Source organism: Lepidochelys kempii, chromosome 27, assembly GCF_965140285.1.
Source record: "Lepidochelys kempii isolate rLepKem1 chromosome 27, rLepKem1.hap1, whole genome shotgun sequence".
Classification (NCBI taxonomy): Eukaryota; Metazoa; Chordata; order Testudines; family Cheloniidae; genus Lepidochelys; species Lepidochelys kempii.
In genome coordinates, this window is record NC_136406.1 from 18,125,764 (window position 1) to 18,267,588 (window position 141,825).

Here is a 141,825-nt window from a genome sequence, read left to right on the forward strand (position 1 = left end):
CTGGAACTTATTCAAGAGCTGATGTGACATTTTGGGCCGTTAGAATCTTGTAAAACGTTCCTTATTGCTAGAGGCAGCCAAGCAGTGACAGAGAGGCTGGATTCCTTGAAGGAGGTAATAACCTCATTAGAGGAGAAATTCGAAAGAGAATAGGTTTCAGATTGATGAGGCAGTGTGGCTACTGGGAGATTGTAGCAAGGGGGCAGGAGCTGTACAGAACAGAAGTTACTGGAGGAAATTAAAGTCCAAGATAAAAACTTATACAGATGTAGGGAGGAGAGAAGGAATAACAACAAATAAAATGACAGGTTTCAGAGTAACAGATTGCATCCGATGAAGTGAGCTGTAGCTCACGAAAACTTATGCTCAAATTGGTTAGTCTCTAAGGTGCCACAAGTACTCCTTTTCTTTTAACAAATAAAATGAAAGTTAGAAACGTGATGTGGTCCCTCCAAGAAAATGTAAAACCAAAGTGCATCAAAGGAGAAGAGTCTATAACAGATGCGGAGAAGGGAGAGAGAAAAGATGGTTAAACATGGCCCTGCTCACCTAGGGCCAGATTCGGATGCTTTAACTTACTATTCCAGGTGGGCAAGTTATTTCAGCCTGGCCCTCTGATTCTTAGCGCTACAAGGTAGAGTAGGGCATCTTCTCTCAAGTCACTTGCTTTACCTCAGCACATACCTGTGACACTGAAGGAAAGGGGACCTATGCAGAGAAGGGGTGATGGTGACTATGCCCACTTTGCTGCCTTCAGAATTCCAATCAGCCTCCTGGAAAGCAAATGTTGCGTTTTCCTCTCTGGAGGAAGCTACAGTCTGGTTTTGGATCAACTTTTGTCAAGACGCTACCTTATCTGGAGAGCAATCTTAATGATATCTTTCCAGGTGCGAGAGGTGCATTCAGTCTCCATAACTCAATCTCAGGCCTCTGCCACGATGCTCACAACAAAGGGAACAATCTAATTAGGATTGTGTTTGTGACTGACATTTGCACTACTAGGAACTGGATCGAGACCCCACCCAGTTCACTTCCCAGGGGTCAATAATAGTGACTTCTGAGGACCACTCACCAGAGCAGGACTGGAACCAGTGGAGATGAAAGACTCCAACTCAGTGGCAAACTAAAGAGCCAGTATCAATTCTATTAGTTGAGTCTCCCCCTTTTTCTTGTTATTTTAACAGTAATTGACAGGCTGTCCCTGCATTGTCTCTCCTTATTTCCCCTACACTGTATGTTGTAACAATTGGGAGCAGATCATCAAGGAAACATTCCAACCACAACCAAAAATAAATAAGAATCCACCAAAATTTATACCCATCCAAACACACCCATCAACACATACTGTCATGCATATTTACAGGAAGACAGTGCAGTGGCAACATCAGCCATAACTGTTCTAATCCCTCAGTAATCTAGGAAAATCCAACTTTCATCCAAAACAAACTGACACAAACAGGAAACCTCTGCACAAAGAATCACTGCTCAAGGCCTTTCTCTTCAGCCCTTTGCCTGAGTTTTGCATTTTGTGTAACTTTATGCAGAGTCCCTGTACACTATGGCTTGTTGTGTGTGGCCTTTCTGTAATGGCTGTAGCCATGGTTAGCTCATTCTGGGGATGACATGGGTGCAGGATATCTGACAGACATTCCAATCCCATGTGCTTTCTTTGGGGACCATACTGTATAGTTATACATCATTGTGGGCCTGGGGCTGTCTACAAATCCAGCAGGGAGAGTTCCCAGGAACCAAAACAGTGGAGGGAGATTAAGGTGAATCACTTAGGTTGTAAACTCCTCCAGAGAGGTGCCACTTAACACCCCCCCAACCCCTCAGGGATGCTGGTGTATACTGGTTCAAATGGCATTTTGCAGAGACCAACACTGAAAGGGCTTTTGGCATAAAAAGGTTGCTTTTAAATGCACTCTGGGCCTTCTTTCTGATCCATCAAATGTTCAGCCCTGTCTGTCCAAGGGGGGCCCTCCACTCTTGCAGAAGGGCCCCAGCAGACTGATGTATGACTTGTGCTATATTTCATGTGTGTTTAAATCTGTTTATTACGTTTCTCTGTAATATTGTTACCTTAAGAACAAAGGTGCTTGCTAGAAAGAGCTGTGTGACCACTAGTAACTGCTGGCAAAACACTGCTCACAGACCTGTGAGAGAGAAAAACACAGGCGCTGCCCGTTAGACAGCCTAGCTTGCTGGGGATATCACAGTGTAAGGCAGGGAGCAGTGCAGCCTTAAAACTGCCTGGTCAGAAGGAAGGCTGGAGACCTGAAGCCTAACTGGGCACTCCTGCAGTGGACCACAGAGGTAGGGGTTGGGGAGAGTTACCCTGAAACTGTGACAGAAGGTTGTATAGCTGCTCTCATCACCCCACAGATGAAACAGCATTCGTTTTCTCACACTTCCTGCAACACAGACTGATATGGGAGATTTTGAACTGTGGACACAATCTCAAATGGTAGGTGCTATTGAAAGACTTTTCATCTACTCCTTTTAGGTGTTTCCTCAGGAATTTATGTAATTATATTATCAGACCTTTACCAGGCATATACCCTATTACAGTGGATATAAACTATTTAAGCTCTTGATGAGTATCCCTTCACTTCCGCATTTGCTTTTAGCAGCGGTAGTTACAGATATTGCTGTTTTTCCAAGGATTTTACTTGACTTGACCTTTCTGCTGGTGTAGTGAGAGACATCCAAATTCTGCTATTTCTCAAGAATCTTCCAATTTGTCCCTCACTGGATACACTTGAATCTAAGTGCTGGTTCTGCCATCGCAATATTGTTTACTCAGACTTCATACAGACGTTGCCGTCCCTCTCCATGCCTGAGAGTAAAATCTGAGAACCAGTTAAATTTATACCTACTGCTCAAATCCTAGGGAAGCTTGTTAGTTTTGAATCATTTCAGTGCCTTGCAAGCTAGCTATTGCCCACTGCTGTTTAGTGGAATTAGGTAGTTAGAGCAGCAATTCTCCAACTTTAGTAACCCCAGGACCCCCATTTTGATTTAAAAAATTTTGTGGACCCCTAAGCCCCCTGCTCAGCCCCAGGCCCCACCCCCACTCCACCCTTTCCCCCCCAAGACCTACCCCTGTCCTCTTCTTCCGCCTCCTCCCCCTCCCTCCCAGCACCTCCTACACGCTGCTGAACAGCTGTTCCACGGCGGAGGCACTGGGAGGGGGGGAGGAGTCAAGGACCTCAGTTTGAGAAATGCTGAGTTAGAGATCTGATTGAGCCTCAGCCCTATTGTGTTCAGATAGAAATGTAAGTCACACCTTTTCGATAATGCTTTCCCTAACAATAACACATTTATCAGTATAAATCGTTGGCAACGCGCAACCCCATCAATCCAGGAGCATGGAGAGAGAAAAGCCTCTCTGGAGCTTCACGCTCATCCATAATTTTGTTCAGTGTCTAATCCTAAGGAGCTGTAGTGTTTTAGATATGTCTAAGATCTTTTTGGATTCACCTTCTGCACACAAGTCACCCCAGGATATCACAAAGGGCACACGATCCTGATCACTAGGAGCTTAACCTCAGATTGTCCTGATGAAGCTGGCAGTTGAGCTTTTAGCTGCAGAGTACTGTCAGACTAGAGCAGATACCCATAGTTTAGTTGCAGAATCTGCTATGTCCTAGGGGCTTGGTTTCAGTCGTTACACATCAGCGATGTGCCGGAATGCAGCCTTTTCACAGGGAACAGAGAAAAGTCTCAGGACAGAGATACTAGAAAGCTGCAAGAAACATGCCAATACAATATAAAATCTGAATCTATGCTTATGATGGGGAATGAGGTGCCAACCGTAATTTATTGAAGCCATATAATTTAACCAGATTTTAAATTGGGTGAAGCTATTTAATTTCCCCCTGAAGGCTCTATAAGTCCTTCTCTGAGCTCTAGACCCTCACCCTGGGAGCTCCCTATGACATGCACAAACTTTGCCCATGAGGTGGAGGGTCACCACTATGTGATGTGACTCTTCCCTTTTTTCAGAGCTGCCCTTGCAGGACTCCCAGCCCATCCTGACCTGGAGCATGAGAGTGAGGGAACTGGCACCTAGTCTCCAGTTTAAGGCACTGCCCTAAAGCTGGTGATTTTTTTTTTAAATGGCAAACAGAATGAGGAGGAAAGAGAAAGTGATCCAGTGAACATAAAGTTCTAAAGCATCCAAAACCAGAAAATACACCTCAAGGCGGAGGGGCAAGCTGCGGCTTCAATGAAGTAGAGTAATCCTCAACTGGATTCTCAAAATAATTGAACTTTTCACTCAAAGCTTAACTCAGATGCAGATTACTATGCAAAATTTGCACATGGTACTGCTTAGAAACAGCTTCCAGAGACCTTGTCACCTGTAACGCAGCTTTTCACAGAGGGAGGAGGACAGCGTCACACGTATTGTGCCTGTTGACAATAATCTAGCAGGAACTATTACGTTACCTCCGAGAAAGGACAATTCTTGTGTCCAGATCAGAGGAATAATTTCACAGTGGCAGCTGCGAGAGGGGCTCGGCTTTTCCCTCTCATCTAACAGGCAACATTTACCCCGATAGCTATAATCTTTCGAAAGGCAGATAAAAAAGCCAATGTGGACTCTCGAGATAAGAGGAATGTCAGCCTGAAGGTGAGGCTGTGCTGAGCAGCCGTGGCAGTTATGAAATAGGTCACACAAGCTTGAAAAAGGAACCAAAAAAAGGAAAAATAGCAATATAAGTAGACTGAGGCAAATGCTCCCAGCACCCATCCTACTCGTAGTAAGCCCCAGCTAGACTACATCTGCCTGTGTTTGACACTTGATAACACATCTACTCCTCATTCTGATGGAACCTACATACAATTGTCTCCCCGGCTCTGAAATTCCAATGTACAATTATAAAATCTCTTCCAGCTGGCCTCCTCCTCCACCTCCCACCATTGCCAGGAGATTAGACTTTAGAAATATTTCCATATGAGTCTCAGTACCAAGGCTGAATGGCTGATTCACACCCAGAGAGCTGCACAACTAAGGAAAATACTTGCCAGTCACATTTATTTGCTTTGAATATTCTAACATTTACAAATATACTTTATACAAATATTCTAGACCAGCCTACTGCAGGTCATTGTATCAACCAATTATTTGAACTGTACTATAAACAATTTTTAAAAAATATAACTTTATGAAAACAGTTTCTCTTTCTGCTCTGAAAGTACAATATTATTTATGAAGGTTGATTCCTTGGCAACAGGCAAAAGCAATATGTTCTTTCTCCTTGTGACCTCTCATTTTGCAGGCATGAAGTATTAGGATCAAAGAGTTTTTTAGGGCTTATTATAGGTAGCAGGAATATGACAATGCATCTTGTTTACTACTACATCAGGATGCTACAAATACTCTCATATAGAACTAAAATTATCACAGAGCAATCACTAACGGGGATTAAGGACTGATTTACTTTAACTTCTTAGTGACTGCTGGTTAAGTTGGCTTCTTTTTTAGGCTCTTTCTTGTAGATAAGTCTTTAGGATAGAGAAATTAAGAGTTAAGTACCAACAAACAACAAAAGAACCGTTTGTACTATTTTCAAAACAGCTTTTTCAATGGTCCACAATAAAATGAGTTGACGTACCACTGATCCCAAAACGATTATATTTCAATGTGTTGGTATAAGCACTATTATGCAAACAAAAATCAGGGAAATAAATGGCACTTGCACTGTTGAGTTAATTCAAGCTCCATATAACTCTTGTAAATAGTTAGGTTTCCAAAACATCCTGGAGCAAATAATCAAGATCTGGCGGGGGTGGTAAATAATGCATCATTGTTTCTCTTTGGAGGTCTGGCTTTAAATTCCTGATAGGTGACAAATTTGTTTGACTCACTTCACATAGATTTTATAGGACTACTTCGAGCAAGAAGTTTTACAGTCTTTAAACAGTAGCCGTTAAGCAACTTTTATGGTGCAAAGGCAGAATTAAATATTTTTTGTGCTGATTTAAGTAAAACTTTGGATAATTTGTCTTGAAACAACATTGCTTATTAAAAGACACATGGTGTACAAGATATTCTAAAAATACCTGGTCCTTAAGTGCCTGCACTGATAAGGATTTCTGAGCAATGGGAACAGAAGAGCAGCAGCACCATCATGACTGGGACACAAGGTAGGTATCAAACTCCTGGCACTCATAGCATGCAACGCTGTCTAAAACCCACTCTCGGGTCACCATGGCAGTACACTTCTGAGGGATTGCTGTAAAACAAAATATGAATGATAAAATAATATCTGCAGGTCAGTGTGAGATTCAGATTGTGAGCTGTTCTATTTCAGCATTATTTTCATTAACGGTGTTCAAAATATCATTTCAAATCAGTTAAATGGTGGCTACTACTCTATATTTCCTGACATTGCATAAAATGCAGCTGTTTCATGGCCACTTGACAAACTGGCAGTATCTACACAGGAACTCTTTAAACTACCATACAAGAGAGAGTAATAAAGATAAGTGAGCTGAGCAGTCTTCGATAAGCATTGCTAAAGGATTTCCAAATCACAGACTCTCAGTTTCTCCATGCACACACACATTCAGTGTGTAGGTCATGTTTCTAGACATGTGAGGACACACTCCTAGGGGAGGATGGCACAAAAGGGTGTTTGTGGCATTAAAATGCTCCCGGATTACATCCATTTTTCAGTTTAGGTGAGGCGTGGAGAGAGAGGAACTCAGGGATCCTCTTGTCCCAACCACTGCCCAGAAAACTAAATGCCAAGGGGCTGTGTCTTTTGTAAATAAGTGGGGTGGATGACCAGAGACAAGCGAGGTTTTTATATTTTATTTTGGGGTTGGGGTACTGGCGCTTGAATGGTTGGGAAAGGAAGATTGTTGGCTGCTTGTTCCTGGGTGTTCTTTGTCTCAGCTGAGGTTTTCTACTAGATCTCACTGGTCTCTACAATGCAAAGCCTCTCCTAAACTTTGTAAATTTTAGAAAGTAGCCCTGCTGGCAGGGATAATTTCAGTTAAACCTGACTCTGGAGACATGCAGGGTACATGGGCTGGCAGTTTATTTTGCTGCATATTTACATTCACATTTCATCACAACCTTCCTACTCTACATCAGGCGAGGAGACTGCCTGGCAAACCACCTCTCAGGACTTTGTTTACTCTCAAGATAGGTAAGGGAAAAGTTTGAAATGACCAACTGTGTCTGTTTTGAAATGAAGGAATGTGCTCCCAATTCCAAACATAAAAGGACTTTATTCTGCTTCCTTTATAGAACCTTACTTCTATTATATTACCCAGACCAGTGGAACCATAAGGCACTCACCATGTGCAGCACAAAGCAATCCATATCTCCATATAATCTTACCTCTGTACCCTGTGTTTTCGAGCCAAGCATCAGGCTGTACAACTATTACAGTAGTAGAGTTCTAGGATTTCAAGATAAGAAACAAGATAAAAATAGCTACCATTATTTGTATCACATAAAATCAATCCTTCCTGTCTGTCTGCAGATAGCAATATCTTGGTATTTCTTTGCTTCACTGCATAGCTCCAGCGAAGGAGTCAAGAGGAGGAAAAATAAAAAGTGTATTAAGTTTGTAAGGATATTCTACAAGGGTTTCTGTTCAGGGAGACTTGGTGAAGATAAATTAATGCACCAGAGCCTTTTTGCTCCCGAAAGCTGAAGCCAGAGGTGAGCCCCAATGAGATGAGTTAGGCAGCTTGTACACAGTCTCTGTGAACCTCAACACAGCAAGACCAGCATGTGTCTTGACATACTGACACTGTGCTCAGGAGAGGCCAAGCTTGGAACAGGACTGCTACAGATCAGCCCCTGGTTCACCCACAGAAGTGCGAACAGCGCCTACCTCTATCTATATCTGCATAAATCAGTCTTTTACAAGCACCAAAAATCACTAAGTATTTATGGGGTGGGGGGGATCAATAGGACAGTTTACCTTACACCCATCACCACTGAATACTTACAGCTTTGTGTGTGAACAGGTGAGGCTGCTTCACCACTGAGGCGCCACAAAGCTCCACCATCCACTCTAGATCACCTGATTAAGTCAGACAAAAGTAGCATGTTACAATTATGACTGCACTGCCCTGGGGACCAGCATGTCAAAGATCCAGCCCTGGTTCTCCACACCTTGCTAGAGTGGTTGTTACAAGTGAAATAATTTTATCCTCTTTATTTGTGGCATAAGCAGAGAACAAGGAGCCCTGCTCTTACTAGCCTGTGTAGGCCAATTATTACTATAGTCCTATCCTAGGTTCTTCAGCAGGGAGAACCATCATGGGAACCTCAGGGTCCCAGGCAGATAACAAACAGCCCCCAGAAAAAATGCTGCCAGTCAGTTCATCTTAACTTAAAAGAGCCAAAGCGTGACTTTACAATTGGAATAAGAAGTTAGCGATCTGGGATAATTTCTCATTAACACAAACTAGCCAAAGTGTTTAATTCCCATTAATTTGCTGAACTCTTGATGAAAAAACATAACAAAATCTCCTAAGCAGAAGGAGCCTGTAATTGCTCATCACGGCACTAGGAGTGAGCTCTGCACATGCTGTGGGAATTACTGTAAATGTCAAGAGATGTGGGGATAATTCATCCAGTCAGAAATAAATGTGATACTGGACAAATCAGAGCTTGTTGCAGGGAAGAGAATGAAGAGCAAAGATGGGAAGATATGTGCTTCTACTACTGAAAAGTTAAGCTACAAGTTTTGCTTAATTGTCTCCATAAAGAGACTCCACATACCTGCAGCTTTAAACTAATGAGAAAGCTTCAATCCTTTTCATCTATTTATCCTATGTACATAATTGCAGGCTTTAATATGTGTTTTACTTTTCACAACTGCTCTTTTGTAAGATCAGGAAGAGATAAAGTTACACTGTGGTTGTCTCAGTTGTTAAGAAGATAATGGGTAGGAGCTGTGTGTGGGGGCAGAAAACTACTCAAATAACTTCAAATGTTCAACAGGGAGTACATAAGCTTTTTCCAGAGATAGTGGTGCTTACACATCTGCGTGCCTTTTTTTTTTTTTTTTTTTAATGTGAACAGAAAATTTCAAACATTGAATGGAAGGATTACTTCTAAAAACATTTTATGTGGCCAAGGCAGATACCGATGGGAATGGGAGACATTTAAGGTTGCCAACTTTCTAACTGCAGAAAACTGAACACCGTTGCTCCGCCCCTTCTCTGAGGCCCCACCCCTGCTCACTCCAGCACCCTTCCTTCTGTTGCTCACTCGCTCATTTTCACTGCGCTGGGGTAGGGGGTTGGGGTGCAGGAGGGGGATCCAGGCTGGGGCTAGGGGTGTGGAGTGCAAGAGGGGGATCCGGGCTAGGGCAGGGGTGCGGGAGGAGGTGAGGGGTGCAGCTCACTCACCTCAGGTGGCTTCCAGGAAGCAGCCAGCATGTCCCTCTGGCTCCTAGGCATAGGGGGGACCTGGGGGCTCCATGGGCTACCCCCGCCCACTGTCCCCATAGCTCCCACTGGCTGCAGTTCCTGGCCAACGGGAATTACAGAGCTGGTGCTCGGGGCGGGGATAGCACATGGAGCCCCCGTGACTGTCCCTATGCCTAGGAGCTGGAGGGACATGCCAATTGCTTCCCGGGAGCCACGTGGAGCTGGGTAGGGAGCCTGCCAGCCCCATACCAACTGGACTTTTAACGGCCCAGTCAGCACTGCTGACTGGAGTTGCCAGGGTCCTTTTTCAACCAGGTGTTTCAGTTGAAAACCGGACACCTGGCAACCCTACAGACTCTGTCCAAAGATTTTTCCATAACCAGGGAGCATAATCATGAAATTAGACATTTCTGGCTAAGTAGATTCTTCTAAGAATTGCCTACTGAGTAATAATAAGAATTGAACAGTCTTCTATAGACACTTGGGTAGATGGAGCCAGGAGGCACAAGATTCTCTCTCTCTCTGATTGGGCTGTTTACATAGGCCTGAATTTTCCATCCTCACCTCAGGTTGAGTAGTACCTGACCCCACAAGTAATATTTATTTCAGTGGTGCTACACGCAGTGTAAAGTACGGCTCAGTTGGAGGGTGACAGAATCTAGTCCTTTGATATTTCTGACAGTTTAGAGGACTGACACCTGCCACATTCAGTACAAAATCTAAATGCCAGATTTGTCAAGACTCTTAAAAATTTTTTTAAAGAAAGCACTTCCGCTCTAACCCCATGACTGCACAGCATTCTCGTTATTACTGGTCTCTAGTGCTTTAATTTATTGCTTGTGGTAAGAGTATTAATTGGAATAGGTGGCCATTAGAGAACTTGGAGATCTTACTTTCCATCATCCTAAGCTGTGCAATATTTTCCTCAAGGCTCTAGTTCTTTTCTTTTTATTCAATTTACTTATAGGCATTTCTATAGGGCTCATCACCTTACATTAAAAACACCATCACATTAGCAACATCATGGTATACATTTCTGTGCTGTAAGGAGTGCTTGGGGCCATCACTGTATTTGTTAGGGCCTCTAGTCACACTGCAAGTGCTTTGGGGACACACTTCCAAGATGAAAAGTGTTCTATAAAGCCAAATCTTATTCTATTTTGTGCCATCCCTATGCCACCAATACAGAGATGGAATTCTCCTGAGATCAGCAGGGGACAGACTGTGTATCATAGTATGATGAGTTTTCCCCCAAAACAAAGAATTGCATCCAAACTTTTTTTTTTTAAAGTCAAGCAGCCTCTTATGAGTTAAGGAGATAAAACTGGGAAAAAATACCTAGTGTATGTTTCATTTTGCTATCCTGTAAATTGCAGATTAAATAGCCCGAAAAGGTGGGTCTCCATGAAAGGGTCAGCAAAGGCAACAATTCTGGAGAATTTGCAATGACCACTGCAGATATTTTCTGTGGATTCTAGAAATGATAGTACATTCCCCTCACCTGTGCGCATATCGGTGAATGGTCCATAGCAACAGATCTCAAAGTCTTTGAAGAGCTGAAAAACAAGGCACATGTGAACAGAGGGTATGTGGTTCCAGGGCAGAATGGACATTCAATGAAATGTTTGTTTTATTAGAGTGATGTATGAGGTCCCTCTATGGTTGGGATTCTGAAGTTATGCTCTGTGAAGCAGCTGTGGTGCAGTAAACTCTTCCTGGCAGTCCACAAATTAAATGTTTTGACAACCAAGCAGGGGACGGTTGTGGGACTGGAAAAGGAATCTCTCTCTCATGAAGCTGTCTGAAGAATGAAAGCACCGGAGACCCCTGCACCCCAGTATACAGGTATACTCTGGGACATGTTAGTTCTTGTGACTTTGGTATATGACTTATGCTAATGTATATAAGATCACAGTGTATATTTTGGAAAATACACCCCTCACTTCTCTTATTTGTTATGCGTGCAGCTTGAACATGAATGGATTTCCTCACTGCTAGCTGGTTAATTTAAAACTGGTTTCAGAGTAACAGCCGTGTTGGTCTGTATTCGCAAAAAGAAAAGGAGTACTTGTGGCACCTTAGAGACTAACTAATTTATTTGAGCATGAGCTTTCGTGAGCTACAGCTCACTTCATCGGATGCCTACATTATTGTAGGCATTTATAATGCCTACAATAAGTTCTTTGGGATCTGCTAGAATTATTTCAACAATTGTTTCAGAAACAGAAATCCCCATTCATGAAGCATTGGGTCAACCACCCTCACATCAGTGGCCCATAGGCAAGGTATAAAGTTTCTTCTTTCCTATGAAAAGGGTTTATTATGTCAAGGAGAGAGCTATTTTGCAGTTAATGCTTGTTCCATGACCCACTTGCTTAATCATTCAATTAAAATCTGCAACACCTATGATAACTTTTGAAGTTCCAATGACCATTATAAATCGGGAGAGAGAAGAGTTGCCAGACCACATCCAGCCCTTGCAGTGCTGTTATCCTCAGAAAGTCAGAGCAAACACATCCAAAATCAGGTTTCAGAGCAGCAGCCGTGTTAGTCTGTATTCACAAAAAGAAAAGGAGTACTTGTGGCACCTCAGAGACTAACAAATTTATTTGAGCATAGGCTTTCGTGAGCTACAGCTCACTTCATTGATTTAGAAGTAGTTTAGTGTGAACATCACACTGATCCTGACATTTTACGGGCACCACACAGAGAAAACACATCACAGAATACGGATCATAAATCAACAAGCACAGCTGCAGCCAGACCTTCTTGTGTTGTGAGCTCAGCAGATATCACAAGGCAGGCAGGAATGCACCAAATCATTACACTTCCAACTACCAAACCTAGGTGCTACAGAAGTGGTGTTAACAACAGAATGTGGCATACTTATCTCCAAGTCAGCACTGAAATAAAACTCCAGCATGATGTTAGGGGCATTGTGCTTTCAGAGATGCCATCTTCTGAAGGAGGTATAAAACTCCTTCTGGTCATATTAAAATAGCACCCTTCATGAGAGTAGGACTATTCTGCCTAATTTGCAAAGTGAGTAATCACACTATCTAAATTTCCTATGCATTTTCAATGGATACAGTAACCTACAGCATTGCAATTGTAGCTGAGGAGGTGCTAATCTTTAGCTACACTCACAGGGTGTTACAAGTCTTTATTCACTAATATTGGTAAAATATGGGACTTTGAAAACTTGGGATGAAAGCTACCATAGAATTGAAAAATATTATTTTAGCTCCTATAGGAGCAAAAGAGAAAAATCAGTTATATTGCTGGCAAAGACTGAAGAGCACAGTCTTTCTACAGTACATGCAGATTACATCTTCCTTTTCATTTATTTTTATTTTTCTCCTTCTACTGCTGCTTCCCACAAGTGCCAGCCCAGAGAACTATACAAGACGCTGCTGCTCCACAAAGCAACCCGTATGCTATAAAAATGGATAAAGCTGGAGTTTCTTTAGGTTTAAAACTTGTGTTTGGCAATTTTGTTACAAAAAGGAGAGGAACACTGTATGAAGTCTTGTATCTTGTTAAAGGTTAAGGAACTGTAAATACAAGAATAATGAATATTACCAAAGAGCAGGGTGAGAAATGTCTCCAAATAAGTGCATTGCACATACTTATATAACTACAGAGAGGAAAGATCAGGGATGAATTGCCTCTCTCTCTCCTGTGCACTAGGATTCAATTCAAGAGAGAACCTCTGGCTTCTCGTTCTCCAGCCCAGTGGAGACAACAGGCTGTGTTTCCAGCTGATGGCTCTGCCATCCTTCCAATGGCAGTCACACAGAGCATTATTTATCCCATTCTATGAGAACATGGCAGATTTCCCCAGCCAACTGGAGGGATTGGTACCAGAATGACAAATGTTAATGGGAAGGAGTTTGAGGAAAAACTCATGTGGTTCCAGGATAAGGGCAGGGCTTTCCCATCTGATGGCATAAACAATGTGGTATGAAACAGCAACTAACTATGTCTGCAACATTTTAAGGTCACAGACTATTTGCACAGGACCTCAAAGATAATGAGCACCCAGATTCGATAAATGAGAGATAAAATTTCAAATTTGCTACATTTTTTGTAACAGCTGAAGTGCAATTTGAACACAGCCCTAAACTCAAGAATAAACAACATTTATCATTTTGAGATTTGGCTTTGTACAAACCCATTTCTTTCCTACTGCAGTGGCAAGACAGCATGACATTTAGTATTTTACAGTTCCATCACTCTGCAAACTGTTTTCTGTAGCAGTTTAGTCAAAAGGTCCCTACACACAGAATATAAATAACTATCTTAAAAAAGAAAATCCTACGCTTAAAATCGTGGGAACAGAGTTTCATGTACAGAGAGAAAGTTTCAGAGGTTAAACAGCAGGTGATCAATGGAAACACTGCCTGTTTCTTCTAGATGAGAATTAGCAGAGATTGGTTTTACCTTTTCCTCCCCCAGGCCTCCATTTCCCAGAGCCTGGAGGATCACCTACCCATATTTTTAATTAAAATTTACCCTGCCTGCAAAAACATGTCTTGTATCTCACTCATTCTACTTTCTGTAGAAGGATTATAGAATCTCCTTTCAGAACCTATCAACACAGATTCTTAATCAGGCAGAGGGATTGCAAATAGTTTCCCAGGGAGCTGTCTCTATAGCAGAGCACTTCCTTTGAGCCAGCCCACACCTATATTATAAAAGGTGTAATTCACTCATGGTATGCAAAAACATTTGAATATTTCTGTTGCATGACTGGCAAGCTCTAGGAGCAGCACTGCAGAGACAGAGCCAACTACACCCTTATGTACAATTCTGTACATTTGATTTCATGGGAGGATAAAAGACCATTTAAAAATATTTCAGCTATTCAGCTGGCATCATAAACAACCGTTTATGTAGAATGGGATTCTTCTGACAGCTATGAATGGTTTCTTATGCTGATGTGCCTGTACCTTTCCAGTCTGGGATCGTCTAGCTCTCTTAGGGCCTTGGTGGTTTCTCCCATTGATCACGTCTCCTCTCACTTCAAAGTCGTACTGGAAGATAATGCAAAGAATCAGAAATCAGAGACAGAAAAGGCCGGCATAGTGAGCCCCTTGGGCCAAGGCAGGAAACAGCTCTCAGATTTCAGAAACTAGAAACCTTACAACAAATGCACGCAGAAGACTGACTAAAAAACCTTGTCCTTTATCTGTTAGGATGTTGAAGCATTCAAGATCATTTTCTTCCGAGTTATCAGTGACTTGGTAACAAGTAATGCTATTTTTGACATAGAATGCCATTCCCCCTCCCCCTTTCCCTCATTCAGTCCTTCTAAATAGGTTATAACCATTGATTTTAACATTCCAGTTGTGAGACTTGTCCCACCAAGGTTTCAGTAATACCAATTAGATTGAACTTATGCTAAAAAAACGAGCAATTCCAATTCCTCTTGTTTGCTACCCAGGCTCCTAACACTGATGGAGAAGAAATTCTCGAATTGCCTATATATCATAAGTTAGAAATTGTAGAAAAATTGATAAGGGAAGCAAAGGAACACAAGGAGAAATCTATGGCCAGCAGAGTTAAGGACAATTAGAAGGAATTTTTAAAATATATTAGGAACAAAAAGAATGCTGACAATGGTAATGGACCATTACTAGATGGAAATAGTAGCATTATCATTGATAATGCAGAAAAAGCAGAAATGTTCAGTAAATATTTCTGTTCCATATTTGGGGGGAAAAAAACAGATGATATAGTCTCACCATATGGTGATAGGTTTCAGAGTAACAACCGTGTTAGTCTGTATCCGCAAAAAGAAAAGGAGTACTTGTGGCACCTTAGCGACTAACCAATTTATTTGAGCATAAGCTTTTGTGAGCTACAGCTCACTTCATCGGATGCATAAACACTCTTTCCATTCCACTAACATCCTCCAAAGATACCAAACAGAAACTACTAACGATAAATATTTTTAAATCAGCAGGTCCAGATTACTTGCATCCAAGAATTTTAAAAGAGCTGACTGGGGAGCCTGCTGGACCATTAATGTTGATTTTCAATAAGTCTTGGAACACTGGGTAAGTTCCAGAAAACTGGAAGACAGCTAATGTACCAATTTTTAAAAAGGGTAAACGAGATGACCTAGGTCATTATAGGTACATCAGCCTGACATCAATCCCAGGCAAGATAAAAGAGCAGCTACATGGGACTCAATTAATAAAGAATGAAAACAGAGTAATGTAATTAATGCAAATCACCTTGAGTTTACAGAAATTAGAACCAGTCAAACTAACCGGATATATTTATTTTTTTATAAGATTATAAATCTGGTTGATAAAGGTAATAGTGTTGATGTAATATACTTAGATTTCTGTAATGTGTTTGACTTGGTACCGCACAACACTATGATTAAAAAGTTAGAATGAAATAAAATTAACATGGCACATATTAAATGGACTAAAAACTGGCTAAATGTTAGGTCTCAAAATTTAACTATAAATGGGAATCATCATTGAGCAGGTGCATTTCCAGTGGAGTCCTGCAGGGATCTGTTCGTGGCCCTACGCTATTTAACATTTTTATCAAAGATCTGGAAGAAAAAACAAAATCATCACTGATGAAGTTTGCAGGTGACATAAAAATTGGGAGTGTGGTAAATAACGAAAAGGACAGATCACTGATTCAGAGTGATCTGGATCACTTGGTAAACTGCACAAGCAAATAATGTGTGTTTTCGTATGGCTAAATATAAATGTTTACATGTAGGAATAAAGAATGTAGGCTATACTTACAGGATGGGAGACTACCCTGGGAAACAGTGACTCTGAAAAACATGTGGGGGTTGTGGTGGATAATCAGTTGAACGTGAGCTCCCAGTGTGATACTGTGGCCAAAAGTACTAATGTTTATGCATCTCATGATCACAGGGGAATCTTGTATAGGAGTAGAGGGGTTATTTTACCTCTATATTTGGAGCCGGTACGATCACTGCTAGAACATTGTGTCAAATTCTGATGCCAACAGTTCAAGAAGGATGTTAATAAATTGGAGAGGGTTCAGAGAAAAGCCACGAGAATGATTAAAGGATTAGAAAACATGCCTTATAGCGATAGACTCAAAGAACTCAATCTATTTAGCTTAACAAAGAAAAGGTTAAGGGACGACTTGATTACAGTCTATAAGTATCTACATGGGAAACAAATATTTAATAATGGGCTCTTCACTCTAGCAGAGAAAGATATAACTTGATCCAATGGCTGGAAGCTGAAGTAAGGTGTACATTTATAACAGGTCAGTAATCAGCCACTGGAAAAATTTACCCTCATGGTAGATTATCCATCACTGGCCATTTTAAAATCAAGACTGGATAATTCTTCTAAAAGATGTGGTCTAGGAATCACTGTGGGAAAGTTATACAGCCTGTGTTACTCAGGAGGTCAGGCTAAATGATCACAGTGGTCCCTTCTGGGCTTTGAATCTATGAATCCTTCAGCTTAATCACATAAGTGTTTCTTTAAAAGAAACTAATCAAATTCTATTCAACACGCTGAACTGACTCAGAAGAGTGGCAATCAGTTTACAGAGGCAAATCTCATTCAGTAGAAATTAACTATCAGTACATAACCTCTAGAACTTAATTTATTTAATTTTCAACATCTATTTTATTTCAAAGCATTCACTTGCCATTTAGATTAACAGTAAATACAATGCTTTATTTGATAATGTTAGGTCTGCATCTGTCTCTCAGTTGTCTATTATTCACTACATTAAGAAAGCTCCTTCATAGATTTCTATGGAGAACTGGCAGGGAATTAATAAATAAATAAAAAAAAATAAAAGACAACTCATATTTTCACCCAACTTCAGACTTATGTAGTGGTTTCCATAATGAGGGAGACTGAATCTGTCCTGAAAACCCCTCTCACATTGCTTGAAACAGAAGATTAATTGAGACTGAAGGGCATTCAGTAGATGCCCCATATTGCTCGCTGGAGAGACCAGAGTTTCAGGAGCCTCCATAATGGATAAAGTAAGACCCAGCTGGAGAATGATGAAGTCTCCCAGAGAGTTTTTGGGATTAGTAGTTTTTTTCTACTCCCTTGGCTTTGGATGCTAGCCTAGGGTTTTTTGACCAGAGAAGTTGAGGGTGGAGCAGGCAAGACATCCATTTCTACTCATCAGAATTATGAAATTGTGCACTGGACCAAAGTTTGTGAAGTACCTCTTCTCCCAACACACAGTCAACCTATGGAAGTCATGGCAATGGGATTTTGTGAAGGCCAAAAGGTATAACTGGGTTTAAAACAGAATTAGGTAAATTCCTGGAGGATAGGTCCATCAATGGCTATTAGCCAAGATGGTCAGTGATGCAGTCCAATGCTCTGGGTGTCACTAAACCTCCAACTGCCAGAAGAAGGGATGGATCACTTGAAATTGCCCTGTTCTGTTCATTCCCTTGGAAGCATCTGGCACTGGCCACTGTCAGAAGACAGGATACTGGACTAGATGGACCTTTGGTCTGATCCAGTACAGCCGTTCTTATGTTCCTTATGCAAGGTTCTGCAAAAATCTGTGCCTGAGGCAAAAAATCTGAGCACTATACATAAAGAGAGGCAGATACCACCTAATCCATGCTTTAGTCTCAGGTAGCTAACTGCACTACAAAGTTAGAAGATGCTGCAGTGGGAAGTTTTCAATAGTTGGCTATAGATCAGTTAATTAAGTGCAAGAGCTTGGACATGGTTGTGTTCCAACATTATTCCTTCATACACACAGCAGGTAATTACCTCCACCTTGCATTTGCCAATATCAAGAGACGTATTTTATCTTTGGAACCGTTGCTAGACAAAAGGTCAAGAAAATATCACAGGGGAGGCTCTTTGTTCAGCAGCATGGAATACGTGCATTCTGCAGAACTGTGGGTTTCAGTGACGTTTCTTGGTACAGCCTAGAATCTCGACTCTGGTCCTATGCCAAATTCTCCTCTGTCCCAAACACCCTCAACTAATTTTCAGTTTCAAATATTTAATTCCTGTTTCTGTCTCAGACATGATTAATATGCTCATCGCCATAGTGTCTGGATGCTAGTGCAATGGACATATTTTGCATTTCACTCTTAAGACATCACACCCACCTCATCAAGTATCTTTCCTTCCTTAAAAGACTGAACAATCCCTAAACAAAAAGAGCAGAGAAGAACAGATCACATTAAATCAGGCAGGATGCTCTAATCAGCACCAACAGTCTAATTATAAAGAGAAAGTATTTCTTTGGGAGAGGTCACTTACAGTTATTTGAATGAAGCAATGGATACTTTAAAAAAAAAAAAAAGAAAAACTGAGCATTATCGTTAAATGTCTAAATATTCAGATGGTACTCTGAAAAATACCAGATGCTAAAATATGTTAAATATGAAATATAAAGTATGTAGTGTTAGGAAACTGGGGAGGATGGGACACGTAGCTGCTCCAAAGAGTATTATACTTACATTCATAGCTAACTACCCATTTTCTTCCTGCAATGCCCAGAAAGTACTTCAGTGTCCGCTCACAAACTAGCTCCATATCTGCAGATTAAGTAGAAATATACTGGTATCATTCTCAATTTTGCCATCTAAATAACGTAAAGCAACTTTGACAGTTGACTTGTATTTAAAGTGATAAACCACCAGAAAAACACATATTGCCCAATGACACTGCTGACGAAGGCATTTTCAGGGGGGTTCAAAGTACCAATGTCCTAATGCTGCCCCCTCCTGGGTCTGCTAAAAGGGAGGAATCTAGTATGGTAGTCAGTGGAGAGTCTCTGACTGTACACCCGCACCCTCCAGCCCAGGTTTCCTATTGACCTGAGCTCAGAGATGTTGGAAAGGCATAGAACACCAGTCAAAATACAAGACTCTGAATTCGTATGCAAGTGAAACATTCAAATCCTCCTGATTTTCCCCTTGTGACTGCCTCACCAGCTTTCATAAGGAGAGGACAAAAAGAGTATGTTGAGGATCTAATGGATTAAAAACGATAAAGACTTTTTTCCCTTCCTACATTGTTTTTTTTAAACTGATAAGAAGAGTCACTTCAAATTTTGAAGAATTTTGAAATGTTCTTATGAAGCAAACTGAGGACAGAGTAGGTTATTTTAATATTATAAATAACTAAATCCTGTAACACAGCAGATCAACTAACAGCAATAGCTCATCAAATACTTTACAGTTTAATTTTTAAAGTTTTTTAACATCTGCTGATAAAACAGATTTAGCAAGGAGCTTAAAACTAACCTATGCCAAGTCATTTTAAATTTTGAGTAATGAATGTGAAGAGAGAGGTTTGATGCCTTCTTGAAAACCAATCAATGAATCTTATGCTAATCAGTTAAGAGTTTGATTTGCATTTGTAAAATCTGAAGCTGTTCTGTGTACTAAAGTTTATATAAAGTTTATTCAAGTCTTTAAGAGAGATCAGTGAGCTCTACTAAAGAACAAAAAGCAATTTAAGTTCCATAATAATAATTAAGAAAAAGGTACAGGTCTTTTACTTTCTGAAGCTAATGTACTCTGAAAAGTGCACCTGATCTTGCAACACTGTTACTTTGTTCCAATGGAAGTATGGTCTCCATTCGTTTTTCAGCTACCATTAAAAAGCCAAATAAAATTCAGTTTTGGTCTGTTTTTGATTACATCAGACTATTTGGATTTTTGAGAAAGAATTTAAGTGGGCTTTTTAAAACAAAGACAAAGGATGCTGTAAGAAAAATGTCTGGCTCTCCCTTTGGTTGGTTGTGAATTATCTAAAGTCAACGTGCTACTGACACCTTCTTAAATCTACAGAGGTGACAGGACATCAATCACTCATCATAATGATATGTCAATTTCAAATTCTACTTGTTACCATGTCAATGATACCATATAAACAAGCAACCAAAATAGAAACCTCTCATCTGGACTCCATGAAATGGAATAAAAGACAGATGGGTCAAGTTTTAGTTTAGACTCGGGATCACACAAACTCTGATAAAGAATAAAAGAGCAGTGAACTGTAAATCCCACATCCTAATCAAACATCTTCAGACCATCATGCTGAATGACCGTCAATGTGCTCTTTATTTAGCCTGGAGTTAGTGTTTTATGTGGCATTAAATATCTGGTTTGTTCACAGAGCTTCCAACACACCTGTTTTCATTATGACATGGGTTGTTCCTTCAGTAATTTGATTAGATAAAGTGCTCTGGGTTTTCCTGGCAAACTTCTGCACCAATAACTGAAAACAAATAAATATTGAATTAGAAAAGAATTGATTTAATTGGAACATTAGACATCTCTGGCTTTGAATAGGAGCTTCCACGTTACAAGATTAGCTTTCTAATATGGCTGAGAAATTAAACATATGTCAATGGAAGTTGTAAGTACAACATACAGTGGAGAGGTACTTTGAAACAAATGGAGATATTCTATGCCAACAGGCACATAGACACAACCGTTACTTCAAAAATGACATTCATTTTGCCTTTAACAACAGAAATTATTTGATTGGCTTACATGAATTCAAGTAAAGCAATACTCTATTATACTGTAATTCAGATCAATCTGGAAACATGTGCTGCAGTTATCAGAGGCATTAAGCCAATATTCAACTTCTGATGGCAACAAAACATTAAAAGTCCAGATGATGTGAAAGCTCAGTGATATAACCATCCGTTTCAATCTACTTACAAAGAAGGATTTTAACTAGCATGTTCATTGTTGTAGAAATCTAGAGTTTTCCAGTTATCTATTAACAAAATAAAATCAATAGCTATATAGTAAAAGAAATTACTCAGCTCTGTTACTCCTCCAGCTGCACTTGTCTGCATCATACCTGGCTCTAGCCTACTGCTATGAGCCTCTAAAACTTGCAAGAAGTCTACTCAAATGTATAAAAAAAAATTATGTTCTTTGAGGTGAGAGTCTCCCTTGCTTTGGAACAACGAGCCTTCTTTTTGCCTGCTTATGTGGATGGCTTTCCAATCCATTTAGAAGCTCTGAACCATACCTAATTGCATCATTACATATAAACCCCCATATTTATCAGTACTAGCTAACAAGGCAGTATCTAATTTCAAATACTCTGGTATTATTAATGGGTAATTCATGTTAAATTAAGTTTTGTTGCATATAGATCTCTTTAGGGTGAGGTTAAAATTTTATTTAGGATCACAGGGGTCATGGTATATATATATTAACAGGGGATTGACAAAGGTAGTGAAACACACTTACAAGCTCACTCTGGTTCAGACCTGATGCCACAATTGACATTTGTCTCCTACAGGTCACAACTGAGCTTTTGGCATTTTCTTTTACAACTCCAGTGTGCAGAGCAGATGCAGAGGAAAATGCCCTTCTCTCCTGCTTACATCCCTGAGTGCTCTTCCCATTATTAGCATTCCACGATATGGCAGCACTATTTGTTGATTCTGCAGTTTGACAGTTTGTAAGTCTTTCAGAAAATTTCAAGGGAGAGCTGTTTGGAGTCCTGCTCTCATTCCCACACGGAACAGCTGCAGTGTTTAGCTTTGTTCCAAATTCCTGCTCAGCGGCATTTTCTGAAGGAAAGAGGAATCAGTAACTGAAACAGTCCCAGTCTTTAATTACAGTTTCTCATTGCAGTCATGCTGGAGGATGTTGCTCCATCTCTTAAATTTATAGGCTACAGTCATTTTCTCTGCTTAAACAACGGGGAGTCCTTGTGGCACCTTAAAGACGAACACATTTATTTGGGCATAAGCTTTCATGGGCTAAAACCCACTTCATCAGATGCATGGAGTGGAAAATACAGTAGAGAGGTATAAATACACAGCATGTGGGTTTTAGCCCACAAAAGCTTATGCCCAAATACATTTGTTAGGCTCTAAGGTGCCACAAGGACTCCTCGTTTTTTGCTGACACAGACTAACATGGCTACCACTCTGAAACCTTTCTCTGCTTAGTTATTCACTACTTCACCTTTACCTCATTCATTATTTAAAATCACCAAGAATCATAATTTTTCCTGATCTAGAGCTAAGGTGCTCAAACACCTGTGAAACATATCAGGCTACAATTAGCATTTCCTGAGAATACTATGAATTTGGGACTAAAACATTAAAATTCATTATTGTATCAGAGAACTATCCCCTCCCAAACAGTACCAGGAATTATCCAGGTTTCAAAAGATTAAAAGTCTCTTGATTCACAAGACGACACTATACAGTTAATTTAAATGTATGTTCTTCACGATCTCTCTCATTATGGAGATATAACCCAGACCAGTGACTGGGGTACAAGTAGAAGCCAAAAGGCAGATGTTGGGTTTGATCAGTCCTCTGAGTTACCTGATTCAAGTCTATACCGATTACATGGTTTCATTGCCTCTTGTTCCAGCAGCACTGCCGCACCAACCCGCTGAAATGTGCCCTCCTGAGAGCGAGTTTTGGCTTTCCAAAGGCTCGGGCACCAGTGGCCTTGCTCCAGAGCTTCTTTTTTAAAAAGATGGGATTTAGGATGGGAAAGCTGTAAAGCAGGCAACCTCAAACTAGAAAAGAATTATGAACAATTTATCATCTCCTTAGCTATCAGAGACATTGGATAGCAACAGTGGAATTACATGTTGGGGAATGATTAGGAACAGAACTAGTATGAAGGCACAAAAGCAGTACTGTTGAATTCAAATTGATTAAAATATTTTAAAAAACTGCATGTCGACATGTCGAACCGTCACGTAAATTTTCTCAAACTAACCCCAAAGGATAAATGCTAATAGCTTGCTGCTTAACAACATACCAGCTGTATTCACCACACTATCCAGCCTTGTGAAACAAACTTAATTTTGGTCTTTTCTCCATGCACCTAGGTTCCAGAAACTTTGCTAGAACCTGGGTCTCCCTTAAAAAGAACAGAAATCTTTGCTGATTTCACAGGACCAATATATCAGGGCTGTTGATTAATTGCAGTTAATTCACATGATTAATTTAAAAAAATAATTAAGATTAAAAAAATTAATCACGATTAATCGCACTGTTAAACAATAGAATACCAATTGAAATTTATTAAATATTTTTGGATGTTTTTCTACATTTTCAAATATATTGATTTCTATTACACAGAAGACAAAGTGTATAGTGCTCACTTTATATTATTTTTTATTACAAATATTTGCACTGTAAAAATGATAAACAAAAGAAATAGTATTTTTCAATTTTCATCATACAAGTACTGTAGTGCAATCTCTTTATCATGAAAGTGTAACTTACAAATGTAGATTTTTTTGTTATATGACTGCACTCAAAAACAAAACAATGTAAAACTTTAGAGCCTACAAGTCTACTCAGTCCTACTTGTTGCGCAGCCAATCGCTAAGACAAACAAGTTTGTTTACATTTATGGGAGATACTGCTGCCTGCTTCTTGATGCATTAATTAAATTTGTGACTGAACTCCCCACATTCTGCCATATATTTCATGTTATAGCAGTCTTGGATGACGACCCAGCACATGTTTGCTTTAAGAACACTTTCACAGCAGATTTGACAAAATGCAAAGAAGGTACCAATGTGAGACTTCTAAAAATAGCTACAGCCCTTGACCCAAGGTTTAAGAATCTGAAGTGCCATCCAAAATCTGAGAAGGACGAGGTGTGGAGCATGCTTTCAGAAGTCTTAAAAGAGCAACACTCAGATGCAGAAACTGCAGAACCCAAACCACTGAAAAAGAAAATCAACCTTCTGCTTGTGGCATCTGACTCAAATGATGTAAATGAACATGAGTCAGTCTGCTCTGCTTTGGATTGTTATTGAGCAGAACCTGTCATCAGCACGGATGCATATTCTCTGGAATGGTGGCTGAAGCATGAAGTGACATTAATCTTGAGCGCATCTGGCACGTAAATATCTTGCAACGCCGGCTACAACAGTGCCATGCGAACGCCTGTTCTCATTTTCAGGTGACATTGTAAACAAGAAGCGGGCAGCATTACCTCCTGCAAATTGTAACCAAACTTGTTTGTCTGAGCGACTGGCTGAAGTAGGACTGAGTGAACGTATAGGCTCCAAAGTTTTACGTTGTTGTATTTTTGAATGCCCTTTTTTGGTACATAATTCTACATTTCTAAGCTCAACTTTCATGATAAGGAGATTGCGCTACAGTATTTGTATTACGTGAACTGAAAAATATTATTTCTTTTGGTTTTTTACAGTGCAAATATTTGTAATAAAAATAAATACAAAGTGAGCACTGTACACTTCGTATTCTGTGATGTAATTGAATATATTTGAAAATGTAGAAAACATCCAAAAATATCTAAATGATATTCTATTATTGTTTAACATCACGATTAATCTTTTTAATTGCGTAATTAATCACAATTACTTTTTTTAATCCCTTGACAGCCCAATTGATCTTTTCTCCCCTATCTCCTCCAACCAATACCTCAAGTTCCTATTTCATCTCCCAGCTGTCTTTGACAGACATGTGCAATGTATGCTTACATTTAGGAAACACACAATCAACCACCAAACAGTAATTAAACAAGGGTGATTGAATAAATAAATATTTCAAACTATCTTCCTGCACTTAGTTACATAGAAGAGGTTTGTCTTCCCTATGCTTACATCTTATTACAGACAGAGTATCTGCCAGTAATTTTAGTTTTAACATTTTATTTCTGGGCACACATCATAGAAATTAGTGCTGGAAGAGACCTACTAAACACCTCCAAAGCCCAATGGCGACTTGCTCCCTACAATTTGTTTTCTAGTATTTTGTACAGTACAAATTTAAAGGATCTAGTTGATGGGGCTTTGTTATTCCAGTCTAGAAAATCTCACTGCTGGGGCAAGTTTCCATGATATTTAGCCTGAAGTTTTCCCCTTTACTCAATTTGGTTCTGTTACTTGTAATTACATTTCCTCAGATCAACCTGAATTCTTCTTGTTCTTCCCTGATGTTTACACCCTTCAATTATTTGTACGGTGTGCGCCTGTTTTCATTTAAAAATGAAAGCCAAACTCTTCCTTTTCTACTAACCAAAGGCACTGGCCATAAATAACTTCAGGGCGCAATACAATATGGATCGTTTGTAAACTAATCACACTTCTGTAGAATAGTCCATCTCTAGTTTAATCCTATCTCTACTGAAGTCAATTATTGACTTAAGTGGGGACAGGATTTTATCCCTATTACTTGAACTGATAGACTGGAGGGCCTTGAAAAGAAACTTCCAGGTCCCACTGATCTCTACACAGTCAACACAAGAACAGCCCCTACTTCTCTATCCCGAAAGACGGAAAAACAAGTCTGCTCTAAACTCCGGTTTCCTGTATGCATGCTGCAAAAGGGTTAATCCTGCATCACTGAAATAGTTTGCGTGTCTATCATTAAACAGAGATGACAGAACAAGCTACATGATATCTAAAATAAAATAAATAATTATTTTGGCTAGAAATGGAATCGCCAATCAAGGAAATACTAACAAAATGCAGCCTTTCTGCTTCAAGGTGCTAATTGTTCGTAGAAGACCATAAATGACAAACAAAAAGCATTTACCCTTCTTCTTCTAGCTCTTTATTTTTTGTGTTGGAATGATCACTTGGCATTACATGGAACCCATCAGCTGAAAGTCCCTTTGAACTGCTGATTTTGTGATTTTCAAGATTTACTTCTGAAATTAATGCTGTTCCTTCAAAAGAAAAACAATATTTACAAAAACCCAAGAGAAATAAAAACACTAGTGTTTTCAACCTTGTTCTTAAGGGAAGAATTCAATTATTTCTTTAAAGCAGCAACCTTGAGACAAATCAGATTTGTTTTAAAACAGAAAGTATTCCAGATAAAAAAAATGGAAAACATCAAGTAAAGCAACAGGCATATGCAACCGTTATCACCAGAAGAATGACTGAAAAAGAACAATTTTCTAGGCTAAGGACACACAGCTACATACGAACAATACACGGTTTGAGCGAACTATAGTGCCAGTAGCACATTTTACTGTCAATAATGATGAAATGAGATTAGTTTTTACGTAATTTTCAGTATGCTGCAGAATTATAATGCAGCACTTATCATGAAAAAAATGGAACCATATTAATTTCTGACCCCTGCAAAAGAAAAAGTTACGTCTTACAGACTATAAAATCCCAATGTCCCCAAATCAAAATGTGTATAAAATATTTCCCCATTTGAAACATAGCAAACTTCATATATTCAATAATTTACAAAAACAAGGTGTCAACTGATGCGTTAGGTGAAACTAAGGATGAAATAATAGGGAAAAGTAGAAACATTAAGGCAAAATTCTGCTATTTTATACACTTTTTATTTATAAAGCCTCAAAAACATATTAACGTATCTCTGTTCACCAGTAAGTGTTTTAGAAAGGCAAATACTTAATGGCTGGGAGATGCTTGTAATTTTTAACAAACCATCAATAATTGTAATCAGTTTTAAGCTTTTATGAGAAAGCCTGAAATCCATATTCTAGCATGACAACGTAAACAAGGTTTGCATTAATTAAAATTGTTTTAAGTCACTTTCTAGCCTGAAGGAAACTAATCATTGGATTTCCCAACTTAATCCTCAAACACTGTATTTATAGTTATCTTATGAGTTTGGCTTATTGAATTTAGAAATGTCACACAAACACTCATTCCAAAGTGAGCTCCACCAGGAATAATGTGTCTCTCATACCGAATTAGGCCCACCAGTGTCAACACGCTTTTCAGTTACGAGACATAGGAGAAGTTTAATCACATGAATTATATTCCTAAAGTACAGGATATTTTTGAACTCAAAACGTAAGAGGACTGCTCACACAGCAGCTGAATAGTCTGTTCAAATGGAAAAAGGAAAGGGTTATGAACAGTAATTAAAAAGCCATTATGTTCCAGGCACATTTGTGACTGGAATTTCCATTTTCCATCGCTGTCATTATCGTTGCAAACGGGATGTGAACTAAGTACCTTTCAGTTCACACCAGAAGCGTCCATGGGAGGCAGTCCCAGCCCAGCACTCTGGCGTGCACGGCTGTTCATACCCGTGTAGTCTGAACTGCGGGCCCATGTAAACAAGCCCTTCGACTTCTTGACATTTGTCAACCGCTAAACCCAAGTTTCTGAAAGGGTGCCTTTAAGTGATTCAACCTGGTCATTTTTTAACTTGTACTGTATCTTTTTTCCTTTTTTAATTTTATGCAGGCTGTACTGCTCCCTGATATTTGTGTGACCTGCTCCCCTGCCTGTGCCCTGGAGCCTTTGCCGGGCCCCACTGCCCCTACCTCTTTTGGTCTCTCTTTGGCTTCATTTTGTACCTACAGTCCCCCCCGCCGCTTTCTGGAAGAGTCCAGGGTGTTTCATTCACAATGAGTGAAGCTGAATGCAGGTTAAGTTGGATAAATGGAACTTTATTAAGCCTGGTGGCCTGCTTTGGCCATGAGTTTGAGTTGCTTGCAGTCTAACTCGGGGACACACCCGCTCCACTGCTGTCCCCTCAATAACAGTCCCTCCAGGGATCATGTGTCCTCTGACTTCAGTTCCACTGATTGTGATACACAGGGAAGAGCTCTATGCCCACCTTGTGGGATGCAAGCACATTGCACAGTTACAAGTTCACAGAATGACTGCGAAAGAGCACACACACAGGCTCCTGGAACTGTACATTAGTACAGTGACCTCACCCTTGAGTATGAAACTAGGAAATTAAATTGTCAATTGACTGACTCTGCCCAGAGTTCTGTCTGATGCAAACTGTAAACAAACTGAACAAAAAATATTTTTTCTTTCAGTTTAGTATTTAAGGTGCAACGGTTACAAAAGAAAGAAAAACAAGTATCAGAAATTTGGTTCTCAGGCGACAGTGTCCCTTGTACTATGAGAGAAGGACTCCAAAACACAAACAGAAACCTAACAATGCTAAATTCCAACAAAAGCCCTCCCTCTATTAGTGTAGGTGGGAAGGAGGAATAAAACGACACAAACTATGCAGCAGTGCACGCGTAGGAAGTCAAGGCATTAAAGTAACATCGTGGCTTCACCTAGGCCCACCTCTCCTTCACAATAAATCGACAGCGGGGATTCATCTTAGCTAAATGCCCAAAGCCTTTAAGGAGCAAGCCAGAGAGAAACCATCTATTTACGGACCTCAAGGCACAGATGATGCAGACGCAGGATACCGCATAGATATTCTAGAGTTAGCTCTCTAAATCCCCGTGTACAAGGAGCTCAGTGTTAGAACGGAGTCAGCAATTAGTTGGAGTCAAAGAAAATACACCAAATAGGAGCACTGTGCTGCTTACTGAAAGAAGACTGTGGGCTTTATTATCTAGGAGATGAACTAACGCAAGACAGCCACAAAACAACATGTTGATGGAAAAACACTTTAAACCACTAACCATGGCAACCGACTCTTCTAGTGTTTCATCCATGAACTCCTGAGCAACAACAAAAATTAACTTAGTAACACATGAGCAGCAGAGCCATTGGTGTAGCCATAGCATATTGCACTGACAAGAGACTTCAGTTCTTAGAAAGACTATAGGTACAAGACCAAAGACATGCACAGCACACTGTATGCGAGCCACACCAACCGAAAGAACGATCAGGAAACCATAGGCTGTTTGTGCCATTTGACTGGCCCCCTGTAGCAGTGATGAAAAACACTTCTGGACCCTACCTTAAAGAATCCTGCAGTGATATTCCCACAGCCAGTAAATTTTGACAGGATAATGAATTGAACACAAGGTTTTATTACACATATTAGTATACAGATTATTCCAGCTGCCCTCAAAGAGGAGGGGTAACGGGCAGAAGTAAGTCTCTCAAACTGGAAATAAGGCACACATTTTTAAACAATGAGGGCAGTTATCCATTGCACAGCTTACCAAGCGATGTGGTAATACAACATCACTTGAAGTCTTCGAATCAGAATTGTAGGCCTTTCTAAAAGCGTGCTACTGCAATCACAAGCTACTGTGCCCAAAGTAGGAAATGCTGGTGGATGTTCTCTGGCCTGTGTTATGCAGGTCACACTAGATGATCACAATACTTCCTTCCGGCCTTAAAATCTATGAATTTCTTTGAAATGTCATATTCAAAAGCCTAACTAAAGCCCTTTCCTTAGTATACACACATGCAGGGGGCCTCACCCTATCCTCAGCGTATTATTCATACGGTAAGTTTCCCACGACAATTTAAATCAGGGGTGGGCCACATCTGGGACTAGCAATTGTAGGGCAGGCCATGAATGCTCACAGAATTGGGGCTGGGGGCTCTGGTTGGGGGTGGGGGCTCTGGGGTGAAGCCAAAAATGAGTTCACGGTGCAGGAGGGGGCTCTGGTCTGGGGTGGCGGAGTGCGGGGGGCGGGGGTTGAGGACTTTGGCAGCAGGGGGATGGGCTCTGGGGTGGGGCTGGAGATGAGGAGTTTGGGGTGCAGGAGGGTGCTGCGGGCTGGGATTGAGGGTGGGAGGGCGATCAGGCCTGGTGTTGGGGTGCAGGCTCTGGCTGGGGGTGCGGGCTCTGGGGTGGGGCTAGGGATGAGGGGTTTCGGATGCAGGAGGGTACTTCGGGCTGGGATCGAGGGGTTTGGAGGGTGGGAGGGGGATCAGGGCTGGGGCAGGGGGTTGGGGCATGGCTCAGGGATGTAGACTCCAGGCAGTGCTTACCTCAAGCGACTCATGGAAGCAGTGGCATGTCCCTTTTCCGGCTCCTATGCGGAGGCAGGGCCAGGCGGCTCTGCACGCTGCCACGTCCACAGGCACTGCCCCTACAGCTCCCATTGGAGCACCAGAGGGGGCCATTGGAGCGTGCAGAAGCCAGAGGGGGGCCATGCTGCTGCTTCCAGGAGCTGCGTGGAGCAGCCCCCTGACCCTACTCCCCGGCTAGAGCACCGGAACGGGGCAAGTCCCAGCCCCCACTCCCCAGCAGGAGCTCGAGGGCCAGCCTAAAACAGCGGGTGGGCCGGATTCAGCCTGCAGGCCATAGTTTGCCCACACCTGATTTAAATACTTCTCAGAGTCAGTGCTCTTCTTTGCAGTCCCCAAGGAGGGACTCTGTTCACATCCTGTCCAGAGAATTTACACTCCACTATAAAACATCTACTTCCTCCCTCTCTACCTGTCAGCAGTCTGGACCTGTCCTGCATCACCACCTACAGCCAAGCGATACTGAAATCGACTCCATTCTGTTTTGCCAAAGCACAGTCCTACAGTGAGAGAAGGTGGAGACCTCTTGGAGGATTTAGCAGCTCTCACAGCCCCCATCCATCCAAGGGACCAAAGACAGTCAGACTGGAACGAATGCCCACAAAACAAGCAGCATGGATCAGTATTGCTAAGCCATGAGGCCTACCTAATTTCTTTTTGAAAATATCTTAAGCAAGAATCATTTTATGAGAGTCAGGAACAGACAAGTGCGTGTTTTGTAGCCTATGAATTTTACCACGTAAATCATATAAGCACAAAAACGCCACTATTATATTCTGTGCATTTCACTGAATAATTGAGTTTAAGCAAAACTATATTAAGATTAAGCCAGCTCAACCCAACACCTCAGCTCCTGGGGGGAAAAATAATCATGAGATTCTCAGCAAGTTGTTTGGAACAAAGGTTAAAAATAATTTTCTTTGATGTTCTGTTACCTCTAGCTGGTCTCGTTTGTCCCACTGCGAGTGTTCCTTCCACTCTGGAAAGAGGCAGTTCACTGTGTGGGGCTGGGAATTCAAAGTCCTGGCTTCCATGCTCTTCCAGCACGGCCTCAAGTACAGCCATTTCCTGTTGAAGTTCTTTTAAGTTGTTTTGCATGGCATCCTTCTGCTGCAATAGAAGAAACTACATTGTGCTACCAGGAGTCAGCTCAATTGCTAAACAGTAAAAAATAACTTCTATTCAAATAGTTGTGAATGGAACCACAGCAGAACAATTCTGATTCAACATACTGAATGTAATTCATTTACATACTGGGTGCTTGGGAAATTACTGAGTTTTTATTGTAAAAACAAACCATGTCATGGCAGAAGAAAAAAAAAATACATTCACTTTGCAATTGCAAAACATTTTGAAACAGACTCCAAGTTATCACAGCCTCGCAGTTAGCAGCAAATACAGGCGTTGGCTTCTACAGAATGATTTACATAATTCCAATAATCGATTACTACTTTTTCCTTCCAGTCATCTTAACCTGTTGAATGCCCTAAGACAACACGTCTAACAAAATGGCCCTTGCATGCCCACTGAATTGGTCCTAAATTGCACATGCTATTTATTCAGCAGTGGCAAAGGTCCCTGTTACATGAATTCCAGGCATACTGAGCCTAGTACATGAAGGGTTAATAGGCCACTTTATTTAGAAAGGTTTCAGAGTAGCAGCCATGTTAGTCTGTATTCGCAAAAAGAAAAGGAGTCCTTGTGGCACCTTAGAGACTAACCAATTTATTTAAGCTTTCGTGAGGTGCCACTAGTACTCCTTTTATTTAGAAAGTGGTAGTACAGAGCCTCTAATTAAAATTTATGTTTGCTCTCCACTATAACTCAGAATCCCAACAGCTGTTTTCAAATAGGAAAATATTGCATCCCTTCCCTTCTTAATGCTGTCTCTGATCCTTGAAAACTGCTGTGCCTTCTACTAAAAATATGCCATTTACCTTCTTACGCCTCACAGAATACATGGCTTCAAAGGATGCTTTTATAAACAGTTTCCCAAGCTGGACAGAGGTGGTTTCTATAACAACAGTGGCTATTACGTTGCCAGTTCCACCACTGCCACCATGTGGAACTTTCTGGTTATTGCATCACTGACCAAGATAGAAATGAGAATAACTCTTTCATCAAGTCCAGCCCAAAGCTCTTAGGACTTGTGTACACTGGGCTTTTCAGGGCATGTCTACACTACAAAATTAAGTCGACATAACTTACTTCGGCATACAGCCGCCACAGTAATTACATTGCTTGTGCGTGTCTACTCTTGGCTCCTTGTGTCAGCGGTGCACATCCTCACCGGCAGAACTTGTATTGATTGTACTGTCAGTGTGGGGCACTGTGGGACGGCTTCTGAAAGCCAGTAACAGTTGTTGAAAGAAAAACAGTGTCTACACCAACACTGCACTGACCTAATTACGTCGACTCTATGCCTCCATAGAGATGGAGTTATTAAGTCGGCGTAGCCAGGTAGTTACATCGCAGAAGCAAAATTTTAGTGCAGACACTTACATAGTTAGGTCGATGAAAACTGCCTTGTGTTGATCTAACTCTATCGTGTAGACAAGGCCTCAGTCACCAATGAAGCTGCACCACTGTAAACCCACAGCATAGCTGTGCTACACCGGTACAAACTATGACTTGCAATAGTGCAGCACACACTGGTTTGAACATGGAAGGGCCACCCACACAACAGAAAGATTAAGTTTATTCTTCCTTGGATTCTCTGCTGAGACAGCCAACAGGGTGTGACAGGAGGCCAAGGGGAAGTTCTGTGTGGAGACCTGTCCACTGGAAACTGGACTGAGGTCAACCAGCCAGTATAAATGACCCAGACCACTCTTTCAACGTGGTCTGGTCTGGAATCAGTGACCAAGAAGGCAAAGACTTTGTGCTTCTAATTAATCACCATAACAATCCAGTACCTCTTTCCCCACAGACAACTGGAATCAGATAATAATAGTTAACCAGGGTTATAATTTTAAAAGCCTTTTTACCATAAATCCAACATCAGTTCCTACCAATGCAAACCTTTGGTGTCTGAAGCACAGGTTTCCAGCACTAATCAAATGCAGAAGGGAAGTTACAGACACCACCCACAATTAAGCATCAAAATCTTAATGCTATATGGTGAACAATCTGTAGTAGAATGTGTTGCTAATGCATAAGGCAAAATCTGACAAATATCAGCATTAAAGCAGCTCTGCAATTCTGGATAGCTTAGTAGCTGAAACTAACCGCACCTTTTCTGTAGATCTGTGGCTTCCGGTGATGGTAGCTCCATAATTTTCACATGACTGTCTAGTTCCTAGATTTTATACTATCCAACCATATCTGGAAAGTGCGTTAAACAGTTAGAGAGCTCAGTGCATGAACTTGCATACCTGTGTGGTAAGGATCTCACCCTGGGAGGACAGCCCAGAAGAATCTCCTTGGTGACTGGCTTCACTGTCATATCCGGATGCTTCACCTTGAAAAACAAAAGCTATGATTCATATATAAAAAAGTACTACTAATAACAACAACGACATCTCTCACTCACCACGGGGCCCATCACTGTACGTTCACAATACAGAGATTAAGGGTGACGTTTTCAAAAGCACCTAAATGACTAAAGGAGCAAAAGTCCCATATTCAGAAGTGACTTAAGCACATAGGCTCCTAAGGGAGTGATCTTCTAAAGCAGTGCTTCCGAAACTTTGGACGCTGCTTGTTCAGGGAAAGCCCCGGTGGGCCAGGCCAGTTTGTTTACCTGCCGCATCCGCAGGTTCGGCCGATTGCGGCTCCCTCGGCCCGCGCTGCTTTCGGCAGCCCCCATTGGCCTGCAGCGGCAAACCGCGGCCAGTGGGAGCCGCAATTGGCCAAACCTGTGGACATGGCAGGTAAACAAACCAGCCCGGCCCGCCAGGGGCTTTCCCTGAACAAGCGGCGTCCCAAGTTTGGGAAACACTGCTCTAAAGCATCAAAGTAACAAGAGCACAAGTCCCTTCCAATGGGACTGGTGCTCTTAAGTCACCTGGGCACTTCTGAAAAATATTATTATTTATTTCTATTACTGTAGTACGTAGGAGTCCTAATTATGCCCATCCTAAGTATCACTTAATATCAATGGAACTTAAGAGCTTTTGAAAATTTTACCTTAGGTCTGTGTCCTAAGAATAGCTTATGTAAGCATCTTTAGGAAAAAAAAAAAGTAATTATCCTGTGAATTTAAAACTTCTCAGAGTAGTAAGTAATGTAGAGCTGAACAGCAAAAGATATCGACTACCACTTTCATGGATATTTTTTCTGGAAAAACCACCTTAGAACGAACAGTGAAGTTTTGTCAGCAGATCTAGGAATCAAATTCTCATATGAAATTCAGCCCTTTAGTCAACAGGGGTTGGGGCCAAATTAATTCCAGGCTCTATTTTAGTCATTTCCTCTCTGCTCTAAGAATTACTATGAGAATTTAACTTAAAGGAAACAAAAATGAACACAAATGCAGAAAAGTAAATTTATTTATACTTCTGATTTGATTGCACATTACTTAGATTGTAAGCTTTTGAGGCAGGGACTGTCTTTTTGTTCTGTGTTTGTACAGCGCCTGACACAATGGGACTCCTAAGTATCCAGTAATACAAATAATAAATTGGAGCAAGGATATCTTACTTTGTACCTAAATTTGGTTGCACATTCTGGTCTCGTTGGTGTCCATCTTCCAAATCAGTTTTTCTTCCTGTCAGCTCTTCATTACCATTTGGACTAGCTTCTCTGCTTCCACTGAAACTGCTCATTTCTTTGGAACAAGAAGCTAGTGTTATGGGCTTCTTCAGCTCTTGTAGTCTATTGGTTGAATCTTCTGACATGTTGGACTGGGAAGAAAATAAGTTAACTGAGCATTCTGACTCTTGGCTTGGAGAAACACATGTATCTCTCAAGATGACTCCAGGCGATTTCTGTACAGCTTTATTATTGCCACTGCTACTGTTCAGCAATGCTAGAATCTCTTCCGGTGATGAAGACTCTACTGTAGACATGATCTGTTCTGTAGGCTGCAATGGTGTGCTTACTAATTTGCCAAATATTAATGCCTGAAAGCAAGGTAGTTCTTCATCTTCACTAGAATCCTCCTCGGAGGACTGCAATTTCCAGGCTGGTCTTCTGGGTTCCCGAACAAAGTTTTGAGACCTAGACTTAGAACTACTGCTGCCACTGTCCAGTTCTCTTAACGAGGCTCTCTCACCTGTTTTAACAAATACCGCAGAAATTTCTTTCCTATCAATTTCACAAATGCTTATGTTCTCTTTAATGTCATCAGCAGAGCACAATAAGCCATCAGGGGTCTCAGACAGCAATGGAAAACCACTAGTACCTTCAGTGGGCTGTTCCAGAGCCTCCTCTGAAATTAAGCACTCAGGCACACCTATGCTGGCAATTTGGGATACTTGTTCTTTATCACTCTTTACTTGTTTGCATTCCCCTTCATAACCGTTCTTTTCAATTACTTTGCAGCTAAATTCAGCAGGGCTTTGTTGACAAACTACAGGATATACCAGCACTGGCTTGGGCTGAAAATTTAATACTGGCCCTTTGTTTTCAGCTTCTTCAGCTTTTACTCCTTGATTGCTTCCTGTTTCATTAATTGTGCTTAAATCAGTTCTTTGGGAAATTCGCTCTTCTATATTTCTCTGGTCACCTAGGCTTCCGTTACTTTTGTTCTGACTTAATTGACTTTCTATCACCATTTCAGGTGAAATTCTCTTTTCCTTTGGTTGCCTTCGTTTTTGCAGTCTGCTCCTGCTCCTACTCTTAATCTTGGCAGTGGCTGCTCTTGGTGGTGAGAATAACTGCACTTGATCTGGAACTTGTGAAATATTCTTGCCATCGTCACTAACATGTCCACATTCGGTGTCCCTGGAAAAGTGAATTCCTGGACTACGCCCAGAAATACCTTTAGCAGATTCACATGTTTTAGGCTCATCTCTCTCACAAACCTCATCCAGGCCCAAGGTTTTTTTAGCATATGGAGGTTCATTTTTTAAGTCACTATTGTTATGCCTATATTCTACACTGCTAGCACCTGATTTCCTTAGAGTTTCAGAAGCAGTGCTTTCAGTCACAGATTCCTTCACTGGACTAGGATGAAGGGTAAATGACAGTCTTTTTGAATGTCTGAACATATTTCGGAAGTACTGTGTTTCTAGCTCACTGTCTTCAGTTTCTGTGTTCAACTCTGAAATGATTTTAGCTTCATGTGACTTTGAGTTTCTGAAACTTTCCAAGTCATTTTCTGTGCAATGTCTATTAGTCTTGGATGAACACGCACACAACTCTCTGTTCTTGGGCTCGAATGCAGCACACTGATTATTCTCAGACAAATTCTGCACTAGGCAGGCAGCTTGATCCACATTTGTGGAATGAGGCTGCAGAAGTGAATGGCTTCCTTGATTTTCGTTATCTTGAGAATCTGTATCAGGCACAACAGAACAAGCATTTAAATCCTTCACTGATATTTCGTCATACAAAAGGCCTTTTCCAGTTTGCATCCCATCAGAACAATTTTCAGGATTAGGGGGTGTTTTATCTACTTCCAAGGCATTACCCTTCAGATCAGTGTCTGACAGAGGTATGCTATGGTTCAGTACATCCTGCTGCTCATCAGGGTCTTTGCATTCAGGGACATGGACCAACACATTCATCTGCAATCCAGAGGAGGAATCTTTGCTTTCACTGGCATGCTTTCTTGCTCTCTCGTTTGGCTCACTTCTTCTCCTGGTTTCTTTTGTCATTTTTTCAGTCAGTAACTGAAGCCTCCTGCTGCGTCTGACTCGTTTATTTTCTGAATCAACTTTTTTTGGCTCTTCACTACTTGGGTAACTATCAATCTGCAGCTCAGTCTGATCAGGGCAACTTGAGTTTCTATCCACTACCAGCTGCAGAGCACACACGGGCCTAGCTGAATGTCTGCTTCTTTTCGTTAATGAGCTTCTCATTTTTTTAGTATTCTTTCGGTCACGGGTATCCTGAGCCAGCTTTCCATCAGTGCTGTTGCAAGTTACTTTCTCAGTATCATTTTTCAATATGGATTCCCCCTCTCGGAGGGAAAGTTCTGCTGATATATCGTCCCCATTTTTCACATCCATGGGACTCTCATTAACAACAGTGGAACCTTCACCACCTTTTTTCCTTCTAACATTTCTACCAACAATGCACTGATTAACACCCTCAGAGTGCTTCTTTAGATCCTTTTCATCTCTCTTCTTGATGAAGTCCGCAGGTTGGAGATCAGAGGCAGTCTTTCTTTTCCGTTTTAATTTACTTGTTCTGGAATTACTTGAGGGTTTCATATCAGTAGTAACATCTTCCACTTTTGGAGTCAGTGGCATCTCTCTCGTGTGGACAAGAGGGTTTGACTTTCTCTCTCTTTTATACGTTTTCCCAAATATTTTATCTTCTATGTTATGCACAGTTGATTTTGACAAATTCCTATCATTTTCACATCCCACCACAACTTCTGTGCAGTTTACCATCAGGTCAGTCTTCTCTGAAATACAGGACTCTCTGTCTGATAAATATGAATCTCCATCTTGTGTGTCAGATGCCCCAGCAGGAGCATCCTGGGAGGAACCAGAAGAGAGCATCTCATTGCTTTTAGAAAACCACTCGTTGACTTTTTGAATGCTTCTCTTCAGTCTTTTCCCAGAAACTTGACTCAAAGGATTGCCGTGAAGAGTCTTGGGCTGCAATAGACTCTCCAAAGCAGGTTCCCTTTCATGCAGGGAGTTACTCTCAGGTTGACATGTTTCTACAGCTTCTGTATGCTGGACACCATTACCTGACTTCTTGCTTTTATCTAATTGGTTTTCTGAGCTGTGCGCTAAGCCAGACTCTTTGTTTTCACTACTAAATGGAGTTTCCCCAGCATCCATTTCTTCTGCACTGTGGAATAAACTTGTGTCCTCATTCAGTAAAGAGCTGGCATTGCCTGTTCTGTCACGCTGTTCTGCCTGTGAGTTTGAAGCAGAAATGCCCTGGCTCTCTTTTAAATGACCCTCAGCCACATTCACTTGAGCAGCCTCGAAGTCTTCGATGCCATTCCAAGTGCCTTTGCTGTCTTCCTCTGAGACACCACATTCACCTGAAAATACATAAGACTTGCAAGCTGTTAAGCACCTCAGGGTTTGTGTACACAGGAATAATGAAGTGCTTAACAGCTAATATTTTGTTTGCAAATACACGGAATTTTAATTTTATTAATAAAAACTAGTTATAGCTTAAAAAACCTACCTACATGAACACTCAGGTACAACTACCAGACTCACTAGATAACTAAACAAAAGATATTCCAGACCTAGCTCATCTCTCATTTTTCCAGGATACTTAATTTCAGAGTTTTTGTTACTCCCTCTACACTATTCTATTCCCTGATCTTCAAAGGCTAATTAACACCAAGTCATTCATTTTTCTGCATTTTTAGGTGGGCATGTTATCAAGTTTTAATGTCTATTCTATACAATGTTATTCCATTTAAACTACAATAAGTCTTTCAATTGCCAGTCTTTCAACACATTTTTAGAAATATAATTACGAAAACCAGTATGAGTAAGTTACAAAAGCAGACTTTGTTTGAATATCTGGAACTAACAGAAAGTTCACCAGCAAAAGAAAGGCAGAACTCCTTATGAGTAGTTTGATTATACAGTCATGAAAGAGCCTCATTAACCCCTTCAGCTCCTGAAATTTCTCTGAATTGAATTAAGTTCAGTGTCTCTGTCCTTATCTTCAAGGTGCTCTATGGCTTGAGCACAGGACACCTAAAAGATGACTAAAGCTCTAGGATGAGAATTCTGGTAGACTACTCTGCTGCAAAATGGAACTTTTCCCATAAGGATAACGCTCGTCTGTGCAGGAGGCAGAGACGTGAAATGAGATTGTGGAATGAGCTCCCACAGGAACTACAGACCATCACAAACCTCACCACTTTCCACTCCAAGTGCAAGATGTACTTTTTCAACTTGTGTTCTTTAATTTAAAAACAAAAACAAAATCCTACCAATATAGTTCACTGCACACACTATTCTCCATATGGGGATTGGATGGGAGAAACACTGAACCACGTGGCATGTGTTCACCATGATGCTTAATGCACTAACGGAAGGCACTCAGATACTAACATGATGAGGGTGATATAGGAACCCATGCAGAGATGAATTTGTTTTGCCCTTTAAACGAGTTCATTTTTCTGTTTCCATGCACACAGACAGTTAAATATCTGAGTCTGATACAGACAACCAAATGTCTAACATTTTTGTGTGTCTAATCTGTAAACAGTTAGCCTCAAAACTACACACACTCTAGCCAAAGTCAACAAGAAAAATGAATTCAGTACAGTACTGAGTGTGCATATTACCTAAACATGAAAATGAAAGTTTTAATTTATAGGAAGCCAAAATTAATACTCTAATTTCAAACTTCCTTCCTGTCCATAAGCACTATCTGTCACAAAAATATCACACATACCTAAGATATCCGATGAGAGTATTTCTCCTGCATCTGACGTGCTAGGCCACATGTTGTATGGACTTTCACTTTCCTTCTCAGCATACTTTATTTCTTCCTCCCGTTCTCCTTTTTGAGGTGGAGTCTGAAATAATTTTGTGTGTCCCATTCTGTTGGGAAGGATTATGAAAAAGAAAATCCATGTAGTCACAAGTGCAATAGTGCTTGGACATAATCAGAAAATACTATTTTATACCCCATAGCAAACAAAGATTATTTACCAGGTAATTATTATTTCTGCTCCTCTGAAGACATCATCTTTCAGGATTCATTCTCATCCAACCCAGATCCCCTCGGAGTGTGGGTAACCCTTTCTGAAGTCTTTTTCCCCCTTGTACCTGATTTTACACTATCTCATATGGGGGGGGGGGGAGCGAGAAAACGAACTGTTGTGGTTATGATGGTGCTGTACCAAATCCTTTGGAAAATACAGTACCTGATGTTTGCACCAAGGAAAAGAATGACCCGAACCTTCATAAATGAATCATCAGAATAGAAACCTAGAACATGAGGATTGTGTAGGAAGGGAAGCTTGCCATTGTGACCAAAGAATTGGAAAGATGCAAGATAGAAATATGTGAAATCTCAGAGCTGTGATGGAATGGCAGGGGCCATTTCATGACGATGGATGGGTATGCCATGTACTATGCAGGCTCTGTGAAAGTGAGAGAAAAAGTGATTACATTTATCTTATCCAAGGAAACCTCCAAGTACGTACTTGGACATAATCTAGTCAGCAACAGAATCATCACAATTTGCCTTTGAGATAAGCCAGTTAATGTTGATCATATAGGTTTATGTCCCTACAACAGCAGCTGATGACAATGCAATTGATGAGTTCTATGAACGGTTTGAAAAGACACTCATTGAAACACCAAGTAAAGATATCACCCTTGTAACTGGAGACCTGAATGAGAAAGTTGGAGCTGTAAGCTCTCAAAGTAGTAAGGGGAAACAATGATCTGGGTTTACAAAATGAGAGAGGAAAGTGTTTAGTTGAATTCTGCTGTTTAATCATCTAGTCATTACAATCATAATCTTCACCCAACATCCTAGACGTTTATAGACATGGAGGTCATCTGACAGTGTGACAAAGATCCAAATCACCGATGTAACGATACATGGACATTGGAGAACAAGCATTCAATGGACAAAGATTTTCCTGAGTGCAGATTGTGAGTCAGGCTATCAACTGTTTGCCTCAAACATAAAATTAAAACTTAGGATAACATGTTTGGCAGGTCCACTGCATCTGGACCTGTCCAAAATCAACAAAAACTACATGACTTCTGTAAAGAATGCACCTGAGTCGTTGTCACAGGTGAAAGAGGAGAACAACCTGAATAAACTCTGGAATAAAATGAAAACTATCATGCTCAAAGCCCCCAAACCACACATTCCAAAAAGCCAGGGTCAGATGGCACTACAGCTAATGGAAAAGGTGTTCAAGCTGGCAAAAACACAATGCAGAGTGAAAGAGAGGCGTGAAGACTGAAGAGTGCAGGAGAAAATAAAAGGAATTGAGCAGATGGATTCAAGGCAGACAAGACGAGACTGCCAGATGCTGCGACTGGAGGACAGGAGTTATAGAACTTGATAATTGACTTGTTCTGTTCGTTCTTGAAACATCCGGCATTGGTCACTGCTGGAAGACAGGACACTGGGCTAGATGAACCATTGGTCTGACCCAGTATGGTCATTCTTATGTTCTTATGGCAAGAGTAAACACAATAGGGCAAAATGCAAGGAACTTGAGAATTATAAAGGCAGTAATATTGCAAAAAGCTATTCTCCCAGTGGTCAGTCTCCTTACTAAAAAGTTTTCCCCATGACCAACCATAATAAAAGATTACGATGATAGAGTTCTTACTGAAGATTACAATATCAAATGCAAGTGGAGTGATTACTGTGGCAATCTGTATCCTTCATCAGAACCATGTACTACACATGGCAGCAGAGAAGAGAATACAGAGCTGAAGCCATAAATCCTGAGAGAGGAAGCGGGGTGTGTTATTATGAAAATTAAGCCTAGGAAAGCACCATGGGTGAATAACATATCAGCAGAATTGCTAAAAGCGATTCGTGTCCACAGTTTTGATCTCATATGGAAAATCTGCAATGATGTATGGATGACTAAAAACTGGCTGGACAAGTGGACAAAGGGAATCTTTCTGCCCTTACCAAAGAACAGGGATATAACAGAATGCAGTAACTGTTGTACCAGCTCCCTGATATCGCACATGAGCAAAGTGCTACTCTACATAATTCAGGATACCATGAAGTACGATAGGAGCAGAACTACCACCACAACTATGTGATTTCAGAGAGGAATGAGACACAGATGATCAAATTTGCAAATATCCATATAACTGAAAACAAGGAGTATAAACACCCATTGGTTACGTGATACCATCGGACATAACCATCAGCGGAGGATACAGGCAGACATGGAGACTCCAAAGCATCGAACTGAACTCATTGCAAGTCTCTTCTGTCAACAACAGAACATGGCGTGAACAGCAGCAATTGGTTTTCCTTTGAGCTGGGTGTGAGACTAGGGTGAATTTTGCCCTCTAGTCTTTTCAACATGTTCACAAAATTTATTACAATTCAAGCTTTGGAAGGTTTTGAAAGTGGAAGGAGCTGAGGTTCTATTGGTGGACACTTCTTAACTGACTTCAGATATGCTGATGTTGACATGACACTTTTTGCTGCAACCACGCGCACAATGCAATGAATAATGGAGCCTGTAAAAACATGTAATCAGGACTATTCCTGAATGTGGCAAAAATGAAATGCTTGTATGTTGCCATGATCAATAACAACATGATACAAATGGACATTACGATTAATGGTCAAGCTGTAGAGGGAGTAGATGAATTAAATTATCTGGGATCATATACATCCAACCAAGGAGGCTACTCTGAAGAAATTGGAAGCCTAGGAATGGCTTTCCTTTTGAAAGTGTGGAAAAACCAATGTATCTGGAAATGTATGAAGGAATGAAAAACATAATATTTTCCATAACGACTTATGGATGTGAATCCTGGGACACTACTGTTAGCTGTCAAGGGAGTGCAGAATGTGGGTAGAAATGGGATTTAACTGTAAACATGTCTTCAGACATGTTTTGTGAATAATGTTTACTACAGCATTGCTGTCTATTTGGAAAAATCCGTCAAAGGTGCCTAGCATCGCTAAATGCGGTAGGTCCCTCCTGACAGCACTGCAGCACATCTGATCCTCCAAAACCCAACAGGAAGGGGTTAAATGAGCTAAACTAGAAAATACCAACAACATTCCAAGTATTGTTCTCTTTTACTTACCCACAACCACCTGCTTTTTTAAAAAGATCTTCAGAAGAATCAGATCCTGGGAAAAAAATCAAATCAGCGATTAGCACTCTGGTTGAAAAAATTCAAAAAGCAAACCAGGATTTGCCATTGTTTCAATGTGCTGTATTCACACAGGCACTTATACCCTGGTCTTTTTCACGGTTAAGTTCTTTCAGCTTGTGCTATGTGAACTCCACCTTGATCATGCCAGCAATTTATGCCGAGTCTAATTTCTCTGTGCAGATACATTGTTGCCCCCAGCACAAAACAATGTACTAAAACTTTTTATACAGAGCCAGCTAGTGAAAGAAAAGTTCTGATTGGAGTTTCTAATTTTTTATCCAATACAGAAGGCATTGGCTAGTGTCTAAAGCATGAGACTAAGTTGGGAGCTCTGGCTATATTCTAATCCCAGCCCAGGCTTCTGTGGCTCAGTTTATTTCCTTTTTATAAGTGGAGAATTCTGCACTCCCAAGGATGGTGCAAGTCTAAATTAATTAGGAACACAGGAACTGTTATATGGAATCAGACCTGAACTCCACCTAGTCCAGTATCTTGTTTCTGACAGTGGACAGTGCCAGCTGCTTTAGCGGAAGGTGTCAAAACCCCACAGTAGGCAGATGTGGGATAATCTGCCCCCAACATTAGGTCTCATCCTGATCTCTAGCACTTAGAGATTGGCCTAAACCTTGAAGCACAAGGTTTAATTACCATAATCATTTTTAACAAGTCTGGATATTCTTGATATACATATAACTACCCAATCCCTTTTTGAATCTTGTTAAGTTCCTGGCCTCACAAACTGCCTATGGCAGTGAGTTTCATATTTTAATTACGCATTGTTTGAAAAAGCATTTAATCACCTTTGAATTTCCCACCCAATACAATTAAAATGTCCCCTTGTTCTTGGGTTATGAAACAGAGAGAACTGCTTGTAAAACACTTTGCAATGCACAGGCAAAAGGTGCTATACAAGCATTATTATGCTTTAGATTAGTACATTTACACTCAGGGGTTCTTACCAAATTCAATGTACACTGCTTTACCAGATTCACATTTCTGCCTTTTGTTTCTGAGGGAACTTCTCCTGACCATGTTGTCTGCAACCTGGGCACCAGCATTAGCTTCCTGCCAATAAAAGAGTACAGAGGAAGTAGTTACTGCAAAAAACAAAAGTAAGACCGTCAGGCTGAATTATATAATCTGTAGGACGGTCAGATGTGTTATGGAGCATAAGGGAGAATGTTTGTATCTGGAGACTCTGTACAGAACTTTAACGTGCAGTTCATGAGAGTGGCTTTACCCAATTTATTTGAGAGGCATTCTGCAATTAACAAACATTCTTCCGGTGTAGAAGCAGAAATGTAATTTTTACTCATTTAACATTTCAAAGCATTTCTGTTATAGTTCTGCCACATTTAGCATAGGATTTTATTCAATATTTGGCAGATCAGACAAGCGTCCTAATGGGTCCTGGGAACGAGCTTAGGCTCAAAAAAATTACCACCCATTTGGGAAATATCTTTGATTATAAATAGCCAAGAATATTTTCTTCAAATTCACTACTTTACTACCAAAAAATTAAACAGTGGCTAGGTAGACTGTAAACTAACCAAGGTTTTTTTTTAAAGCTCTGCTGCAAAAATCAGTTCTTCCCCCAACATCACCAGTTGCACAGGAGTAGAAAAAATATCCAACAGAAGCTCATGCTACTGTCAGCTCTCACAGGACATACACTGAAGTGGAAAGGCAACATTTGAAAAGTTTTTATTTTTCAAGATTATTACGGGCTATTACAATGTCAAGTAATTTTCTTTTATAGTTTTTTTTTAAGTCTGCAATGTCCTTTTAATAGTTATTCATTTAGGATTCACCATTATACATTAGTTGAAAAAACCTCATAGCAGTAATTTCAGCAACAATTAATATATATTACAACCTTGCATATTAAAAAGTAATGAAGCCCTTTTATTCAAGCAACATCTTTAAGGAGAGTTATTTCAGTCAAATAGTCATTTAAAAACCAACACAATATAAGGATTTTGGCTCATTTAAATTAACTCAGAGTTGCATTCCTAAATCATTAGCCATCAGAAGATATTCCAGATGCAGGAGAGATTAAGAATAAAAAGAAGAGAAAAATTACCAAGGTAGGACTTTCTTGCTCTTGTTCTTTAATTCTTTTTTGTCTGTTTCTGTAGCCCTTACTTTGGATGATGGAACCTTCCTTCCCCAGGAGCCCAGTAGAATTGGTTTCTACAGGTTTTTTAGAAAAATCCTGACTGTTTAAAACTGAGAAATGATAGAAGAAAAATATTAGGAAACATACACGTAAAGTAATGCACACTGGAAAAAATAACCCCAACTATTCATACAATATGATAGGGGCTAATTTAGCTACAACTAATCAGGAGAAAGATCTTGGAGTCATTGTGGATAGTTCTCTAAAGACGTCCACGCAGTGTGCAGTGGCAGTCAAAAAGCAAACAGGATGTTAGGAATCATTAAAAAAGGGAGAGAGAATAAGATGGAGATTATCTTATTGCCCTTATATAAATCCATGGTACACCCACATCTTGAATACTGCGTACAGATGTGGTCCCCTCATCTCAAAAAAGATATACTGGCATTGGAAAAGGTTCAGAAAAGGGCAACTAAAATGATTAGGGGTTTGGAACAGGTCCCATATGAGGAGAGATTAAACAGGCTAGGACTTTTCAGCTTGGAAAAGAGGAGACGAGGGGGGGATATGATAGAGGTATATAAAATCATGAGTAGCGTGGAGAAAGTGAATAAGGAAAAGTTATTTACTTGTTCCCATAATAATAAGAACTAGGGGGCATCAAATGAAATTAGTGAGTAGCAGGTTTAAAACAAATAAAAGGAAGTTCTTCTTCACTTAACACACAGTCAACCTGTGGAACTCCTTGCCTGAGGAGGTTGTGAAGAGTAGGACTATAACAGGGTTTAAAAGAGAACTGGATAAATTCATGGAGGTTAAGTCCATTAATGGCTATTAGCCAGGATGGGTAAGGAAAGGTGTCCCTAGCCTCTGTTTGTCAGCGGATGGAGATGGATGGCAGGAGAGAGATCCCAGTATGGCCATACTTATGTAAACTTTCTTCCACCATAACCATTAAATATCCATGAACTGGACACTAATACATCATGTGCAACAGTAACAGAAGTCCTGTATGTACAATTGTATCTTGTACATAATGCTCCAAGCCCCAGAAAAGAAAGTTATTGATTTTAAGACTAGCAGTGAACAAATTATTAGTATTAATTTTAAACTACAAAACTACCCCTCACCTAGATTCATGAGAAATTCCTTACAACTAATTTACTGAAGCCCCATTCTTAAAAACCAATAGCCCAGGCAAATCGATATGACCACATGGATCAGCTTGCAGGATCAGGGCCTAACACTAGTAATTTTAAAGCAACACAAAACAATTAAAAAACCTGAGAGGAATTGTCCAACTCCATATATCAAAACACCTTCCCATAAGAAAGTCCTATTCCAAAATATGAACAAAAATATGTATCTAAAAGTCTACCAGTTCCCGTGTGCTAGAACGGATCGTTTCATATCAGAACAACATGACTGAGAGTGTACATTTAAATGTAATTATTGCAGTGATTCACAATTCAGTCTCATTAGGCTAAAAATTCATTATATCACAGTTTAGTTAAAAAAATGAATAGAAGAAAGCAAAGACACAGTAAGAGGAGTTGGGGGCATCAGAAAGAGAGGAAGCAGGATAAGACTTTAGACATGGTTACAGAATTAGCTAACACAAGTACAAACATATCTCAGATGAACACTGAAAATATGGTCAGATACCGCAGTCATTCCACACACAGAACAGTCCTCAAAGTCCTGGGGTGAGATTTTCAGAAGTGCCCGAGTGACTTTCTTTACAACTTACGGCCCTAAATAATGAAACACTTCTGAAATACCCACCCCTTGGAGTTCTGCATAGTGACTTTGGCATTGGACATATAATTTTGACACAAATGCCCAAAAGTTTACCATATCAGTGCAGGCCCTTTGAGACAAGCAATACCTACACTTGATTCCAGTGTCAAGTTCAAAAGCATGGATAGTTTCCAGTAGCCCTTCAATTAGCTGCTTAAATCTTGGATTTTCCTGAAGACTTCTGAAACAAAAACAACAGATGTGTGTCAAAGATGAAGGCATGGGTAAGTTACCATTAGTTCCCTGGGAATCTGAGCTAAGTAGGAGGGGGATGCAACTGGGTATGTGGAAAATGAGGCAGTGCTATGCACGGTTTCCAAGGAGCAGAGGCTCCCCCAAGCCATTATTACTATAATTAAAGTATTATTCACTTCAGAATAAACCAAGAGGTGGTACACATTATCCTTATAATTTTATACTTAATTATTCTAACACAGCTTTAGCACAGAAACTGCCTGTGATGGTTAAACAATTGTGAAATCTGAGATATTTTACAGCACAAACATTTCCTAAGAGTAGATTCTGAACCATACAGCTGTTTTGGAGATGGTCACAGAAAAAGCTAAGGGACAATTCTTCCTATTTTTCTACTCTTTCAATTTTTTGTTCCTTATTGGTGAAGACATTTGCATAAAACAGGATCTGCTCTCTCTCTCTCTCTCTCCAACGCCATGGTCCCCAGAGTACATTACCTTTTGGTAACCTCAGTCTTACACAGTGGACACTGTGCTGGGCCTTTTTTCTTTTTGCTGAGAAGTTTAAACATACAGAATCTATTAAAAGAAAGAGGAAAAATCATGCTGGTAATACATTTTAACGGAAGAAATAGTTTTTTCTAAAAAGCTGCACCCATTTTGATAGGTTTCACTTTGCTGGGATAATCTCATATCTGTACAAATCTGTCATTGTCAAGCTGAGTACCTACATTATTACTACAGAGTTTAAACCAAATTGAGCCAATTGTTTCTGAAATGGTCTACGAAGCTGCAACTAGTTCTCAGTTGGAAAGGCTTTTCTTCTCTTGAAATAGCTAATCATTAATTTATGAAGTAGCCTACTCCATTAGCATTGATAGGAGAGAGTATGCTCAGAGAGCATTATGTGCTGAAGAAGTTTGGAGGCCCACCTGCAGAATATATGGTCACATTTTGTTGAGACTGGCTCTTTTATCAACTCCAAACTGGAAGAGGAAAAAAAATATTTACAGTTATACATTTGAAAAGACAATACAACAAAAATAAAGATAGAAAGGCAAAAAATTAATTGAACTAGAAAAAAAATACATAATTTTTGCCAACAAAAGCAGAATATTCAACATAATTTTTGTTTGGGCACCAGGCAAGGTGGCCGAGTTTTCCAGTTGTGCAGCCTATTGCACAATATTAGTTTTTCTAAGCAATTTCTTTCTTTCTTCCTCTCTACCTAAAAGGTATGCTTTCTGGAGATGCCAGTTCAGCATGGCAAGGGACAAGCTGTTTTGCAGCTACAAAAGATGTCCTCTTCCACTCCAAATAAATTGGTTAGTCTCTAAGGTGCCACAAGTACTCCTTTTCTTTTTGCGAATACAGGCTAACACGGCTGTTACTCTGAAACCTCTTTCCACAAGGGGTCAGAGTGGAACACTGGGAATACAAGCCTTCCCTATACCAATTCTATTCTACTCAGGTTGTTATGTGGCCCCCATCACTGCAATATGAGCATTTTCCAGAAGTCCAAGTGATATGACTAGCATCTGTCAGGTGTGATTATCTTTTTCTCCCAAGGGGAAACTGTGTGTGTGGAGTGGTTTATTCTATTTTTAAAAATTATTTATTTATATCAATTGAATGTAAGTACATTGTGCTGTGTATTGACATTAGCAAAAGCAAGGTCAAAGATGTGAACACTGCATTTAGAGCAGAAGGTGGAGATGGCTGTGGTTGTTCTTAGTTCCTGTGGGAGTCTGTTCCAGTCTTGGATAAAGCCCCCTGTGAAAGTTCTGTCTCCTGTACAAATGACCTTTATCTTTGCTCTGGATAGTTCCATTGAACCAGAGAAGCAGCGCTTTCATCTGTAGTCCTCGTCCTAGAGTTTTAGGGATCTTTTAAATATCCTGGACTCAAACCATTTAGGACTGAGTCCTTGAATTGAGATGGTAGTATATGGTGAGCCTCTGAAAAGAGCAGAAGACAAGTTTGATGTTTTTGCGGTAGCTCATGTTGCTGGGGAGATGGGTTGCCACATTCCATACTGGTTGTAGTTTCCAGAGGGCCAACAGCTTCATTCCCAATTAGACAGCATTCCTCTAGCCTGCTGAGATGAGACCCAATCTCCTAGAACATGTGACTTGCAGATGCTACTTAGAGTTTGTGAGGAACATAGAAGCACTCCTAAACTGTGCACTGAATAGTCCAGTTGCACAACTTTAATTAATAGAGACTGCACCATGCTGGAAACTCCTCAAAAAGTGCACTATGATTATGATAGGTTTTAGAGTAGCAGCCGTGTTAGTCTGTATCCGCAAAAGGAAAAGGAGGACTTGTGGCACCTTAGAGACTAACAAATTTATTTGAGCATAAGCTTTCGTGAGCTACAGCTCACTTCGTCGGATGCATTCAGTGGAAAATACAGTGGGGCGATTTTATATACCCAGAGAACATGAAACAATGGCTGTTACCATCACTCTCGTTACAGTGTATATGGTAACAGCCATTGTTTCATGTTCTCTGGGTATATAAAATCGTCGGATGCATTCAGTGGAAAATACAGTGGGGCGATTTTATATACCCAGAGAACATGAAACAATGGCTGTTACCATACACACTGTAATGAGAGTGATGGTAACAGCCATTGTTTCATGTTCTCTGGGTATATAAAATCGCCCACTGTATTTTCCACTGAATGCATCCGACGAAGTGAGCTGTAGCTCACGAAACCTTATGGCTCAAATAAATTTGTTAGTCTCTAAGGTGCCACAAGTCCCCCTTTTCTTTTTATGATTATGATGGTTCTCATGTCTTGACTAGATTAACTCAAAGCTCTGAAGCAAACAGACAATCCCTGCTTGGATACAACCCTACTGCTTTTTGAGATACAGCACATAGAGCAGAAATCAATGTTATTGGAAAGCAAGTTCTAGCTAGGGTACCACATCCTCATCTAATACCACAGATCTGGAATAATTACATTCCAGCACAGTAATTATAACCCAAAACAGGCGGACATCCTGCAAACAAACTCAGAACACAGGAAAATTCCAACATAAAATAATAATTTTAAAAAACAAAACAAACAAAACAGGATTGAAACCATTCTTGTAGTTTGTCTTGCAAACACTGACTAACAGGCTAAGAGAGACATTTCCTCCTCTGCCACATCTTTTACTAAAATGGCTCATTGCACTGTGTTCAGCATCTTATTTTTCAGGATGACATGTTTCATAAAGAACATTCACACACCCACCTTTGGATTGGTGAAGGCTCATAAAGACAGGACCTGCCCAATCAGTGAATGATATTACTAAGCCCCTCATTTTCCATCCAAAAATCCAGTACATACTATGTTTTAATAGGAAGTAAGGACTTCAAAGATGTCCTACCACCAACCCACCTTTTCCATCCCCCAATCCCACACATAAGCAACCATCGCTAGAGGGAAGATATGAAATAAGTTTCTAAGCAGGACAGAGGGAAAGGAGTAAGAGCAAAAGAAAATCAGAAAGGGATTAGAAAAACGATTCCACTGGGGACAGTCCTTTGCCACACTGTGATCTTTAGCATAACAGTTAAATTCCATTTCCGCTACCTTTCAAAACTAAGTTATGGCACACTGGCTGGAATCATACATTTCTTGTGAGCATGGGCAGACAAGGTCAAAATAGTCAAATCTGCTCTAGCCTCAGTACAAAAATAAAAGAAATACATGGAGTAGGGAATTACAGTAGCAAAATCCACCTGGTGCAGAAAGCAACATTCAGTAAATAACTTGGCTTTAATCATTTTAACTCTTTCAGCTGTTCTTAAGACAGGACTGGCTTCAAAACTTTAACTCACTTTTGATCCTGAATCCTTTGTTGTTGTGGCTTTGAGACACGCTCCTAAGGGATTTACTTGAACCGTTTCCAGGCTTTAGCCATCTTAAAGTCAGCAAGTACAACCTACCTTCAACATGTGGAAAAATTTCCCTTTATTTAGATAAAATGTCCTACACCTAGGCAAGCATGGTGTTAGCAGGCCGAGTCATGTTGCGAAAGCCTTAAGGGCTTCACAGTTCTTGTATCCACATCAGGAGTTCAGATCATTCAGAATCCCAGAATCTCAGAAATTAGCAGCATGTAAGAACAGGCTAAGTATTTTCTGTTCACTGCTACCATTCTTCTTTCAACAGCTGCCACAGAAATGGATTTCAGCTCAATGAACTCAGTGAATAATGTAGAGAAGAATAACATACTATATAAACTTTGCCAAGTACCACAATGACTCCAATTAAAAGGCTACATCAAAATGACTTTTACTTGGTCAAAGCAAATAAAGCAGTTTCTGCTGCAAAAGAGTCTAAATAATAATTGGTAATAGCAAAATCTACAGCAATAGTAGTAAAAAAAGCAGCATCAGCATTAACTCTCATTCCCGCATCCTTAATTTTTATGAGTCTCCTAACTTTTAAAATTGATTATTTGCTAGAGTAATAAAGAAAGAACATTACACTTTTATGACTCAGATTCTCATGAAAATGCAAAATAAATGGACCCAACTTCCACAGTATCCATAGCTTTTTGCTCACTTTATAATTACCACCATGAGAGCTTAGTAAGTTTTGTAAAATCCCAGAAGTATTTTTTAGGATTGCCATCTACTGTTTCTCTGCCTTAGTGGTTCTTAAGTTAGACTATGCATTTTTCCATGGCTTATTATCTAGCAAATATGCTGCTCGCTTTAAGAATCAAATCCATGTTGCCTCTCAGAGTTCTCCCATCAATGAGTAGGTGATTGCACTGGGCAAAACTCTCCCCTCAGACGAGATATTCTACTGTCATTTGTACTGTTGCATCTGAAGAAGTGGTTTTTTACCCACGAAAGCTTATGCCCAAATAAATCTGTTAGTCTTTAAGGTGCCACCAGACTCCTTTTTGTTACCGTCATTTAAGGAGCTCCATACACATATGGAGAACAGAACAGGGTAGAAAATGAGCACCAGGCAAACCTGAAAGCAAAACCTTGACAACTGTGTTGGATTATATTTTCTCTCTGAGCAATTATGACCTTTTAATATTTGCCGCTCTCAAATGGTTCGCTATTTATTGTCATAACAAATCATGCAGTGATTCAGATATTTACCAAAGAAGCACCAGGATTATTACACCCTAAATGCTCCAGAAGAGGCAGTACAGTGACACTTGAGTCATCATAAAGTTTCCACGGTATGCATCCGATGAAGTGAGCTGTAGCTCACGAAAGTTCATGCTCAAATAAATTGGTTAGTCTCTAAGGTGCCACAAGTACTCCTTTTCTTTTTGCGAATACAGACTAACACGGCTGTTACTCTAAAAGAATATAGAGTCTTCTACACTGTGGTTTTACAATGGAAGAGATTATACTATAACATGTCCACTGCAGTTAGGCCACCTCATTTTCTAGTCACTGGGGCAAAAGCGAGATGTTAAGCTTGTTTAAAACTCAACTCAGACCTTTCATCCCTGAACTGTTTGCTATTAAATGCAAAATCTACCACATATGTGGTTCTTAGAAATTAAGAGTCTGTCCTAAGTTCATCAAGAATTCTGAATTTCCTGGCTTTAACTCTGACCCTTAACATTTTAACATCCTGCTTGTTTTAAAGGACTATGTACCTTGTGTAGAGACAAACAGGCTGGATCCAGGCTCTCTCACAAGCAGCACTTGGATCCAGCCAGTGCCAGTTTTTTTCCCCCACTACTGAATAGTTAAGGGAGGTTCATGCTTCCTCGTTAATAAAGGCAGGATTTGTTAGAACACGTTTGTTGCATGTATCCAGGTGCTGTTTTTAACTCTTCATGCTTAGATCCGAGCAGATGCAAATATTTTCTCAATAAGCTCTCTGAGATACGGAATGCTTGGACCTCACAAAACCCAAATATTCATTATCCAAATGGCCCCAACTATTCTGTGTGTTTTTCTGGCTGTGCGTAGAGTAAGTAATGTTTGAATACAAGAAAAAAAAGTTAATAAACAATGTGTCATAATTCACTGCATAGTATGAAGTCCAGATTATTCTCCTGACATACCATATTGGGCACTCCAAGTTCTTCTGCATAGCCAAAAGCACACTTTGCACATCTCCAATGGCAGCCACAGACGAGTCCATTCCTCAATTCCAAACACAATCTACAAAAACGAAATGTCATTGCAATTTATTCTGGCACATAATCTCTCATTCACATTTGCCTGCAATGTGACCATTACTACATTAATATGTACTATGTAGCATGTATTAGGCTCCTCAGAGAATTTCATGGATCCTTGCTCTAAAGAGTTTACAACTGACAATTTCGACTTGACATTACATATGAAGCTGACCACAGAGGAATAGAGTAGTGTGGGGTAAAGTAACAGAAATAAGATCATATGGAGACTCAGCGAACTCATGTACACTTCTTGATGAACAACTTTTTTTTCAAGCTTTCATTTAAAATATGACTTAGTTTATTTCTTTGAGGCTTTGGGGCAGATGTGAGTCTTTAGGAGGGACCTGGATTCAGCGAGGGTAATGCCTTAGTGAATAGGTTTCAGCTGAGTTTTCTAGACACAGAAGGCAGCATAGAAAACAGCAGAGATTTATGTGAGAAGTCAAAAGCTGGCATCACTGGTGGACAGAACAGATTAGGACATGAAAGTAGACTATATTAAAGATATAGGGAGGAACCGAATCTCAGTCTTGAAGGTCAGAATTTGACCTTAATATGCAGAGGGATAGTGAACAAGTACAGGGCTTTCAGAGTTATGGGAAACATACTGTTACCCATAACTCTGAAATGGGTGAGGTGCACGTCAAGAAGAGGAGGCTAGAATAGTCAAAGCAGGAAATGGTTAGGGTATGCACAAGTATCTTAGGCTATGCCTACACTGCGCACTTTACAGCAGCACAGCTGTGACACACTACAGCCATGCCGCTGTGAGGTACGCAGTGTAGCTGCTCTTTGTCGGCTGGAGAGAGCTCTCCTGCCGACAAAATAAAAACACCCACAACGAGGGTAGCTTTGTGGGCAGGAGAGCGTCTCCCACTGACAAAGCGCTGTCCACGCTGGTGCTTTTCATCCGTAAAACTTTTGTCGATCAGGGGTGTGATTTTTTTCCACACCCTTGACTGGCAAAAGTTTTACCAATGAAAGTGCAATGTGGACATAGCCTTAGTTGTGAGGAGGCCCAATCCTGAGCTCCACTGACTCATGCTTCCAGGATCAGGGCCTTGCACATGAACAGTTTCCAGAACTAATGAAAAGCTAAATATCCATAGATTTACATAAAACATTTAATATTTCTTACATTAACTTGCAGAAAGCATGATAAATTATCTGATAATGGTAGTTGACATAGTAGAGTTGGAATCTGGAAAACCTATTAGATCACACAAGGAATAAAATCAGCTTTTGGAGTTATGAGTATCAGGGCAAGAGTATACAAATCAAAATTGAATGAAATCAGTTTAGTTCTTACAAGTATGGGCTATTCAAATAATGTGCAGTTAGAGACCAGAAACAAAACATGATATAGTCACTGTGAGCACTCAGCAGCAAAAGCAGGTGACACTTGCAGAAGCTCAGATTAGTGTTAGCCTGAAGGATCAGATCTAGATTTTGAACCAAAAGGACACTCTGTGCCACCTTATTCAAGGATGGCAGTTTCTAGGTCTGAGACTTTTCACTTGAAAGGGATTATTGCATAGACTCAGTTCTGAAGCTCAGACAGATGGGGGCAGCAATGTCTTTACTTTTGTCCTTGCTTCAGTGTAAATTTAACACAGAAAAACCCAAGGGAGAATCAGCCAGAGCGCAAGAGGCAGACAGCCTAGCACTGTCCTCAGAAACAGAACAGTTGAAAGGAGGGATAAACCCAAGGGATAAACCCAAGAGCAATCACAACAGCCCGTCATTTAAAGAGAATGAGTGTGTCGACACCCCAGAACCACAACAGTGGGGGTCCTCCCTCAGACAACAATAGCCCAATGCAGCCAAACCAAGAGAGTGTAATAGTTCCCCAGACAGAGCTCTCTCCTGCTCCTACTCACTACACCCCGGGCCCTGTCACGCCATGCCCCTTACCCCCAAACCTTGTCAGCTAGGGGCTTATCCCTCCAGATCATCCCCCACCCTAAACCTTGCCAGAATCAAGCCTACCCCTTGCATCAGCTTGTCCCCTAGCCCCCAGAGGTCCTGCCTTGCACATCTCCCCCAGCTCCTAAGCCTTGCCAGTTTAGGGCCCTACCCCCTGCCCCAGGGCCCTGCCCCACACATGCACCCCCATCCCCAAACGCTGCCTGCGCCCTGTGCCACCCACAAGCCCTGCCAATTAAGGGCCTCCCCTGCCCCAGGCCCTGCCCCACCCATGAGTCCTACCAGTTTGAGGCCTACCCCACACATGCACTCCACGCCCGAGCCCTGCCAGCTTGGGGCCTACCCGTCCCGGCCCATACACTGCCTCTTTCCTTTCCCCCACCCCAGGCGTTACCCCCCGCCCTGCCCACCACCCCACACCCCCCCCCTCCGGCCCTGACACCCTCCCCCACCCCTGCTCCTCTCGCACACTCACTTTCCAAACTTCTCACGCCTCAGTCGCTCCGAAGGCATTTCGCGCCCTTTCCATCACCTAGGAAACCACCGCACCTAAGCAGCCAATCACACGTTTCAGTTCGCGTCACGTGGGGAGAAAAGTTTCTCCTTATTGGCTCCACTACAGCCACATGACTGTTCGCGCACCCGGAAGTGAGGGTCACGTAGGGTAGACGAACAGCAGCTGATTGGCTGTGCTGCCCCATGTGACCTTTGGGCTTGTTTATTCCGTCACGGGCGTAAAGCGAGCTGTGAGGCCTGCCGTTCCAGCAGGCCTGGATTCCCTCACCGAGCGGGGCCATGTTTGGAGCTAGGCCCAGCCTAGGAGGTACATGCCGCCCCAACAAGGACTACGACTCCCAGCATGCACTGCGCAGGCCAGCCCCTCTGGGGAGTGGTGTATGCTGGGAACTGTAGTAGCCAGAGTGAGGCATCCTGGGAGTCGCGGTTCCGGGTGAGGTGGGGAACGTCGGGCGCTGGCCTTTGGGGAGACGACGCTGTGCGTGCCGGGAGTTGCCGTCCTCAGGCGGCTGCATGCCGGCAGCGGCACTTCACCCCGGAAGTGGAGGGTGTCGGAAACCGCTCCGCCCCGGACCCAGCCTCCCGCTCCCGTCTTGTTTATTGTTATGGTCCCCAAAAACGTGGCTCCACCCCTCATGGTGGAGACCAATCAGAAGGAGGAAGGTTGTGAGTGGCAGGCGCGCGGACCAATCGGGCGGCAGTAAACGGTGCGGGGCTAGGTGAGGTGAATCCGCCATGTTAGGAGCCTCTCTCGCGACAGGGAGGAGCGAGCGGCGCCGGGAGCCTCCCCCTGCCCAGGGTCCCGCGGAGCGGTCCCCCGTCCCCGCCGGGAGCGGCCGCAGGCGGGTAAGGACCCCCAGCGGCGGGGCGGCCCGGCCCGGCCCGGCCCCGGGGCAGACCCTTGAACGCCGAGCCGGCTCCCCGACCCGCCGCCCGTGCCCGGGGCGGGTCACGGGCCGCTCTCCCTGCAGGCCCCCGGGCTGTCCGCGCCCCTTGGCTGGCAGCGTCACCCCCGGCCACGTACGTGGCTGTCCGGCCCGGGGTCGGCCCGCGGGCCTCGACTGGCCCCTCGGCCCGGCCAGCTCTGCCCCGTGCCCTGGGCCCGGCCTGACCCTCTGCCCCCCAGCCGCCTCTGTGCCCTCTGCCGAGCCCGTCACCGCTTTCGGCCCCCGGGCGCGGACGGGGCGCTGCGCTCTCGCGTCCTGGCCGCCCGCGGGCCCGCGTGTCCCTCCCCTGGAGTCAGGCCCCCTCTCTGCCTTGTGGGGGTGCCGAGCTCCGGTCGCTGCTGTCCCAGAGACCGCTCAGCTCCTGAAAGCTGGGTTCTGGGCGTCCGGGTTTGAAAGGAGTGGCCTTGGCTTTAAATCCTATCGAGGAGCTGGGCAGCCCTCTCACCGCTGGCATCCGCTGTAGGGCAGCTTCCCCTGGCAATTGGCCTGGGAGCAGACTCCCGGACCGCAGGCGGCCTTGCCTAGTGCTCTAAGCAGGCTCTAGCAGCAATGGGATTAATAAAAAGAACAGGAGGACTTGTGGCACCTTAGACACTAACCAATTTATTAGAGCATACGCTTTCGTGAGCTACAGCTCACTTCATCGGATGCGTTCAGTGGATGAAGTGAGCTGTAGCTCACGAAAGCTTATGCTCAGATAAATCTATTAGTCTCTAAAGTGCCCCAAGAACTCCCGTTCTTTTTGCGAATACAGGCTAACACGGCTGCTACTCTGAAATGGGATTAATGCAAGTTCTGCAAAACCTAGATATTGTTTCCTGCTTCTCACAAATGTATTGACTAAACAACAGAGTGTCAGAAAAACTTGGTTACCTTAAGCACAGAGAAAAGCTGTGTGGACATCGCCTGAAAGGGCAGTGATGCACGCACTCAGCTGTGTGATCGATCAATCAATCATGAATACATCCTAGCCCACTGAGGACTGAGAGAAGGAGTTGCTGCTAGTCACCTGACTCTAGGTTGCAATGTAAATAGTTGTTGGAAGAGGTGTAGCAAATTTCCAGGATTGACATGGAGCCAAGACTCTGTTTGAACTCTCTGTTGGGTGGCCAATTTGTGAAGAGAAATGGCTGAAAATTCGTGTGTCCTTTGTGTGAACAAACCTGTCATTTCTAAAGGCAAAGTATTGTTAATTCCTGGACTAACAAAAGTGCTGCAAGAGTTTCAATTAAGATCACCTCTGTTGTTTTAACCATCTTTGTTCAAACCTTAAATATTAAGGACTAAATTCACAATTCCAGTGAAGTCAGTGGAGTTGCATTCAGTTTCCCCAGAAGAGGATTTGGCCTGAAGTGTCTTAACATATTTTAGGGTAACAGTCTTTCTTTTTCCATAGCCCCACAGCATGGAGCCCCAGGTAAACCTCAGTGTGACTTTTAGAGGTGAGACTCAGAGTTTCCTGGTTTCAGATTCATCAAACACTACCTGGGCTGATGTGGAAGCCATGGTGAGTTTTGGAATTGTATTGATGGATCCTGTATACTAAACTTTTATAGAAATCTAGGAATTAAAGAACTTTTATTTTTAATATAGGCAATTGTATTTCTTTTGAGAAAAGCAAATTAAAGGGAATGTTAAAATAGATCAGTGGTTCCCAAGTTTGTTCCACCGCTTGTGCAAGGAAAGCCCCTGCCGGGCCGGTTTGTTTACTTGCCAAGTCCGCAGGTTCGGCCGATCGCAGCTCACAGTGGCCGCAGTTCACTGCTCCAGGCCAAAGGGAGCCGCTGGAAGCGGCGCAGGCTAAGGGACATACTGGCTGCCGCTTCCAGCAGCTCCCTTTTGGCCTGGAGCAGCGAACCGTGGGCGATCAGCTGAACCTGCTGATGCGGCAGGTAAACAAACCGGCCTGGCAGGGGCTTTCCCCGCACAAGTAGCGGAACAAGTTTGGGAACCACTGAAATAGATAATTGCCACTGTGAAGAAGTTCTTAAAGTTCGTTTTATTGATGCAGTTAAACACAGGGTCCTCTAAATTTCATTAAGCTATTAGCTATGTCTATGCTACATATTTCTGCCAGCGTAGCTGTGTTGGTCAGGGGTGCGAAGAGAAGCATCTCTGGTCAACGTAGCTGTGCCCATAGAAGCCCCTAGCGTAGATGCAGTTATACTGGCAAAACTGCACATTTACTGGTGTATTTTGTTTTCTTTAGTGGTGGCAGTATGGTAAAAGTGCAGCTTTGCTGCTATAAACTGCATCCACACTAGGAGCACATGGCTGATACAGTGTAGACGTGGCCTTAGTAAACTTAATCTAAAACTCAGGTTGCCTTGAATACTAATCCAATTTGGTTATGTTATTTGAAAATCATAGTGAAGTTCTTATGTTTGATTAATCGGTGAAAACTTTTAAAATGAAGCTTCTCTCCCTTTCCTTTTCAGCTTTAGGAGTCATAATCATGCTATCATCTGTTTTTTGTCTCTTCATCTCTCTAAATCTCACCCCCTTTTATCATTGATTGTGTTTTCTAAAATTGGTTGCAACTGGCTAGTTTTGGGGTGAAATTATATTTTATTGTGAAAGTTGGAATCTTTCATTTGGCTTGTCTGAAAGTAAGAGGTAATGTCTCCATATCCTGTTCTTTTCCACAGCACTAACAGTTACTAAGGATTCAAATTTAGGCATTTTCTACTATCAAATGCACTGTCTTGTCCTCAACTTCTTAATTCTCTTCCCTACCAAAATAGACATAAGGAAATAATGTACCTTAATAAGAAAAGGAGTACTTGGGGCACCTTAGTTTCCACGGTATGCATCCGAGGAAGTGAGCTGTAGCTCACGAAAGCTCATGCTCAAATAAATTGGTTAGTCTCTAAGGTGCCACAAGTACTCCTTTTCTTTTTGCGACTACAGACTAACACGGCTGTTACTCTGAAATGTACCTTAATGGTTCTCTGCCTTGGCTCTGACTGGTTCTCCTGAAACTTGATCTTTGTTCTGAGGTGCAGTGGAAATGCTGACATGAGTTATCAGCTTCTTGTTATGTTAGTGCTCTTTTATGGACTGGTTTACCTTTTGGACGCAAGTGCTTATCTTGCATATAAGCTGTGTGTGTGGACTCTCACAATCACTTGTACCAATCTGTATATCATATACGTTAGGTGACTGGTCACTGAAAAGTGTTAGCTTGGATTTGCATTTCCAACATTTTATAGTTAAATGCTTTCACTGGCATAGCTGTCTGGGAGAGTTCACAATTCCATTAGCCATAGCAGAAATAATGCACCAAATTCTTTTCCACCTGCAATAACTTCCCATCTTTTTCCTTTTTGATTTGTTTATGTTCTTCTTGACATAATGGGCAGTTATCCGCTTACATCTCTACTTTCAATCACTATATAAGACTTGGCTATGATCTTTGAATGGTGCATCTTGGGAGAGGGCCCTGCTTCACAGCTCTCACTCATCCTTGTATTCAGGAACTAAACAGCTCTAACTCCCTTGAGAGCTGCACTGTAATACTCTGGGAGGAGTTGTAGTTCAGATTCAGAATACTTTATTGGCATGACAAGCTATTCCGATGTTTCTAAAGGGAAGGAAAGGACAGGACCATCAGGTCTGTACTCCCATCTCCTACTCACACCGGGAGTGAGGGACATGAGTCAATTTGCAGTGCTTCCTATAGCTCCACTGAGATACTTGAGTGCTGGGGCAGATGCTCCAAAACATTCAGTATTGCAGCCTCTCAACGGGGAGCTTTGCAGATAATTTATTGATAAAATGGCAATGATAAACCTGCAGAGAGGGATTCTATTAGGAGTGCTGAGACCACTGTTCAAAGGTACTGATTCTGGGGTATATTCTTGAGGACAACTGCATTTATTGGCCTGATCCGCTACACTGATTGTAGTTATTTCACTGGAGAGTTGCTCAAGTTCTCAGGAAACTACAGTATAAGAAACTCAGCTTTCATGTGTCTTCCGTCCCCACTGGTTGTCTCTACTAGGTTCAGAATTGCAGAAAACTGGCCCATATGTAATTATTCCTCATGTCAAGTAGAGAGATTTGAATCTGCTACGGGAAAGAAAAGGATTGTTTACTTATTTAAATTTCATAATTTTGGAAACATACATGGACCTCAAAGACTTATCGCAATAAGAAGCATCTGCCTGTGTTTATGGCTCATTTGGAGCCATTCAAGGTCTTCTGCTAATGCAAAATACAGAATGGCTGCATGGAACCATTTTCTTGAATCTGAAACACTTGAAATTAGAGATTCTGTGTGGTCCCACAGAGCAGAGTATCAGGTAGTGGGTAATGCAAGAGTAAGGTACTTTACTCTGAGTGCTTATGTGGCTTCAGTATCTGGAAACCCAAGGGGACAAGTAAAGCAGGTATGTCAAATAAAGGCTCTTCAGGAGTAAACTGTCTCCTGATTGCTTGTTTGTGTAAAAGTGCAGGTGCTTAAAAATAGTTTGCCTCAGCCTTTCTTTACTGCAGGGTGTTTACACAGAATAGGACCATTAACCTTGTGTAAATCCTGTTTCAGTGGAAAGGTTGCTGAATGAAGCTTGGGTTAGGTGCATATTAACTAACGAAGAAGGGATCAAAGGGGAGTATTGCCCTTGGTCATGATGGGTATTTAAATTGTGTAAGGCCTAGAGAGGGATGTAATTTGACTGCAGAAAAATGGATTTCATAAAACTTGATTGATCTCAAATGAGAGACAATGGGAGGGGAGAGTTTAACAGTCTCCCCTATTAATAACTATGACTAACTGAGAATGACCATGTTCCTGTCTCACTCTTTGTAATTTTACTTGCAGGTGAAAGTTTCATTTGATCTAAGCAACATTCAGATCAAATACATGGATGACGATAATGATGAGGTACTTATGTTAGTGATTCCTGTTGTGTCCCCGTCCCCCCAATCCATCTCTCCCCTCCCCCCCGGAAACATTAGTGTGAGGCCAGTAAGTTGATGGTTTGTAGCTGCTAGACAGGTCAGAGTTAATTCCTTTTGGAACTCTGCAGCTCCACATGGAGGATTCACTTTGCTGGTTTCCCCTCTTGTAAAATGAGATGTTCCTGTTTAAAAAAAAAAAAAAAATGGAAAAATGCAGTCCTGCTGCCATCTCCCATGGCCTAGTGAAAACCTATAGTAGTTCCATGCTGTTATGTGGGAGGGATGTTCCTGTTCCTGGAGACTCACAGGGTTGTAGCTACTTGTGTTGTCAGCCACTGCAAAGCCCTAGCTCCTTAGTCCATGCCCTTTCTCATGGAAAATTTAGGCTTATTTCTATGACGTGAAGCATTCAAATTCTTTGCATGTCTTATTCAAACTCCATGATCTCTGTGAAGTGATGCTTCCCTTCTGAGTGAGTAAATTGCCTATTTGTAATTATTGTTTTTGGGTAACTAGCTGCATAGCATAACCTGACCCACTCACTGCCTCTCAATATATAGTTAGAGATCACAGTAAAACTCTCAGAAAGCTCCTGAACACTACCCCTGTTGGATAGCTCACAGCTGCTCTTGTATGCTGGGAGAAAAGCAAACACTTCTGGAAGCTTTGAGGAAAGCCCTTTTTGGTACTTTAACAAACAGATCAGTATTGTGTTGTCTCCAGAAAAAGATTACAGGAATGGAGTCTCCCTTTATCATTTAAGGCACACCTATGAAGACTAGGTGCTCTCTTGTTAAACTTCATTCCAAAATGCTAACTGATGACTCATTGCCCAGGATCTTCAGAATCAACAGTCTGTAGTGATGAAATAGGATCTATTTTATGCAACGGATTAATAACTTTTCTGTGCACACTTACTAATCGGGCAAACTGTAGGAGATGGGGCTGGCTTGTGTCTAATTCAGTTGAGCATTACACCGTGAAAGGTAATAGGTTTCTGTCAATGGCCCAAAGACACGGATGGAATCTTCTCCAACTTGCTTCTCGTAGACAGGATTGTGTTTGTGTTCTAGTAGTGCCTCGAGGCCTCAGCTGGGGATTGGTATACAAATCTAGTAGAAAGACCCAAAGAGCATACAATCTATGTTAATAACAAGATGCAGCTGGATGAAATAACACCTGGGTGGAGATTGAGAATGAGGTAACAGAAGTAAGACCGTGTTTCTGAAATTCTGAATAAGAGAATTTTATTTGAAAATAAATTTTCAAATGTAGTTGTTGGAACATATGGGGAGTAATAATAGGAAATATTAATGACATGATGGCTTTTGCTCACTATTATTTCTCTTCACAGGTCTCTATCAATAGCGAAGGTAAGGTATTACTTTGCTTTTCATACTTGGTTTATTATTTTTAGTAAAGTAATAGCTCTGCTTAAGTTTCTGGGGAAATGTGGTACTGCTAGGCCGTGCCAATTCAGGGCATCTCAGTGGTGAAGAGGGAGGGTCTGGGCTTCTGAAAATCTATAGCACTGCTAGTCTTAAGACTCCCCTTTTAACCATCCTTCTGGTGTCTCCCTGACTTATTAACTTTGCTGGAAGCTATGTAGAGAGATGGTTTTTAAATTGTTAAAAGGCTTGTGGAGTGTTGGCTAGTTCTGTTGCTCTCATGGAATTGTCCTGCTTTTGTTCTGTGTGAGTGGCATCTGATCATTCCTCCCCCTAAAGTTCCCTGGATGGGGAATCCATGCTTGGGTGCTGGTTGCTGGCTTTATCATGTTCCTTGCTCAAGCTCTTCACAAATGAAGGGCTGTTTGGTCCATCAAGGCTGCTGATGTCATGAATTTCTACCTGGGTAGGTCCTGACGCTCAGGTCTTCTGCGGAGTTCTAAGGGTTTTTTGGTGATCCATTGGCTGGTTGTATGGGAATTATGAGAAATGAGTAGAAATGAAGGGAGAAATTTTACATTGCCAGATTGCAGATGCATATACCGTCTTTTGTGCTACTTTGTAAATTGCAGAAGGCCCTTTAAATGCTATCGTGTCCCTGAGGAAGAGCAACCACTTCCTGACACAGGAACCCAAATAGCACATGCTAAATGCCCCATGTTATGTCTAGGACATGGAAGTATTCACGCATTTCTTCTTTTTTCTTTTAGAGGAATATGAAGAAGCTCTGAAGGTAACTGGTCCCTGTAACGTTTTCTGATATCTTAAAAAATCTCTATATTTGAAATCCACATAGTGCTGGATTTTTCTCAGGCTATCTGGCATGTGGGGAATCAGAACAACCTGGTTGTAAAGTTTTCTAGTTTTAGATGCTAGTTTGAAGACTTTATTAGAATAGTTCTTCCAGGCCAAAATATTGTTACACTGACTTCCCAAATGTTTCCCGTCTTAAAAAACAAAACAATATTCAGAGAATGCAAAAGAGACTCCGACGCATGGTCTTCCAGGCTCTTAAAGGCCTTACCACATACAAGCTCCAGTCCTGCATTCCTGAGTAATGTAAACTACAGTGGTGATGAGCTCAGCTGCTGAATCTAAGGTTAATTTGTCAGAGCAGCTGTAAACAGTAAACCACTTGCTGTGTAACTAGCACAAGAAAAATCCTTTCATCACTTGGTTCAATTTTGAATTTCTGTTCTGGAAATAATGTTTAAATATTCAAGAACAAAAGAACTGTGAAGTAATCTCCTGACTGCTCCAGGGCTAAAGTTCTTCCTAGTCATCCTGTTTATCAGGTCAGATAAACTGCTCTGTTGTGGATTTAGCAAAACCTACAGAAGCTCTGTCTGCTTTCCGTTCCATTTATATTATGACTTTCTAATTATTTTATTTGGTAATAGAGACCAGCTGACTGTAGTCTGGCATGTCACTTGCTTTTTTGGCTTTTCTGTCATACCATTGTAGTATGTTTCTGTAGGAAAACTTGCTTGTTGCTTGTGAAATGGCAAGAATGGAAAGTGTATGTATCACGCACTGTTCACTTAGATTGCAGTTACACAAGGAAATCAGCTCCAAATGAAAGTGTATCAAGTAAACTCCCTTCCAAGTGAAACTTCGCATTCCTGTTCCACGCAAGTCTGTGAAAAAGCTGGGTTAGAAAAACTATCCATTCCCAAAGATGGAAAGAGACCTCTCTCACACTATTCCATGCTTGCTCAGGCCTTAGGGCAGGACTTAAAGGCTGAAAGGGAAACCACAGCACAGGTAGGATACAAAGCTGTATTGTTCAAAACAAATGATTTTGAAATGTTTCACTTGATAGCCTATTATTGCAGGCTGGTAGTCATCTACCTGTACATGAGATGGAGGCTTGAGTCAAAATTTTGCCCCTCAGTCACACTTGTTCAAACCCACTGAAATCAGTAAAGTTGATTGGATGCAACTGAGGAGGGATTTTTTTTTTGGTCCGATATTAGGATGAAGGAATCCTTAATGTCGAGGACGGGGTCTTAAACATTAGAAGAGGTGCGATTGTTAGATTCCTAAAGCCTTGATTCCCTCTGTAATTCTCAGCTACAAACTAGCGGCTCTCAAGTAATTTTCTCTAGCTTTCAGTGTGTAATTTTGCAGCTAATGCTAATAATGGAGGAAGCTTTCAGTAAACTTTTATCAGAGGGGTAGCCGTGTTAGTCTGGATCTGTAAAAGCGCCAAAGAGTCCTGTGGCACCTTATAGACTAACCGACTTATTGGAGCATTGGTATTCACCCACGAAAGCTTATGCTCCAATACGTCGGTTAGTCTATAAGGTGCCACAGGACTCTTTGCCAGTAAACTTCTAGTGTATGCAGACAGTGGCTTGCTTACGAGGCTTCCAGTGGTCTTCTAGGAGACTGAGCCCTGGTCTACACTAGGACTTTAGGTCAAATTTAGCAGCGTTAAATCGATGTAAACCTACACCCGTCCACACGATGAAGCCCTTTATTTCGACTTAAAGGGCTCTTAAAATCGATTTCCTTACTCCACCCCTGACAAGTGGATAAGCGCTTAAATTGGCCTTGCCGGGTCGAATTTGGGGTACTGTGGGCACAATTCGACGGTATTGGCCTCTGGGAGCTATCCCAGAGTGCTCCATTGTGACTGCTCTGGACAGCACTCTCAACTCAGATGCACAATTGTCTGCCGTTGCTCTGACACAGGGAGGGGCGACTGACGACATGGCTTACAGGGTTGGCTTACAGGGAGTTAAAATCAACAAAGGGGGTGGCTTTACATCAAGGAGTATTTCAGGCAGGGCTTCACGGAGGGTTCCAATAAGAAATAGTGCACCTAAGTTATTGTTCCTATTGGAACAAGCAGGTTGGTCTGGCCTCTGATACATGGCTAGATTTACCTCGCTGCACCTTCTCTGTGAGTGACTGCAGTGTGACCTAGAGGAATGAGCCCCCTAGGCGGGGGGGGGGGGTTTGCAAATGAGTACAAAACAAATCTGGTCTATTTCTTGTTTTGATACACTCCATCTATCTCTTACATCTTTGGCAGCAGACAGTGCAGAAGGACTGCATGCCATCCACATCTCATGGCTGCTCGGCAGAAGATGGTACAATAGGACTGCTAGCCATCCTCATCTCTTGCCTGCCTGGCAGAAGATGGTACAAGAGGACTGCTAGCAATCCGTATTGCCTGCCTGCTCACCATGAGATGGTTCAATAGGACTGACTGCAGGACTAAAGAGAATGAACTGATCAAGTCACTCCAAATTTAGTCCCTGCGCCCATGTCTGCCCAGGTACTCCTGATCGACCTCACAGAGGCGACCAGGAGCACCTCGGACATGACGATGATGACTACCAGTCCTACTGTACCGTCTGCTGGCATAAGGCAATGGGTTGCTGCTGCTGTGTAGCAATGCAGTACCACGTCTGCCAGCACCCAGGAGACATATGGTGACGGTGAGCTGAGCGGGCTCCATGCTTGCCGTGGTATGGCTTCTGCACGGGTAACCCAGGAAGAAAGGCGCAAAACGATTGTCTGCCCTTTCTTGCACGGAGGGAGGGAAGGGGGACCTGACAACATGTACCCAGAACCACCCGCGACAATGTTTTAGCCCCATCAGGCATTGGGATCTCAACCCAGAATTTCAATGGACAGCGGAGACTGCGGGAACTGTGGGATAGCTACCCACAGTGCAACACTCCAGAAGTCGACGCTTGCCTCGGTACTGTTGAAGCACTCCGAGTTAATGCACTTAATGCACTTAGAGCATTTACTGTGGGGACTCACACACTCGAATACATAAAACCGACTTCTATAAATTCGACCTAATTTCGTAGTGTAGACATACCATAAACAGAGTTTCAGGGTGAAAGGTGTTTGAGGGGAATATGTTCTGAACTCTCCTGGCTGTTCATGGGGCTGGGGGGGAAGGGGAAAGGAATGTATTTGGAGTTGGGGTTTTTGCTGCTTAATCCCAAATTGATAGGAGATACATACAAGGAAATTATGTATTTAAGGTTTGCAATTTATTTTTGGCTCTACAGCAAAAGGTAAATCGCAACGAAGCTGAAGGAACCAATGAAAAGCCTCCAGAGTGGTTTACTAGCTACTTGGAATCAGTAAGTGTTTCCCTGGATCTTTGTCCTCTCAAAGGTTTATGTGAGACACTGTGGGGGATGCGGGGAGGATTTTGTTTCTTACAAGTATAGGTCTGGTTAATCTGGTTTCCTTAAAGCAGATGGCACTTGGCTTCTAAATATCAAGAAACCACTACAATTCTGTAATGTAGCTGTTGCCTAAGATATGGTCCACGCTGAAAGTTACAACTGCTCTATCCCTTGTCAAAGCTGGATTGTTCCTTGTTGAACATTTACAAATGTTTTCCAATCTGATTTTAAATAATCTTAGCTTTGACAAGGGTTGGAGTAGTTTAGGGATTCTCACTTTCCATTGGGAGACTGCCACAGTAGAATCCATGTTGCATTCCACACAGCCCTTAGGATCTCATGCTAGTCATTGTCCGGAAGAACTTGCATATAATATGGTGTCACTCTTAGAATGTCCTGTTTGACCAGTTCAACAGGTGTATCCCTCAGGGCTTCTTAAGACTTTGAACCACAACATAAACAGAACAATTAAGAGAGGCTAGGCCACTAAAGGTAACGCTTCCTAGGAGACCAGTGAGTAGAACATATAGACTGTTAACATGGATATTAATGTTGTTGTCGATCAGCTCCTTAATACACAAGCTCACAGGAGAGATAACTAGCCAGGAATAATCAGCTACTTCCTTCCTGAACTAATCCAAGTAATAATGATCCCTGTAATAATAGCACCACAAACTAAGCAGCCGCTTATTTATGAGGTAAGTAAAGATTCAGACTTTTAGGGATCTTCTAAAAATGAAGGCTGAAGACCTGCTTGCTGTCTGGGAAGATCCATGCAAACCCTGAGTTTAAGGGAAAATTCTAGACTTACCTAACTCCCAGAGTTACCTGACCTGCCTAGGAAGCTGTGCCATAGAGTCAGTATTTAGAATCTTCTGTTAGCTTTTCTGCTACAAACTTGATTCGTTAAAATAAGTGGTTTGGTATTTTGTAAAAAGCCAACTGGCTCTCTGAGGATGATACTCCACTGATTTCAGCCTGGAAGATGCCAAGAGAGGAAAAGGAATTAACAATGAACTTTTTGTCTTAAAAATTGGGGATATTGGGACTATGTGGACCAAAACCTAAAGTTGTCCAGGCAGGTGCCATTGGTGACCACCTTCTTTTCCTCAGTTTAGGGAACGAGTAGTTAAAGAAACTGTTGAGAAACTTGAGCAAAAACTAAGTGAGACGCTCATCCTTCATCATCGGCCCCCAGACTCATCCAGCAGCTCCACCGTAACACCACATCCCGCTCCAGAGACCCAGTCGACACAAGGCAGCCAGTGTGACTGGCTAATCTCCTGCAGCAACTGCCACACCCGGATTGTGGGGATCCGCTACCAGTGCAGGTACAGTCTGATGGCATCTGCTTGTTCAGAAGAGTGACACATCCATGTTGCATGCCTGTGCTTTATAGGATGAGAAATTGTTGGAACTTGGAAAAACCTCAAAAGTTTGAATCCACAAGGTGTGATCCTGGTCTCAGATGCCCCGTGTCCATTGCTGCATGTCTTGCATAATCAGCAACTGTTCCAGTACATGTGCTTTTGGTGATCTGGCAACTTTCCCAGTGGCATACGGGCCTAGATCGGAGATCATGAGGTCTTTCGTACATCGTTCTCTTGTGGGCCGTGATTGGTTACTCGGCTGGTGCACCTTTTTTTTTCTCCTCTTCTTTTCCATCGCCACATGAGAATTCCAAGCCCTGAACCCTGCATTACAAATACATTTATAAGGATCATACTGATGGGTATCTAAGTGCTGTGCGATAACACACATCCCATAAAAAGGGGCAGCTGCCCTTTGAGTTCCTGTACAAATAAATACTTGGTTCTTTTATGGCCTAAATAGCAACTGTAGCAATTGACATAGTTCAATCTGATGTATATTTCCTCTGTCACTCAGAGCATACAGATTGAGATACTTCCACTGATTTCATTTCATCAGTACATCTGCTTTACAGCCCTGGGAGGCTGCTAAGAGCTCTGGTGTCCTGTCCCCTACACTGTATCATCCACTGTACTGCAGTATATTTTACAGAGAATTTTGCTTAGTCTTTCTTACCCTCTGTCGCAAAACAATCTGCAGTCAGTCACTCATAAGTTGAGTAAGGCATGTCTTAAGATGTGACACTAAAGAGGAAATGACTCAATGTCTTGGATGGGGTTGGCTTGGAAAGAATGTTCCCGATAGAGGTGGCTGCACAAATGATGGATCCGACCCCTGCTCCACACAAGTAGTCTTGCCTAATATGCAGAGGTTCTGATACAGTGATTTGCTGCTTTAGGGAGATGGGGGTGTTGCCCGTATGAGGGTGCGCGCGCGCGCACACACCCCACTCCTTTATTTACTTTTAAGTAACCTGCTTGCCTTTACTTCCTTTGCAGTGTGTGCCCAGCCTACAGTATCTGTGAATCGTGTGAGGCGGGGACGTATGCACATGATCCTAATCATGTCTTGTTGAAGTTGCGGAGACCTGTTCTATGTGTCTCTGAGACCTACAGCGTTGGGCAGTTCTCCCCTCGTCTCCCTGCTACTCTGGAGCAAGTTAGGTAAATGCATAGCTGCCTCAGTTACACGGCAATGTTCTTCTGGTCTGCAGGAGGCAGTTTGAAAACGCCTATATTTGCAGTTTTGTTTAGGTTTTTATGACTTCAGATATAGAAGAAAGCAAGAAGTGGAAACTGGCATATGCATCATTTCCAGAATATGGAGTAGATGACTAAGCAGAGTAGCATATGTCTGTGCCACATTAAATCCAAGACTGTCCTAGACTCTTCAGCAAGAAGGCGGAAGAGATAGTTAGTTAGGCAGAGGTTTTTTTCTCCTTTCTTGTCTCATAGCTGGGTTCTACAGCACCTAACGAGTTCAGTACGTCCCTGTGATGCCACATACGTTAATGTGACTTCCATGAGTTAGCTCTTCCATCAGTGCCACATTGAATATCTTCACCAGCTACTCTTCAGGATTTGTTGCAGATTTCCATTCTTTGGGAAATGTGCCCTTCAGAAGATGTCACTGGGATATTGCTCGTAGAAGCCTGAGGCTTTTCATTTAGTGTTCCATGAAACATTCCTGGCAGAACTAGAATTTGTGTTGTTGATGGAAGCTGAACTCCAGTTCGGTAGCTAAGTGTATGTTGTACAGAGCTGGATGTCTTTATTCACAGGCTCCAGAAACAGATGGACAAAAGATTTTTGAAGGCAGAAAAGCAAAGATTACGAGCGGAGAAGAAACAGCGCAAGGCTGAAGTCCGAGAGCTTAAAAAGCAGCTCAAGCTGCACAGGAAGATTCACCTGTGGAACTCTGTCCATGCGCTGGAGATCACCGGCTCACCCACTATCAAACCAGAGAGCCTGCAACCCAGTGCCATCATGTAAGGAATGCTGGGAGCCAGAGCAGTGCTTCGTGCATAGCTGTGTTATTTCTTGATCCTGTGATGCGACGAGGTTAAAATGTCATCTAGAATTTTATGAAATAATGAAAGGCTAAATCCTGGAGACTCTCACCGATGGCAGAGAGATTCCATGAGAGCTTTGCCCTAGTGAGGACTGCAAAGTTTGATGCTGTTTGTTAAAATCCTATCCCTTACCAAAAATCTGAAAACAGGTGTATATGGAGCATAAGATGGGCATCTTGTGTGCGTTGGGAGAGCATGAGGGGTGTAAATTTGAGGTGGAATGACAAGGAGGGAGGGCAACATAAATTGAAGTTGACTTGGTGCCTCATTTGAACAGACTGCATTTTTTATTGTCTTCCTGACGGGCTCCTTTTGGAATCTAGTCTGTGCTCCATGTGCACAGGTTTTGCACAAGACCATGCTGAGGTAAGAGTGGAGGCTATAGCACCCTGTTGTCTCATTAGATGGGGGTCTTCCAAGTGGAGAAGTCTGCTTGAGTTTTTCAATCATTCTACTTTATGCATGTACAGATTTAAAACATGTAATATCTCTGGTTTCTCATTCCTTTAAAATCATTGGAGTGTATATTTTCCCTTTATACATGTCTGAATCCAATTAACATTAGTTGGAGCTACTTTAAACTCTCCATGAGTATAGTAGATCCAGTTGTTACCTATTTACTAAATAGGAAATATTTCCACTTCTTTTAAAGGACACTAATTTGAAATGTAGTGCAGGACCTGTGTTTAAATTGACATGTCCCTAAGCCTTCTGTCAAGTTTTTTTGTGGGTTGGTCGGGGGGAACATTTAAACCCATCTATTGCAGAGAATCCTTACAGGGGAAATGATGAGGCTGACCAGATACTAGTGTTCTGATTCAACAGAGCATTTCAGTATGCATTTTAAATGTTTTGCTGATTCTAGGCCAAAGAACTGTCAAATGAAAGTAAACCAGCTCGGAACAAATTATTTCATTTATATTAATCTTTATACTAGGGGGAATTTTCAGAAAAATGTTTTATTTTGACCCCTATAAGCAAAGGAAGACGAACTGCTTAAATGGTGGGATTTTAGAACATAAGTGGAAGATATTTATTTAAAATGCTAGGGCTTTGGATCTGCCTTCCACAGGCTGAGGAGAAGAATGACAGCTGAAATAGGTCAGTCTGGTTGATTCAATCAGTTTCAGAGTGGCTTCTGTGCTTTGCTCTGTACTCAGGAGTCCTATCCTGCCCTGCTCAACAGTTGTCCCTACACTGAGCGCAGCATTCGTGGATGAGAATTTGCCTGACGGGACTCATATACAACCAGGGACAAAGTTTATCAAGCACTGGCGAATGAAGAACACTGGCAATGTGGAGTGGAACTCAGACACCAAGGTGCCCCCCTGTTTTGCTATTGCTGTGTTTACACTTGTAAATCACTTGAGTAAGTTGCAGGAGGTAATGTTTGTATGTGTTGGCTATGGACGGGGATTTTGATTTTGACTGCAGCCAAAGCAACACCTGCCTCAGGTTCTGGCTAGTCTGCTCATAGAAGAGTACACTTCTTGCACTCCTCAGAATAGATGGCAGAGGACTGAAGAAAAGGGGTTAATGACCGCCATAACTTTGGGAAACTATATTGAATTAGTGAGTTGTCAGGGGGGAGGGGCCCCACAGCATGGTGGTTCTGTCATCGGCTTTTGCTTCTATCACACATACAAACATCTGACCACAGCACCACAGCCTTTTCCTTTCATTAGTCTAGACCAAAATTAAAACTGAAACATCAATATTTTATCAACCTGTGCCAGACTGTGACTTACTTAGAAAGCCTGAAGCGTTCGTTAGAAGGGTCCTCCGCTGAAAGAGCAGAGCTGGTGAGTGTGGGGGAGGTTAGGCTGCCAATAAACTAGTTGGTTTTGTTTTTTTATCCTTCAGCTGAAATTCATGTGGGGAAACCTGACCCTGGGGTCTTCTGAAAAAAAGGACGTGTTGGTGCCATCCCTGCCAGCGGGGCAAGTGGGGATTGTCTCTGTCGAGTTTATTGCTCCTCCTCTAGAAGGGACCTATGCTTCTCATTGGCGGCTGTCACACAAGGGAGAGCAGTTTGGGCCCAGAGTTTGGTGCAGCATTGTTGTGGATCCCTCCCCAGTCACTGCCTGTCTGGAGAGAAATCAGAAGACCTGTAGTTCCAGTCTAAAGGATAACGCTTCATGTAGAAATGAGGCAAGTATCCCAAACTGATATGATGATGGGCTCTACCTATGGAAGAGAAAATAGTGTCTGTCTCTATTTGGTGTAATGGTGTAGTTGCTTCCGTCCTCCCGCAGTGTTGATCTAGTGTTGGGGATTGTTTCAGTTGTTTCCCATTGTTTAAAAAAGGTGGCCTAACTTTGTTGCTGTAGTTGCTAACATATTACCTGTTGCTTTGCCGAACCTGGAATTACTTGTTGCGGTGTATTGCAGGTGCTTTTTTTTTTGGCTTTTGTTGTAACTGAAACCTTGCAAGACCCCACTCTTATGAGATTTGCACCTGTCCGTAAGGCTCCAAAGTAGGTGGAATGAGGCTTTTTTCATATTCATACTGTCATTCTACATAATATTCTGGCTTCGTATTTTATATAACTATTTTTGAGCCTCCTGCAACATCAGAGGGTGTTAATTTAAGGTGCCTCTGGGATGTCTCTCCTCCCCACCCTTGGTTTTCTGCAGGCAGTTTCTTCAAAATTAGAAGTAGAAGGCCAGCAGGCTGGTGAGGAGATGGAGCAGACAGACTTGCCAGTGCCAGCCATCCCTCTGAAGATTAAAAATATCCCCAGTGAGAGAGAGTTTTACATCCCATCAGTTGATCTCCTTACTGCACAGGTAAAATACTAAATTAAAAGCAGAAGAAAAGATTTTTTGTGCCCTGGTTTTAGTAAAGTGCATAGAGATTCACAGGGGTTAGTTGCCTCTGTCTTGAACTGTCAGCTGTTTTGGGTTCAAGAAAATACAGGCCAAAGCTTTTCTGATTCAGTAAAACTACTATTTCCCTGGAGCAACCAGTAGTGGGAACTTGTTGCCACTACAATAGGAATGCCACCTATCTTGTTATCCCAGTAGAACCTATTCCACACTGAGTTATATGGGCACCTCCTTTGCCCCTAATAAAGGGCATTTGTATGTGCTTTGCTCCCACTGTATAGCCTCCCTCTTTCTGGTAATTCACTGATTTTAAAAACACAACTATTCTTCTGCATTGGACATAGGAGTCCTACTAGAGAGCTGCAGCCTGCCTGAAATTCTGAGGCCACTGGAGAAGTGGAATAGATTTATTTATAATAAATGTGGTGCTGGTAGGTTCTGTGTGGGGGTGCAGTGCAGGGCACACTAATGGAAATTATCTGGGGTTTTCTCCTGTAGGATTTGCTGTCCTTCGAGCTGCTGGACATTAACATTGTGCAGGAACTGGAGCGAGTGCCACACAACACTCCTGTTGGTAAGGAACTTCTTAAATTCTGGTGCACAGCATCTCCCATTCCAGGAGACATAGAATAGAGGAGTATGACTGTGGTCACGCAGACAGCCGATTCTTCCTTTGGGTCTCCATGGACTGAGATGCTGGAGAAGCGATTTGGCACTCTGCATGTGAGACTTTGCCTCTTGAGGCAGAGGTAGAGTAATGAGCTCTTCTCTGCACTTAGCTCAGAATTCCCCTTGCTCTGGCCCAGCGGAATCTTGAGGGTCTCTTGTGCTTTCATTTTTGACTCCCTTTCTCACTCGCATCACCATTAACAAGGTGATGGACCTCAAGGGAGGCTGCTCTTCTGTCCACCCAACCAGCCAGTGTCAGTGGAGCATCATAGATCAGCCTGTTTGAGGTGCTTGTTCAGATGCTCAGTCTCCATCAACCTTGGAGCAAGTAACCTGAGGGGGGTGCTAAACCTAAAAATGGCTAATTGCTTGAAAGGTTGCCTTTTGTTTAGCAGTAATGCATATTACAGTTACCTGTAATGCAAATAAATCTTTTTTACCTTTATTTTCCAGACATGACTCCATGCATGTCTCCTCTGCCACATGATAGCCCTCTGATAGAGAAGCCTGGCTTGGGTCAGATAGAGGAGGAAAATGAGGGGAGTGGATTTAAACCAGTACCTGGTAAGTGGTCACCCTTGGAGTCCCCAGGAACATTTCCCGTTTTCTCTAGATTGCTAGCAGTTTAAGGTCTGTAAGTGGGAACCACCTACCTGCTGCCACCACCAAATTTGTTGCAACCTCTTTGTTGCCTTAAATTGCCGCTGTGGCCTGAAATGCAGCGAAAATGGTGCCGCCTTACTCCGCATTTCTGCTCATTGAGTCTAAGGGCTTGTCTACACGACCCACCCGATTTATCGTGTCTATCGACTGCTGAGCACTCTCCCGTCAACTCTGGTACTCCACCAGAATGAGGAGCGCAAGCGGATTCGACGGGAGAGCATCAGCTGTCGACTTACCGCAGTGAAGACATCACAGGAAGTAGATCTAAGTACGTCAACTTCAGCTACGCTATTCACATAGCTGAAGTTGAGTCTTAAATTGACCCTGCGTGGTAGTGTAGACAAGCTCTCAGTCCAAACTACTTTAGCGTCTTAAATGTTTGCTCCTTTTAACCCTTTCTATGGAGGAGCAAATGAGAATGCCTGGCTCATAATCTACCATTGGCTGATCCACTCTGATTGCGGGATTCACGTGGATTTTAGATCCTGTGAGAAACAGCAGTTAGAAAATCTCCAGAACTCAGAACCTCTCCCCCTTGCAGTTGTGCTTTGAGTTATGCTCAGAAAACTGCAGTCTCTCTGGTCCATGCGTTTCTCAAGATTCTACTCACTTATATTTAACTTTAAAGGAAGTGAACTCTGGAATGCATCTGTTTCAAAGAAGTAATAACATTTGAAAACCTAGAGGTTTACTTGTGCTAGCCTCTGCCCTGGTCAGGCTGCCTTTCACATAGTCCATGTGATACGTTCCTCTAAAATAAGCTGGGGTACTTCACTTGCAAAGTGGTAATTGAAGCCTGCTGTCCTGTAGATGCTCACATGGTGACAATGAAGGCTGAACATCCAGTGAACTTGGAAGAAGGGGAAGAAGACATGAGTGGGACTCAGTTTGTATGTGAAACAGTCATACGCTCACTCACCCTGGATGCTGCACCTGACCACAAACCCCCTCAAAGGAAGAAATCACTGCAGAGTGAGTGCTCCCCTTAGCTGAGTTCTGTCGCTTTATTTAATTTTGTGCAGCTGAACCTTGGTAATAAATTGCCTCATCCTGAAGGTGGGTACAGCATTTTAACTGTTCTTCCTGTTTCTTCTGTTAGGCTCTCTGCAAACACTACAAGACACCTTCAGTTACAGTGTAAAAAGTGAAGAAGCTATTAGGACAAAAAGTAATTCCACTTCCAAACCCAAGGAAATGGGGTCAAAGAGCCAACAGACAGAGGAAAATAGGTTTGGTAAGTAAAATGGATTCTGAGGCCAGAATGGACCGCTGTAATCATCTAATCTGACCTCCTTCTTAACACAGGATAGGACTTCTCTTAAAATTCCTGTTTTGATTTAGAACTGCCTTTTTAAAAAAAAAAAAAAAAAACCAACCAGTGAGGTCAAATGTGTGTTTGAATGGCTGACTCTAAGGCTGTAATAGATCCCATGTTAAGAATTGTGATAAACTCTGAAATACAATTAGAAGTCTGTGGAAGGGAATCATTGTTGCGTTAGAAGATCGGGGTCTGTACTCTAACCGAGCAGCAGTTGAAACAGTTTTCTCCTGCAAAATGGAATTAAACTACAGGGGGCTAATGAAAACTTGAAAGGGGAATTCTAGTTGGGTAGGTGTCTGTCATAACACTAGGTGAAGGGCCTGGTTTTCAGTCTGTGTCCATGTTAGGCCGTATCTACACTAGCATTTATGTTGGAAAAACTTTTGTCACTCCCGGGGTGTGAAAAAAACATCCCCCTGAGCAACATAAGTTACACTGACAGAAGCACTTGTGTGTACAGCACTATGTCAGCAGGAGATGCTCTCCCACCAACCTAGCTATCACTGCTCATTGAGCTGGTTTTATTATGTCAACAGGAGAGAGCTCTGCTGTCAACAAAACACAGCTATTTCTTCAACAGCCTTTGCCCCTTGAGCTGAGATTTCCAAGCATTTCTTTCAAACTTACTGGTTTAGATAAAGCAAAAACAAATGTATTAATTACAAAAGATAGATTATACGTGATAGCAAACAGATCAAAGCAGATTACCTAATAAACAAAAACACAAACTAAGCTTAACATACTAGATTGGATATGTTTTAGTAGTTTCTCAGCCTGAGTGATGTATAAGCAGGCTTGCAGATTCTTAAAGCACAAGCTGCACTTGCTTTACAGCTTGGAATCCCCAAGTTTTTCATACACAGGCTAGAAATCCCTTTAGCCTGGGTCCAGTACTTCCCCCCCCCCCCCCCCCCCCAGTTCAGTCTTTGTTCCTCAGGTGTTTCCAGGTGTCCTCTTGTGTGGGAAGTAAAGAACAAGAGATGTCACTCTGCTTTATATTGCTTTAGCATATGGTAGGAACCCTTTGTTTTAAACTTGGTTCCTAGACCAGTTTGTGGAAAAATACAAACGTCTCAGCATGGAAGTCCAGAGTCATGTGGCCTAGTCACATGGCCTTGCTTACCTTGCTGAGTCATAGGAGCCATTACTTATAGACCGTCTGGAACGTTTGCAGGAAGGTTAAGTTCTTTCAGGGTCCATTGTCTTTGCTGATAGGCCATCAGCACTGTCTGGCTTCTTCATTGTTATACCTGAAAGTCTAGTTGTGGGCGTTACCCAGAGTAAGCACATTTGAAATACAGATACATAGTCAATATTCATAACTTTAGGTACAAAAATGAAACATACATACAAATAGGATAATCATATTAAGCAAGACCCCTCACATGGCCCATCTTGTACAAAATGCACCATAATTATGCCATAATCCTATTATAATAATATCCCTGTGAAGAATATGGGATGGAGTGTCACAGTGCCTTTCTAACTTAAGGTACCCAGGCATAGTGCAGTTCCTCACCCCTCTGCCCTTGTGTGAGCACTGGATAAACAACCTGATATACAGTTGGAATGCCAGGCAGTAGCAAAGACAAAGTGCAACCCCACCAATCTCATGCCAAAGGCCATTTAGACAAGGTCTGCTTCCTAGCCAATCAAAAGCCCATACCATCACTACATGCGCACAGGGAAAAAAACCTGGCCAGCCTTGGCACCAAAGGTCCTGCAGTTGTTTCTGAGCTTGTCGTCTTGTGTTTGTAGGCAAATGGTGCCTTTGTTGCCAAGCTGGTCTTAATGGCAAAATTCTAGTACACCATTCTTTTTCTTCTGTTAGAGAAATTTGCAGGGTCTGATGGAGCAAATCTCAGTGGGGAGCCTAGCGACGCAGAGTATGAACAGGAAGGGGATGTTAAAGATGAAGTTCAAAGCCAAGTGTCCTCTGCTTCTTCAGAGGATTATATCATTATCCTCCCTGAGTGCTTCGATACCAGCCGTCCACTGGGAGAGTCTATGTATAGCTCTGCCCTCTCTCAGCCCAGTTTGGAAAGAGCAATAGACGCTGAAATGGAGATGGTGATCCCAGAAGGAGAGAGCCAGCCTCAGGTCCATAATATCAATGATATCTTAACAACTTCACAGACGTTGGATGCAGTACCATTGACCCCAGAGATCGTCGGCACCCTACCCCAACTGCAAAGGTATGGAGGGTGTGGGTGCTTCTGTGACCAGAACAAAAATGCTAAAGATGGAATTTCTATGTCTGTGGGGCACTGAGCCTGAGCCCTGTGTACAAACTAAAAAAGTTACATTTGTGCTGTTTGAAAAGTATGTGCAAGTATGAATGTCTCAGATCCTGCTGTACCGTTTAAGGCAGCATCTTCTGTGCAGCCTGTACTGACTCCAGAACTGAGGTTTGTGGTTTTTGCTTCTGTATCTTTGTACATGTTTTTATATATAACTTTTTTGCAGGAACCCCTCTTCTCTTCAGAGCCACAGTCTCCAAAAACCAAATTTGCCATTTACAGAGGAAATACCTTCAGCTGTTCCTGATCAAATAAGAGAAGGTACCTGCAGCATATATTATAAATTCTATGGGTGGCTGCTTAGTACCATACACTGTTAGTAGTCCAGGTAGTTAATTGTCACATGTTTATTGGGTTCTGCAGCATATTATTTCTATTAAAGTAGTGTCTAAAATCTGCTAGTTGCCATAGAGGCAAAGGAAGATGCAGTTTCTCCCAACACTCTGTCTTTTATACTATAAATTCTTTGGGGGTGAAGTATTCCAGTATACAGTCAGAATGATTCTTTTATACACAAATGATCCCTTTCTGCTTTTCGATTTATCCCACCAGTAATGGTTTAACTTCTCGTTTGGGTAGAAATGTGCCTGAAGAGAGATTTGGAGATGTGCTAGCTAATCCTGACCACATTTCCTGGCAAAGAGAGATCTTCAGAGGCAGATGTAGCAGAGGTGGGACTCCTAGGCTTGCCACAAAAGGCCCTGTGGAAATCAATCTGTCTCAGTGGTGTTTTCTGAATGCAGAGGGTGCAGGGGAAAAAGGGCGAGGGGGATGAAAGATAAGTACCCCTGCACTTTCCCTCTCTTCTTATCCCATAATCCCCAAACACTGGATAGCTGCAGCAGCACCCAGCTTAGAGTATGGTGAACTGTTGGCCTACAAGCTTGTGATATCTGTGTTAAACTTAGTTTCTTGTGGACTGTAGGAACCTCACTACTCACTTCAGTTCACATGCGCAAACCTCAGCTGTCTACTATGCTTGTTTACTGCACTTGCTCACTTGTTTTGATTTACTTCTAGAGCCCAGATATGAAGACTTTCCTGGACCAGGACCTTCAGGAATTGTAAATAATAATAAATTGAAGTGCCCAGAATACACAAGGTAATTGAAACCAATCATTTATCACTTCAGAATTGATGCATCTTGGCCTCGCATCTCTTTAAACTGAGAAAAGCAGTTAAGGGCATAAGTTCTCTTTGTAGTCTGTGGAGATGGTGGGGAGCCTGTCTTAGCAACATTCAATTCAAGATTTCAGAAATCAATGCCGAATTCAATGGGGCCAGATCTTTAAAAGAGCTCTTCTCTGATTTATGCCCCTAAATGAAGGGACCAAAGTTGATGACCACTTTGAAAGTCTTGCCCTTGACTTGCCTGCTTCTGTTGGAGCTGAGTCCTTCTGAAAATCTGGTTTGTTGCCTCCAGGTCTTTCAGATTCTTGGGTCTTGGGAAAAATTTAAACTAAAGACACAGTGAGAATGCAACCAGCTTATAAAGATGATGTTGGGAGTTGGATGTATAGCATAGTAATCTAAAAAGAAAATGGTCAAGAGACCAGGCAGAATATCTGGTTAAGTTGAGGGGACCAATAGAGACCAGAAATGGTAATGGTAAATCTGGATGTTAGGATTGTTCTGAGAGAGGTATTTGGCAGGCAACACAGTATGCTGCTACATACCCACATACAACCCTGTAGATCTCTGTGGGCAAGCAAATAATAGTTCCACTGTAGAAAGCTGTTAAGTGTGTCTTGAATGCACTCTTTCTATACTTACATAAAACCTGTTGATAAGGTGTCTTAAAAGAAATGGATTGACCTCCACAAATAGCCTCTGAATGATTCCTTTTGATTATACCCCATTTTCTCCAATGAGACTTACATTGCAGTAGGTTCTCTAACAAGGAGATACTGTAAGTGAAATACACTCTTGCCTTTACTGACTTCAGATAACATCACACTTCTCCACAGACACCCCCAAGGAAGCAGCATTGCAGGAGGGCTAGTTAAAGGAGCTTTGTCTGTTGCTGCCTCTGCCTACAAAGCACTGTTTGCTGGACAGTCCATTGCAGAACAGGTATGTATATCTCTCGTTTTCTGATGCACTATGTGGATTTTTTTTAAGAACTTTAACCTTACATTAAAAATATTAATTATGTGTTTGTTACCCTGTATAGGGGTAAAACTCCTGTCCTTTTACTCTTGGAACAGTAAAATATTAAACAGGTTTGGCAGTAACTGTCTGCAGTTGAAACACTAGCACAGCTTCCCTGACTAATTCAGGAAAGCCAAACAACAGATGGTTAACTGGGGGACATTAGTAATCCTAGCAGTTCATACAAAGCAATAACTGGCTTCATACCAAGTAAATCTGAAAAGGGGGCTGAACTGTCAGAGTTGAGCTCTGTATGGTTATCACATTGACTCCAGTGTCTTGAAGGTTATTTTTATTCTGCAGTTTGATTTTAAGATGCAAAAATGAGGGATATACCATTTCCTTTGCTGGGAAAGATTTACAGTTATGTTTTGTTGACTGAGCTGAGGTGAAGTTATTGGAGGGAGTGACTTGTATAAAGTAGTGATGTGATTGGACAGCTGATGTAGTAATATTCCAATGTAACTTTCGGCCAATTGGAAGAAGGAGAATTGTTTCAACCACTCAGCCCTGAAAAATGAGTTGCCCTTCAGTGAACCACCTGTGTCCCATTCAGCCATGATGTCTTTAGAGTGTTTGCAGACCCTTGTTTTATCTAGTGTAATAACAGTCATCTGTTGCTTTGTTGTGTGTGCCTTTTGGGATTGGCTAATCATCTCACCATTATTTCCACCACTAATAAATCTCAGCAGCTGTTTAAGGCTTTGTATATTCCAATATGGCTAGGAACTATTGAGTTACCTCCCTATAATAAGTCTGTTTGCACTGTTTTTCCTGACAGCACGGAACCATAAAAGTTGCAGATGGGAGATGCCTCTTAGGGTATGCCTATACTGCAGTTAGACACCTGCAGGTGGCCTTTACCAGCTGACTCAGGCTCGCAGGCTCCTGGGACTGTTTAATTGCACTGTAAACATTTGGGCTTGGGCTGCAGCCTGAGCTATGGGATCCTCCCACCTCGCAGGGTCCTAGAACCCAGTCTCCAGCCCAAGCCTGAATGTCTACACCACAATTAAACAGCCTGTTAGCCTGAGCCCCGCCACACCGAGTCAGCTGGCACGGGTTAGCCAAGGGTCTTTAACTGCAGTGTAGACATACCCATTGAGGTCTTTTTCATCTCATCCATCTTCTGGCCAGTGAGCATATAACAGTTAGTTATTTTCATGAGTAACTAAAGAACCAAGTTACTCATTAAAATAATGATTTGCTCATGGTCCTAGGATTATTCTGTGTTTTCTCCAGCAAGTAACTTGCATTGATTTCTAAACACATCCTGATATCATATCATTAAAATAAAATAAACCAGGTGTTTCCTGGAAGAGATCACTGATTTTTTTAAATTGTTCTGTAAACTAGAACAGTTGGTGCTTATTGTGAAATCCGTAGCACTGCTTAGTACTAGCCATAGTGCTGGCAGACTCTTCAAGTTCCCCAGGGTGACTTCAGTTCTAACCCTTTCTGATTGCTCCTCATACACACTTTTTTTTATGTAGGGTGATGAAATGTACAACCACATATAAAGGGTGGCTGTACCTGGTCCCTGCCCCAAAGAGCGTAGTTTGAGAGGTGATCCTCCTGTTGCCTGCAGTGGGGTAGGACATGGTAATCTTGATTCATTTGGAACATGAGTCGATACTTAAATCCATCTCTGAAGGGCTAATGCACTAACCAGCTGCACTAGACAGCCCATGCAGACTAATTCTTGGTTGCTAAATGAAACCCTAAAAAGTGAGGTCATTTCAAATATCAGAGACTGTAAACAATTTAGCGGCAAATAAAGCTAAGATTAGCTTTAAAATCTTTTTATAAAGTATTAAGTTTTCTGCTTTGAAATAGAGATGACTATTCAGTCAATTCCGTATTTTGAATTTAAAGGGTTCTCTTTTCTTTAAGCAGCCTACAACTACAGAAGAGCAGACTGCCACTCTCCTAGCCAATCTGTGTGAGATGGGATTCTGTGACAGGCAGTTAAACCTGAGACTGCTGAAGAAACACAACTATAACATAGTGCAAGTAGTTACCGAATTGCTTCAGATCAATAACAATGACTGGTACAGCAGCAGATATTGACTCCTCCTGGTAGCCAAAGCACCCATATTTGACCAGACTGTTATTAAACACCACAGCAGCAGACTACTCCCAGGCTTCCTTCTGTTTTGGGGTTGGGGGATAGAAGCACTTCGTTTCCATTTTTCTTGAACTCTTGATTTGTTCCTTCACTGAAATCTCAAACACGCCACCTGCGACTCAGAATTTTATGAATCAAAGACCAGAATTTTAACTTTGCTTTAGACACTGGATAGATAATTGAACAAGTTTTAAATCTGATTTGATACTAATCTCTTGTATCTGGGAGTTCAGTAGAATTATTTTAAACTTCTCCAACAAAAGTGACAACTTCCTCTTTTACTGTATAGGTTGTTTTTGGGCAGTTGGGATATTTGTTCATGCTGAGGTCAGCAAAACAAAACATTGGGAAGAGGGGCCAGACACTGCTGTTAAATGTAGTCTTACCTAATCTTCAAGATCTGCACACAGCTAGCAGGTTGCCACTTCTACTGAGGGTTTTTTTTTTAAAAATTGACTTTTTTCTAATGCATGATAGAAGTACTAATAGACTAAAAATACAGACTAAGCACTCTTTTTTTTAAAAAAAGAAACGGGGTGCTCACATGAGACACCTTTCAAAAAAAACAAACCCATGACTTAAAATTTATTTTAAAATACTGAAAGTATAACCCGTGTTAATTTAAATGTACTTAATGAAGATCAGGAATTTCATTTTTTAATTTCATTGTAGATACAATGAAGCATGAGAAATTGATTCACCAGCAGTTCCTGACCAGTATCTGCAATGGTGAATAGTACAAAGTCACACAGCCTGCATAAAATATTTTCCTAAATTAGAATAGAACTACAGGGAAAAGTCCACCTATGAATTCTTAGGGACCTTTTGCAAAGGATGAAGGTTTGACTGTTACTTTTTCCAAATCACTCCAGTGCAAACCTTCTGTTTTACTGATAAAGAACTGAAGAATATGATAGGTCAGGCCTATATGGGCGTGTGAATTCTAGTTATGTTTGGGAATGTGAGTAGGAGTGAGAAGTAGGATTTGGTTGACTTCTGGTTTAAAAAAAAGCAGTAACTCCAGCAGCATAAACTACCCAGTCTCTTGATGAATCAGGTTATGCTATATACAGTTATATTTTATGGTACAGTGCCATTGCCGTTTTGGCTTATGTGCAGTTTTTGAGAGAGGTGAAAATCTGAGAAAATAATTCCCCTTGAAACCTGTCAGAGCTAGGGTTTGATTCTTGGAAGAGACCAGAAACCATCAGTGTCCACTGCTGTGCAGTAGTGTGCCGGTACTTCGTAACGTAGAACCCAGTCGTTTGGATTTGACAGCAGTGTAGACTACACTCTTATTTTGAATCTGTCATGGTGTAAGTGAATTTTTTTTTGTCCTTGCTACAGCAAAACTCATACCATTGACAGTATCGAAAACACATTATATTCTGATCTCTGCTGCTTCTAATTAAGGTGTTAATATTTTGACAGGATGTGGATAAAGAGTCCAAAGCAGTGTCAGTATTGTGATTGACTATATAATAATCATTAGCCATACAAATATAAATTAGATTCTATTAAATAAAGTATTAGAAGAAAATATGTATCAGATACAATTTTGTTTAAAACCTATTTTTATAGAAGATGCAAGATGATAAATTGTTAAACATTTATTTTGAAATACAGTGAGACTATTTTGCAGTGTTTCTCCCCAGTACATTTCTATCTGCTGTGGACCAATTCTAGATAATTCTTCACTTGATAAAACTACAGTTTAATACTTTTTCCATCACCTACAGTATGTGTGCAAACTCTGGTCTGTAGTATTGTAGCTCAAGCTTACAGAGAATGAAATGGTGAGGATGAAGTTCAGTTGCTGGTAAGCATCTTACTTTGATCTGGATTGTTCAACAAGAATTTTTTTTTTTAAATACATACCTTTATACTAGGGTGGGTGGGGTTTTTTTGTTTGTGTTTTTAAATAAGTTTCCATTTGAGCTACTTTAAGTAGTTGTTAAACACTAAAAGATTTGCAAGTAACACTTTCAAGTTTGCAAGACCTATTCTCTTTAGTTTCCCCCTCCAAAATGCTTGGGTTAGTTTTACTGTTGTAACTCTAAGCCATTCTCCTGTATCCTGATCGTTTTAGATAATGTATGCTTGGACTTAAGATATATTTCTGTTGGCTTTGTATATTTTGTTAATGATGCATGATATAATTTATAATATATTCCATAGTGCAGATAAGGTCTTTGTATATTATTTAGAATAAGCACTTTAAAGTCTTCAAATGTGATGTAAAAAAAAAAAAATTAAAAATCTTTGCCTCGGTCCTTATAATAAAATCCTTAACTATTTGTTCATCAAACTCTTAAAGTGCACTTAGTAGCCTTGCAGTAACACAATGGGAGTGACAAGTACATTTCTGATATTATGAACTAGTAGGATACTTTGGGTGTTTTCCTTTCACGTAACTAGTGATTGACTGTCTCACTATGCAGATTACTTATCAAGAAAAAAGTTCATTTATGTTAGGTAGCAGGGTTGAGAGCAGGAAGTATGGAACAAAGCATCTGAACAATTCCAGTTTTGGCACAGCTTTGGTGAGGGCTCTTATGCAATCTCTTTGACACATAAGGGGATAAATACAGCAAGGTTAAACAAAGATGTTGAGGTCACTTAACTAATGTTTCTGTGGAGCTGCTGAGCATTATGATTCTGCAGCTATAGTCTGAATCAAACTTCTTACTCCTAGCTGTGATTTAAGTGGACATCTTGGTTCATTTCCTCATTCTGTTACTACTGTTCTGGTAGAAAGTGTGCAGCTCGACTTTTATCATAGTTCTGTTGAGCTGTAACCACAGTTCAAAGGCGTGCTCAGGCCCTGAGCCAATCATGTGAGAACAGCGACCCGTAGACTGTGACACAGCCTAAAACTTCTCACTGTTGCACAATCCTCTATGCAATTCCACAGTTGGGGGCAGTTCTGTAGAATAATAGTGGTATAAACAGGACACCTTTTAATCCGACTCTCAGTAGTTCTCTACAGTCATAGGGAGGGAGCTTCAGCTAGGGAAGTGCCAGAGCAGGGGATTAAAAGTCCTGTGTAGACAATGTTAAACACCAAAATAATGAAATGTGATTGTGGCCATAACGGAACCATAGCTGTGCCTGTTGGATTATTTTCATACAATGGACCCAAAGGTGCTGATCTGCTCTGCCATCCTTTTGTAATGACAGGTTTCAGAGTAACAGCCGTGTTAGTCTGTATTCGCAAAAAGAAAAGGAGGACTTGTGGCACCTTAGAGACGAACCAATTTATTTGAGCATGAGCTTTCATGAGCTACAGCTCACTTCATCGGATGCTGTAGCTCACGAAAGCTCATGCTCAAATAAATTGGTTCGTCTCTAAGGTGCCACAAGTACTCCTTTTCTTTTGTAATGGTGGCAGGTAAAATCCATTTGGTAGTTATTTCTATTATCCCTTTCTACTTAATTACTGTTTCAACTTTCCTGAAACATCCTCCTCTCTCAGCTACTATCAATCTTCCTATGACACTACTGTTGGTGAAATTTTTGTGCAGTCTGCTCTAAATCTGCCAGTGGTGGTAATACCAACGTTAAGCCACCCTCAGCGACTGTGCAGAATTCTGCATATAGGCATAAAGTTTCTTCTCTTGTCTGTTTAAAGGGCACAGTTTGCTCACTGGCACTGGCCTAACAAGCCTACAGTTTTGCTGTACACCTGCACAAAAACACCCCCAGCCTTGCTGTGGGAGAACAGCATGCTTTCCTGCTCCTAACCTAAAATACATTTCCACCTCCAAAGGGCTCACTTGATGAGGAAGTGGGTCACTGGTTTAAGAAAACTTCTGAAAGCCAGCAGTGGGCTGAGAGGGGCTGTAGAGCTGCCCTGTTCCTGCTGTGTAAAATCCAAGGGTGGGGCTGGGATTTCAAAGGGTGCTTGGATGCAATGACCATACATGCTAGAATTGAGGGTGCTGCTGCACCCCTGGGCTTGAAGTGGGTTCCGTTCTATGCAGGGTTTACCATTTGGCTCAATGAGTACTTGTGGCACTTTAGAGACGAACCAATTTATTTGAGCATAAGCTTTCGTGAGCTACAGCTCACTTCATCGGATGCATCGAAAGCTCATGCTCAAATAAATTGGTTCGTCTCTAAGGTGCCCTAAGTACTCCTTTTTGTTTTGAGAATACAGACTAACAGGGCTGCTACTCTAGACCCTGTTTAGTTCAATAGCTCTCAGCACCCCCCCCCATTAACCTGTGGAACTCCTTGCCAGAGGATGTGAAGGCCAAGACTTAAGAGGGTTCAAAAAGGAACCAGATAAGTTTATGGAGGATCAGTCCACCAGTACCCAGGATGGGCAAGAATGGTGGCCCTAGGCTCTGTCGGCCAGGGCTGGGGCCAGGGGCTGGATCACTGGGCGCGTCCCGGTTCCGTTCGCTCCCTCGGGGGCTCCCGGCGCTGGCGGGGCGCTGGGCCGGACGGGCCGTGGGGCTGGCCGGGGCGGGGAGGGGGGCGAACCCCGCAGGCCCCCCGGGCGCAGCCCGTGTCTGCCCCGCTAAGGCGAAGGCCGGGCGGGGTGCGGCCCCCGGGGCGGGCCGGGGCCGGGGCCGAGCCGCACCTGCCGGCAGCGGCGGGGAGAGGCCGCCCCGCCCCGCCCCGCCCCCGGCCGGAGGCGCGTTTGGTTCCGCTTTGCCCCGCTCCCCCGCGGGGCTGGCTCGGCTGCTGCTGCCGCCGTGGGCCGGAGGAGCCGCCGCCGGGGTAAGAGACCGGGCCCGGGGCCCTCGCGGGGCGGGGGGACCCCGAGCGGCCCGGCCGCCCCCCGCCCTTGTTTCGCCCCCTTCCCCGGTGTTCCCCAGCCCCAGCCAGCCATGGGGGCCTGCCCGTGGGGGGGCCCCAGCACGGCCCCCCATTACATGTACCCCCAGGCCCAGCCAGCCATGGGGGCCTGCCCGTGGGGGGGCCCAGCGCTGCCCCCCATTACATGTACCCCCAGGCCCAGCCAGCCATGGGGGCCTGCCCGTGGGGGGGCCCAGCGCTGCCCCCCATTACATGTACCCCCAGGCCCAGCCAGCCATGGGGGCCTGCCCATGGGGGGGGCCCAGCGCTGACCCCCATTACATGTACCCCCAGGCCCAGCCAGCCATGGGGGCCTGCCCGTGGGGGGGGCCCAGCGCTGACCCCCATTACATGTATCCCCAGGCCCAGCCAGCCATGGGGGCCTGCCCTGTTGGGGGGCCCCAGCACTGCCCCCCATTACATGTACCCCCAGGCCCAGCCAGCCATGGGGGCCTGCCCATGGGGGGGCCCAGCGCTGCCCCCCATTACATGTACCCCCAGGCCCAGCCAGCCATGGGGGCCTGCCCGTGGGGGGGCCCAGCGCTGACCCCCATTACATGTATCCCCAGGCCCAGCCAGCCATGGGGGCCTGCCCTGTTGGGGGGCCCCAGCACTGCCCCCCATTACATGTACCCCCAGGCCCAGCCAGCCATGGGGGCCTGCCCATGGGGGGGCCCAGCGCTGCCCCCCATTACATGTACCCCCAGGCCCAGCCAGCCATGGGGGCCTGCCCGTGGGGGGGCCCAGCGCTGCCCCCCATTACATGTACCCCCAGGCCCAGCCAGCCATGGGGGCCTGCCCATGGGGGGGGCCCAGCGCTGCCCCCCATTACATGTACCCCCAGGCCCAGCCAGCCATGGGGGCCTGCCCGTGGGGGGGCCCAGCGCTGCCCCCCATTACATGTACCCCCAGGCCCAGCCAGCCATGGGGGCCTGCCCGTGGGGGGGGCCCAGCGCTGCCCCCCATTACATGTACCCCCAGGCCCAGCCAGGTATGGGGGCCCTGCCCCGTGAGGGGGCCCCAGCACTGACCCCCATTACATGTACCCCCAGGCCCAGCCAGCCATGGGGGCCTGCCCTGTCGGGGGGCCCCAGCACTGCCCCCCATTACATGTACCCCCAGGCCCAGCCAGCCATGGAGGCCTGCCCTGTCGGGGGGCCCCAGCACTGCCCCCCATTACATGTACCCCCAGGCCCAGCCAGCCATGGGGGCCCTGCCCTGGGGGGGGGGCCCAGTACTGCCCAGGCCCAGCCAGCCATGGGCGCTGGCCCCAGCACTGCCCCCAATACCTGTACCCCCAGCTCCCTGCCACAGACATGCCAAGGCCCAGCATGCCATGGGGGCCCTGCCTTGTAAGGGGGATCCCATCACCGCCCCCTGTTACATGCAGCCCCAGCTCCCTTCTGCAGACACCCCTAGTCACAGCCAGCCATGGAGGTCCTGCCTGAGGGGGACCCCAGCACTGCCCCCTGTTACATATACCCCCAGCTCCCTTCCACAGACACCCCCCAGGTACAGCCTGCCCTGAGGGGGACCCCAGCACTGCCCCCTGTTACATATACCCCCAGCTCCCTTCCACAGACACCCCCCAGGTACAGCCTGCCCTGAGGGGGACCCCAGCACTGCCCCCTGTTACATATACCCCCAGCTCCCTTCCACAGACACCCCCCAGGTACAGCCTGCCCTGAGGGGGACCCCAGCACTGCCCCCTGTTACATATACCCCAAGCTCCCTGCCACAGACACCCCCCAGGTACAGCCTGCCCTGAGGGGGACCCCAGCACTGCCCCCTGTTACATATACCCCCAGCTCCCTGCCACAGACACCCCCCAGGTACAGCCTGCCCTGAGGGGGACCCCAGCACTGCCCCCTGTTACATATACCCCCAGCTCCCTTCCACAGACACCCCCCAGGTACAGCCTGCCCTGAGGGGGACCCCAGCACTGCCCCCATTACATGTACCCCAAGCTCCCTTCCACAGATACGCCAAGGCCCAGCTAGCTATGGGGGCCCTGCCTTGTAAGGGGGATTCCATCACCGCCCCCTGTTACATGCAGCCCCAGCTCCCTTCTGCAGACATCCCCCGTCACAGCCAGCCGTGGGTGCCCTGCCCTATGAGGGGGACCACTTCACCCAGCACTGCCCCCATTACATGTACCCCCAGCTCCCTGCCACAGACACGCCAAGTCCAAGCCACCCCCAGCCTTGTGCCCAGAGCTAGTCATGGAGGAACCTTGCCCCCATATCCTCCCCAGTACTCGTAACTTGCTCCCCCCGTAGAGGCACCTCCAGCCTCCAATACGCTGGTGCCCTTTTCCCCATGCACGGAGCCAGTTGTGGGGGATCCCTGCCAGGTAAATCCAACCCCCAAATCTGTTACCTCTTCCCCCAACCCCATAGGGCCAGAAGGAAATGACATAGCCCTGTTCGAAAGCACTGAAACTGGCTCCTAAGCAAGCAGGAAACTGATGAGCCATGTCAGCAGGAAACATATCACAAATAAAAGGGCTGAGCTTGAAAGATCTCATGCAAACCCCCACTCTCTTGGCCCCTGTGAAAAGGGGTCCTGCTCCTTCCTAGCCACTTGTGCAAGCTCACAAACATCAGAGTGGAACAGGGGAGCGAATGGCACAGGTGCTGGGGCGGCCTACCAGGACTGTACTTTTGCAAATGGAGGGGCAGATGTTCAATACTAACCAGGCAAGCGAATGGCAGTGTGTTTAGTAGGCACTGCAGAGGTGTGAATGGCACCCTCGGATGTCTAAAGCTGTGTCATCCCTGCCAAACCACCGTGGAGTTCAAACCCCTTTACTGCTCATCCCGAGGAAACCCTGTGCGACTGAGAGAACTGAACGGAAGTCATGGCACAAGTTCCCAAACCCAGACACAATCTCCCTCTTGGGGAGGCAGTGTTACCTCCTATGGGGCTTCTGCTATACCTAGCCTCAGCTCTCCTGGAGGCCAGTAATCCATAGATTCCAAGGCCAGATGGGACCACAGTGACTATCTGGTCTGATCTCCTGTATAACACAGGCCAGAGAACTTCCCCACAATAATTCCTAGAGCAGATCTTCTAGAAAAACATCCAATCTCTATTTAAAAGTGTCAGTGATGGAGAATCCACCACGACCCTTGGTAAATTATTCCAGTGGTGAATTACCCTCACTGTTAATAACACATACCTTATTTCCAGTCTGAATTTGTCTAGCTTCAACTTCCAGCCATTGGATCACATTAGATCTTTGTCTTCTAGATTGAAGAGCCCATTATCAAATTTCTATTCCTGTGTAACTTCTTCTAAACTGTAATCAAGTCACCCCTTAACCTTCTCTTTGTTAAGCTGAATAATGAGCTGCTTGAGCCTGTCGTTGTAAGGCAGCATTTCTAGTCCTTTAATTATTCTTGTGGCTCTTCTCTGAACCCTCTCCAATTTATCAATGTCCTTGAATTGTGGGCACCAGACCTGGACACAGTATTCCAGCAGCAGTCCAGCATGATGCCTCCCCAAATATTTTTCAGTTCCTGCTTTCCAGCATATAGTTCCCCATTCTGTTAGTATGGCCTACGTCCTTTGTTTTCAGATGGATACATTTCTATTTATCTGTATTAAAACACATTGTTTGCTTTCACCTAGTTGGCCAAGTGATCTAAATTGTTCTGAATCAGTGACTTGCCCACTTCATTATTTACCGCTCTCCCAATTTTTGGTAAATAACTTAATCAGCGATTATTTTATGTTTTCTTCCAGGTCATTGACAAAAATGTTAAATAGCTTAGGGCAAAAAATCAGTCTCTGTAGGACCCCACAGGAAACTCACCTGCTTGATGAGGATTCCCTGTTTACATTCCCATTTTGAAATCTATCAGTTAACCAGTTTTTAATCCATGTAATGTGTGCCGTGTTCATTTTATATTGTTAGTTTTTTTTAATCAAAATGTTGTGTGATACCAAGCCAAACACCTTGCAGAAGTCTTAAGTATACTGTGTCAACACCGTTACCTTTATCTACCAAACTTATTATCTTGTCAAAAAAAGATACCAAGTTAGTTTGACAGGATCTACTTTCTAGAAACCCATAGTGACTGGCATTAATTACATTACCCTCCTTTAAATCTTTATTAATTGAGTTCCATATCAGCAGCTCCATTGTCTTGCCCAGTGTCCATGTGAGATTGACATGCCTATAATTACCCAAGTCATCCCATTTACTGTTTTTAAAAATTGGCACAACATTAGCTTTCTTCCAATCTTCTGGAACTTCCGTGGTGCTCCAAGATTTACTGAAAATCATCATTAACAGTCCAGAGGGCTCCTCAGCAGCTCTTTTAAAATCTTGGATGTAAATCATCTGGACCTGCTGGTTTAAAAATCTCTGATTTTAGTAGATTCTGTTTAACATCCTCCAGAGATATTTAGTGGAATGAAAAGTGTGTTAACATCACTCTAGGAAGAGACTGCACCATTTGTTTTTTTTCCTGCCAAATACAGAATGGAAATATTTATCCAAAACTTCTGCCTTTTTGCATTATTACTGATAGTTTTACTGTTTCCATCTATCAATGGACCAATACCATTGTCAGGATTCTTTTTGCTAATATATTTTTAAAAATTTCTTACCGTCCTTAACTCTGCTGGCCACAGATTTCTCCTTGTGTTTTCCTTATTGATTTTCTACGGTTCCTTAGTTCTGATTTATATACATTACCATCAGCTTCCCCTTTCTTCCATTTATTATATTTTATTTTTTTATTTTTTATAGCTGCCTTCACTAACTCCAACCCAGGTTGTTGCTTTTAACAAGCAAAGCCTTCTTGCCTCTTTGGCCTAGCATTTGCACGCAGCATCGCTAGTGATGCACTTGTCCCTTGTGATAGGCAGCGAGCTGTTAGTGTTTTGGACCTTTTGAAATGATACTCGTTTATCAGCTTCCAGCACTATCCTTCAAACTCTGTTTGTTCTTTGATCAAGGAGTTGCTCTTTTCTTGTCTGTAAAGTGCCATGCACACACGTGGTGCTGTATAAATAATAGTAGTTACACAGTCAGTGTGGCTTCTTCCCAGCGCCCAGATTATCTACATACGTTATTAGGCCACCTTTATGTATCTTGCAAACCGCATCCGCCCAAGCCCTCTCCCTCAGGGGTTAAGCATATAAGAGCAATTTTATACTGGGAATGAAGAGTCGCAGCTAAAGAGTGCCGTTCTCCTAATGTACTGCAAATTAGCAAAGGAAAGGGTTTACCTTATGCTTGGCTTTCCCTTGACATCAGCAGGCGTCTCCCAGCCCCTGTAGTCTTTTATCCCAGTTGATGAAAAACCACCGCTTTAATTCCTCCTCCTCCTCATTTTTTACTCCTGGAACAGGAAAAAAAAGCGCAAGTATTAATGGGGAAAATTGCAAGGGTAAGAGGCTGAGACCAAACTGGCTAGAGGAATCTTTGAAGCCTCTAGCTGAGCAGTTCTCAAACTGTGGGTTGCAACCCCATTTTAATGGGGTCACCAGGGCCAGCGTTACGCTCGCTGGGCCCTGCCGCTTGGGACTGAAGCCAAAGCCAGAGGGCTTGAGCCTGGGGTGGCAGGGCTCTACCCCCCCAACTCTGCCCAGGGTTGGGGGGCTCAGGCTCTGGCCCCCTCCTGTCTGGAGTCATGTAGTAATTTTTGTTGTCAGAAGGGCGTCATGGTGCAATGAAGTTTGAGAACCCCTGTCTAGCTCTCCAAAGGAAGCTGCAGAGCTAGGGGATGGGTCCATAGCAGAAAAGCTTGGGATCAAAAGTCGCAGAGTCACTGGAATTTTTCCGGCATCAGAGCCCATGGTCTCCCCTGCAGCCTTCCAAGCTGCAGGGTTGCAAAAGGGTTGGGTGCTCAGTGGATGCAGTAACTCAGCAAATGGGGTGTCAGGGAGCTGCTGTGGGGAGATCCCCTTGTGACCCTAAAAGAAAAGAAGGATTTGTGGCACCTTAGAGACTAACAAATTTATTAGAGTATAAGCTGTTGTGAGCTACAGCTCACTTCATCGGATGTAGCTCACGAAAGCTTATGCTCTAATAAATTTGTTAGTCTCTAAGGTGCCACAAGTCCTCCTGTTCTTTTTACGGATACAGACTAACACGGCTGCTCCTCTGAAACCTTGTGACCCTGTGATCAAATCAGCAGTGCTGCAGTGATTATCTTACCTCCTTACTTTAATGAAGTCCAGATGCTTCCTTTGTCACCCAGGAATATCACTACTTGCCTCCATGTGATAAAGATAAGTGGCTTCCGGAGTTTGCTAGACTCTGATGCTGAGCTCAGCAGCACTGGTCTGGGGACTAAAGGAAAGATCTAGATGTGTCCGTGGGTGTTGTGCCCCATCCCCAAGTTCTTTTCTCCAGCGCGTGTTTCAAGCAAGAATCAGGAGTGGTTCTTTACGTCCAGCCTCATAACTTTCTAGGTGAGTGCAGTTGGTCTTCCTTTAGGCCCTTTCTGTTGAGAAGCAGCCTGTGTCTCAGTCATTAAAGCGAGACTGCCTCGACTAGGGAGCAATCCTCTCTCCTTTCTGCCGGCAGATGACATCATGGAGGAAGGTGCAATCAGATGGTCTGGTGGTAGAATATTGTTCTTTCACTTCTGCTATTTTTCTTCTTTAGTTGCAAACGCTCTTTAATAATAAGCCTGGCTCATTGCAACAGCTGATTCACGAGTTTCTGATTGCAAGGGGCTGCAGGGAGCTAGGAAGAAGATCTGAGAAGTCATTCTGGCTTAAACAAAAGGGGAGAGACAAACACTGATCTGATTTTAATTAGGCATGTGTTTAGTAAGGTGAAGTTTGGTGAGGGGTTGATGCATTCAAAAGTGAGCGCATGCGTGTGTGCACACGGTATTCTCGCTGCCAATAGGGTGAGCGATCTGACATATGGAAAGAACCTGGGAATTGTTACTTGTAGATTTTTGAAGTGCTGCCACCCACAAGTATTCAAAAATTCATGAGTCAGACCCCCAAAATTAATGAGATTGGAAAAACCAAAACACATTGGGTTCTTTTTATTTACCTTCTGTTTTTGTAGCCATTAGCTCACGCTCGAGATAAGTTTTCCCCTGTAACCATTTGGACTAGAAAAACTTACTTTTCATTTTTTTTAAATTGAAAGCTGAGATTCTGACACATTCCCATGACTCCAGGACGTGGGGCTTTAGGAAGTACTCCAACTATTGCAATATTTGCTATTAAAAACACAAGAGTTAGCAGGACTGATCAGTAAAGAGACGTCTTTTCTGGAATGTTTTTGTTTTTGGATCTAGAGAAAAACTCTTTCAACTATGGGTGAAACATTTTCCCAGTTCTGGAAGGTCTCTGTCCAGAAGGAGAGGGGAGAGAAATCGATTCTGCACAGGAAATCGGCTGGTGAGGATGAAGTCACCAATTATGGCACTATCAATGGAGGAGACTCTGCCACATCCTGCATGCCCTGTGTAGGCACTGTGAGTCGGGGCTGCATCAACTGCCCAACGTGCCAGGGAACGGGAAGAATCCCCAGGGGTAGGTGGCTCTTGTGTGTGCTTGGTCAGTGGTTTTCAGCCTTTCCAGGCACTTCACCAATCTGACCTCTGCTTGTTGCTTCTCACTCAGCTCTGCGCCCTATGGAACACCAGTCAGGATGGAGCACTGCATGCTGTGACCTGCAATCTCCATCCTGTACTAAAGAGAGAGCCTGCAATTGGCTCCATCTTGTGTTAATCAGTGCAAGACTGGGGCTGTTGGAAAGTATCCATGCAGCCCTATGTGAGCAAAGCTCAGTCTGTCTCTATGTTAGGTCAAAGCCAGCAAGGGTTATTTGAGTTAGATCCCTGCATCCCTCTGAACGGGGCAGCGTTTGTAACGAGAATGCTGATAGGCCCTAAACTGCAGCGTGGTGCTCTGCAGCCCGATGTGCCCTGTTCACTACTGCATGCAGTGCGATGCATCTCTTCTGACCTGCACCTCTTATCTTCTGTCTTTCAGAGCAAGAGAAGCAGTTGGTGGCTCTGATTCCATATGGTGACCAGAGGCTGAAGCCCAGACGAACGTAAAGTCCTGTTTCTCCCCTGTTCTTTCTCCCCTGTTCTTTTAATGCTCTGACTGCGTTTAAATGTATGCAGCTAGGGTGCACAGCATTACATGAGGAATCTGTTTGCAGAAGTTCATTTAAAAGCTTTGTTTCTCACTGGGCCCCGAGCTGCAGTGGGTTTGGTGCCTGCACGGCATCTGCTCTGTGTTGGCTGTGGGCTGTACAAGCAGCACTTCTTCATGCAGGAGGGACTGTGGGCTGGGATTCTGGGCTAGTTCTGTTTGAAAAGTGCCGCGTGGGACTGCTAACTTCCAGCAGTGACAAGCAGCATGTTTCGGGGTCTGAACCCCACCCCCTTCTGGCCCCAAGGTGAACTTGCTATCACTGGCTACTACACAGTCCCTTCGCAGGCCCTCATGTCTTGGTGCTCACTGCGTCTGAGCGGGCACTCACTCCCCCCTGTGCTTGTCCAACCCCGTAGAGACAGGGCTCTAGCCTAGGACAGTGCTGTGGGCAGTGCTAGGCCACTGTTGCAGTTATGGTCCTTTGATGCTGTCTTACAGGAAGCTCTATGTGTCCCTTGCTGTGACAATTTGCCTGCTGATGTCATCTCTCATCATATTCTTCCTGTTCCCTCGCTCCATCGCTGTGCAGCCCGCAGGGCTGAATGCCTCCTCCATTGCCTTTAATTCCACCATTTCCAGTATCGATCTCAACATGACAGTGAGTTCTCAGCTCAGCGCGTACGGTGACATTGAGCTCATATCCCATTATCAGTCCATAGCTTGGCTCACTTCTAAGTCTCGGAGATAGCGCGGCAGGTCAGTAGTGAGCTAGTTGGCAGAGCTGTGTAAGCACAGTGGGGCAGCAGGCAAGACTGGAGTGGCCAGTCAGAAATGAGGCATGTTGGTGGAGCAGTGTGTGATGGGGCAGGAGGTGCTGCCGGGTGGAAGTGAGCGGACTATGTAACAAATGTTGGGAATTGTTTGTCGTTGTGTGTTGTATCTTTCCTCCACTTTCAGCCCAGCCATGAATGTGTGGCACAGGGAGCAGAGCAGGGAGCAAGTGATTCCCAGAGCAGCTCTGGGGCAGGTGAGGAGTTTTGCTCCTGTAACTTAAAGAGCCAGTGACTCTCACCCAAATGTGATCTTGGGTGTTTCCTTGGGCCAATCCTCAGCAGAGGGGAATTGCCACAGCCAAGCTATGAGTGTCTGAGGACTGGCGTTTGCAGGGCTGTGGTGCTGCAAGGTCACTGCACGGAAATCGAGCACATGCGTTACCCTCGCTGTGTGAGAGCTTCAGGCTGAGTTTCTCTCTCTCCTTAGAATGTGTTGAATGTAACCAACAACAACTTCTACGCAGTCACTGTCACCCAACTGGACATTGAGGTCTTACACCTGTCCCTGGTGATAGGGAAAACCACCAAGAAGAACCTCCTGAATATCGGCCCTTTGCGCAGCGGCCAGGTGGGTACTGCTGCCTGTTGCTGCCCTGTCAAAAGGTCTGGCCCCCTTCGGGTGGGGAGAGATAGTGGTCCCCTTCTCTGTTGCCTTGTATTTCTATTGCCCCAGGGGCAGAGAGTCCCTTCACCCCCCACCCCCATTCCTGTCTTTCCAGCTGCCCATTCACCTGCTGGCCCAGGCCAGTACTTAGCAAACAGGGGAGGCAAAAGACCGAATCCTGAAGTCTCATATGGGTGTTTCCTGCACAGGTTCATGCTGTATATTGTAACTATGTCGAGATCTGCCATGTTGTAACTTGGTCCCAACACAGTGTGGATTGGATTTTAAATACTGGCTCTGAGCTGTGTGGAATTGATGGGATAATCTTTAACTCTTTATGTGCTCAGATCACTGGGCTGCACCTGTACATGGTTACTGTAATCACTGTAAATCTCCAACTAACTCTTCTGTTTTACTTGCAGATATATTATACGGTCTCCAGTCTTATACAGGACTATAATACCTAGTAAGTATTTCTCAGAGACTTACTTTCCTGGCTGATAAGTAGCATTAATGTTTCTGGGCTTTTCTCAAGGGGCAGTCTGGCATAAATGTATAACTTGGGCCATAGCCTCTTTCTGTCTGACCCTGCAGTGCAGCTGAGAATGTGTCCTTTTGAGTTTCATATGTGTAATCATGTGGGGACAGAAACCCAGCATGTCCAGTTTAAATTCATAGAATCATAGAATATCAGGGTTGGAAGGGACCTCAGGAGGACATCTAGTCCAACCCCCTGCTCAAAGCAGGACCAATCCCCAATTTTTGCCCTAGATCCCTAAATGGCCCCCTCAAGGATTGAACTCACAACCCTAGGTTTAGCAGGTCAATGCTTAAGCCACTGAGCTATCCCTGACCCCCTTCCTATTCCTTTCTAGTTCTTCTGCATTAAATGTTTTCCCAGCCTGCAACTGACAAGACTGTATAACTTTCAAATCTAATACCCCCCACAGATTAATCAATCTGGTTTGGAAATGCCTGATACAGATTAGTCCATCTGTGTGCAGTTAAGTGTATCTACCACCCCCAATCTCTATGAATGAGCAGTTTGGTGATTCTCCACAGGCATCTCATGCGATCTGTTTCCTGCTCTGCCCATGGTGGGGGAAGATACTAGGTGTTGCCAGAATGTGAATTCTCCCATCTTGTTTTGCTTGATGCATTTGCAGGGAGGGTATCACGTCTACACTACAAACTTCTACTGCATAGCTATGTCTGTCGGGGGTGTGATCTCTGACCAAATCAGCTGCATCGGTAAAAGCTCCTAATGTAGATGCAGTTATAATGGCAAAATGGCACTTTCACCAGTATAGCTTATCGTGCTCAAGGAGGAGAGAGGGGCGTGGCTGGAATAAGCGTTGTCAGCTAAAGGTTTAAAGGAATATGCTTTGCCAGTATAAGCAGCATCCATACAAGGAGTGCTTTGCCAAGTAAGCCGATCAGTCCAACCACACCGGCAAAGCTTTCCAAGTGTAGACCTGATCAGAGAAGTACTTAGGAGAAGCTTGCGCTTTCTCCCCAGGCCTGGGTTGCTCTGTGGTGCAGACGGGTTTTGTGTGATGAAAACATTGTACTGCAAAATTAATTCTCTATTTTCTGTCTTCTAAGCAACATCTGCACCTGGATCAAAATTAAAGTCCACAACGTTCTACTGCACTTACAGTAAGTGGCATTTGGTTCAAAGCAAATCACTCGCTGTTGATCTGCGCTGTCCCAAACATTCCTCACTGAGGCAATCTGAATTTCCCTTCATATTAGTGTTTTCAGAGACCAAGACTGTTTGAAGTTTTAATTAGTCTTTCCTCAGGTAGGTTTGCAACTATTGGCGTGGGTGTGTAACAGTTATTTCAGAGTAGCAGCCGTGTTAGTCTGTATCCGCAAAAAGAAAAGGAGGACTTGTGGCACCTTAGAGACTAACCAATTTATTAGAGCATAAGCTTTCGTGAGCTCCAGCTCACTTCATCGGATGCACCAGTTATTTGAATTTTAAGGGGAAAGTCACCCAAGCTATTGGTGCAGAGGAACACGCCCTGACTTCAGCTCCCAGAGAGCTCCAGCAGTGCAAACCCAGAGGGTTGGTGAGGTGACTTGTACAGTGGTACTGTTTCAGCCTGCATTGGGAACAGCTATACCTGTGTCTGGGGTGAATGGTGCAGGCTGTGTGGGGGAGAATGAGCTTGGCCTGTTCCCCAGAGGATAGATCCTGTACATCCACCATGTGAGGGCAGAGTGACTCAGACTGGTGCTTGAGGTCTTCAGCATTTGAACAAAGACCCCAGATGCGCAGATGGCTGTGAGACCAGGGTGTGAAGGAACAAAGCACATTCTCTCTTCTGCAGACATCCTGGCTGCAGGGGAGGTCCTGGTCAGGAAGATGGCCTGAAGGCATTGCACTCAGCTTGACTGCACATGAATTGTGCTGTATTTTGAACGGGCCAGTGCGAATGGCCCACACCAGGCAAGCCAAGAAAGCTTTGCCTCCTCCTCCTATGGAGGTGGGAGTGAGTGTGGGCCCACACAATCCTTCTCAGGGGTTGGTCAGTAACATGACCCAGAAACTGACCTGCCATTGACAGCAGTTTCCTGTCTGGCTGCCAGTGGAGCAGTGATGACAAACCCATTTCCAACGCTGTTCTTGAACCATGGCTTAGAGTGTGGTTCTCCGCTGTGGCCCATGTGGCATCCTCGGGGCCATACATGTCGTATTGGATGCAGCCCACATAATGCATTGTGGACTGCATATGCAGCCCACAATGTTAAATAGGTTGAGAACCACTGACTTAGACACAGTGCGGCCAAGTCCCCGTGGTGCATTGTGGGGTGAGAATGGTTTGGCCCGTCTGCTCTAGCAGTTGAACAGTCTGTATCCCCTCTGGACTGAGACCTGTGGTGACGGGGCTGAGCATCGATTAGGATGGCGTGAACAGCTGCGGTGGTGCTGATGCTCCGCCCCAGCTCCTGCAGCCACGCCATCTATCTGCTGGACTCGCAGGCGGCGGGAGGTGACTCAGGGGTGACCTTTGCTGCCTCTCTTCTGTGGTGTGCCGCTTCCCAGTGGCGTTAGCCCTGCGGTGCCTGGCATGGTGGGGTACACGCTGTTCTTTGCTGTAACACCTGAGAACAGAACGGGAAGGTATGTGCTGCTGTCGCCGTGCGTCGTCACTTCGACTGCACAAGTGCTCGGTTTGCTCAGCATGACGTTTAAGGATCAGGCGGAGCAGCACAGAGGTGCAGAGGCCGTAGCAGTGAATGGGTCCAGCTTTAAAGGTTGTGTTAGAAGAATATTGCAGATTGCTGATGGGGGATCGCTTAAATGCTGCCTTAAAAATAAACGGTCTGAGGGACCCCCCCCCCACAAATGTGTGAAACGGGGCAGCTCGGCCTGGACTTGTGGTGTGAGTGGTTTGGAGCTGCAGAGTAAGAAAGACGAGAATTGTCTGAGTGGCTGGGAAAGGCCACAATGGAACTTTTCCTTAAAGTGAATCCCAGCAGAAGATCCAGCTTGGTGCTTTCAAATCTCTCTCTAGTTCAAGTAAAATGGATTCTTGTTGTGACTGTGCGTTGCAGGGGCACCCTGACCTGCTCATACCTGTGCCACTCGGAGCAACTGGCTTTTGAGAGCTACCAGTATGTGGACTGTAGAGGGAACGCAACGCTGCCTCACCCACTGTACCACCGCCCACCATGACAGAGTCTCTGGACGATGACATTCTCCTGTCGCAAAGGCAAGTTGTACCAGGGACATAGCCACTCCAGGGGCTTCTCTTCCAAGCCACTGTGATTTTAAACAGGACATTTGGCTCTCCCTTGGGAGGAGACTTTCAATCTGCTGCTGTCTCCTGGTCACAGACTGACAAAATTTCATGAACTTGGAACATGCTGCTCTGAGTTTGCAATTCCCATTTGTAACTTGTATGGTGGTTGGTGTCAGCAGATTATACACTGTATAGGGAAATTGTTGTATTAGCAGATTCAGAGAACTCTGCTAGGTTGTTAGCTACCTTATCCTGTGCAGTATTTCACTAGGGGAGGCATTACTTGTTGGTCAAATCAGCTCTTCCTGACAAATAACATTTTTGTGCCTGAGCCCTGTGGTGTGGACGCTCTTGGCTGGAGAGTGCCTCTCCTAGTGATTCTTGGATTGCAATTACACCCCCAGCTCTGCAAAGCAGGGAGAAACCCAGTTTGAACTGACATCTAAGAACCTCTGGCTCTTAAATAACAAGCTCTGAATAATGTGCTAAAACTATGCCTGGTTTGCACAGAGAGAGGTAAGGGTGGTGTAGTGGATGCTGGGCCAAGTTCCTCTGCTAGGGAGGCTGGGTAAGTATGTTCATTCCCTGGCTTTTCCTAATCCCACCAGAGGGATCGTCTCGCATGAAGGGTTGTGCAGTCCAGATCGATGCAGCAGCCACGGTCTGCCTTGTACCCAAAGTGATCAAACTGTACCAGAGCAAGTGGATCCTTGCAGCATGGAGGGCGGGAGGGGAGGGAGGGATTGCTACGTCCCAGAGGGCAGAGGGAGGTGAGGAGCCCATCATGCATTCTCCACTCAGCACATTCCATTTGCTGGGCTCCTGTATTAAGGAGTTGAACTTTAACAAGTGGCAGGAATCTTACTTGGATAAGAAAATCTCAGTTCATGCAAATGCCAGGAAACAACAGCTGCTGTTTATACCTATTTGTAGCATTTTCTATGAGGGGAGGATCCCTGGCTGCTCTTCCACCCTCTCTCCAGAGACTGGTAGGGTGCAGACTCATTCGCTGTAGGAACAGCTCAGGCAGAGGACACACACTCACATTACTGCCTGCTAGACCCCTGGGCGTGAGCACCCTCCTTAGATCCCAGTGTTGCTAATGGCTGGCACGTTCTGCCTGGACGGATGGATGTATAGAAATTGCTGGGCATATGATCTGACCCGGAGCGGCCCAGCATTGCCCTAAACACCTCTCCAGCCAGGTGAGACATGGTGGGAAAAGCAACACGCATCAGAGCAGTTGGGAGAGGAAACCTTTGTGCCTCAGCAAAGAACTAATCACTATCCACCAGCCCCCTGCCCCTGGGGTGGCACTCTCAGCAGAGACGCCTAGGGGCCTGACCTTCCTGGAGGTCCCAGCAGGGCAGTGTGCCGTAGCTTGCCTTTCATCTACCTGCTCTGTGGATCCAGAGGTCCAGTCTCCAGGGCTCCCAGACTAGCACATTTCAGCAGACACACGTTAATCATTAAGTGTCTTTTCCTGGTTGTTTGTGTGTTCCTTTAAGGTTGCAATAGATTAAATCCCTGCCTGAGGAAGCACCTCGTGTTCTGAAAGCGTCACTTGCCTGTTGGCTCTGGTCCTTCTCCACCGTCTCTCAATGTGTGTTTGCATTTGCTGTGTTTTTGCACCCGCTCTGCCATTCTCTTCTTGCTGTCTCTGCCCCGGCGCAGTCGTGGAGAGCTGGCTGTGCTCTGGCACGGCTGTGCCTGTCACCTGCCTGCGCCAATCCGTTCACAAATAAAAAGGGCGCTGTAAAATCAGAGTGGTGCTTTCTCCTTATGATCTGTGGTGGGACGACTCCTGAGAGTGCTGAGCGGGGGGGCCTGATTCCCTGGGGAAACCCGTCTCCTCGTAGTGTGACATGACCCCTGCTGGCCAGTGGGGATCACTGCATATTAGGGCTTAAAAAGGGAGGAGGGAGGTTTTAAATGGGAAAAGCAAGGCCCCATGAGAGTGCATCCTGAGCATCCCCCCTAGGGGAGCAATGTCCGGGGCACCCACCAGGGGTTTTGCAGCTACTTTCTGCAGGAGGCCTGAGGCAGGAGTTGCTCTCACCGGCGGGTTGTGCATCGTAGCCTCCTACAGGGCAGTTGTTTCTCTAGCTGTAAATATAGCACACTGAGATCAAATTCTATTCGCAGGCCTTTCTTCAGTGTCCGATCACCTCACGTACATCAGTGCATTTTCATCATAACCCACCCCATGAGGAAGGGATGTGTGACTATTTCAGCTTTACAGATAAGGAATTGAAAGGAAAGGGACCTGTCTGAAGTCATGCAATGAGTTAATGGCAAGGCTGGGACCAGAACCTAGATCTCCTGACTCCCATTCATATGCCTAAGGCACAAAACTCTCCTTCTCCCCTGCCTGTTGCTTCTGTGGGTTCGAATTTGGCCTCTTAACTAGAACGTTTTCGGTATCTACAGTGGACTTCTTTGTCTTCCCCTGTGTGGGTTATTAAAGTTAGTGCAATTAGGTAACGAAGGATGGAGACCCCACTCTATTAGCAGTCACTCTATTAGCAGCTGTTGGAAGGATGAATGTGCCAGGGTAGGAAAGGAGCAGATTTCCTGCTCTGCCAGAGTAAAGGGCAGCACCCCTGGATCATTCTGTCAAAAAGACTGTTCCCTTCGCAGATCAGGAACAAATTTGTCACTGCTATACACTTTCTTCCTCACCCTCACGGTCCCAATGAAACCCTCGCAGGATTTCATCCAGCGTGTAAAAAATCCTGAGCTGTGCCAGTGCTGGCACTGGTGAAATGTTTCTTTCCAATAATAACAACTTCCAAGAAATGCCAGGCTTCCTTGCAAAAAAAGGGAAAAAAAAGGCGGGGGGGAAGGATTGAACAAAACCAACTCGGACTGGGAAGGATAATCTGATTCCTGATCATAAGCAGTGGAGTAAAATGGGCTAAAATTGTCACTGTATTTATTGTCTCTTCCCTCAGAATTTTGTCTATCAAATCGATTTTCAGTGTGTGGACAGGTGACACTAATTTAAAAGTTCTACGTCAATTCTTAAGGATGCTGCTTTCTTGGTCTGAACTTAGCTTAGTTTTAATGTAAGGTACCTGGCCTTGGTTGGGTGTAACTGTCTTAGCAGGGAGGTTGCTGCAAAGTGAATGGATGATATGCAAATGCAAGGTGCACTTGGTTGCTTAAGAGAGACCATACCCTCATAACATTCTGTGGGTTGGGAGAATTTATTACACATTAAGGGTTACAGCCCCTGTTGGGAAGTGGCCGGCAGGTCCTATGTGTTCTTCATGCTGATGGCTTCTTTATGGTGTTGGATTTAGCTGCACTCGTCTGGAGCTCCTTGGTGCTTAAAGGCATGTTACTAGGTGAGGAGTCATTCCGATGCTGCTGGTTATTCGGTCCTTACCATTGTTGTGTGTATTGTACAGCCTGGAAGGGTAAAGAAAGATCATTTGTCTCCATGTTTCTTGTGTCTGATGGAAGCATGCATGGTGGCTGTTTTAGGCCACATCATTTTATAATTTGGGGGGGGGTGGGATTTGTAAAAGATTTTAAAAACAAAAGGAACCATGTTCTTAACATTCACAACTGAATTTCAAACAGAGGTGAGGAGTGGACAGCAGTGGGGTTTAGATAATGATCCAGTATTGGCAAGAAAACAGTTTTATGCAGAAATGAGAGGAATTTACCTCCAGCAACAGTTCAGGTGACTCTCTTGCTGATAACTTCTCATTATACTCAGTATAAAGGTGCTGAACTGGAATAAGTTAGGCTGCTGTATAGTCTTTTATGCCAGTGTAACTGCGTTCATGCCAGGAACATTTTGCTGCTCTAGCTATACTGGTATAGTTAAAGTGGCAAAACACCTAAGATGAGAGAAACCCTAATTCTTGATGTGGATGAGATTCATTAAGATGGCTGTGATGGCAACAAAAGATGAAAGCTCTGAAATCTCTTAGGGAATTTCCTTGCAGAGAAACCCAGGATGCTCATGCACAGGGATCACACCCTTACATCAAGGAAGCAAACAGCTAATTCTTGCTCCCAGCTCTTTTCTCACCTCTTCCCCATCAACTTACTGAGAATCTACGTGGCAGTTTTGCGCTGCTTATCGTCACGTAATGACACTTGCATGGGCAGCACTGGCAGGAGCAGGTGACTTCTGAAACAAATCACAAGTTACTAACCAAATGCAGTTGCCTTTGCAGAAACTCTCCGAATGTGAATTTATTTTACTAAATGCCTTTGCCCTGAATAACTGCAAAGCCATGAAGAGCCATAGAACCACCCACACTGCACCTCTGGGACAAAGGCAGATTCACAAGAATTTCTTGACATGCCTTTGTGTTGCTATCATACTGCCATAAAACAGCAACAAGTGGTAAGAAGATAAAATGAAAAACTGGCCTAGTGAAAGGGATTTGCAGTGGTGTATTCGAGTTTAGGATTGGCCTCAGATGTGTAGCATTGTTGGTTTATGAAGCTAAAATTTAAGGATTGACTTTATTTTTAGAACACCTGATACAATGCTGCATGAGAGAGAACTTCCACCCTGCTTTTCACTCCCATCTTAATAGGGCTGAGGAAACCTAGACTATTGCAATTCCCCCGGTTGTCTGATAGGGTCAGAGCTATTAAGGGCTTGTCTAGACACAAACTGGAACTGCGCTAACTCTGTTTTAATCCACGCTTTTAATTATTTTGGTGCATCTCTGTGTGTGGACACGTTTCTATCTATCTTAGGGTCTTATTCTACTGTCCATCGCTGAAGTATCATAGGGCCTTCAACATAAAACTGATAGCAATGGTGACTACCTAGTGGAGTGTTGAACACTAAAACTGTGTGGAAGCAGAGTTCTAGTTTTTTTTAAACTTAATTAATTATATTGGTGTTTTTAGGTTGATTTGTTTCAGAGTTTTAGTTGTTGTTTTTGGGGGGGAGGTTGGGTGGAGAGGGTGTAAATGTTGTCAGGACAAAGGTGGAAAGGCCTTTCTGAAGAGGATGGTTTGCCTGCGTTCCCTAATGGATTAACTCCTTTTGGACAAAGTGTGTCCTGTTCTGATTATGTTAAATCAAACAGGGGACACATGATCTGAAATAAGTCTTACCCTAAAATAACTAAAACTGAACTAAACTGCTGTTACTTTGATTCCCTTTTTTTGTCTACACAAACTTTGTTTACACCTAGGGCCCGATTTTCAGCTGGGCCTCTCTTTTTGCACGTGAAGTTTTTCTCTCTCTGGTAGTTGTGGCTGTGTTGTTTCAGTGCAGTTATTTGGGGGGCACTAAAGCAAGGGCCGCTTCTGGAATTCTAGGCCATGGTTTGAATCTCAAGGTGCTTTACAAACACTAATGAATTAAACTTCATAACTCCTTCAGACTTACTGGCAAACAGAATCCAGGAGCCCTGACCTACAGTCCCCTGTACTAGCCACTGGAAACACTGTGTTAGTCCTAACAGTCTCCTTTCTACACTTCAGTCATTGACTCAGTTCTCCTGTAAATCCTGCACTCTGCTTCAGTTACTAGTTTACTCATCTGTTAATGTATTATTCACCAGCCACCTAAGTTAAAAGCTGCAGGTGTGGAATGATGTGTGAGTGGACCAATTCATTTCCCTACAGGAATTTTCCCCAGTGCTGTGAAGGTGAGGATGGGATCCTTAGCGCCTTCTTCTCAAGTTCTGGTTCCATTCAGTTATTCATGCAGCGAAGGCTTTGCCTCCAGCAGTCGGTAGGAGAAAAAGGCCTGATTTTTCAGAGGTGCTGAGCATCCTCAGTTGGAGCTGAAGCACGGAGCTCATCAGCACCCCTACGGCTAAGATACGACTGTCGGGGGCAGGCACCGGGGTGGACCTTCGGGTCGTTTCAGGTTCTGACTCTGTGCCCATCACTGCAGCCTAGGAAACGATTCTGATATCTTCCAATGTTACAACTCCCCCCAAAAAGGGGGTTTCACAAATGTTTATTGCCCTGCCCCCGTGCAGGCCAAGCTGCCACCAAGGACAGTGCCCCCTTGCCACAGCCTAGACCCTTATTCTCCTGAGCCCTGGCAAGAGCCTGCCCAGCTCCCCCTCACCTGGCGCGGGGGGCCTCTGGGGCTGCAGCTGGGGGGTGTTGATTTCGGGCCTCTGCTCAGGCACCTTCTTGGAGGCTTCTTGCGCCTTCTGCACGGGAATGAACGTCCCTTCAGCGAGCAGCCGCCTGGCAGGGTCCTCGCCCCCTTCCCCACCCCACCCCACCCCCGCTGCTGCCCCCCTCCCTGCCCCCTTCCCCACCCCACCCCCGCTGCTGCCCCCCTCCCTGCCCCCTTCTCCACCCCACCCCCGCTGCTACCCCCCCCCCGGCCCTTGGACGCCCCCCCCGCGCACACCTGCTGGAGGAGCTGGTTCCGCCTCCTGCGGTCCAGCATCAGCTGCCTGCGCCGGGCCTCCCAGTGGTAGGCGGACATGGGGCGGGGGGGCCGGGGCGGGGGCTGGCTCTGCCCAGGGGAGCCCCAGCTGCCGCCGCGGGGACCCGGCCTCACAATGCGGCGGCGGCTGCCCGGCAACCGGGTCCGGGGAGCCGCTGCGCCTGCCGGGGGCCCTCCCTCGGGACCCTCCCCCGGCCGGGGGCCCTCCCTCGGGACCCACCCCCGGCTGCGGCCCCTCCTCCGGCCCGGCCCCTGCAGCCCGGGCTGCCCGCCAGGGGGCGCTGCCCGCCCGGCGTTCCGGGGGTGCCGCAGAAGCCCCCGGGATCCCCGCCCGCGGGCGCCGGGACCAGCCGGGGGCCGCGCGGAGCCCCGGGAGCCAGGCGCGCCTCTGGGGGCGCCGGGGGTCCGGCAGGTGCGGGGCCGCCCCCGGTCCCGCCCGCTCCCTAGCCGCGCTGGGCTGCGCTCGGGCCCCCCACACCGGGTGCTGCGCCCTCGGCAATAGCGCCCGTGGGCGCTCGGCCCCGCTGAACATCCGCGCAGGGCTGGTGGGGGCAGCTGGCGCCCATCTCCCAACCCCTGCTCGGGAACTCGGACCTGGCTGTTCAGGTTTCAAACCGCGGGGGCTTGGGGTGTCTCCTGCCAGCACAGCCCCCCTGCCCATCGCAGGCTGCGGACAGTTATTCAGCCTGGTGGAATCCAGTTCTCTGGTTTCGCTTGGCAGCTTCCTTAGGCCCTGTAAGCACTGAACTCTGCCTCCCTCTCTCCGGGAGTGGCTTACACTTCACAAGGGTGCTGCAAATTCCGCCTTCCTGTCCGTGTCTAGCTTCCTTCGGAGCCAAGAGTGGGTGTTACAAACACCTACTGCGTTCCCGGGTGCCCCAGAGTTATCAAATGCCAGCAATAAAACATCCCACTGAAAAACTGAGGGTGGTGCTTGTTACTGAACATTTCTGTTGTGGTAATGCCCAGTTCTCTGGTGCAGGATGGGACCCACTGGGCCAGGCACCATGCAGGCGTAAGAAATGACTCCCTGCCCCCAAAGAGTTTACAAGCAAGAAGTGAGACAAACAAGTGGGCAGGGAAACAGAGAATAGGGGGAACAAATATAAGAGGGTGTTTAGGACTGATGCTCTCTCCTTCGGGTATATGCACCAGGGAAGTGGGCCTGCCACAGCGGGAGCTGACCTTTGTTTCCTCACTGCTACTTTTAGCCTTGAAGGATCATTGCTGCCAGAAGCTATTGAGTCCCTGCTTAGGGACAGGTTTCAGAGTAACAGCCGCGTTAGTCTGTCTTTGCAAAAAGAAAAGGAGTATTTGTGGCACCTTAGAGACTAACCAATTTATTTGAGCATAAGCTTTCATGCATCCGATGAAGTGAGCTGTAGCTCAGGAAAGCTCATGCTCAAATAAATTGGTTAGTCTCTAAGGTGCCACAAGTCCTCCTTTTCTTTTTGCTTAGGGACAGTCTCAGGTATTATCCCTGAATAGAGGCTTCCAGCTTTGTCTACATTAATGAGTTAAGTGTAGTGGATTACTGGGTTTACCAAAACTCATTTCACTTGAGATAGCAGGCAGGACTCACAGCAGGGGCATGGAGGTGAAAGGTCCACTTCTTTGTTCCCTGAACCATCCACCGCTGGCTTCCAACAGGATTAGATGCTTCCCATTAAATTACTCCTGTCAATGACAATCTCTTTGGCTTGGCTTGAGAAGTATAGCAGTGCAGTGTATTGACAGCCTTTAAATTAGGTCATCACCCACTTGTGAGGTGGACTGGCAGATTCATAGGCCTGAACAGTGGGGTTGTATTAGTGCTAAATCTAGAGTGACTCCTATAAGTAGTAGGTTTCAGAGGAGCAGCCCTGTTAGTCTGTATCTGCAAAAAGAAAAGGAGGACTTGAGGCACCTTAGAGACTAACCAATTTATTTGAGCAGAAGCTTTTGTGAGCTACAGCTCACTTCATCGGGTGCATAAGTAGTAGTAACCGTTTTAAGAAGGGGCTGTATTATACATGGACAGGGAATTGTGCCCAGTGGTGAGAGCAGAAGGGATTGGGAGTCAGGACTCCTGAGTTCTGTTCCTGGCTCTGTTATTGCTGTGCTGTGTAGGCTTCGGGCAAGTCACTTCACCTCTCTGTGCCTCTCAAACATGGGCCTATTTAATCAAAACTGGGTTATTTGGAAACCCTAGAGACTATGCAAGTGCTTCATTCAGAATGAAGCAGCATCTTAATCTGCTGGGTGGGAACTCCGCATAGCCCTGCCAAAACCACCTAGGTGGCATCCAAACACCTCACAACCATTAATGCATTTACCCTTACAGTGCAGTAGGGAAATAGGGCCATCCCCCTTTCAGAGATAGGGAGATGAGGTGCAGAGAGATTCAGTGACTTGCCTGACATCTCACAGGGACCCTGTGGCAGAAACAGGACCTGAATCCAGATCTGCTGAGTCCCAGGTCGCTGCCTTAGTGTCAAGACCATCCTTCTGCTTTAGATCCTCCCTAATTGTTTACACAGCCGAGGGGTGAGCAGGCGTCTGCCTGCAAGGTACTTTGCTTATGCTCCCGGTCACCTATTTATTGGATTCCACTATCTCCCAAAGATAGCAGGAGTTTAGTCCTTTAACCCTTTTAAGTTTGCGTAATTGGCTTCTCTGTCAGCAAATGAGCTCTCACTGCCTGGTGAGTATCGCTACCTTGAAGGCTAGCAGGAGCTGAAGTATGGAAAAAAGACTACCGAATAACACCAGCTATGACTGACAGCTGTCATGCAGAGCATACATCCTCCTAGAACAGGAGCCGCCTTCCTAGGAAGCATATTTAATTTCATGATTGACTGTTAACGGTCACCACCTTCATTTGGGGAGCAGCATCTACCAGTGACAAAGGGACCTTTCATTCTCGGCTTGCAGGCACACCCGCACCTCAGCCAGTCCTTCTAGACAGCCCCCAACATAAGGAAACGAGCGGGGTGCTACTAACACTATCTGTGAGCTTTCTTTGTGAAAACAAGGCTTTGCCCTGGGGCCTGTGCGCCTTGAGGATCCCACTGGATTTTCCCTCCAGTCTCAGATGATGGATATTTTAGGGTTTTCTGTAATGTCCAGTACCCCAGTATCTCAGCCAAATGAGATTTGCAGGTGAAGGCCTGTGTCTCATGCCCCTGGGGGAGAAGGCTCTGCCTGGGATAATGGGAGACTTATTTTTTATTTGTTTTGTCAGGTCCCTTCCCTTTCTCCCCAGGCCTTCTCATACACATTGGCTGTCCTGGGAAAGCTGTGACTCCTCGCCAGCATGACGGGGCCAGGGGAACTGCGAGCAGGCGGGCGCAGGGGGGGAAACTGAGGGGGGAAACGAATGTAAAGACGAGCTCTCCCCCGCGCCGGTCACGCAGTGAGTTGGGGCTGCGCCCTCCTTCCCCGCGGCTGGCTCTACGCTCCGGGCTCCTGTCCAGGGGCAAACAGCTGGAGCCAGCTGTGCGCAGCGGCTGGCGTTGATTGGCTCAGGCGCTGTGACATCACGGGGCTGGCGCGGAGGCTTTTAGCTCCCTCGCCGCCGCCCCTGCAGGAGTTTCCAGCCGCTGCTCCGGTCGCCGCAGAGAGGCGGTCTCGGTGGCGGGTCCCTGCCGGACGAGTAGGCTCCGATCCCGGGCTGCCCCGGCCCCTATGGCAGGTAAACGGGCTGGGGGCTGCAGGGGGGAGGCGCGGCCGGGGAGCGAGCCGGGAAGGGGCGTCTCCCCGGGGATCCCCACCAACCTGGCTGCGGGGGCGCTGGGACCCCGCCGGCGAACTGGCCCGTGGGGATGGGAGCTGGGAGGGACCCAGGGGGACGGGGCGCGGCGGGTGCCCGGCCCGGCCCGCTCCCTTCCCCGTGGGAAGGACCCTGGTCCCACGCCGGCCCCGGGAGCGTCCGCCGCGGGGCGAGCTCCCGGCGAGTGGGGCTGGCTGGCCCGGGGGTCCCCCGCCTCGCCTCTCCCGGCGAGTGGGGCTGGCTGGCCCGGGGGTCCCCCGCCTCGCCTCTCCCGGCGCTGGGGGCGGGTCTCGGGCCGGGGGTCCCCCGCCTCGCCTCTCCCGGCGCTGGGGGCGGGTCTCGGGCCGGGGCCGGCCCTGCCGCGGCTCACCCTGTCCTTCTGCCCCGCCGCAGCCCGGAGCGCCCCGTAGCGCCATGGGGAACCAGCTGGCGGAGATCGCGCCCGCGCCGGCCTTCCTGCCGCACTTCCAGGCGCTGCACGTGGTGGTGATCGGGCTGGACGCGGCCGGCAAGACCTCGCTTCTCTACAGGCTCAAGTTCAAGGAGTTCGTCAAGAGCGCTGCGCCCACCAAGGGCTTCAACACGGAGAAGATCCGGGTGCCGCTGGGGGGCTCCCGCGCCATCGCCTTCCAGGTGTGGGACGTGGGCGGCCAGGAGAAGCTGCGGCCCCTCTGGAAGTCCTACACCCGCCGCACGGACGGGCTGGTCTTCGTGGTGGACTCGGCGGAGGGGGAGCGCATGGAGGAGGCCCGGGTGGAGCTCCACAGGATCACCCGGACGTCGGAGAACCAGGGCGTCCCCGTGCTGCTCCTGGCCAACAAGCAGGACCTGCCGGGCGCGCTGGCGGCCTCCGAGGTGGAGAAGCTGCTGGCCCTGCAGGAACTGAGCGCCGCCACCCTCAGCTACACCCAGGGCTGCAGCGCAGTGGACGGGCTGGGCCTGCAGCAGGGGCTGGAGAAGCTCTACGAAATGATCCTCAAGAGGAAGAAAATGCTGCGACACAGCAAGAAGAAGCGATGAGCAGCCCCCTGGGCCTGCCCCGGCCCCACCCAGCTGCCAGGGCATTGCTGGTTGGGCGCGGGGTGAGCGGCTCCCGTGCCAGGCCTGGCTCACCCCCGCGTGGCTAAATCGCCCGTGTAGACGAGGACTTTGTTAGGGGGCAGCACCCTCTGGGGGCTGCGTGTGCCTGCCCGGTGAATCTGGCTCCAGGATTTGGGATGGCTCCAATGGGAGTGTGCTGGAGGGACTGGTCTGGACCTGTGCCCGCCGGCCGACAGGACACACGGAGTGCCCCAGCCAGGCTGACAGCAATGGCCCCTGATGTGTCCAAATCAAATTTAAAGGAGAGGTAGGGTGGGGTTAGGAGACTGCAACTTGATGGCAACCTGCATTAGGTGAAAACACTGCAAGTGGGTTTTCTAGGCGTGTGGGTGTTCATTTCCATCATTGCTACAGGACAGGTGGGGGAGGGGAATCTTTGTATTACTGGGTTGTTTTTTTATAAACCACGTGTGTTTGGTTTTTTTGTAGGAACTAAACATAAGTTATTAAACAGAGAGATTGGATAGCTGGGAGTGGCTTTGACTCTTTACTTTCATGCTGTCCGAGTTCATACTTTGTCAAGATTCCAGCTTTCCCTTGGCTGGATCAGGACAAACGGTACATTGGGATCAAAGGCAGGACTGCCTTTTATTGAAACCTATGACCTCTGCTAAACAGTTGGCTATCTTTAAGGAAAGAAGGCTTTTAAACATAAAGTAACAGAAATCTAACCTATCCTTGTCTCCATGCTAAGGGAGTGAGCTCTTGTGGGGGTCGAAAGAAACCAACCAAATCTCTGACTGCTGCACTAATGAATAGTAACAAAATCACAATCCAATCGTTTTTTTTCCAGGGTGGTAAGCCCTTGCAGCTCCCATACTGCATGTATCTGGAGTTTTATAACTAGTGATGATCCAGATTCAGCAAAGGAGGGATATTAAATCTCAGGCTGTAGGTTTAAACCAGTCTTGAACTACTGGAGACCAGGATGAGCCCTGATGTGGGGGCTGGGAGGAAGCAAATTATTTCACTCTGCTACTGTGGGTGTCCTACCTTCCTCTCCAGCATTTGGTGTTGGTCACCGGACCAGATCCGGAGTGGCAATTCCTACTGCTCTGTCAATGGTAAATCTCAAAAGTTGCTCCCCTGAAACTCTAGACCAAAGTCACCTTTTGAAGTGCCCTGTATGGAGTTGAGTAGGTGTCATGGGTGAAAATGAGCTAGGAGTCTTTAAGTAACTGTGAAAAGCCCAAGGCTTCTTCCTTCCCTCACACCCAACTGGCTGGGATCAGATGTGCTACCCTGGGTCCCTTCCTTGTAGCAGCTGGGCTGTTCACAGGCTATAAACACCCACTGGTGCTCCAGAGGGGGGAGATCCTATCTTACTGGATCAACTTCTGTTGGGGAAAGAGAGACACTTTTGAGAGCTCTGTGTAGCTTGTCTCTCACCAACAGAAGTTGGTCCAATAAAATATATTTCCCCCCCACACACACCTTAACAACACTGCAGCCTAACCCCTAGCAATTCTAATTGTACAAAGGTGACAACAAACGTGGTTGCTGTCACAGGAACTGGAGGGCTGGGGGAGGAATACGCAGGACAGTTCCATTCCTGTGAACACAAGATGTTCCTCCCCCCACTCCTTTAACAATAGGGTGGTAAATGCAGCAGTTGCGGAGGGCGTTAGCCCCAAAGGTGACCCGGAGTAAACATGTCTTGGGTGCCACACGAGTTTGGATAAATATTGACCAGTCTGAATAAAATATTGACCAGTCTGAATAAATATTGACCACCGCAGGGTTTATTCAGCTTAAGCTGGTCGTGTGTGTGTGGCTGGAGCCTGTTTTGCTAAACAAGATTATACCTTTGTATTCACTTCTGCGCCCCTGGGTGAGCTGAGCAGTTTGTGGGACAGTGGTGGGGTCGGAGCCCCCTGACCTGTGGGAGTGGCTGCCGTGTCTCATGTTCCGGGAGCGGAAGCAGTTTCCATCATGAACTGTGCGTGAAGAGCTCTCGTTCCCCTTTTCCAGACAAAGAGAAGGCGCAGTCTTATGGCAACTGAGGGGCTCCATGGGGAAGAGCAGCAGAGTCTGAGGAGCCAAGAAGTGGTTTTAAGCACAGAGAACTGGGAGCTGGACCATTCACAACTTCTCACACAGCAGGAAAGGAAGTGGGGGGGGGGGGTAGGGACTAACTTCCTCCCAGAGAATCCCTTCTTCCTTGGTATTAGCCCGATGTGGGCCCTGGGTTTGGGTTAGTTGCCAGAGATGACAGGGATATGCAGCAAGGGTTTGCACATAATTTGCCTAAAAAGCTGTTTAAATAATTGGACGAGCTTTGTGAGCATGATCACGCTGGCTGGTCTTGCTCTGCTTCGCCCCCCAGCCCTGACACAGAAGGACCATCACAGCCGCAGTGTGTCAGTCACAAGGACCCAGATCCTTAGAGGTAATTGTGTACTAGCTCCCATCAACTCCCCAGGGGAGGCAGGTGCTAAGTACCTCTGAGAACCTGGGCCAAGGTCAGGATCATAAGGGGAAGTGGGCCTGTGCCTGAGGAGGGATGGGGAGAAAGGGGCCTGGAGGAGGGAAGGGGTTGCAGGTGTCTGAGGAGTGGGTAGTAGAAGGAAGTGTTTCTTTTTGTTCTGCAGGCAGATTAAACGTACTAAAGATTCCTGGTGGTGTAGCTGGGTTGGTCCCAGGATATCAGAGCTAAGGTGGGTGAGGTCAGATCTTTCTACCTTGACTCTCTAAGGATTCTTGGTGCCTGTGCCAAGAACCCTCTTGATCTGTGTCCTAGCTGATTTCCCATACCCCTCATCCCACCCCAGGAGATCAGCGGCAATGACCAGGGGGAACCCACCACACACACACACACACTTCAGAGTTTAATGGTTTTGGAAGGGAGCTATAAATCCTCATGCTTCAGGAGAGCAGGCCCAGATCCATAAAGGAGTGTAGGCATCAGAATCCCTGAGTGCCTCAGGCCAGAGCAAGCATGAGAATGACCCTATAGCCTGGAGGGAAACTCAGGGGCCAGGGCCCCTGCTCTAATGACACTTCAGTTATTTATTCAACGGGGAATAGCTTGAACAGGAGAGATTGAGGTAGCACCATATCAGAGTATCTCACAGCTCCATGGTTAGAGTGTATAAGAAGTGGGAGCCCCCCCAAATCCTTTTTCCTCCCTCAGGCTGAGGGGGGAATTGAACCTAGATCTCGCCCCTCCTGGATGGGGGCAGGGAGAAATTGAACCACTGCTGCCTGCATTTTAGCTGCCAAAGCCACCAGGCTCTGGGAGAGGGAGTCCTAGCTGGGGATCGTCAGCAGAGGTAGGTGCCTCCCTGCAGCCCGGGTCTATGGCGTTTTGCTCTGTGAGAGTGGTGGGACGTAGGACGCACCCCTCTCATCCAGCATCTCCCATTGGCTAGTTTAGGTGGTTCCCAGGTATCTAGCTGCCCCAGTACATTGTTCAGGGACTTGCCTAGGTGCCTAACTCAGGTCGAACAGCCAGTCGAAAAGGGACCCCACCCTCCCAGTGAAAATGAGCGAGTGAGGGTGGGGGAGAGCGAGTTTCGGGGGTGGGGGGGTGGAGTGAGTGGGGGCAGGGCCTCGGAGAAGGGGCAGGGCAGAGGTGTTCAGTTTTGTGCGATTAGAAAGTTGGCAACCCTAGGCTTTGTGGATCCCATTGTTGTGCCAGTGATTTTCTGGGCACCTCAAACTTAGTCCTTCAGTTCATACTGGTAGTTTTCCTTATTAGCGAGACCCTGAATGGCTTCAGCTGAACCTCATGAGAAATGCTCCACTAGGATGCCAATTTACTCTCACAGCCAATCCCGCTCTTCTCTGATGGCAGCTTGGGTCACACCCGGCCTGTATAAGATCTTCCCCAGGTCCACTACCCCTCTCTGCAGGAAGAAAAGGAGTACTTGTGGCACCTTAGAGACTAACCAATTAGAGACTAACCTCTCTGCAGGCAGGCTCCAGCTTGGAGAGCGTCTGCTAGCTTAGCAGCACTGAACTAGGAGGGGCCGGAGAGCAGTGGGGGCTCTTCGCATTGTACTAGCATCGTCACAGACTAGGAAACCTGTCTGGGGCTTAGAGGAGGAGCTGAGCTGCTGGAGTTGGGAGTCAGAGCACTAGAGTAACTCCCTGTGTGGATAAGCCCTTAGGTCTCTCTCTTGCCATGTCTAAGCTGTAGCTGAGAGGGAGCCTGGGTAGACAGGTTTGTACCTGTGGGCCTTGAGTTATTGTAGCTCAGGCTCTTGAGCCTGGGCTGCCACAGGACCCGTAGGTGGCTTAATACGAGTGCAATGCTCAGATTCTTGCAAGAACGGGGCTAGCAGTGGGCCCAGGCTACTGCAGCAGCCACACCCACTTCTCCCCAGATAGCAGCAGGGGAAGGGAGAGCAAAGCCCGTGCCCACGTGCCAGGGTATTTGGGCTGAGCAGGGTTCCTGGCCCAGTTAGCATGGGTGTCAGGGGAGGGGAACACTGTCTGAGCGTTTTAAGCTAGATGAGCTTTGCTAAGTGGTGGAATGCAGAGTCCCATTCTGAGCCACAGAAAGCAAGGTGCCCTGCTGACAGAATGAGCCTCAGCCCCAATCTCTTTATGTAACCAAGCTCACTGCGCTCAGTTTAAATCCCCTAGGGGTTGTTATATAAGGAACATACAGCTCTGTGTGTCTGGCATCCTCTCTGGCTCCAACACCCCACCCTAGGATGTTCTGCTGACTTGTTTAAATAAGTAGTGCCTGCAATCCCCCTCCAGCTTTAGGTGGGGAATGTAAGAACTTGATTAATGGCAGGACCAGGAGGCCATATGCTTTCACTAAGAGTTTCCCATGGCATCACCTGGGAGGTCAAGGACCTGGCACTGAGCAATCACATGGGAGGCTGTGCGATGGGGGTGGGTCAATGCACAGAATCTTTTCAGCATGCTTTGAAGCTTCCCAGCTGGCAGGATATGTCACTGGGACTCTTCAGAGAGGAGAGTCGGCTGGGGGTGAGATGCTGAGTTTCCAAAATCATAATGAGCTTAATTCAAGCTTTGTTGTTACCTGTTAATTTTTTAATTAACTTATACAACTGGCTGCTTGCAGTGATTAAGTAGCAGAGCAGGTGAGCCCCAAATAACCCCATCAAAGCCTAACCTGAGAGCTCAGCCCCCATGGTGGAAAGTGGGTCTGCCTTGTAAGAGAAGGCAAGTTCCCCTAGAGCAGAACTAACAAAGCCCTGTGTTTACTTGCTGTCGGTAGCCTCAGGCGTCACCTGGTCTGCTGAGCCACACAAAGCTAGAGAATTGCAGCGGAGAGAGCATGAGTTATTCTGTTCTCACTGCAGCCTCCTTTCTGCTGCATCTCACGCATACCTGGAGAATACACTCAAGGGAATGGCCTTGTTGTGACCAGAGACTGGAACTGGCAGAACCTTCCTGGTGTGAGGGTAACCTATTGGAACAGGTTCTCTGTCTCCCCCTCCCCCCCGCATGCTTAATTCCTCAACACTTGGGGTCTGTTCAACAGAGACTGGTGGCTTCTCTAAAGCACAGGCCTCAGTTTGACCACGAGTGAGTGGGCTCAGCAGTGTTCCCTCGTGGAGCGGGGAAGAATGATTCCCTCCACTGCCAGAACCAAGGGGTGAGGTTCTCTAGTGTGTGCCATGCAGGAGGGCAGGCTAGATAGTCAAAACAGTCCCCTCTGACCTTAAAATCTATGAACTATCTGATGGAGGTTTCCTACAGCTATTAGTTATTGTTAGTATATCTTGGTTATTGATATAGTGCCTGGGGTGGGGGGCTTCCAGGATTTCCTTGTGCCATACAGCACACATTAAGAAATCCAGTGCCTTCAGGAAGCAAACAATCATAGAACTTCCTGTCCAAAACAGGCTGCATTAGGAGCACACAGAGTGAAACCAAAGAGGAGAAGGTCTTCGAGGGCAGATTTATTCCAAGGGCTAATACTAGAGACCTGGACAAAGCCTTGCAGCCTCTGCCTAAAGCAGATGTTTGGGTAGAGGAATGCACGGCGCCCGCTCCTACCCAGCTCTTCCCGTGGGCTGCTGGCCAGTGGTTCAGAGAGGAATCCCGTTCCTCCCAGAGGCAGTGGGCTGCAAACCCCTCTCCTGAAATGCTGGGTTCTAATGGAGCTCAGGTGGGCTGGAGAGAGGGCTCTGTATAAGTGCATAGAGAGAGTGCTGCCGACTTAATTTCTTTCTGATCCCTGGGAAAGATGCACTAAAGAGATTCAACTTTCCTGCCCCTCTTGGGGGAGGCAATGATGATAACACAGCACTGACATGGCTTCCATTGGAAAATTCAGTCTTTTATAAGTCCTGTTTAACTGAGCCTCACAACTACTCTGCGAGGAAGGGACACTGGCATTTTACAGAGGCTAAGTGATTTGCCCAAGGTCACCCAACAGCTCAGTAGCAGAGCCCAGAAAATGTGGCTCCTGGTTCCTTGCTTGAAACACCTGGGTCAAGATTTCCTCTCCGGAATAAAACACAAAAGCCTTTTGCCCTGGGCCAGTCTGCGAACTGGTGCACACACATGGCTGATTATAAACTAGCTTATGTTTCTGGAGGGCGATTGGGGTAGTTCAAAAGCTGAAGCTGGTGCTCAGTGACTCTATTGCCAGGGGCCACTTTAGATAGAGCCTGGCCCAGATTACCCCCAGAATTCAGCGTGGCACAGCAGTGAGAGATGGAAAAGGCCCATTGGCTCATGGTGTCCATGACCAGGGGCACGGTGCAGGACTGGCCGGCTACTTGCCATTATCCAGCTGCCAAATGTTGCTTTCCTGTAAGAACTGCAATAGCTTGTATCTCCAGGAACTGGGCTGAGCCGTCCCCGCATTTCAGCTTGGGAGGAGGTGATGTCAATGAAGGGATAAGTGCCTGCTACAAACAGTGTGGGTGATACTGTATCAAAGCTACCTGGGAAGGCTATAAAAGGCAAACACCCATGGGTGGATCATGTGCGCAAGGAGAAGTTATTCATTCTCAGTACAATCATCTCCTGACTATGCAGGGCTCAAGAGATTTAAAAGGTGAAAGTGAGCCAGAGCCAGTGAGCCAAATAAATGGGAGGAGACAACTGCAGAGCAGGGAGAAAGAGGGTGAAAGAGGCTAGGGGTGGAAATGCTGACCTGGGCATTCTCCTTTCTTAGAGTCTGAGGTGACTGTCTCCGCAGAATTTGCTGGCAACACTTGCCCGTCTACTGTCCTGACACCTGCAGTTAGACAAGATACCAAAGCAAAACCTCTGGGATGCTTTGGTGGGAAACCAAGATTCTTGGCTGGAAAGTGAAATTTGGGTATAAAATGTGAGTTGTGAGATTGTGTGGCTCACTGCTCCTCCATACACTCAGCAGTTTGGACTTTGCATCAGGATGACAGCATAGAGAATAAAGCCAGTCCCCAGAGGGCCACGGCTCATGGCTCAGCAATGGATCAGCAAGGCAGAGACGTGCTCTCAGCTTTTTGCTGCTGTGTTTTACGTCGTATGATTGCACCAAAGACCCCAATGCCCATCACACTGCAGAGAGACTCTCATAACTAAATCTGTACATGAAATTCACAACTCTGCTAATTCTCTTTTATGTGACATTTCATTATCTGAGCTGTGAGTTGCTGGAGATGCTAGACCCTCTCTCTGGTCAGCGCTTTAATTAAAGGGGAAACTTCAGTGCAACAAAGTAGGTCAGGGCATGCAGTCCTGTGGAGTGATGCTCTTGGCTCTCACCTTGTGGAGGAGGGGTGGGCAGTGAATGCATTAGCTCGGATGCAGCTCAGTGGTTGGCTGAACCTGGAGTAGGTTGGAGGGCTCCTTCAGGGAATCTCCAGGCATATTTATGCTGAAAACATTTGAGCAGGGGCTGCACTTGCATCAAGTCTCCTGGTTTTGCAAACAAACCAGGCATGGGCTCCTCTCTTTTTTTAACTGAAGCAAGCTCACTGAAAGGGAACAAGGGGAAAGTCTGGGGGCTACAGCAGAGTCTCATTATTCCAGCCACTCCCGGGCACTAGATTTGCTGGCAGGCCACACTGGGCGCAACTGACCAGTTAAACCGAGGGATTGTGGAGAGCCTTGCTGGCATGTGCGTGCTAGGAGGGCTAAGCAGTTTGAAGGCTGTAAGGATGAATTGGTACCATGTAGGGCTAGCTCTAGGGAGCAGTCTTGGAGGCTCAGAAGCGCTGAAGTCACTGCAGCCAAACTCGGGATGTCCACGTAAATTCTCTTCTTTTCAGAGACAAGCAGCGTGGGCTGAGGACCTTGCTGTGACTAGCCCCACATGGGTCCCTCTCTCAAAGGCTTTCCCAGCCCTTTCTCTCCCTTTGACCTGCAACGGCCTCTGGTCTGACAGGTCTTTCCTGACACATCTTGCCTGACAGCAAGGCTCTGTGGGAACCCAGCTCTGCAGAGATGGATGCCTGGGGCATGCTCGACAAACAGGGGCAAACCACTAGAACCTTGGACTCTGCCCCGTCGTCAGATTCTCAACCACCCTCCCTACTCTTGATCTCCTGTTACGTGGCCCAACTTCCACCATGTATTCACAACCTGATGGGCAAGCTCCTTGATTGCCATCACCAGCTCCCTTGGAGAGGGCACCCTGGAGAGCTGGAATGATGCAGCCCCAGCCCTGGACGGGATGCCAGGATTCCTGAGTCAGAGTCCTGACCTGCCTTGACTCCCTTTGCCCTCAGCAGAGGCGGGAGGTGGCTATTCCTTTGTGATAATGGGAGCTGTGGGGGTTGGGCACGTTTGAAAACATCTTCCCTTGGCTTGGTGTCTAAGGGGAGCTGGGCCCATCTGAAAACTCTGGCCTCAGCCTCTGTTTCAAATGGGGAAAGTGCCCACCTCACGGTGAGGATCCAGCCGGCGATGATGTTTGCCCAGGGCCCTCCACAGGCAGCGGGGCCCTGACTCTATGCTGGCACATGGGGAAGGGACCACATGGGGAAGGGACAAGGGCGCTGTCTGCGACCCCAGAGCAGGCCTGGAGACACAGCCCTCACAAGGCCCAGGAATTGGTCCCTTGCGAAAGAATCCAGCTCAGCCCTGGGCAAGGGTGGCACTTAGCAGCTAACTCAGACCAAAGGTCAGGCTGACAAATGGAGGCTGAAACCTGACTGGTCTGGGCTTCTGGTGCTGGTATACCAAGGGGTGGGGGGACGTATAAACACTCCAGAGAGACTGATCCTGCCACTTCTTCTGCCATGATCTAAACCAGACAGGGCCCCCTTTCCTCCTCAAGAGGCAGGAATAGCCCACTAGCTCGTAGTGGGGGTCTGGGACGGGAGATTCCTAACAGAACAGAGCCAAGGTTGCCCCAGGCAGTTGATCTCTGAGTGGGAATTAAGTGGGTGCTTCAGTTTAAGTGGCAGACTTTGCTACCATGGCAACGGATACTATAGAAAACTAAGGCTTAGGCAGAACCCAGGATTCTCACTTCATAGCCCCACACTTCATCCCCTGGTTCATCCCACTTCTCAGAAGTGGTTCCCCACCCTTCTCTGAGATTCGTACACATCCGGCTCCCAGGACTGTGTATGCTTCTTGTTTTCCATTGGTAAATAACTCAAGGCAAAGACAGACTGAGATGCTGCAATGGGAAGGGAAGGGCGCTAGGAACTGAAAATCCGCCTGGCGGATTTAGGTCCCACATTTTCTGGTGCTACAAGAAGCTTCTGGGGTGTCTGCTGTAAGAGGAAGATTTTTATCCGTGGTGAGTTCTGATGTGTGTGATATTAGAGGCTGCCAGCTGGTGTGTGTGTAGAGAAGGAATATGCAAAGGCCGAGGTCTCCTTCTGAAATGCATTCTGCTCTCTCAGCTGAAGTTGTCAACACTATTTGATTATGTTTATTCTTGACAATTCAACCATGAGAGTTTGATCAGCTCCAAAGAAGAAGAAATTCCTGGCTGCAGTCTCTTTCTTTCCCATCTGTTCTCCCAAAGATAAACAGCCTTTTCTGTTCTCCTGAAGAACATTGTAAAATGAAGTATGAAATACTGGAATAATTATTAGACTAAAGCACAGGCCAAAGATCAATAGAAAGGAAAGATGAAATATTGTCCAAAGTGCTGTATAAATTACTGGCTCAGAATTCTGTAGACTGTAATTTCTTCATGAAAATTCAGGCAAGCATGGGGCAGTAGGATACTGTAGGCTTATTGGTCTGGAATTCAATGTCTCTTTGGGCCTGGACTCTCTGTAATTTGCATCTACGTGCATAACTCTAAGGGTCATTTCATGCATCAGTTGGTTTCTTACGCTTCTCTGGGCTGTGCAGAATTGATCTCAATAGAGGTGGGAAAACCTCCTGGCTGCAGCGCCACAATGGAGGGCAGGGGATGGCATGCCTGCGATAGCTGACTAGGAGTCCTGCTGTGTTCTGCAGTTTTTGAAACCCATCTGCAGCTCTCCAGGGAGCTGAAGGAGCCCACCTGTGAAAGGCACAAGGGGAGGAAGATTAATGGTATAGTACAGCAGATGCCAGCTCTGCAGCTTCACGTGCCTCCTCTGGAGTGAGTGGAACACAAGAAACAGAAGGAAGCAGCTAACAAACCAAACCCAGAGGGAGGCTCCTGTGTCCCAGACCCTGGGGCTGATGGACAGTTCACTGCTGTTTTGCTTGCGAGGCAACCCAGGTGCATACAGAACTCTGTTCCATGATCCATCTCCCCTGCACGCTCCCTGCTGCCAGTGTCGTCTCTCTCCTGTTGTACCCTGCATGCTGCCGGCTCTCTGGGCCCTTTGGGCTGGGGACATCTTCAGCCCCCTAAGCCATCCGGACCCCCAGCAGCCTAGTTACTACTGCAAACTCCAGTATGTACCAACAGGCCCATGCAGGAATGTTGTCATGTGGGTACATACTGCCATGTGCAGGAGCAGATGTGGGCTCACACAGACCTGCAGCCGTATGATCCAAGTCAGGGTGCACACAGGTGTGTCCATGGTACAAGAGCACACGTGGGGTATGTCTTTACAGCAATGAGGCACCCACAGCTGGTCTGTGTGAGCCGACTTGGGCTCGGGGGGCTCAGGCTGCGGGGCTATTTCATTGCTGTGTAGACGTCTGCGCTCGGGCTGGGTGGGAGGGTCCCAGAGCTCAGGCTTCAGCTCCACACAGCAATGAAACAGGCCCACAGCCCAAGCCAGCAGGCACGGACCAGCTGCAGGTTTTTCTTTGCTGTGGAAGCGTACCCAAACAAGGGCATGCATGCTCTCCTGCAGACGTGCTGGTAAGCAGGCAGGGAATGGGGCTCAGTCTCTGAGTTCCCATTTGCCTGGTTTCTTCTGACCATCCCTGTCTGTAGAAGCCCAGATGCTCCTCACATCCCTGCCTGAGGAATCCTCTGTGCGCTGCTGACTCACTGCCATCCGTGAAGCAGCAATGCCTGCCATGTCCTGGGCAGACTCTAAGCGCCTCCCTCAATCATCCAGAGCAACTTGTTTGATCTCATCCAAATGATCAAAGCAGAAATTAGCACCAGGCCCAGAGCAGGAAGAGGGCATCTGACGCCGCTATCAGAGCAGGCATCTCTGCTGATCCTCTGGGCCTGTGTAACTGATCCTTGTGGAGCCAAAGGCAGCTACCTCTAGTCCCCCTTTCCCAACATGCTACAGCCAGGCGTGAAGAACAAGGGGGAGAGAATGGCTGGTTCCAGGTTAAATGTCTTTGGTTTTTGGTTAATCCTAGTTTTCTCCCTCATCCCCAGCACTTGGGGTTCTGCAGCAGTTAGTACAAGGAGGGGACTGAAAGAAAACGTGCTAACGAGGGCAAAGTCCTGCTCAGTGAAGAGAGAAGTGACCCAGTTACCATTACACGGACAGTACCTTCAGCGCCCTCTGCTCTGAGCATCAGGAGGGGCTTGTGTCCTAGTATTCAGACAGCATTTCCCCACATCCTCTCTTCCAGCTCCAGTCTCCATTTACCTAGATCCCTTCTCACTGAAGTGTAGCACAGAAGTCCCTGGAAAGAACACGCACAGCAAAGGAACTCTCTCTCCTTCCTGCCTGCCACAGGGCACGGGGATAAGTGAGGGCTTGATTCAATTTGGCGATGTGCTAGCGAGGGGAAGCAAAGATGGAGAAGACATCTCTTGTGGCAGTGAGTTCCACAGGCTAGACCTGGCTGTTGGCCAACAGTCCTGTTGTGCTGGTGAAGCACAGAAGTCATGGGAGACCGTAGTAACAGTGAGAGGCATCTCCGCTGGCCAGGGCCAGTCCCATGGAGAGATTTCAGAATCAGGACAGAGACTGTGGGCTGGCCTCTGTTCATGGGGGAGCCTGTGCAGAGCATGGGGGGATGTGTTTGCAGTGGCCTGTGCTGCTGGGCTGCCATAGTTTTTATGCAACTTCATCCCCAGCTCTGATGAATCAATGTTGCTGAAGCAGGAGTCCACCAATGGCTGGGGCCAGCTCTCTGCCTGCCTCTCCACCTGTTCAAGGCCTGGCTGGCTGCTGCGGCACCTCCTGGAGGGCTCTCAGATTGCCAATGCATTACAGGCCAAGCTGGGTTGGCGCGTGAGGCATGAGTGACTGTCCTAGGGGACACACGCACCTCTCCTACCCCTGACAGTCAGATATTCTGAGCCAGTGCTGGCCCATGGCCCGTCCAGCCTCCCTGGCAACTCTCGCCAGCTGTGTGGCTGCTCAGAGGAGAGGCATTATGTGAATATTTATCTAGTGCTTTTCACGGCATTGTTTGCTGGCTCCCGCATTGGCCCTCGTTACCAGCTTCCCTCCTCTGCAGTCAGAGCGCCCGCCTCAGGGACCAGCCAGCCTGCTCTTTGCATAACAACTGGCATGAATTATTGAGCTGGTCTCCTGCCCCCCATGCTCGGGGTGGAGGGGTCGGGTCCTTCTTAGAGAGTGAGCCCCTCGCTCAGACTCACGGATGCTTGGCACAGTGCCAGCGTCCTCATGAACAGCTGGAGTGGGAGAGGAAGGGAGGCCAGGGACCTCCTCCAGCAAGTCAGAGGGGATGGGAATAGCTTGCTGTACTCACCCCCTGGGAAGCAGTGAGGTCTAGTGGTTAGGACCCTGGACAAGCCCTCCCGCTCTGCCACTGACAATCTTGGTTAATCTTGGGCAAATCACACCCCCCACTTCCCAAGCCTCTGCTTTTGTGCCCAGCCTTTGTCTGTCCAGGTTGGGAGCTCCCTGGGGCAGGGACCGTCTCCTGATGTTCCTGTGCAGTGCCTGGCACAGTGGAGCCCCTAAGTGCTATTGCAACGCAAATGATGCTAACAGTGACCAAGGGGGCCGAGGCATGGGGGTCACATCATGCCCGTAGGTCACCAGGCCTCCTGTCTCCCCACACTGAAAGCCGTGGGCATTTCTGTGGCACTTCTCTGGAGGAAGATTGCAGCCTCTCCGTACCCTTTGACCTTGGGAAAGGCTGCCATGTCCCTTGAAGACAGAGTTCTGTTTCCTCGGAGAGCAGCAGCAGGTAACAGACAACCAACCAGCCAGCTCTGCTTAACCACAAGTGTCACATTTTGGTTTTCGCAGATCTGACAGAAACCAGAAATGGCGCATAGGGAAGAAGTTAACATAAATAAAAATTACCTGGTCACCATAGCAACCAAGCAGGGCCCCCTCTCAAACTTAGCTCTTCTCTGGTCAGGTTGCCCAAGTGCAGCCAGCAAGAATGTCCTCCCCTCCAATGTGACCATGTCAGGATTTACAAACCACTCATTTCCCTAAGCAGGGAGGTGTCTAACTGCACATGGGCTGTGGAGGAAGGCATCCCTCTCCTCTTCCTGGTGTGCAACACACCGACATAGGATTCTGCCACATGTTCTGCAATCATGCCCAGCCCATAACATTACAAAGGGGGGCATTCATTATCCCCGGGCAAGCAAACCTCCTCGCCTTTTTGTAATCAACACCTTTCAGGCAGAGAGAGGTTCATTACTATGCAAACTGGATGTGCTGCATTTCCTCAAAAAGAAAAGGAGGACTTGTGGCACCTTAGAGACTAACAAATTTATTTGAGCATAAGCTTTCGTGAGCTACAGCTCACTTCATCGGATGCATGCAGTGGAAAATACAGTGGGGAGATTTTATATACACAGAGAACATGAAACAATGGGAGTTACCATACAGACTGTAAGGAGAGGTTTCAGAGTAACAGCCGTGTTAGTCTGTATTCGCAAAAAGAAAAGGAGTACTTGTGGCACCTTAGAGACTAACCCATTTATTTGAGCATAAGCTTTCGTGAGCTACAGCTCACTTGCATCTGATGAAGTGAGCTGTAGCTCACGAAAGCTTATGCTCTAATAAATTGGTTAGTCTCTAAGGTGCCACAAGTACTCCTTTTCTTTTTGCTGTAAGGAGAGTGATCAGGTAAAGTGAGCTATTACCAGCAGGAGAGAAAAAAAAAACTTTTGTAGTGATAATCAAGGTGGGCCATTTCCAGCAGTTGACAAGAATGTGTGAGGAACAGTAGTGGGGAAAAATAAACATGGGGAAAGGGCTGCTACTCTGAAACCTGCATTTCCTCAGAACCTCATTGCTATTCAGGTAGAGGCAGGTTATTTGCACACAGCTCAGCTCAGCAGTAAGAATCCTAAACACAGATACTTAAATGATTACAGGTCGGTCCCATCTGTCCTGCAGGCCAAGAGGAGAGAGTTTCAGCTAAGCATCCAGGTGTTTCGTTGGTTCCCAAGTATTATCCAAATAAAGCACAGCGTCGTTTCCCTCTGAAAGAGTGGCACAGAGCCCAGGAAAAACCCAGACACCTGTGTCACTGACTTGCTGGGCTTACTCTGCGGGTGTATTGTTCAGGAGCAAGGGATTCTCTCTCATGGTTTATATTGTCAGCGGATTAAATCCCCAGCAAGCCGGGGTCACTCTATGGGGTGAAGATTGTTCTCTCTTTATGGGGATGCACCTCTGTTCTTCCACCCCTCCTCAATGTTCCTGGGCTGGGCAGCTCAGAGTTCACACCATCATCTTCTCCCCATGCTGCATGCAGGCTTTGTGAGCAGTTGGCTTTGTTTTGCCCCCTGACCTATACCCATCTCTGTCAAGTTGTGGGGAAGGGGCAGATCCCGCTGAGCTAAACTTCACTGGTGCAGAAGATTTTAGCACAATATCCACAAACAATGCTGGAGCCACTGTAAATAATGCATAACAGCTTCCTGGGGCTGAGTGCTGTGCTGCCAGACAGGCCATGGCTGCAGACGGGCAGCCTGGCTCCGAAAAGCCCCATGTGTTACAGACACTGCTGCTGCTGGGATCTCACTGTGTTTATGCCCTCTGTGACCTCCTGCACAGCAGTGTCAGGTGAGGCCCAGGGCCAGCCAAGCACCTCTTGCTCCAGAAATGCACCATCTCGGAAGCCTCAGCATTTAGCTCCCAGATGTTGCACTGAGCTTCATTGGTCTTATTTTTAGTGTGGACCTGCCTTGGGAAGCAGGAAAACAGTCCATGCTGAGCACAAGCCCCTGGCTTTGCTCTTGCTTTTACCCACTGAGGAGATGGGCAAAGCCAGCTCTATGGATATTCTGCTGTTTATGAGTTTTTTTGCCTAGAGGCGCCATCATGGATTGGGACTCCTTTGTGCAGCGCGGCACAAGCAAAAAGGCCCACCCCAGAGAGCTGGCAGACGTGCACCATGCCAAGAAGCAGGAGGTGGTTGAAAACAAAGACCTCAGTTTGCTTGGACGTGGCAGAGAGGTGGCTGCAGAGAGCCTGTTGAAAGGCCCTTGCGCTGGTGGAGGTCATGTGTAGGGCAGCTCAGCTCCCTACACAGTCCCCGATATGCCCCCTTATGTCAGAGGTGCGGCCTGGGTGGCTCACCTCCCTCCAGGACGCGACACCTGCGGGGATCCCCCCCCTGCAGGGGGAATTCTCCACTGAGAAGCTCTGGCTGGTGTAAGGCCACTTTGCCCTGGCTTACTGCACCAAAGCTTCTGGCCCACATCCCCCTGGATGGGAGAGCAAAGGTGCTGAGTGGCCGCTGCCAGGGGACGAGCACTGAGAACACTGGCATGGCGAGCAGGGAGCTTAGAGCCCGCGGGAGAGACCTGACATTTATCACTGCTCCCCCAGGTTCTATCTGCAGCCCACATAATGATTGTGGCAGCTAAAATAAGGAAACCATATGAGCCAAGTCACATTCCTAGCCTGGATCACAGTCTGATGAATCTAGAGCCTTTCGCCCGCCTTGCTGCTGACCACTGTGTTTATGGATTATTTCAGAGCCCCCGTCCCTCCCAGAGCTGCAGAACAGCTGGGAGGCAGGAGCCTTCCGGTTTGGGGTCTACAGGCACAGTTCTGCCCACATCAATCACCTTCCAGCCGTTGTTACTAGAGCTTGGACCTGTTTCCTGGGTAGCTTCCAAGCTGGAAGTTTGTTCAGGTTAATGTCACAAGGTCCCCATTTGTCAGTGTGGCCAGAGCGAGACTCTGCTGCACAGGGAGAAGACAGGTTAAATATCAGGGGAATTTGGCACATCTAGGAACAGCTTTGGGAATGGGAGGAGCTGCCGAGGGAGGGAGCAGACGCGCCAGCGCCATCCATCAGGGATGCGTTATAGATATTGAAATCGCTCCCTCTGTGGCCCAGGGGGTCAGCTGGGTTTTGACCCAGCCAAAACCGCTTTGAATCTCTCTTTAAAAAACCTTTCTCTTGCACTATTTAATAGCTTGGCAAGGACTCACCAGACATGAAACCCCAGCATTTGATATTGGTGCATGACATGGGGACGTAGCAAGGCTCTGGGTACCTCTGAATCGGGTCTCCTCCCATGTGTAAGGATGCAGCGGCCTGAGAGCCTCTGACATGCAGGGCTGACTCTTTTGAATGAAGGACTGCGGGGCTGGCCAGAGCACAGCCAGATATGAGCAAGCCTGTGGTGTATCAATCATAGCACTAACTGTGCTGCCTGGCGTGTCTGCACTGCCTAATTCAGAGTTTCTTTTAAGGAAGCACACTGCAGCATGCAGGGTTGTAACAGTCATGGCAGAGAGACAGACAGATGTTGTGGAGAAGAGGAACCGTGTAGGAGAACTGGATCAGAGTGTAGTGTTACTGATAATTTAAAAGCCAGGGCCTCTTCCCCTCCATTGTGCAGAGACACATGCCAGCAGCCCAGGTGGATGGGGTCATTTGTAGCTGGTTCCCCCGGATCTGTGTTAGCACAGCCTTGTCCAAAGTAGAAGAAAATGTAGGGCAAATGGAAGCCAGAGGAAACCCCAGAACCGAGAGGGAGCGGCAGGGAAAGCGAGCGTCCCAGGTTGTGATAAGAAGCTCTGCTCTGCAGCCATATATTTCCTCTTTTTCATATTTTCACTGTTCCTCCCTAGCAAAATGCAAGTCCTGGGGGCCTCTGTGAAGACTGCAGCTGGCCTGGGGGTTGGTGCTCGCCTGCACTTGGGAGCATGAGCCACCGTAGGGTAGGCTCTCACACCTAGTACTTTGCAGCAGGCTCCTGGAGGGGGGAGCTTGTCCTGAGATGCTCTGTTACAGTGCCTGGACGCTGTGGAACCTCCAGTGCGAGGCACAGCTCCTTGCTGGGTCTGTGTTGCAGCAGTGTGTGCATAAGGCCCAGGGCCATGGTGCCCCTCTCTTGACAGGAGCCTTTGGGCCCTACCGCAGCACAACAGGGCACTGTGCCCCATGGCGCTACACGCTCCCCCAGCTAACATCTCGCGCTGGGGCCCAGCCACCCGCAAGAAGCTGGCCTCTGGACAGGCTGCTGCTCCCTGTCCTGGGAAGAGCAGAACCTGCTCCTGGATAATTAGAGGAGCCATCACATACAGAAGAATTAATTCCTAATTAATAAACAAGACCAGCTTTCACCTGGGAGAGTTTGAGGCACATTCCAAAGCTGTGTGGCCTGCAGTGCTCCAGGGGAGGGCTGCAGCTGTGCTGTGACCTTGGCGAGGAATTGCAGAGTGTTGTCTAATTTCCATCCCCTCCCTGAGTTGGGGAACACGGTGCACTCTCTGCTCATGGCTGGGCTAAGCACTCCCAAGGCTCCTGGTTGCTGGAGCCCTGGGGGTTCCCCACATAGGGTTGCCAATTTTGGTTGGACATATTCCTGGCGATTTCATCACATGACATCATCTTTAATTAAAGATTAATCTTTAATTCCTGGAGACTCCAGGCCAGTCCTGGCGGGTTGGCAACCGTCACTCATGAGCTTTGAATGCTGCCTGTCGGTCTTCTGAACAGAATCCCTCTCTTATACACACAGAGCTGTGCAGAGCCACTCCCTGCAGGGGGCTCGGTAAGGCGTGCACCCCAAACCAGGAGAGACTCCAAGGGAAGGCCAGTTCTGATCATTCCTGGGCTGTTGCTGCCCCTCCCAGGAGCAGCCTCGTGCATGTCATGTGGGGCTGGCTGTAAGTGGCACAGGATGGAGTCTCTGCAGCTTTTGCCCAGATGACTCACCCGGGCAGGCTGGCAGGACAACACTGGAAGAACCGGCACTGCTGGGGTGGCGGCAGGACAGGTGCTGGGCACTGCGGGCTCAGCCAGGTGACCTACTAAATCCAGAGGGTGGCCCTGGGCTGATCCTTTGTATAGATTTCAGGGGGTGGGGAAAGATTATGAAGGAGCAGCTGGTCGGGATACAAAGCCAGATTCATGCCCACGCTGGTGCAGGAATAGAGGGAAGGCAGCTTGCGCCTCTGTTTGTAGGGGCTTGTGTGGTCCCCAGTGCAGGCCAGGGAAGCCCTCGGTTGTGCACCTGCTTCACTGGCCTCTCTGGGGCATTGCAGGGGTGGAGAACCAGCAGGGTGCAGGTCCACCTGAACTTCGCCCTGATGCACCCTTCCTTCCTGTGCCCTGCCCCTGTCTCCTTCCAGTCCCAAATGCCCCTTGCACCGCAGCTTGCTGCAGAGATTCTCCTGTGCCAGGGGATTTACACCTGGTCTGCAGTCCCTTTGCACCAGTCCACCTGGCATAAATGGCCCATATTCCAATGGGAGGGACAAGGAGGACCCTGGTAACCTTCATGCAGGGACCACACACCTACAACAACCTTGGCAAGGCTGCATCCATCCATTCCATTTGGAGGAGGCTGGTACCCAAAGATGGTGGATTTTCTAGCACTGAGAGAACTGTGCTCACAGCACCCCTGTCCCTGAGTGCTTAACCAGCCCACAGGATGTATCACGCAGGGAGCAGTCTCTGCAGCTGGCAGGTGGATGGGGACCTCCGAGGGTCTCCTGCAGGAAGGCAGCAGCGTTCCCTTGGCTGAGCTCAGTATCTGGGAGGCAGCGCCTGCCCGGGGAAGGGGACCAAGTTCAGTGACAGGAACTAGCAGGAATCCCCCTGTGGGGAAAATGCACAAGCACTGGATTAGCACAAAAACCTCTGTAGCTTCAAGAGAGAAACTGTCCATGATTTGCTTCCCTCCCACGCCCAGTCTCAGCCCCATGCAGGCAGGAAGGTCCCGGAATAAATGAGGTGTTGGCAGCATCGTGTCCTATCTCACCCCAAACCTCTCAAACGTGGGCTGAGCATGGAACAGAGTCCTGAAGGATGAGTGAGGGCGTGTCTGCAACCAGGGCTGGCTCTGGGTGGGTGTTTCCAGCTGTGTAGGAAGCTGAGTAAATGGGATCTTGGGACACAGCTCTGCACACCTGGGCGTTTCCCACTCACACCTGGATCCTGCGCACAGACTGTGCTCCTGGTGTGGACCCTTTCACGCACCAAGGTTCAGGGGCTGGCCTCTCGCTGCGACGCAGGCCCTGGGTTCCTGTGTGCCAGGCCTGGTGCTGCTGGATTGGCCCTGAAGGGAAAAATACAGAAATAGGGATTTTAACCCACATAAAGTTAATTCCCTTTTGAGGACCTGAACTGAGGGGGACAAGCCTGGGCTAGTTTAAGTCAGAGCACAGAGCAGGTGTCAGGACTCCTGGGTTCTAGCCTCAAGTCTACAGAGAAGAGCTGTGTGACCAAATGACTTCGCTTCTCTTTACCTTGGCTCCCCCGCCTATGAGAAGAGGGCAATAACACTGCACTATCTTCAACACAGCTGGAGACTTAGTCCCTGTATGTTCTGAAGCACTTCAAGATCCTTGAAGGGAGGATTTTATAGAGGTGCCAAATCTTAAGTGACTGATGAGGATAACTTATTAGTAGAAGGCTGCACTGAAGTTTGTTTTATGTAGGAATAAAGGTGAGATCTGCTAATGCCTTCTCTGGAGTGATTTCTCTTCTGCCTCATAACCGTACATTGCTGCATTTCTCTTCCCCACATACTGGCATTTCAAGAGGCATTTGTATGATCTTTTTTCCTTGATGGGTCCATCAGCATCTGTCCCCAGCTGGCTTCTGAATCTGTGATGTCAGAATAATCTCTATAGCAACCAATGGTGACATCACAAACAAGGGACTGTGATGTCAGGGAGGGAGGAAGCAGCTGGAGCTTATAGGAAATAAAGATCCTGTTTTCAAGCAAATTTCCGGAGTAGTAAGAAACCGAGGGAAAACCCCTCCTCTGCCCCCCAACAGAGAGAAGATCTGAAAGCAGCAGGGCATCAAATGGGAATGTCGATCAAGAGGCCCTTTATGTGTCAGAAGATACTTAATATTTTCATTTCCAAATCAGCTTCAGGAACAGTTTGGATTTGATGTGAGTGTCACTGCTCAGCTAAAGCTGAATGTTATCAAGGGGTGCAGTGCTCATTAGCTACTAATTGCTGCAAGGGCACTGCAGAGAGCTGTGCTGTAATTTAGGTATTCAGTAATGCCGTCCACCTGTGCAAAGTGGAACTCATACCTTGCTTCTTGCAACAGAGATAAAGGGTCAGATGCCAGAATCCCAGATTCTTGCCTGTGCTTGTCAGAAGTTACAGTTATAGATCACCTCAGGCTGAATCTGTTGGTTAAGTAATAAAAGTAAATAATAGGAAAGCTGCATCGGTGTCAAAGTCTGTGAGCCACTGTAGGATACACCATGATAATAATATGCTGCACATCCATGGTGCTTCTCAAGCAGCAGCTCACAACCCCTCTGAGCTGCAGCCGTGTATTATTATGGCCATCAAATAGGCAGCGAGCTTTAGGCACAGAAGGCCAGTGATGAACCCAAGGTCCTAGAGGGCATCGGAGTCGGAGCTGGGGTTAGAACTCAGGACTCAGTCCTGTCTCCCAGCCCGTGCTCAGACTGCATACAGCTCTGCAGTGGGGACGCCCTGCCCCAGCCTATGGGGTGCATCAGGAGTAGCTGCCCCCCCCAGGTGAGGGCAACTGCTCCAGTGTTGTGCAGATGTGGCTCCAGGGAATGAGGCAGAGAGCTTGGGTGATCATCGCTGAGGGACAACTCGAGCCTCCTCAGACATTCAGTGCCTCTGTCAGATCTGCGTCTGCTCCCAGCCCTAGCCCCAGCCCCAGCCTCAGCTTCTGCGATCTCGGGATGCGCTGCCAAGTGAGAGTTATGAGGTGTTATGAGTGCAAACCCTGTGCTCTGCCTCTGCCCACCTGCAGCCTCAGTCAGTTCAATGGGGGCTCATGTGTATCAGGTCTGACAGACATGGCCCTGTGCCTGGCTCTGGGTCAACTCATGCCAGCTCAGAAGCCCCAGCTGCTGCAATCCCTCCTGCTCCCATGTGTTCCACTGGCTTTGCAGGCATGTTGCTCAGGCATTTCATGCCACTCCCTAATTGCGGTTTCTCTCTTTTGGCTGCCTGCAGCCAAGGGCCTCTGCACTTCCCAGCTCCCTGCAGGGAGCGGGTGCCAAGGCCCGGATACAGCTGGGAGAGAGCAGAGAAAGGGGGCTGAGATGATGTTTCCTGGGCATGTCTAGACCAAGAGTGGACTGGAGCTACGTGGGCTTGGTACAGGACGAAGGCTGGAGCTCTGCAGGGAGTGGGGCTGAGCTGGCATGGCCCAAACACACAGGAAGACATGGTTCTGCTCAGAAGCGCTTACAACCTAAAGAAATGACTCTCCCAAAATCCTACTGAAAGTCAGTGGAAGAGCTGGGTAAGGACCCAGGAGTTCAGGCTCCCAGGCACTAGAGCTCCCACTCCGTGTTCAGGAGGTTGCTTCACTCTCAGAAGCGTTTCCTATGGAGTATGACTGCACCCCCTCCACACCCCCAGCATTGTCCCCCTGGCGCAGGAAGGGTTAATCTGAGCATGGCTGTGGCATGGGATAACTATTAACCTGACCTTTTGGAGCACAGCCGGGTGGCAGGATTTTTCCTCCCCAATCCGATGCAGAATTAACAGTGAATGGGACAGTGCAGGCCCCTGCCCCCAAGCAGCCTGGGAATTAAATGTTCCGTCCTGGGCCATTAACCTGAGGCCCCAGCTCACACCACGCTGGAGGCAATGGAAATTGCTTGAGACTTTGGTGACGCACAGTAAGTGGAAGGAGGCTGTTCGCAGCGACACTGAGAGGTAAACTCTCAGCTTCCCCAACCTCCTGCAGCCTCCAATTTCAGGGCTTTAAGATGCCAGCTCCCATTAATAGCTGGGATGTTTCCTGATGACTCAAGCAGGAAACAATAGAAAAGGCTCTCCTGCAGAGGTGGGCAAACTATGGCCGGCCCGCGGGACCGTCCGACCTGGCCCCTGAGCTCCCGGCCAGGGAGGCTAGCCCCCGGCCCCTCCCCCGCTGTCCCCGCTCCCCCATAGCTATGCCGTTGTGCGGGCAGTGCAGCTTGTACCCACCCACCTCCCAGGCTTTCCAATAAGCCTGTCCTGCTGCTCTGAGCAGCCTGGTAAGGGGGTAGGAGGATTGGGGGGTTGGGTAAGGGGTAGGAGGTCCTGGGGGCAGTCAGGGGACAGGGGGCGGTTGGATGGGAAGGAGGTTGGGGGGGCAGTCAGGAGACAGGCAGCAGGGGGGTTGGATAGGGGGTGGGGTCCCGGGAAGGGGGGGACAGGGAGCAGGGGGGGTTGGATGGGGAGGATTGGGGGGGGGCAATTAGGGATGGGGTCCCGGGAGGGGGCAGTCGGGGACAACAAGTGGGGGGGGGTTGGATGGATTGGGGGTCCCGGGGGCCTGTCAGGGGGCAGGGGTGTGGCTAGGGGTCGGGGCAGTCAGGGGACAGGGAGCGGGGGGGGGGTTTGGGTAGGGGGTGCGGTCCCGGGGTGACAGTTAGGGCTGGCGGTCCCAGGAGGGGGCAGTCAGGGGACAAGGAGCAGGGGGGTTGAATGGGTTGGTGGTTCTGAGGGGGGCAATCAGGGGGCGGGAAGTGGGAGGGGGCGGATAGGGGGCAGGGGCCAGGCTGTCTGGGGAGGCACAGCCTTCCCTACCTGGCCCTCCACACTGTTTCGCAACCCCGATGTGGCCCTCGGGACAAAAAGTTTGCCCACCCCTGTTCTACTACATCTGGGCGACTGTACCTGGGTTTGTCTCTGTGCTTTGGAGAGGAGTGAGGTACCTGCCACATGTGGGACGCTGCTGACATAAATTACACACAGACTGACAGTGACAGCTCTTGGGTCCCAGTCTGAAGGAGAGCAAGGATGGTCCAGTGCTAGCCTGACACTTGGAACTCCCAGGTTCAAATCTATATTCTGCCACATACTTCCTGTATGGCCGTGGACAAGTCACTTAGCTTCTCTGTGCTTCAATTCCCAGCTGTGCCCTGCCTCACAGGGCTGTTGGGAGGAGAAACACATCACAGACGGTGCGGTGCTCAGATACCACTGTACTGCAGGCCAGAGAAGGCTCTTAGATAGACAGACAGGTTAAAGAATGAAACGGTCCACTGGGCTCAGTGCATCCATGCAGCCGACACAGACCTGCCCGCCGGGTGCTGGCCGCGGGCAGGGTTTTGTTTTGCACAAGCTCCAGCTGTGAATCTGACTGTAACGAAGCCAGGCTGATGTCATCGGTGATCACGCTGCCTGCGGAGCAGCTCTGCGCCGGAAGCTGCTGTGATGGAAGGTGGATTCTCCTCTGGTTTTGCGTAGTTATACACGACACTGCAGCCACAGCTGACGGGGCAGACAAGGGGATACTTGGCCTCACGTCCCAAGTGGTGGGAGATGATCTTTCCTCACCGCACTTTGCATCCTGGCCATTCAGGGAACCCATCCCCTGACCTGTCCCTCTCGCACTCAGCAAGGTGCCCGGGGAACTAGGCAGAGTTTGTTGCCTGTGTTTGTAAAGCAAAATGAGCTCCCTGGAGGAAGGGCACCAAGGGTGCCAGGTGTTGTTATGAATGACAGGGTGGGTCATAGGGCAGGTCACTGAGCTGAGTTCTGCTCCAAAGGTGCCTTGGGAAGGCCGGGGGCTGCCAGGCAAGTTATTTTATTTTGGAGATTTCAGTTGCTTGTCGCTCCTTGGATTCCCTGCCTAGAAGAAAGAACACTGGCCAATCAGAACAATCCTTGAGCTCTTGGAGGCAAGATGCAGGGGTAGAGATGAAGTTTGGTCACCAGTAGGGCTCATGAGTGGCATTATTAATAGTCTGGTTCCCCAGGCTTTGTTTTAGCTAGACCAGGGTTCTCAGCCTTTTCCAGACTGGGGCCCCATGTTACAACAGAAGATATTTCAGGAGCCATCACCCACGTGGCCACACAGAAAGGAAAGGTGGTCTGACTTCCTGGGTTGTTCTAGACCACTGGCTGTGGCTGTGAACAATCAGTGGCCCTGTTCTGGTGGCGGGGGTGGGGTTTGTTCCAAACAGCCTCTGAACAATTCTAGTTTATGCAGCACTGGAAAGGCACATGGTGCTGAGCAGCTCAGCAAGTCCCAGCCTCAAGCATCTTCCAGGGGCAGGCAAGTGAGTAGCTACACAGCAGGTTCCATGGACAAGAGTCTGGCCAACAGTCAGGGGCAGGCTGTTCCAAGCCGCTAGGCAGAGGGGAGGAGCATGCTGCAGTCAGAGTGGACAAAGGGAGCAGTCAGGAGAGGCTGGTGCAGCCCCTGAGTGGACAGGCCCGTAATAGGAAGTGGAGGCAGAGATGCAGGCAGGGGCTGAGCAGGAAAAGAGGCTGAAGTCTGAACCTGATGTGGAAGCTGACAAGCCAGTGAGAGGAGGACTGCCACCGGGATGGAGGGAGAAGATTCAGGGGAAGTACCAAACTGAAGCCTTTGCACTGAGCAATGTCTCTTCCTTGCCAGTATTTAAAATTAAAAGGAGAAAATAAGGGGCCAAGTGGGTGCTGGACATTCTGAAACACATTAGAGTCAGCGCTGGCCTTGGAAAATGCTGCTCCAAGACCTCCCCTGACCCCAACCCACATGCTGCTGCTGCTGGTCCATTCGTTAATCACACGCCAGGTCTGTTCATCCCTGGGGAGCTCTCCTGAAGTCAATGGCACCCCCTGGGGCTGCGCTGGACCGCTGTATTCATTCTGCTTTGTCTGGGCTCTCCTCCCCGACTTCAGACAGGGCACATTTTCCCAACCCTGAGGTGTGTGCAGAGTTTGCTGGCTCCTCCAAGATCATGTTTCTTTTACAGAAAGATTCTGTTAAAAATGCGGTCACTGCAAACCAGGGTCAGTTTAGAGCTTCCAAACAGGTGAAGGTTTCTGGTTGCCTCAGTCCCCACGTAATACAGAGGACACCAAAACCAGTGCGTGACAGCACTGCAACGGTTGTGTGTGAAGCGGTCAGCATTGTGGTGCAGCGGCAGAGCTGTGTGTGATCAGGGCTGGCACACTAGGGGCTGCTGTGGGGCTGGACTGAGGTGCATTGGCAGGGTGAAGAGGTGAGCATGTGAGCTGTGATAGTGGGGGGGTGTGGAAGGACAGAGGTGCACTGGCAGGTTGCAGTGGGAAACTTGTGCTCCCAGTTCAGTCTTGTGCTCTGGACCCCAAGTCACACCTTGGCAGAGGCGTGTGCAGGAATTTAAATTTGACCCCCTTTGGAAGGGCATAGAAGCTCGCTGCCCCCCCACTTCCCCTCTGGCCCCAGGGATGAGCTCGATCTTCCCTCCCTCCACCCTGCCCCAGCCCGGCCCAAGCAGGAGCTCAATCTTCCCTGCCTCCACGGCCCCAGGGCCAGAGAAGTTCTGTGCCCCTGACGATTATTGGGGGGCCCTGTGCCATGCTTGCTTCCCCCTTGCACACGCCCCTGCTCCTTGATTGAAAGCAACATGCAACGTGCCAGGATGTAACTGGTGCATGAGATTCAATGTTAACCTAAAGAGCTGCCCACGTATTTTCTTCTATTGAATGTCACATATGTGGCAAGCTGCTCTTGAAATAAAGCTTGGCAGAAAACAGTGGGAGGAACAGGAAAACCACCAGCAAGTCAGAAAAGCCCACAGATTGGTGAGCCACCCTCACCTTGGTAGCAAGGCACCCCTTGGCTCCGGAGTGCAGTCAGCAGTGCAGAGACAATGCATGTCATTGGGACACAGCTGCAATGATCACCCGCAGACACAAAAGCTTATGCTCAAATAAATTGGTTAGTCTCTAAGGTGCCACAAGTCCTCCTTTTCTTTTTGCAGACACAGAAGTATGGTTTAAAGGAGTTGTCTAAAACTACAAGACTCCAGCAGGAATGGTGTGCATTTATCGCTCGTAGCTCCTGCTGGCAGCCTGGAGTGCTCACAATTCCTAGCAACTTACACAAGCCACAGTGCCAGAACATGGATGTCTTACGCTGGAATGCAAGCTGGGTAAATGGACCATATCATGGTGATGAGCAACAAATAAAAATGTAGAGAGATGAGCAATAACTGTCTTCAGTGCTCAGGCATATGCAGCCTTGGCACTTGGCTGAGAGAGAGAGAGAGCCACTAAGACCTGCACCAGCTGAAATCCATTCATCTGTTTCTCTGAAAGGAACTGGGGGAAATGATTTTACCGCAGTGGATCACAAAGGGGTGTGTGTGTGTACGTGTACGTGTGTGTGAGTGAGAGCTTCTAGAGATCACAGAAATCACAGCTGGGGAATGCTGATAGAGTACCATAGGAACATAGCAGTTGCCAGACTGGATCGGCCTCGAGGTCCATCTAGTCCAGTCTCCTGTCTCTGACAGTGGCCAGCACCAGCTCTGTAGAGAAAGGTGGAAGAAACCCCCAGTCAGCCTGGTCTCTCAGCCAGAAAGCAGCATAAGCTCTCCTGCACAAGGGTTATTATCTCTCCCAGATCTTTGTAAGAATGAACGATAACGCTGTATATTCCTGATACCCAAATAAAGGGCCAATCCCTTTTAGAAGCCATCTAGTTCATGTCCCCACATCCTGTGTCTAGTGCCCAGCCCTCCCTTCTCGTGCAAAGAGACAAAATGTTCTCATGCCACCAAAGAGCAGCCTTAGTCAATACGTTTAGTGAGCTACAAAAGATGAACTAGGGACCACTGTCTCTAAATGCAAATTGAGCATGAGTTTGAGTCAAGAGACTAGCAGGAGGTGGGGTTCAAATTCGGCAGGCAATACACATCAGGAGCGATTTTTTTTTAAAGAGCAAAGCATTGGCCTAACTTGGCAGGCCTTGAAGTCCATGCGTGTTTCACCACTGGTTTGCAGTGGGAGCAGGGTGTGGTCAACGGTGCATGCTTCTGAGGAGCCCACCCCATCTGCTGTTCACTTGGGCTGTGGATGATGAGCCAGGATCCCAAACTGTCCAAACAAGCCCTGAAAGAAGATACAGCTTTGGAGTGGTCAAGAAAAAAAAAATTGCAAATAGATTTGCATATCATCTGCATATCAATGAAGGCAGCAATTAGATTTACATACCATCTGTGTAGCAAAGGGAGCCAGGGTTAGTCTTGGAGCGGAGTGGGAAGAATAGCACATAATATACCATCTGAGCAAAATAATCCAGGCTTTAAATTAATAGGAACCTGAGAAAGACCAAGGGAAGAGGCTGGCAGTCCCAAAGGGTCACAAGCTGGAAATGGTTACAAAGGAAAGACTGAGCCCCGTGATGCTAAGAAGAGGTCTCATGCCACAGCCCTAGTAGCAGGTCGAACACTGCCAGGGCAGAAATCCAGGCAAATGGGCTGCTGCTGGGTCTCTCTGGAACAGAACCTCTGCGGATCTGATTGTCGTAGGCCAAGAGACGCTGTGGCTGCAGCTGGGGAGGAAGTAGCCAGTAGCCAGACAAGCAAGAATTTCTGAGAGCTGGAAATGGGGGTAAAATTCTATCCACACTATGTTCATAGAGCAAAATTTTCAAATCTGAATACCTAAAAATGAGTCACCTAAATCCATATAAAGGAGGTAGATAAAAATTAGCTGATTTTCAGAGGTGCTGAGCACCTGCAGCTGCTGCTGACATCCACATTGGGTGCTCAGTCCTGAAAATCTAGACCCTTACTTAAGTACCTAAATGTGGATCTGTTGACCTATCTGTAGGCACCCGGATCTACTGAAAGTTTTGGCCAGAGTTTTGAACATCAGCGTGGCTGCTATTTGGAGGCAGATACCTTTCACAGGAAATGTGATTGCTGATGGTAACTCAGATACTAAGGCCAATCCAATACATAGGCCTGCGGACATGTAAGTGGCTAAGATCTCAGGCTGTTTATAGAAAAGAGGAATCTAAATATATCTCTCTATATCCTGGCTGATGCCATGCAACCAGTGACTCAACGAGAAGTTCCAATCCACAGTTCTCCACGGCAGTTTGTTTGTTCCCTTTTCTTTCAGAAACATCTGTTCTGGACTGAGAAGCATGATATGATTTTGCAGCACCCTGGCAACAGACAAATTAGCAGAGGTGCCCTGACAGAGCCAGGGTGCTGTGTGCAACAAGTGGGGGGGAGGGGGATTAATGATGCTGTATAAGGATACACCTTGAGAACCCAAGAAATGGGAGTCCAGACATGCTGCTTTTGATACATGAGGCCCCAGCACAGCCAGGGCATTCTTAGTGCAGCTGCTTTGGGGCAGAGAAAGTCCACGTGTTCCTTGGGAGCAGCCCTTCACGCTGTGGGCGGGGTCAGGATGAGCCCAGCATGGTTCTCAGAGCAGTGGCAGAAGCTGCACAGAACTTGATTTCATACAAGCAGAGAGGTCCTGCGTGGGGACTCTGTCAGGCATGTGCAGCGAAGGAAGAATCTTTACAAATAGGTTTATGGGGCTCTCCGTCTCCTTGGCACATTGGGGTTTTTCTGCAGCTCTTCTGGATTTGGGAAAATGTATAAATGCTTTTACCTGACCCTCAAACCCACCCAGGTTTGCAAGGGAGAAACAGCTGGTGGTTTGCATCTGTCTTCTGGTCCAAAACACTTTAAAAGACTGAGGTAGCAGAGGTGTCCCACAGCAAGTGCAGACAGAACAGGCCCAGGGCTGACTCTGCTCCTACACAGCTCTGCATCCAGACCCTGCAGCCCGGTTTATAGAAGAGACTGAACAATTCAGCCTGTTTGCAGTTGGGGATGTCACTAAATCTCGATTTAAAAAACCCAAAATCTTGTTGTGGAAGATTTCAAACTTTGAGGGTTTCCCCCGCTGCAGAAAGCCTCTCCAAGCACTCCTTGCTCCCACCTGCCTCAATGGAAAATGCCTCCAGCAGGGCAGGTGTGCTGGGTTCATGTTGGGAAAGAAACCCACACCCTAACTCAGAGCTGCTCCACCCTCTGCAGCACACACTCACCCGCCTGAGACACAGGAAACATGAACCCAAGAACCTTGGCACTTTCCTCGGTACTGGCACTTTGGAGTGTGTGAAGGGCTCTGAGTTCCTTAGAGGAGAGAGGTCGTATGCACAAGGTGCAAATTACTGGAGACTCCAGCGCTGCCTGCTGTCCTGCTAGCCACTTCCCAGCCACGCTAAGCCCAATGCAGAGGCAATGCACAGAAGCAATATGCTCTGGGTTGCTGTTACAGGACGTGGTGCAGGCGGATTCTGTGCCATACTGATGGCATTGCCTAACCAGCTACCACTGGAGCCTGGAGATTCAGTCCAGTTCAGGTCACAGAAGTGAAAACAAGTTTGGCACTCAGCCTAGTG

At 45.9% G+C, this 141,825-nt stretch overlaps 5 protein-coding genes across 14 annotated transcripts; 3 read left to right on the forward strand and 2 right to left on the reverse strand.

Annotated features, from left to right (window-relative positions):
- Positions 1–5,024: 5,024 nt before the first annotated feature.
- BRCA1 (BRCA1 DNA repair associated) lies at positions 5,025–55,869 on the reverse strand. 6 transcript variants are annotated; one of them, XM_073326067.1, is made up of 24 exons: positions 55,703–55,869; positions 54,440–54,511; positions 53,182–53,281; positions 48,067–48,120; positions 47,633–47,713; positions 47,033–47,121; positions 45,105–45,250; positions 43,981–44,086; positions 42,950–42,995; positions 39,585–39,733; positions 34,741–38,202; positions 33,467–33,552; positions 31,028–31,202; positions 25,945–26,077; positions 22,738–22,937; positions 21,644–21,969; positions 20,561–20,648; positions 18,881–18,958; positions 18,527–18,567; positions 14,361–14,444; positions 10,910–10,964; positions 7,978–8,051; positions 7,358–7,418; positions 5,025–6,242 (listed from the first exon to the last, which is right to left on the reverse strand). In XM_073326067.1, exons 3-24 carry the CDS (start codon positions 53,259–53,261, stop codon positions 6,136–6,138), a joined length of 5,721 nt encoding a protein of 1,906 aa, XP_073182168.1. In that variant the 5' UTR covers positions 53,262–53,281; positions 54,440–54,511; positions 55,703–55,869; the 3' UTR covers positions 5,025–6,135. The 6 variants fall into 6 exon arrangements, 5 of the variants coding, with proteins under 5 accessions (XP_073182168.1, XP_073182167.1, XP_073182171.1 ...); XM_073326066.1 differs by lacking the exon at positions 54,440–54,511; XR_012156404.1 differs by lacking the exons at positions 5,025–6,242; positions 54,440–54,511 and adding an exon at positions 11,812–11,960 and having other exon boundaries at positions 7,393–7,418.
- A 301-nt stretch (positions 55,870–56,170) lies between these two features.
- NBR1 (NBR1 autophagy cargo receptor) lies at positions 56,171–84,890 on the forward strand. 4 transcript variants are annotated; one of them, XM_073326075.2, is made up of 22 exons: positions 56,171–56,462; positions 58,087–58,197; positions 61,513–61,575; positions 62,947–62,965; positions 63,751–63,773; positions 64,586–64,804; positions 67,078–67,152; positions 68,314–68,531; positions 69,570–69,734; positions 70,352–70,558; positions 71,803–71,962; positions 72,506–72,797; positions 73,284–73,432; positions 73,970–74,045; positions 74,594–74,704; positions 75,614–75,775; positions 75,903–76,037; positions 77,956–78,319; positions 78,591–78,685; positions 79,445–79,526; positions 80,392–80,497; positions 82,469–84,890. In XM_073326075.2, the coding sequence occupies exons 2-22, from the start codon at positions 58,096–58,098 to the stop codon at positions 82,643–82,645; spliced, it is 3,000 nt and encodes a 999-aa protein (XP_073182176.1). In that variant the 5' UTR covers positions 56,171–56,462; positions 58,087–58,095; the 3' UTR covers positions 82,646–84,890. The 4 variants fall into 4 exon arrangements, with proteins under 4 accessions (XP_073182176.1, XP_073182177.1, XP_073182173.1 ...); XM_073326072.2 differs by lacking the exon at positions 56,171–56,462 and adding an exon at positions 56,472–56,589; XM_073326074.2 differs by lacking the exon at positions 56,171–56,462 and adding an exon at positions 56,472–56,589 and having other exon boundaries at positions 82,472–84,890.
- A 2,447-nt stretch (positions 84,891–87,337) lies between these two features.
- On the forward strand, positions 87,338–102,550 carry TMEM106A (transmembrane protein 106A). The gene is made up of 8 exons (XM_073325725.2): positions 87,338–87,431; positions 94,787–95,024; positions 95,487–95,550; positions 96,096–96,255; positions 96,858–96,998; positions 97,457–97,500; positions 98,640–98,693; positions 100,599–102,550. The coding sequence occupies exons 2-8, from the start codon at positions 94,805–94,807 to the stop codon at positions 100,717–100,719; spliced, it is 804 nt and encodes a 267-aa protein (XP_073181826.1). The 5' UTR covers positions 87,338–87,431; positions 94,787–94,804; the 3' UTR covers positions 100,720–102,550.
- Positions 102,551–103,976: 1,426 nt separating this feature from the next.
- CCDC200 (coiled-coil domain containing 200) lies at positions 103,977–107,393 on the reverse strand. 2 transcript variants are annotated; one of them, XM_073325727.1, is made up of 4 exons: positions 107,145–107,393; positions 106,851–106,938; positions 104,851–104,930; positions 103,977–104,200 (listed from the first exon to the last, which is right to left on the reverse strand). In XM_073325727.1, exons 1-4 carry the CDS (start codon positions 107,220–107,222, stop codon positions 104,174–104,176), a joined length of 273 nt encoding a protein of 90 aa, XP_073181828.1. In that variant the 5' UTR covers positions 107,223–107,393; the 3' UTR covers positions 103,977–104,173. The 2 variants fall into 2 exon arrangements, with proteins under 2 accessions (XP_073181828.1, XP_073181827.1); XM_073325726.2 differs by having other exon boundaries at positions 104,851–104,933; positions 107,145–107,389.
- A 3,338-nt stretch (positions 107,394–110,731) lies between these two features.
- ARL4D (ARF like GTPase 4D) lies at positions 110,732–112,501 on the forward strand. Its single transcript, XM_073325914.2, has 2 exons — positions 110,732–110,856; positions 111,328–112,501. The coding sequence occupies exon 2, from the start codon at positions 111,349–111,351 to the stop codon at positions 111,952–111,954; it is 606 nt and encodes a 201-aa protein (XP_073182015.1). The 5' UTR covers positions 110,732–110,856; positions 111,328–111,348; the 3' UTR covers positions 111,955–112,501.
- Positions 112,502–141,825: the final 29,324 nt, after the last annotated feature.

Bases quoted from the DNA above. Each gene is read 5' to 3' on its own strand.
- BRCA1 (XM_073326066.1), bottom strand. From the start codon at position 53,261: ATGGACTCGTCTGTGGCTGCCATTGGAGATGTGCAAAGTGTGCTTTTG. The intron at 47,714-48,066 runs GTGGGCCTCCAA...TTCTTTTAATAG, and splicing joins TGTGACCATATATTCTGCAG to ATTCTGTATGTTTAAACTTC. The intron at 21,970-22,737 runs GTAACTCAGAGG...TCTTTCCTTCAG, and splicing joins TCGGTATAGACTTGAATCAG to AAAATGCCGCTGAGCAGGAA.
- NBR1 (XM_073326072.2), top strand. From the start codon at position 56,479: ATGTTAGGAGCCTCTCTCGCGACAGGGAGGAGCGAGCGGCGCCGGGAG. The intron at 70,559-71,802 runs GTAAGGAATGCT...CTCTGTACTCAG, and splicing joins CTGCAACCCAGTGCCATCAT to GAGTCCTATCCTGCCCTGCT. The intron at 79,527-80,391 runs GTAATTGAAACC...ACTTCTCCACAG, and splicing joins AAGTGCCCAGAATACACAAG to ACACCCCCAAGGAAGCAGCA.
- TMEM106A (XM_073325725.2), top strand. From the start codon at position 94,805: ATGGGTGAAACATTTTCCCAGTTCTGGAAGGTCTCTGTCCAGAAGGAG. The intron at 95,551-96,095 runs GTAAAGTCCTGT...GCTGTCTTACAG, and splicing joins AGGCTGAAGCCCAGACGAAC to GAAGCTCTATGTGTCCCTTG. The intron at 96,256-96,857 runs GTGAGTTCTCAG...CTCTCTCCTTAG, and splicing joins GTATCGATCTCAACATGACA to AATGTGTTGAATGTAACCAA.
- CCDC200 (XM_073325726.2), bottom strand. From the start codon at position 107,222: ATGTCCGCCTACCACTGGGAGGCCCGGCGCAGGCAGCTGATGCTGGAC. The intron at 106,939-107,144 runs GTGTGCGCGGGG...ATTCCCGTGCAG, and splicing joins GGAACCAGCTCCTCCAGCAG to AAGGCGCAAGAAGCCTCCAA. The intron at 104,934-106,850 runs GTGAGGGGGAGC...GATTTGTTTCAG, and splicing joins CCAGAGGCCCCCCGCGCCAG to AAGTCACCTGCTCCTGCCAG.
- ARL4D (XM_073325914.2), top strand. From the start codon at position 111,349: ATGGGGAACCAGCTGGCGGAGATCGCGCCCGCGCCGGCCTTCCTGCCG.